At 38.1% G+C, this 144,179-nt stretch overlaps 1 protein-coding gene across 1 annotated transcript; it reads right to left on the reverse strand.

Moving 5' to 3' along the window:
- Nucleotides 1–12,438: 12,438 nt before the first annotated feature.
- On the reverse strand, nt 12,439–101,534 carry LGR5 (leucine rich repeat containing G protein-coupled receptor 5). The gene is made up of 18 exons (XM_058022636.1): nt 101,317–101,534; nt 64,439–64,510; nt 49,989–50,060; nt 48,350–48,421; nt 37,223–37,438; nt 34,798–34,869; nt 32,324–32,392; nt 29,782–29,853; nt 28,914–28,985; nt 28,739–28,807; nt 28,537–28,608; nt 25,535–25,600; nt 25,267–25,338; nt 24,360–24,431; nt 22,364–22,489; nt 17,400–17,545; nt 15,659–15,742; nt 12,439–14,022 (listed from the first exon to the last, which is right to left on the reverse strand). Exons 1-18 carry the CDS (start codon nt 101,532–101,534, stop codon nt 12,932–12,934), a joined length of 2,733 nt encoding a protein of 910 aa, XP_057878619.1. The 3' UTR covers nt 12,439–12,931.
- Nucleotides 101,535–144,179: the final 42,645 nt, after the last annotated feature.

Below are 144,179 nucleotides of genomic sequence, written 5' to 3' on the forward strand. Positions count from 1 at the left end.
CCGACTGCAGAGAACTTGGTTTTACAGTGCCTCTGTTTGCTTCAGCTGAGAAATGCTGAGGAGGACTGGCGTGTGGTGCTTGTGTGCCAGCCCAGTGGAGTAGTTTTGACTCTGTTAGTAGGAACTCCTGCTCCTTCCATATGTTTTCTGGCTGTAAAGCCTCAGCATAATCTGATGGGTTGTCTGGAGATTACTGTGGAGAGAGAAAGATGCCACTCCATATATAATGTAAGCGGCTTTCCAATTATATGATAGGAAAATGACCAGTGGAATTCATCTGGGAGGCAAAAAGTAAGTGTATTTTGTCTGAAATCAGCACATGAGAGGGTCATGGTCTGTAAAGTGCCAATAAAAATAAGGCATGTGCTTTTATCATTTGTTCAGCATAATCCTTCCAGAGTTCTATATTGAGTTATTTTTGAAGGCCTTGTGCCAGGGCTTTATCAGATGAACTGAGATCAAAGGTTAGGCTTGATTATTTTTTTGTGTCTTTCTGCCTCTTTTTCTGCCCAAATCTACTAAGCAGTCCAGAGGCTTTATGTAATGAAAAGCTTTTGTGGAAATGGAGCCATAAAAACTTACAGCCTGGTCTTCTCATCTAGCACTTAGAGGGGCACAGGACATGCAGGTACAATGCCAGGATTGCTCACTCTGTGTACTGAACACTGATTTTTGATGTAGTGGAATTCCTAAGCTGTAATATGTAGAAATGGCTGCACAATCATCCATAGAAACCTAGAGTCAAGAAGCCTTGATCCAGTCACAAAGCACCCACTGATGAGGCTGGCTACTGGGCCTCATCCAGTACTGCATTTTGTATTTCCTAGACTGCAGGCAACTGGACAATGGAGTGGACTGATAAGTCTCTAAGCAAAGTCAAGAAATACACTGAGTTTCCTTGGATATACTGCATCTAGTTCTGCTGGACACACTGATAGAATACTAAACCTGCACCCTGGGCTCCATCCCTGGGAACTATTGGATTTGTGCCAGAAACTCCAGAAAGATTGGTTGTACTAATGTGGCTGGGCAAGGTACAGACTTAAGCTGAGGCTAATAGTTCAGCCTGCTGTTAGCAGGCTCCATGGCATGGTTTGGGCCCATAGAGCATCTGCCCCAGTTTTGTTTGGTGAATTAAGGTGTGGATCAAACACTGTTCCTGAAACAGTTTATGGACAACTCCATTCTGTTTTTGGGGAAAGAGGGATTGGAGTGAGTGTGTGTAGCTACACCTGGATGATGCTTTGGGGGCAGACAATATTCCCAAGCAGTTTAATTCACAGTACAGAAGTAGCCACTGTCTCTGTCTAGAGGTAGGTGGCAAGTTGTGTGCTGGGACTCTGGAGCCAGAGGAGCTCAAAGAACCAAGCACACTGACTGAAGGCTCCTGGCTTTTTGCTGGATGGAACTGGGGCCCTGGAAGTCTTGAGTGCCCATGTCAACCTTCCCAGGACTGTAGGGCTTAAAAACAAGTCTATAAAGAGTTATACAGGGTGAAAGAAGGGATGCTTTCTTAATAAAATGATTATTTTTCCATAAAGCCTATAGAAACTGTGGTGGTGGTGGTGATGGCAATAAGATTCCATCTTGACTATGCAGTCAAATGTGGAGGTACTTTCTAGGACATTTCTGCTTTTGAGGAGTGGTCCTACATCCTTACAGTGATTTGCCCACCTGCACACTTGTTGGGGTGCAAGAATTCGGGTTGTGCACATGGGGGCAAAGTCAGCTGCAGTATTGATCATCTCTTTGGCTTCTCCAGCACACTTTCTAATGTCTCACCTGCTGTATGATTTTGGAATCATGAACTGTAAGACATCAACAGATTCAGGACATCTCTGTCCTATCTTCAGCCTTCCAAATACTCTGAATTTAAAGCTTACCTTTTTAGATAGATGAAGAAAACAGGAATATGGGCCTTTCATAAATAATAAATACACAGATGTGAATAACAGTGTCAATACACTTAGTTTCCTTGATTTCCTGACCATTCTTCTGTATGGACATGGGAGCCCTTTGCACATGATTTCTTAGCCACTGCTTTCCCAGATCTGCTTGGCTGGGGTCTGTTTTCTTTGCCTTTGACTTTCCTGATGTAATTTTCCTTGTGCTGCTGATGAGATCCTTTTCTCTTATAACACTGGAGTCCTTTGATCAGTTTATCAATTGATCTATTCTTTGATGGTTTCCTTTCTGCATGCAAAAGGTTTTGCTGTGACTTGCAACCACCTTGCTGATCAAGGATGCTGTTTCAGGCTGGAAAACCATTCAAGCTGAAGGGCTTCCATCGCCAGCCTTTTGTCCATCTCCACCACCACCAACGCTGAAGAGGCTGGAAAGGTGCCTTCTGCCAGAATTCCACAAATGTGCACAGGGAATTTTCTCAAACTGTCCCTCTGAGCCTTTCAGAAAAGGGAGGACTCTGACCAGAAACTGTAGAGTGTTTCCCAGTGGCAGTGAGGCGCACTTGGGCACATGGTGGCACTAAAGCCTGGCAAAAAAGGGCTGATGTTCTCCGTCCACCCTGACTGCCCACGGCCTCAGAGCTGCTGATGCAAGAGGCAAAAAGCTGAGTATTGCAGAGCAACACAAAGTGAGAAATCTAAGCTTCCAGTAGGATGTCTGGGAACACTCTCTTAGCGAGTGTCTTCCTCTGTCTGTCATCTGTCCTGCGAATTCTGCTTCTGGTCATATTACACCCTCAAATCCCCCGGGAAGCTTTTCCTGGAGTGTTTTCTCATGTCTCCCTTGCAAATAAAGCCAGGGCACATTTCTGCTACCTTAATAAAACATCTATGACATTTATTGAAAATCTCACTCACATTTTAAAAATACATTATTTTTAGAATGTGATGGCTTACTTTTTAGTCTGGATCTTTCTTCTGAATCTTTTAATGGCTGGTTAACATCACATTGGCAACCTAAACTTCTGAGCCATAAAAAGTTAAACTTTAAAATTTTTTCCTTATGACAGAGGTATTTGGGGTAGAAGAACTGAATGACACAAAAGGAGAAATTTGCCAGGGAGCTCTAAGGGGGAAATAGAGCTGAACAATCTTTTTCTAATTATTGTAATAAGAGTTCCATTATCAGAAATGCTCTGTGCTCTATTGGGAAAAAGAGCTGTGCTAATAGGAAACAAAGATATTTGATCCTTCATAGATCAAAGCACTTATAAGGTGCTGCTGTCATTATGAAAGGCTCTTGGTGTAAGAATGGTACTTAGTGGACAATAGCTCTATTGTTTGTCATTTAAGAAAAAATAATAAAAATCAGACCTAATGTTTTATTTATGAGGGCCCAGATTTGAAGAGAAGTGCTTCACTCTACCACATAAAGCAACAGTTTTTAGGACTATGCTGTAATTCACTGCCTACAAACATGAGAAATTCCACTGTGCAAATAGGAATATTTGGTATGGGAATAACACTTGCTGAAATCCACTGAAGTGAAGAAATCCCTTGGAAAGCTTCTGAATTCTATGCTGCAAAGGTCTGTGGGCTTTTTTATCTAATTTTCTTCTTTCTGTTTTTGCTCACTTGTGTTCAGGATATAGCTCTGAGAGCTTCCAACTAGGCTTTTGCTTTTTGTGTTTTTGCAGTGCTTAGAGCAGTCAGATTCTGGTCCGAAACCAAAACTCCAAAGGGCTCTCCTAACACACAGAATAATAAAAGAAGAGAGAAACTGATACTGAGAACAGATACTGAGTTCATCTATGGCTCACAAAATGGATTTATCACTGTTAAATCCTCTGGGGGTTGGGGGGAAATTACTTAAAGACCTGGAAAGTCCTACATTCACCCATAGTCAACATACACCCATAGTCTTGTATGAAGAATGGGAAAAATGAAGAATGAAGAATGTCAAGAGAATGGGGAAAAGAGAGATTGTTTTTGAAGGGAAAGCAAATCAGTTTTAGTAGGTAGAAAAGCAGTATTCAGGGATAGAAACAAAATGATAAATACTGATATTTTACTTTGACCTGCATTTAATTTCTGTCCAAACTGGTATTACCTATTCCTATTTAAGTGGAGTGAATAGAAGTGTAAAGCTATTTGAATTTTGAATAGTCTGTCAGTTCACCAAACTTAACACTTGATGAACCCAATAAAACACAATTATTTATTGTTTTGTTTGTTTTGTACTGTTTCTGTAATACCAATAAAATGTGTAGTACAACCCTCCCCTGTGTCCAGCACATGGGGCCATACACAGTCTGCCCACTGTCATTTTGGTTTCTCTTTGCTGCTTTTTTGAATGAGAAATTTGATGATTATGAGATTTTCTTAAGTGCTTTTGCTCCAGCATCTTCAAAGCTCTTTTCTTGTGTTTTTTTTTTCCCCACAGAAAGAAACTCAATCTCTATACAACCTCTCTATGTTTGCTCACCTAGAGATGGGCAAACTTATGTTAAATGCTTTGCTTGTGGTACTTTTAAGCCCAGAGCAAGGAGGGCTCATGACTTTCAGTTGCAGAGCAGCTGGTTTTGTTTCAGGAAGCCACATAGGCTGCTTTCAGTTCCAGAGGTGGCATTTCCTGAGGCAGATATTTTGGCACCACTCACTGCACAGACAGAAACCTCTACTGGAGAGCTTGGGCTGCAGAGCTGGGGCACTTTCTCTGAAGAAAACTCCAAAAGAATATTTTTCTGATATGAAGTCTCCATTTTTGTAAGGTAATTGCACAAGCTTTCTGACCCATGGTGATCCTCCAGAGTTTCCAGTCTGCTCTGACTTTACCTCCTGCCAAGTGAAAGTGTATTTTTCTCTGAGAGAGCACATTGACTCCTTGTCTTTGTGGCAATGAACACATGCCAAACCCTGCTGTCAGTGTTCCTAGCTTCCATCCTGTGTGCTTTATTGCCTTATTTCAGCTCAGCAAGAATGTCACTGTCTCCTAGAGACATATTCTTCAATGTCTCAGGTCTTGGTGTTTTTAGCTCTCCAAGTCCTGCAGAACAGGATGGAGAAGGTCTCCTGGGTGGCCAGGTTGAGCAGGACTGTGTGTCCAGGGGAGTACAGGCTTTTCCATAATATGTCCTGTTGTCCAAACCTACCAAAAAACACAGAAAGAACACAAACCCCAGCAAAACTCCTCTAACAAGAAACCCATGGAAAATTCCAACAATTTGAAAAATTTGGAGGATTATCTGCACACTGGGACAAATATATATCAAATAAAGCAAATTTCCTCATACTTTGCATTCACAGTAAGGCATTCTGTTATGTCAGGAAACTGTTTTCCCACTTCATGCATTAAAATGTTGTGCTACAATCCATTCCATGGGTTTAGGGGAATGTTGTTGGATTCACTCTGGACGGTGCACAGAAGAAGCAACAAAATTCTCAGGAGGCTGAATAACAAGCATTTGCTTGAAAACTTTAGAACATTAAGGCAGACTAAGGTACTTGACACATTTTAAAACCAGATCCAGACAAAGTAATGAATTTCACAAGATTTAGCTTCGAAAACTTAAGTGTAGCCACCTTTAACTTACCCGGACATAATAAGGCACTTACTGAGGCACTGACTACAGGTTTTTAGTCTGGCTTACAATATATTTTGAGAAGAAGAAGTTGGGAGAAGAAAGGGAGAAAAAGAGAAAGAAGAGAAGAAGAAAAGGGAAGGAGAAAGGTATACAGTCACCATCATTGGATGCAGTGATGAGGTTTGATTCTTGCAATTTAGGTGCCTGCTGGTCGAGGTGATGGTGGCAGCCTTGATCAGCCTGGGGGAAGCCCATGAAGCACAAAGTCCAGAGTGTTAATATATGCTCAGGCTCAGTGGGAACGCCCAGGCACCTCCTCTGACAGGGCAGTTTTACACTGTCTGATGCAACACTGTGGATCATGGGGCACTTCAGGGGTCTGTGATGGTTTATGGCACCTTCTAAGATATGACACCTGCCTCTCACATCAGCACAGTTGAGCCAATTATAGCCCATCACAAGGGATGAACCCTCAGACCTACCTGTAAATGTCCCAGTGTCTCCCTTCGAGGAAAGTTTTACACCTGAGCCAGTTATGCAATGTAGGATTCTAGGATGATAAAAAGCACTATCCCATCTGCCAAGATCTGCTTCTTCTCTTCCCTTATCTGGTTCAAACCCCTGTTTGTAGCCTCTGGCAGAGAGTGTGCACCCCCTCTGCACCTGGGCTCTCCTCTTGCATGTCTTTGTCAGGAAAGCACCTGCTGCTGTTGCAAATGGCCAATTGTTTGAGCCATTCACCACCAGCATTTCAGTGTCTCACTCTGAAGCACTGATTTCATATTCCAGAATTCATTCTCTGGCCACATAAAGCTCTCTGGAGTTCATTTCCACAGCCAACCAGTAAAGAGGCTCAGAAGGATGTCCCAGAGGGCTGTGGTACTTCCTATGAGAGATGAAACACCTGTTTTGAGTAGAACAGTCTCCCCTATTACTTTTTTCTTAGAAGGCTGGGAGAGCTCCTTCCTCCAGGAATAGGTTAGTTCATGAATGGGAAATGCTGAGCATAACTGCAGTGACCTCTGTAGATAGTCCTGAGAAGCTGTTGCTATGTATGGAACTGAATTAATAACTGCAGACACCTGTCTAAACAGTGGTTGCATATGACACCAGATGCAGAAGGAGATGTTTGAAACTTCCTTCAAGAATTAGTTTTGGAGTCCTGAGACTTTCAAGGCTGCCTGCAGAAGACTCTGGTATGTGCACGCATAAAACATAGTGGAAGTATTTAGATTCACAGATGAACAGTTTTCCTCTTGTAAACAAAGCATATTTTTTACTTGACAAGTGGAAGTAAAGGTGACAAGTTGCCACCTGTGAAAAAATTAAATAGGGATTTTAAGTGGACTCTTTGTCCGCGGCTAAGTTTTTCAGAAATCCTGGCTATGGGCCAGCTCTCAAGAGGAATATTCGTAATGCTTGTTTTCTCTTATGACTGAGATTGGATCTTTAGATAATTTTGAAAATGCCACAAAAATTTTTTTTATGAAGAGAACATAATCATGTTTCCTTTATCTCCAGAGTCACTGGAGCACAAGTCTGTGATTCTCATTATATGAACAAGATGTTCCTAATGTTGATACTGCCTTTTCTTTCCAGTATATTTGCCAGGGTTAGGTATAACACGTGGAATCTCTTCTGCTTTATATATTAGCACGGGCAAATTTGCATTTTCCTTTAAAATTTCTAATCACATGTAGCTGGGATTCTGTTCAAACAAAGACATATAAAGTGTTCAATCAGTTTTCTAGGCTTAGCTTCACATTATTTTTCACAATAACATTGTTGCAGAAGGACAGACTTATCCCTTGTTTGACACATGTTAATGAAAGAGAACAGGAGGTGTTTATTATGGCTGGTGGAGGCCCTGGTCCCTCCCTTGCTGGTGGAAGCAGTACAGCTCTCCTGGATTGTGAGTTGTCCTCTGCAGCACCTGAGCATCTGCACAATTACTCTGCTCCACGGATCTGGAAAGAATTTTCTGACACACTTGCTGCTGCTGTTGTGATCCTATTTCTGTTTTTATGTTGTCAGCTTTTTGTATCCATGTTCTTTCTCTTCTGTCTCCAATACCTTGTCTTCCAGTGCCTTCCTAAGGAAAACATTACTTTTACTACATTTCAAATTATTTGAGCCCTTCTTAAGTGTTTGATCAATGAAATTTTCAGTGGCTTACCTTTCATATAGCACCCTAAACTACTACAGAGAAATGTCTGATTATGATATTTTTATTACAGTTTTACACAACCATCAGAGGAAAACAGTGGTGCCCCCAATAAGCCAAAATTCCTGTTAGAGGTGATTTGGATAGGAGATAGTTTGGTACCTGACATGGTAGCAGCTTTCTCACTGCCTAGCATACATAGGTCACTACTACTGTCTAGTACATGCAGGTCACAGAGGGATGAAGCAAATATGGAGCAGCAGCAGCAGCAGCAAGGACTGCACAAGTGGCTGGTCTCCATTTGAGATCAGTTATGATCACCAGATTAGTCAGGGATATTCTCCCCTCCTTTGGGGGCAGAGACTGAAGCTGCATGCCCACCTGGTACAGCACTGCTTATGTGGTGTCACTCTCTGTGCTTCTCTGCTGGTGTCTGCTGAGGCTTGGCCTTTATCCCCAAACATTATTTTACAGGTGATCCCGTCTTCTTTATGGCTTTCCCTGTATCTCGGACTGGCTCTTTTTTCTTGGCCATCTGCAACTTCTCTGGGGACTGAGTTCCCAAATAGAACTCAGTGATGTATCTAGTGAGCCTGAGTGGAGGCATGCTCTGCCTGGCCTCCCTAAATAACCCATTGCACAAGCCTGCAATACATCTCCTTCAGCTGTTACTGCAGAGAACACTGCAGGGCTGTGGATGAGTGCTTCCAGAGAGAAGTCCCCTGTGCATGTGTGCTAGCACATTGCTCAGAACACTGAAGCTGTGACCTCAGGCACTACTGCTCATTATTTGGTACATAGTTAATAAGTCCTTCTTCCACATATCAAGATGTATAACCACAGTTCCTGTTTTTCCCTTCTGCATCGAGGCTTTCACCAACCAGCTCATTCTTCCTTTGTGGGTATTCTCTTTCTCTTCATTACTCAAGCTATACTATCTTCCTCCTAAAATAATGCAATTTCATTCTTCTTCCTTATGGTTCCTGTAGTGTTTATACTGCCTAGTGCACACTTGCATGTGAAATTGTCTTTACTTGCTTGTTTTCTCACCATTTCTATGTCCTTAGCCATCACAACACTTCCATCTTTTTGTACCCACTCTGAGCTCCTCATTCTTCACAAAAGTCCATCATGCTTCTTAATATCTCATAAATATTCATTAATATCTCATAAAATTCCACCCATTTGCATCCTGTCTCCTGAAGGCCTCTGTCCTCCCTGAGTTATGCATTCCCCTGTGCTCTTTGTCATATTTCTGGTTTTTGCTCCTAAAGATAATTAATGACTTATTCCCATTCTCTGTTGGTCCTGTCCTATCCCAATAAGACTATTGTAAAACTGACCCAACAAACTTCTTCTGCACAGGCCCTTCTGGCTGAAATGACCTTCCCCAATGTAGCCTCATCTATCGTGAAAACCTTCATGCTAGTCTAAAATCCATTTAAATGTAGGAGAATTCTGCTTTTTTTTTTTTTTTTTAATCTTTATAATTCATTACTTGCCACGTGAATTCCTGACTAAACAATTGCTTTCTGAGAGTTTTTGCTTCATTGGCATTTTACTTCCTTCTTCCAAGTACTTCACAGGAATGACCTACAATCACCATTTCCAAAAACCAAGCAGGTGTAACTGTTGCATGCTGCAGTCTCTCTTAACAAGAATGCATGCACTGTTCCACCTGTTCTTGTTGCCTACCAGGTGACAACAAGCTGTGCTCAGCTGCTGCCTGCCTTCAATTCAGCTGAGCTGGAAGTTCTGGGGCAGCCTGAGCAATCTCTCTTAAGCCCCACTTTTCATTTTCCCTCAGCACCTGCAGCCATTTCACACCTGATGGAGCTGCTGTCCCCTGTCACACATCAGATGAGCCCTGCAGCTCTTTGGTTATCCCCTCACTGGCTTCACCTGCCAGATTGGGATCTGGAGAGAAAACAAGGAATGATGTGGGAGAATGTGCTGTCTCGTTAGAAGCAGCAGGATCAGAAGTGCAGCTGAATTGCACCTCTCTTGTGCAGGGTGTGCAGGTTGTGGGTCACTGGTGCCTGACCTGCTGCACACCCTTGTCACACAGCTGGAGGTGCTGGTGTCACCTGTGGCAATTGTGAGAGGTCCCAGCGAGGCACAGCAGCGTGCACAGGGAGTGGGATCTGCTCATAAGGGTCTGTGAGGGAAGTTTTGGTAAAAGATTTAGTCTGTGTTGAAATGAAACACTACTGTTCTTTTTTACTTTTTTCTACACTATTCTTCTTTTTTTTTTTTTTTTTTTTTTTTTTTTTTTTTTTTTAATGGCACACAACCTGTAATTTATATTTTGTCAAGAATTTCAGACACCTAGTGAGGTTAATGTAAGTATTGCAATAAATTGGAAAGGATTAATTGAGAAAGCACACCATTTTGTGAGGTGTTAGGTCGTGATTAAATGCTCTTTACTGTGTAGTCACATTTTATTACAACTGACATATGTTCAGAACACTGATAGAAAAGAAAGCGTCACCTATTTACAATCACTACACATTTACATTATATTATTTACAGATAATGAATCTAGTAACATATATGAGCAGAAAATATAGCAAATATCAATATGAAACTGTACAAGGTTTAATCTCATGTCCTTTACTGTACTTGCATTTCACTGTAATAATAAATACAGTTCTATATTTACACATTTTACTTTAAAAATCTGTTAAATGAATTTTAACAATTTCAAGTTAAAAATATCTGATCAAAATATTTCAAACATGCTTATAAAAATAAGTCACAAAGCCTTTAGGACCTTCTGCAAGCTAGAAAAGTTCTGATAAAAGAAGCTTTTTTAAACTAGCCTTCAGAATTACAACATTATTTTGCTTCTCAAATTTCTTTACAAACTTCTTAAATACAGCAAGCTGAAAGGAACCTCACTGACATTAAGCAGAGCAGCACAGATGGACCCCAGTTAAATTAAAGCTAAGTAAACATGGTAATAGGTATTGTGCAATGGTTGACTGATCCTCTGTTTAATCCAAAGTGGTTTCAGGCATCGTTTCTGCAGCTGTGTGCTGCACTGCTTCAAAAGCCACAACAGATAAAGGATTAAGATAAGTACCCAGCTGACTTTATCATACATAATTTCAGAATTGGTTCATTTTCTTTCCCTGAAGGATGAACATGTCAGCCAAAGTCAACTGATGCCATCTGTAACTGCAAAACTAAAAATATGCCAGTGTGAATGGACAAGAAAATTAAGGCATTTGCACTGTTGGCAGCAAATTCTTCATTGTGAAAATCCATCCTTGGAGTCACAGGAAGTTTTATGTACAGGAACAGATGAACAACAGAGATCATCTGTAACAGATTACCTTAATTGCTGGGCCTAGCCTAACCTTCCTAATGTTAAAAAATCAGTCTCATTCACCTGGAGGCTGAGTGGCCATTAACTGAACAGTGAATACTGGGCTATTAAATGTTACTCCTCAGGGAGCTCTTTTTAACAACAACAAAAATAGGTAAATTTGTGCATTTTTCTGTCTCAAATGATCAGTTTACTTAAGCAAAAACTGCCAGCTCTGAGAAAACAATACTGGGATATCCCCTGATGGCTTGGATGAGGTCAAAGAATTACATTCTAGGTGGCTCTGTTGTCTGAGATATTTTAACAGTAGACTTGGCAAGGACTGAAGTCTCTTCTTTCTAACTAGGATGCTTCTGATGTGTAAACATACATGCCTTGATTCAGCAAAGTATTAACAGATTTGGAGTCAGAGAATTGTGTTAATCTAATCAAGCGTTTTCCTAAACTAAAGCCATCAGAAGTCCCTGGATTTCAACAGCTGCTCCGGTATCTTTTTTGGCAATACATCCACAATGAATTTAGAAATTTTTGGTGACAGTAATTTCACTAGCTAATGACCATCTCTATCAACAAGTTTCACCTTTATTTCTATGCTGCATGTCCCTAATGTCAATTTCCAGTTAAGCATACCAGATTCTCCTCTCAGATGAGTAGTCCTCTGCCTTCAAACTTCTGTATCCCAGAAGCAGCTACTTATAAACGGTGATAAAATCACCTATTTCTTAAGTTCTTTTAAATTCATGATATTCATATCCTTTCCAATTTCACAATGTTCTTTACAACATGTGAATGCAATAAGTGTTTGAAATATCCCAGGAGTGCTTGCATCAGTGCTAAGAACACAGATCACACAACCTCATCACTCCTACTTGATATTGCTTTGGCTAAGGATATTGGCTATCCTTATCCAAAAGGACATGGTGGCCTCTAAACCTTCAACTGACTAGTGACTAAGAATTAGCAGCTTTCTAGAATCACTATTTCATGAGACAGAGATCATGCCATGAGCAGGATTACAGTTTTTGTTCCTAGACAAATTACCTTAAATTAACATTTCTGTCTGAGTGCTTTTGGTGTCCTTTAAAAATTCTCAGCATGCAAATTTTTTATATTGATGACTTTCTGTGTAGTATTTTCCACCTTCTGATAAAACAAATAATCTGTCAATTTTATCATCAGTAATTCTGAGAGTAATTCTACTGGCATGAAAGCAATTCAGGACCGAACTGTGTAGAACCTCATTAGAAAAATACCCATGTGACAATGTGTTGCCATTTACAATTACATTTTAAATGCTCGACAGAATTTTGATTAACTTCTTTCACATCATGTTAATTTTTTAGCTTTTGCTGACAATTAAAAATGTTTTGTCAAGTTAGATGACTTCCAAAATCCAAACCCAGTGCCAGTTAAACCATTTAATCAACTTTATCATTAAAGGGTATTCTGCAGAAACATCTATGACTTGAACAGGACTACTCTTCCATTTAGATACCTTGCTGAACAAATGCCATACACAAATGCTTAGAAAAAATCATGGCACTGAAAAGCTATTATTAAAACCAAATTGTAACAAACAGGAAAAAAATAACCTAACCCCTGAAAACATGAGGTGATGCTTTGAAAAAATATTACAACTTTAATATGCTATTTTTGTCCTTGACCAACTGATGCCCTTTCTGAGTAGTGCTACTTTAAAAGAGAGCAGCTGACATAACTGCACAAACTTTACCAGCTTTCATTTCCTTTCTTCATCCCAGCATTTCAGGAGCAGGCTGAGCAGTCTCAAGTATTGCATTTTCAGCTGGCCGCAAGTTTTGTCATTGTCTGTTTTCTGAGGTGTGTTGTAATAATTTAGAGGCACTCTACACTCGTATGCACACATTCACACTTACTTTTGGGATTAAAAATTTTGTCAACAGAGGTATTTTCTGTACTCTTTCTGCAACTAGCGGCAGGGAACAAACGCGACTGATGAAAGACTGCAGCCTTCTGTCATTTGATAAGAGGGTGGCATTAGGGAACTGCTGGTGGGCATATCATATGATATGCTGGCACTTGTGAAGGTTACCAATGCCTGTGTGGAGTCACAAGATTGTTTTTCTATGTCTTCTGAATTCACAGAGATCAGACTGGCATGTTTTGATCTCCTCCATATCAAAGTTTGCTTTCGCAGACTTCCCAAATCCTCCTTAAAATGTGGATTGAAAAGTATATAAAGCAGTGGATTTAGGCATGCTGGCAGTGGGACAATCACTAGAAGTATTGACTTAATCACTTCTGGGCTGATAAAAGTGAGGTTCAGTAAGGAGGAAAAAGATAAGAAGGCCACAGGGCAATAAAGAATGCAATTAGTAAAAAGTAGCAGGGCTATATGTTTGACCATAGAGCAATCCCAAATGTTGTCTAGTTCTCCCTTTTCTAAACTACAGTAGAGCTTTGTATAAGCAACAGTCATTACCAGAAAGCAAAGGGAGTTCAGCAATACCAGTGCCACCATGTAGCCCATAGCAGTGGACTCTCCAAAGGGGAGTGGCAAACAAAGTGGAGAAACCCCATAATCACTTCCAGTGAGAAGGGGTATCACTGCAATGATTAGTGCCAACATGAAGCAGAAAGAAATGGCGATTTTTATGCTAGCAGTGGAGGACTTTGTTTCAAACTTTGTAGCATGCTTTGCAGAGAATGCACGTTCGAGGGCAGCTAGGGTAAGGAGGAATATGGAAGCCTCTGAAGCAAAAATGGAGAGAAGGCCAGTTATTTGGCAACCAATTCCACTTTCCCATTGTGCTCCATACTGAGCAAAGCTACCAAAAGTGGATGCATCCACGCCAGCCAGCACCCCGCTGGCCAGGCCCATCAGGGCATTCACAATGGCCATTAAACCAATCAAAAGTTTTATGGAGGACATATACAATGGAGACCTGAAAACTGTAGCAGACACCAGTGCATTGCAAATAAAGGTCAAACCCACGATGGTCCACACTCCAATTCTGATCAGCCAGCTACCAAACAGATGGTCACATGGTTTGAAGGGACCTGAAATGCCAAAATAAAAAGGGTAAGGGAAGCCCATGTAAACAAAAATACTCTTGTGCTTTCTAAGACCCTAAAGCTCATGCTTCTTGCAGATTCTCAGCCCAGCCAAAGAGTGAATTTTAGTATAAAAAGGGAGTTGGAAATTTGCTCCTTCTCTGGAGAAATCTGAGACCTTGATAACTTGCTGCTAAATGTGTGATGCATATTGCATTAGCGGTGCCCATCAGTCTTTGTCCTTCGTCACAGTAGCTTTTGTGCCTGGCAGTGAATACTACATTACTACTGCAATGTGAATGTCAACTCTTGCAGTTTCAAGAAATGCTGTGATATTTGTCAGTGTGTAAAAAAAGCTGAAAATGTTACCTCTAACTAAATTAAAACAAGTTCCTGATGAGTCTTGGTGATGTAATGGACATGGACAGATGTACTTTGGCTACCTTATAACATGTCATTACACAGTCCAAGAAAATTGTGTCTCTCTTTGCATTTGGGAGTGCTGCCTTTTTGGATCTCCTGTGTCTGAAGTCAGGTCTTTATGACTGAAGCTTGCTGAACACTTGAAGTATTCTCTATATACTGAGGTGCATATGCTGTGCAGTTGAAGCTGAATGCTCTGCAGCCAGAGAAACATTACATGCCTTGGGATGAGCCAGCTAGGCAAACCCCTCACAGTGGCCTGTCCTTTTCCATGAAGACATAAACCCTGCAGCTGAAATGACCTCCCTATAACTACAGCTGTGGCCATTAAGTAAGCATAAGTATCTATTGCATCAGTTTGCAAATTTTTCTAAGATACTATTTGAAAAATCTGAACTAAAATTTCTCTCAGGTCTGGCCATAACTTACCTTGAAGACAGAAATGTTTTAATGAACTCAGAGCTTATCTTAAGGCCATTGGAGAATATGTGACAGTCAAATAACTCTATTCTTTGACTTCCTGCCTTTTCTATTCCTCCTTATATAGCTTAAAAAAATTTACTATTAGTTGCTGTTGCAAACAAGAATCATGGCTTAAAATGAATGCTGAAGTACAAGTTGTCACTTGGGGTTTTTTGTTCATGTTTCACAGTGAAAGAATGGCTAGTGATATGGCTCAGTGTTTGCTGAATCAAACAATTAAAACTTATGACCATGGCTGGCTACATTCTACAAAGAACAATAACAGTGCTGGGTGTCCTTTGTGAGGGACTGTGCACACCAGTGCAGTAGTGATTGGTATTTCCTAGACATGGACCTAAACTGTGTGTTGTTCAAGTTGCTCATGTGTAAAATAACTCTGTGACGTTCAGAAGAATTACTTCAGCTTTGCAAAAGACTGAGAGAGCAAAGATTCTGCTGCCTTTATCATCTGTATCTTAGTAGAAGAGTCTTTCTCATTTTCTTGATTGGGTATCAATTCTGGTGAAAAGGGGCCCACAGCTTGGTGACTGTGCAAAGCTTGCTACATTCATAGTGGCTGAATAGTTTTGTAGAATTCAATGCAAAACCGTATATTATAGTGCTATGTATTTGTATTACACTCATCAAATTACTGCACATCATGTGGCTGTCCTAGTATCTGATTCACAGTTTGTTCTGCATCTCAAACATCTACTAACACTGTCCTTGAATTCCTATCTGTCTGGCAGTTTCATACCTGGAGAAGGTGAGCATTGCACTGAATGATGAGATTTCAAATCTTCTTCAAAGTCAAGAAAAAAGTCCTCAAAATCACGTTCATCTATTGGGGAGAGAAAAACCCAGAATTGTTACTGCAATTTTCAGGAAAAGTTTTTTTAGTAAAAGTTGCAAAAATGCCTGTGGTATTTAAGATCTGGTCTTATCTCTTTCCCTACTGAACCATGAGCAGAAGCAGACATACGTCTACTTGGTTTTGAATTAATGTACTCAGGATGGTTTTCTGTAAAAATAATCATGTACAGGTACATTCTCTACTGCCTAATTTCAGTGTGATGACTGCTTAGGAAGGAGTTTAAAATATGAATTCTGCTGTTGCGCCATACTACTAAGAATTATCAAGCATTCTGTGTTTCTTTTGTCATCACTAGCACATATTCTTGGCTCTATCCTTGCTGAACTCTGACACTTACTGGTTTGCAGGGGCAGAGACAGCACAGAAAGCAACAGGGTGGTGTCAATGGATGTGTGCCCCTACATAACAGATCCAGTAACAGACCTGGTGCTGAAGGGGAAGAAAAATGCAGTAGTCTCGTGTTCTGCAGAACAAATGCCTTCTCTGGCAGTCCTGGTTATGTGCATAGACTGGGGAACAAGAGGCTTGAGAGCAGCCCTGCAGAAAGGGACCAGGGGCTAATGGAGCATGGCAAGTTGAACATGAGCCAGCAGTGCCCTGGCAGCCAGGAGAGGCCAACCCTGTCCTGGGTGCATCAGGCCCAGCATCACCAGCCAGGCAAGGGAGGGGACTGTCCTGCCCTGCTCTGCTCTGGGGTGGCCTCACCTCGAGTACTGGGGGTAGGTTTGGGTGCCACAATATAAGAAAGATATAAAGCTGAAGATATTGGAGAGCTTCCAAAGGAGGGCCACGAGGATGGTGAAGGGCCTTGAGGGGAAGGTGTATGAGGAGCTGAGGTCACTTGGTCTGTTCAGCCTCAAGAAGAGAAGACTGAGGGGAGACCTCATTGAGTCTCATAAGGGGAGGCAGAGATGCAGGTACCAAACTCTTCCTCTCATGACCAGGGACAGGACTCAAGGAAATGACATGAAGCTGAGCCACGTGTAGGTTGGATATAAAGAAAAGATTTTTCACTCAGAGGGTGACTGGGCACTGGAAGAGGCTCTAAAGGAAAGTGGTCACAGCACCAAGCCTGCCAGAGATGAAGAAGTGTTTGAAGAATGCTCCCAGACAGATGGAGTGGTTACTGGGGCTGTCCTGCTCGTGGTCAGGAGCTGAACTGGGTGGTCCTTGTGGGTCCCTTCTAATTCAGCACATTCTATGATTCTATAAGACAATATGCCAAAGTAGCCACATATTTTGGCTATTACTCATCCTGAAGTCTGTGGGTAAGCCTAGGATGTGTTCCATTTTGAGGCTTGCAAGAAACTACATCTTAGCTGGCCTGCTCTTGTATGGAGTTACATACCAGCTGAACTACCCTGTCTCTCATATAAAGGGAAGATTTAATTTACCACATCCTTATAATAGCTATTATTTGGATGAAAAGATGAGTGCATAAGTAAGTGAGATTTTTGAATGGCAGACCTAAAATAATGAGTTTGCTAAGCACAGGAATACTTAAATAACATATTATTAAGCAAGAGACAGGGAGAGGCCACGCCTCTGACTGTAAAGACTTTTGGATTTATTTAAAAGCACAGGTTGCTCACAGGTAGACTTAAAAGCCTAAGATGATGGTTACCTTGAATTTGTAACAATCCAGAATCCTTTCTATGAAAGTCCTCAAGGCTGCTATTATCATCTTTGTTCCACTGGCTGGCGATTCTGTAGTGGTTCTCACAAGCTCCAAAGGCACAGCACTGATAGGCATAAGGCATTTCCATGACCCTGCAGAGGAATTAGGCAGCATACCATGAGAGTGGTTAAGCACCAGAGTTACTGGATTGTACTGATCCTCCACAGTTAACACAAAGGAAATAGTTTAAATATCCACAACTGAAAGCAAAACCATCTCTGAGTAAAAATTAGTCACGATAATGCAAAATGAGAATTCACAAATAAAATTCCTCATTGGAAATGCAGATGGTTTCTAGGCTAATTTTAGAAAAAGCATACTGAAGTTTTCTTATGTGTTTTCATAGGAGATATGAAAGTGGGAGATCTGTGTCTTGCTGTTGAGTGAATGTTACTCAGAACTGTATTTCTGCTTTTATGAATTTCAATGATTTTACTGTGCACATCAACAGTTTCTCCAACAGTTACTTTCTTAATGGTTTCTTTAAAAAACACACATCCAAAGATCACAACCTGCCTATCAGGCAAAAACAAAACACTTCCAAAATTGAATTTCTCCACTTCAGGAAGAATGAGATCTTTTGGAAATCAGGCTTTATTCACCTCTTTCCACCTTCAACTCATTTCACAGTAAGACGGCAAGAAGGAGATTGTTTCTTGATCTTCTGCACAAGAAACAGTGTTCTAAGCCAAAAGGTGAGTGAATCAGGCACTGTGTGTGAAATGTCACTGAGAGCAAGGTTTTACTTTATTAATTATCTTAAAAAGGAGAACAGTCATTGCAGGACACAGGATACTCATTCTTAATTATTTTAAGACCGTTTTTATTTCTAACACTAATACATGTCAGTGAGTTCCAATGTTTATGAAGGCTCCTGTTGTCAGAAAAGTGCACATTTCTGCTATGCTGTGAATTTAATTCCTTTGCAGATGTGCAAATTCCGGGGAGCGTGGAAGAACTACTTTCTGAGTTCTTTAGACTACTTCTATTCCATAGATATATTTTATGCTTTGGAAGCAAAACTATTTAATTTGCACAGTTCACCAACAGCACATAGCAAAACCAAATAACTCACCTTAATTCCCAAAGCCCAATATAGCAAAAAGTTCAAAGACAAAGAGGTGATTACAAGTTATTCTGAACTAACTTAAAAGGAATAAAGTAGAACTAGATCCTCCTATCAGATTACTTTCAACAGGTTAATCATGTAAATTAACATAATGAGTGTAATAAGCAGCCTCTAACCCCCTGGGAAATCTGCAGAGAAATCAAGCTGAATCAGGCCCAGTGCCAACAGGACTTAGACTTGTGCACTGGCCAAAAGCTCGGTACAAAGGGGAACAAACGGAATCTTAAGTTCTAAAGGGATTTTTTAAATTAGTGCATTTGGGAGCATTTAGGTTATATAACCTTACATTTCTGTTGGAAATTAACCACAATAATCTGTACTCTTGTACCCAATACAAAATTTTTAGGGTACTCAATAAAAGTTCAAGATAACCAAGATCCAACTGTCAAGCAACCACAGGCCAGCAGATTTAAATATTTCATTTCTAATGCATTCATCTGCATGCCATCCTTTAACATAAGGAGATTATCTTGATTAAACATTTTTGAACACATTTCCCACAAGCCCTTCTTAAATAAACTAGTATTAAACCCATTGATTACTAGACTAACCCATAGCTAATCATCTGGGATAAAAACAATCCCAATCCCCAAATAGAAATTCCTTTTTTTTGGAACAACAAAAACAATTATCAAAAGTAACGCTGACAGTTCTGCAAGGTGATCCCTGCAACTTGTGGCTTCAGACCTTTGGAAGGACACTGATAAAGCTGGAGGAATGAACAGTTAGTGGATATTTTAGGCACAAGAGACTGACAGAAATGTATTCTATTCTCAGATTATTCAAACAGCTCTATAACAGATTTCCAGATCTTGTGCTCCTCCCAGCCTGCTGGCCTGTCATACACTGGAAATGTGGACTTCCCACATTGTATTGGTCCACTACTTTGATCATGTAGCCAAAAATATCCATGGCTTTTAAATGATATTTAAAGACCAAGACTCCCATTTCTTGTCCTCTCTCTAGGTATTTCTAACATCCATTCTTCAATCTGGACAGTTTATGTTTGTTTTTCCCCCAACCTGTGTTATTAGGATATACACATAATCCTTAAATTAGCAAATGCTGCTTAATCTGTGTGCAGAGCCCAACTGCACACAATGGCTGCAACCCAGAACACAGAGGACAAAACATAATTTACAAAGCAAGGAAATAAATATGAGATCTTCTTGGTGACAGAGGAGTTGTTTTTCTCCTCACAAAAGCTACATTTAACACAAAAAAAAAAAAAGAAAAAGAAAAAAGAAGGAACTTTCAGGTGTACAGTGCTGGAGGCAGTGCTTTTTATGGCTGGTGCTTATTTGATGTGGGTGATTAGATTTGGACTTTGTCAAATTAAACTCTTAGAAACACTGCTTAACTTTATTTTTATATACTCCTTATCTTACTAATGATATCTGTATCCTTGATAATTTTTTTCCTCTAGCGAGGAATGCCTCTTTTTTCTGTTTTTAGATTAAGCAGCAGAGAACACAAGGTCATTTTCTCCCTCACAAAGGTGTGGAGTTAATGGTGAACAGGAAGGCACAGTTATGATGAATGGAGCAAAGCACTGGGTTCTTTTCAGCACTGAATCAAAGCATCAGATAAAGAAGGAAGGAGTGGCTGGCAGCCTGACTTTGTCTCCTAAGGCTTGCTGCAATAGGCTGGGCTCAGCTCTGCAGAGTGTGCTAGTGCTATTGCTGATGATGGGGAAGGGGATGCTCAGCTCTTTGATGTGTCTGTTTTGATGAATTTAGATGAGTAGGAAGTTTTTATACAGGAATTTGTCTTTAACATAACCACTGGTTAGTTACAACAATTGCAAATGGTGAAATTCCATTTTGTTTTAGATCTCTGTTTAGGTTTGGCGCTTGGTGCATTTTTTGTGCAGTGATCCTGTGTGAAATCTTGACCTCATTTTGATTTACGGTAAAAGTCACGCAGATTTTACCACAATTTTACCCTATTCTCTCCTGACTGGGTATAATTTGTTCTTATGGATGTTAATTAACTCTAGATATCATACTTTAAATACATTTTAAAAAAGAATTAAGTTAGTTGGACACATCCTTGTTAACAGTTTGCCCAGATGAAATACACTGTACTTTCATTGAGTAATGTACACAATTTTGCTGAAGAGAAATTCATATAGAGTATAATTTTGAGAAAAGAATTTTAAAAAATCTTGGACAATTCTAGGACTACTTATGCCTCTAGGTCAAGGTATATTCATCACTATATATTTGCCAGGTTGGAGTAATCACTTTTCTTGTGTTTACATTCTTTTAAAGAAATTTCAATTATTTTAGAATTGTCACCTGCCTCAGCATTTGGGCAAAGCCAATGAGAGAAGAAAAAGCGTGACATAAGCTCAGTCATGATTTTTATGGTCCTTGCTCCTTGGCCTCTGAGACCTGTCTCAAGATCTGTAATGTAAAAGAGGTTTAAGGCCTCTAGCACTTTGAATGCTAATGTTATAGTTTCATGCTCATGATGAAGTGACTGCCTGATTTCCCCTGTGACAAACTACCATTTTTGGGTTTACTAAGACCTTTAAGGCATTGTTTCCTGACTTTGGAATAATTTTTTGCAGCTCTTATCTCAGTTTGTATTAACATATCATCATAGAAGTGTTCTAGGGTGGATCCCTCCAGTGCTGCACACAGAGCCTTAATCAGCTCCACACTTCTATTCATCATTCCCTTCCTGAGAAGTCCAAACACTCCAGCCCCTTTCATTAATGCTCACATCTTGAGCTGTCTGCCTGCTCAGACTCTTGGGCCTTTTCCAGTGCAAAAGGCAAATCTAGTGAAAACCTAAGGATGGGCTCTCCATCTTCAGAGATACTCCAAAGCTCTCTGGGTGTGGTCTTGGGCAACAGGATCCAGGTGCTCCTGCCTGAGCATATGGCTAGACAAGACAGCCTCAAAGGTCCCTTGCAACCTCAGCCACTCTGTGATTTTCTAACTATGTGCATACTGTTTAGCTGCTTCTTATTTTCTGATACCAAACTTTATACAGGAAAACACGATAAAGTATAAGCTGCACTTGGCATCTTTTAATTAAAATATAAAAATGAAAGGAGAGTTAGGGGAAACTCCCAAATACTCTGAAGACAGAGACAAAACGCTCTTTGCTGTGACCCTGAAATTAGTTTAGCTGGTTCTAGCATTGTGCTAATAATGCCAAGGTCACGGGTTCAAGCTCCATACAGGCCATGGTCATCCAGTGAGTGGAAGAGCTGCAAATGATCTTTAGAGGACACTTCCTTCCTGTAGCACAGAGGACCCACAGAAATTATTACTATCAAAGGGTGTTAGTAATACTGGGAAAACATTATCTGAATCTTAATCAAAAGATATATTATCTGAATCATAATAAAAAATAATGTTCAAACATAAGAGGTGAAATCTTTTGGTCTTTCAGCAGTATATTCTTCCCTTGTATTTGCTGTGTTCTCATGATGTTTAATGGGAGTTCTGTGAGCACAGTCCCATAGAAGAAGGACATATCATTAAGCTGCCAGCGATTTTGTTTTAACAGCTTTTGAAACATATCACCAGGAAGCAGATGTGGCTCTTACTAAGCAAGTACTGGGGTTAATATTTCAAAACCTTCATAGTTTCTTCAGTTGAAAGTGAGCATAATAAAAGAAGTCTATCATTTTTATCATATTTGCTTTAGTTTTAATGGCACAGATCAAAGACTGACAATACGAAGTAACATGCGTTACACACTGACACACCTTCCATTGCACATGAACACAAATGTGGCTTATTAGTTTTAATGATATACTCACTTGAGTTCTGGAAAATTTTCAGATGTTATCAAACTTTGTAGGGCATGATTTCCTGTTAATTTTAAATGAGTTAAACCATGTAGCCCCGTCACAGGAAAAGAGGACAAAAGGTTGGATGACACATCCCTGCGTAACAGCAAATAAAAATCAGCTTATGGTTTTCATTTTTTTTTCAACACTAGAAGTGTCACATTGAAAAAATAGGTTAAAGTTTTCTAACTCAATAAAAAATGACTGTATTAAACAGAGGCCCCCAGTGAATGCAGCAAAACTGCAGCGCTGCTCAGGAGTACTCACCTTTATGTCTAGCAGAAACCTAACAGTAACATCTAGCAGTCAGTTGTGTCTCTGTTCCCAAATTTTGACTCAAAGCATTCATAGTGACAGTTTTGAGACTAGCAAATGAATTTAAAACCTTCTCCCTAGACTGTTTGAATTCAAAGGAGCTGAAGAGCTTCCCACATTTGAAAAGATTCAGTGGGATGCTACAGGGCATTTCCAGGCACAGCTGCCCTGAAAGCTGCCCAAGGAGCAGGTCAGGTGTGTGGGGAAGATGTGCATTTCAGGAAGGGACAGGTCTGGGCTGGAGCAGAGGGAGATGACATTTCCAAGCTGGTTTGTCTGAGTGGCTGAGGAAAGACAGAATAGTGCAGATGAACACAGATACGTAACTTGGGGAAGACAAAACAGGTGAATAAAAAAGTGGTAAGTGATCAAGGCAATACAGCAAAGTAGTGAAAGAGGGGGAGTCCAGAGGTAGTTTTTTCTATTTTGCTCTCTCTCTCTCCCATTTATTCAATGAGTTTCACTCCTCCTCACAATTATCTACTCTCTATACTTCAGATGGGCAACAGCCAAAGAGGAAGAAGCAAAGTCTGACACAGTTGAAATGCTTTTATGTACAGGAAAGTCTGGATTATACACTGAAATCTAAGGCCTAGGCATAAAATAAGGTATGTTGATGGACTGGGCTTCTACCTTTCTGGTTTAGTGTGAGTCTTCTTGCACACAGCACCCTTAAAGACCAAAGGTGAAATTCAGGTCCTACTGCAATGCTAAGAGTGACCACTGACTTTCCATTTCAGGAAACACTGGTACACTGTGTTACTGTTTGTGTTCTAGGGCTTTTTTCTTTAACCCCCTCTGACTGCTGTATGTCATTGTCCAAAGGTGCAATTTACTCCTCGCCTCACAGAGTAGGTAAGTTCTGAGAAGGGCCCCAAAAGGGATATTATAGACAAAATTGTCCGTGTGGGCATTTGTCAGTGCACCATTCAGAGGGCTTTGCACATCAACAGAAATGAACACCTCTCCAGATTTAGGTTTAGTAGCCACTGGATTATCTGTGAGCAAATGCCCAGCATCATATATTTGTGTCAACCATGTAGCAAGACGACTCCAGAGGAATTTTTTATCATATCTTCCCCATACAGCCAATGCCTCAGTGATTCATATCAAAAGAGCATTACTGTGAAGTAGGAAGTTGGAAGTAGGAAAAAAAAATTAGTATGCACTGAGAAGTGCTTGTGAACAAGGCCTGCAAAACTGACCGCTGATGTTTTGACCACTAACTGCTCTGGCTGAACTTACTAAAGAGGAAAAACTATTTCATCAAATGAGGAACAATGAAATAGAGATGAATTCTTGAAAAAAGTTTCTTATTTAATTTGTAATCCAATTCCTGAGGCCTGAAGCACAAATAACAGAAAATCTTTACCACTGCTACAACAAATTAACTGCTAATAAATTGAATGATAAGAGACAGATGCACTGATAATCTTCATGGACCTCATTTGGTTACACAGTGTTGTGTGCAGCTTTGCTGTAATACCTATGTGAATTGGAGAAGTACAAGAAAGCAGGCATTTAGAAAAGGATTCAACAGACCAGATGATTAGAATAGAGAAACCCTCAATTTCTGCTGGGGCACCAAGTTATTAAACTTTTGCATGTTCTTGGAAGAAAAATTGAATGTATAAGATATTCAAATACTTACAGTTTGATCAGAGATGGTAAAGAGGAGAAGGCGTTGGGGTGAATAGTTTTAATTTTGTTCCAAGCTAAATCCCTACAAGAAAAATGAGTAGAAAATTACATACCCACTGAGTGAATATGGAAGCTTTCAAACACTTGATTAGAAGGCCTAAATATAAAAAAGGTATCAATTACATGCCAATATTTTCAATAAGCTCCTGTATATCTCATATTGCAAAGTAGTTTTAAACTTTTTATTAGTCAGTTGTGGTGTTATTAAACTGGCAGCTTAAAATGTCTCAATTCCTGCCACAGCCCAAGGCATTTCAGTCTGCTTCACAGCCTCCTAATGCAGCAGAAAAAAAGGTGGGTTATATGGACTAAGTCTTCTAAAACATTCTCATGTGACTAAGAGCAGCAACCCATGGTCAATAGGCTTAACTTCATAATCTCGATTTTCACCACCCCTAAAAAGTCAAAGAGATTGAAAGCAACTCTTAAAAAAATTCTGCAAAAAATTCCAACCATGAGTAATTTCTTGACAAAATCACTCCTCTAGCACACAGCTGCACATGACTGGACTCCACATCTTAAGATGCTGCTCTCTGTAAAAAGACTTCCCACTCCCTAGAGCTGATTATAACGTGAACCTGCCAACAGATACCAGCTCTGGCCCAGTCAGTCTCTCTAATTCCACCAGAAACATTTAGAAATGACAGTTTCTATGGCCATAAGCTTAAATATTTTAATTCATTGCTGCAGGTGCTAAACCTCCCAAAGTTTGCTCTCCTTTCCCAGTTATGAACTCACGGTGAAAGACCATAGTGAGGAAAAACTGAAATAAGGATCTTCTGGGGTACATCATGAGCAGACATGATGCAGCCCATGTTTTTGAGAACCTGCGTGAATATCTGTCAGGGGGTACTCACAGAGAGCGAAGAGCAGCCAGCTGCCGAAACGTGTCTGCTTTGATTTCAGCGATTTCGTTGTGATGCAAGTCACTGAAACAGCAATAAGGATCTCCTCAGTTTCAAAGACACTTGGAAGGCACTTTGGGGTGTTTTGGATTGTGCTTATGATCCACTTCAATAAAGTGTATCTGGGGTATGTCAAATCAGCCAGCAATAACCAAGTTAATTATAATCAAACACACATAGATGATTCTTTTTAAGCTTTTCACGGTGGTTTAGCACTTACATTTTTTGGAGTTTTTTACATGCAGTAAAACAGGGTAAATCTTCCAGTAGGTTATAAGACAGATCCCTGAATTATACAAGAAACAAATAGATTAACATCAAAAGAATGTTAAAAGAAAAAATAGCTTTCATTGTACACCTTCATGCTCAATTAAAAATAATTCCTTTCTATCCACAGTCACAGAAGTGTACAAACTCACTTATTTCTCATCTGTCACATTTTGATTTCTAACTGAAGAGGAGAGAGGAGGAGAAAAGGCAAGATTTATTAACTCCATATCCACATTTGCAAATTCCTTTCATTGTCTGAAGATTTCCTGCTTGAAGTGTAGACTTCTGTTGAGTGTTTTACAGCAATGATATTGTTGACTTCTGTTTGAGTTTTACAGCAATGATATTGGCCATCTGGATTTATGCTGAAGATTTCATATTTATCATGTTTAAATTCTGATAAATACTTAAAAAAATTTTAAATAATCTACTAAGCATATATACTCATATTTTTTTAGAGAAGGTCCTGTATTTTTCTGATGAGAGTCACAATCATCTTCCCGTTCTACACTTTTAATTAAGCAGTATTGCCTCTGATCCTTAGACTGCTACATCTTATAACTGAAGGAAATGGTCAAAAAATATTGGAACTAACTTTGAAATCAATCACTACATGGGAAGAAAAAAAATCTTAAAAAGATTTGAGCCAAAACTCAACAAATTACAGAATAACTGAAACATCTGGACTGATTTACAGTATAATATAACTAATCAAAACCAAGCCCAGGCAATTTGCAGAAACTGAAGGGGAAAAAAAAGCAACCAGACACCAGCCCCCACCACCCAAGAGTCACATCCAATATATATGTATATGTGTGTGTGTGTGTGTGTGTGTGTGTGTGTGTCGTTCAGGGAAAACAAAATGGGAAATTTGCATGTGAAAAGAATAGAGAAAAAAGCTTATGCCTAGAATTAGAAAAAATGTCCTTTTTCACAGTTATCCAGTATTAACACATTAAAGAGATTCACTTTCCACTATCTGAAATTCTTCTCACTTCTCAAATTCCCTAAAACTGGTTCACCTCCACCTATTTAATGCCTTGGTAAAACTGTAGTTTCACTGTTATTTTTCCAAGAGGGGCACTTGGACTATTTTATATTTGATTAGAGGAAGTAGTGCAAGTAATGACTGTGTGTGTCTTTAAGGTATTCTACTCTGATTTTACTCTGTAGAAAGGCAAATATCAGTATGTTTGGGGTGTGGGGTTTTTTGTTTGGTTGGTTGGTTGATTTTTGTTTGTTTTGGTTTGGTTTTATGTGTGTACAAATCAGACATTACAGAGTAGGGTTCAAGTGAGCTAGAGACTTTTAGGCCAAGGTAAAGGATGTTTTGTATGTCTGGCAGACACTGGCTATTCTGTCATCCACAGGTTTATCACTTAGGTCTTCTTAAAAATATGTTACCAGCTTGAATTTTGTACATACTGACATCCCCTCCTCACACATGGAAAAAAACCCCTGAACTTGACACCCTTCAGTTTCTGTCAGAACTCCAGGAAATATTTTACTTGTTTATTTTTAAGGTCTTTTTTTCCCACTTTCTTAATACATGAAGCTCTTGGCAGCAGCAGAGGGCAAGTGGCTTTGTTCCCTATGCCCAGCTGTGCTGAGGGAGCCTTTCCAGGCTGCTGGGGTTGTGCTCTCACAGACACCTTTCCTGCAGGTGAGCACACATCCAGGGAGCCTTGAGCACATTCACCTCAGCAGGATGCACAAAGTGCCTTCCAAAGCCCTTGGATGTGAGTTGAGTGGATTTGTTTGTGTGTGTGAGCCAGGGAGCCCCTGCAAGGTCGCACACAAGGCATGGGTGATGGGCTCAGTGCACCAGTGTCCTCCATGGCACAGCCAGAACTGATGTGCAAGGCAAAATGGGAACTCAGCAGGCTCATTCCAGTCTGGCAGCAATGGGGAAAGAGCAGCTCTTGAGTACCTGAAATTGCTGATAAATCAGTTCCCTCCTCTTTTAAGTATCAGCTTGAATTATATATGGTAATACTCAAAAATAAAAAATGGGCATTTCCAATGGACAGTCCTACTCTACTATGAACTCTGTAAGCTATTGATTGCTGTATTATTTGTTTGCACTCTGTTCTGGGATTATTTATTGTTTTTGAATGTTGCAGGACATATTTAAACTTAATTCTGTGTGTAGACTTTTTTTTCTGGCAGGAGACTGTCTGTTTTCATTCTGGAAATGGTTATATTGAGTCCATTAACTAAAACTTAATTTTTTCTGGAAATGCTCTTGACATTCACTCTGGTATTCAAATAATGCATTATAATTAGTGCTATTTCAATGTTGGCCAGAGAATTAATATCAAATAGATTCTTAGTGATGTAATACATAGAGGAAAGTGCTTTTGGCTCATTCTCAAAGAAGTGGACACAATGATTACTTTCATTAGTGATTAAGCAAACTCCAAGGAAATTTCCAAGCTAAAATAATATTGTGTATTTAGTATACCAATATGGCCAGCTATGTCAAAGAATAGTCTATTAAAACTTCAGTCAGCTACTTATGTCTGGTTGGGAAAGAAACTAAAAGAGGAGCATAGCAAGTACTCAAAACTGCTCTCCTTACTTATATTTTCTATTTACTTCAATGAATTATTTGCCTTAGTGAGAAAAAAATCCCAAACTACTGTAAGAGAGACAGAATGAATGAAAATAAGGTAGGTGTGTCTTTTTTTAAACAAAATCAAGAATCTTTTTATCTTTTCCTAAAAATATACCAAGTAAATATCTTTCTCAGCAATGTATGAGAAATCCTAATTGGTAAGTAGGTTATAAACTTTTTAAATAACACAGGGGCCAACTCCCTGAGCTGAATTCCTAAGAAGTAATGTGATACACAGAAATAGTAGTAACTGGGTAATTTTGAAATCATAATAGTTTCATTCGTCTATTAATCTCTTGCATTAATGTCATGTTAATAATCTTACTGAAACGTACAGCACTTGGAGATTAGGTAACTGGTCACAAGCTGACTTGGGGAGAGAGGTGATCTGTGCTCCTGTGAGTGTCCTGTAGAAAGAATTTATGAAAAACAATTATTTTTTGAAGACTGAAAACCAAAATTTTTTTAGCACATGCTTTACAATAAGTCAGTATACAAGAAAATAAAACAAAGCAGAAATACTTCTCTAGCACTTACAAACTCTCCAGACTTGTAGTCCCTGTCAGATCAGGAAACTCTGTTAACTGGGAAGCACCATTTAAAGTCCTAAAATTAAAAAAAACAATTTCAATAAAATTAGAGTGATGGAAGTGTGGGACAACTCTAGTTTTACAATACAAAAAGAAAACTAAAATAAAAAGTAAACACATACAGAGTTCTTAGTTCTGGTAAGTGTTGAAAAGCAGATTTTCCAACTAGCTGGATAGGGTTATCATAAAAATGTCTGAAAAAAAGGATAAAAAGACATTTAATGAAAAATATTTTAAAATATTCTAAATATATTATTATACTATAATCAAATGAGTAAACTCTCTATGATGAATCACAGACTGTGCCCTCTGGTTGTAGCAGAGGTCACTTCTGAGCTTTTCTCACTCTCTAATCTATATTTACCAGCCACATGTCACATTTTGAACATTCAATTAGTTGTTGTTTTCCTGTTTTAATGCCAGAAGCCAGTCAACAAAATATTCTCTCTTCCTCCCAGGTTTGCAAAGATAAAATTTCACATATGAAGAATTTTTTTATGACCTGAGACGAATGTGAGGATAACACTTGCAGAAGTCAGAACTTCCCCTGTTAAGAAGAGATTCCCTTGCCCTCTTGAAGTCATGCTGCTTTTGGTCATGGAATATTACTCGAGATGATCATTATTTTTCTTACACTTATTTTGCAATTTCTTAATTTGAAGTTGTCCATTAAGTTCATTTTCATGTAAGACGATGGGAATTCAGAATGGAGTCCATCAAGAGTAATTTTTACCAGCTTTTATGTTGCCAATAATGCTAAGAGATTTAGAAGTAACCATTCAAATAAAAGGTCAAAGGCCAGAGACCACTACTTGCTTTCCTTAATCAGTGCTTGAAAACTGCCAAGAAAGATACGAGCTTGTTTGCTTGTATGGTGACGTGCTACAAAGTGTACTCACAAAAAAAGCTATTGACAATTAGCCACAAATATGATACTTAGTTCCACAGTCTCCAATACAAAGAGTCATTGAAAAGATTCTTATCACTTACATTGTAATAAGTGAAGGATTACCCACAAATGCACGCTCAGGTATTGACTTGATGTTATTGCTATGAAATCCCCTACAGAGAAAAAAACGTTTATATATCAAGGAAAAAAAAAGTGAAGACTCAGTCTGCAATCACAATGCACAGTGATGGTTTTCTGTTTGTAGAAAGAAAAGTGTCTATATGTAAAGGTAAATCCTTGTTTTCTGGAATACTACAGAACTGAAAAAAACAAAAGCAAAGGAAAAAGAAGAGAGAAGAGAAGAGAAGAGAAGAGAAGAGAAGAGAAGAGAAGAGAAGAGAAGAGAAGAGAAGAGAAGAGAAGAGAAGAGAAGAGAAGAGAAGAGAAGAGAAGAGAAGAGAAGAGAAGAGAAGAGAGAAGAGACAGCAAAATTGCTGAAATTCTGCACTTCTCTAAATGAACAAAACTTCAGATGAAGAAAACTTCAAAATGGCATTTTAAAATTCAGGGTATATGCATGTCCGTATATTGATATAATGTAAATATATACAAGTATATGAACTAAGAACATCAATATTTAGATATTAATAATTAAATAGATAACAATATATTTCACCCTGTGCTTGTTAAACTTCAACATTCTTTTGCTGGATGGCACAAGTTTACGAAGGAAATTATTTTATACACTATATTGTAATGTCGATCCTCCCACAACCACCTTTTTGTTGAGATATTTTAAATGTGGACACAAACAAAATGTAATTGTGCCTGCTGGATAGAGAGCCAAATCTTTGTCTCATCATTAATTACTGGACTTCATTCATATGAGTAATTCTCCATTGTGAAAGACAAAAGGAACAACTAAGATTTCAAAAGAACAATGATGATTTGTGTGGGAAACTCCCATTAGTTCAGTCGGGTATGAAGAAGGCTTCCCAGCTTAAATTTATGCATTACTAAGCCTCCAATTGTTCACTGAGGCAAGCACTCCTGGCCATTACTTGAACAGGTCCCACATTATTGGTTTTAGCTGTTTAGGCATTGTGCTACTGATGATGAGCAGCAGAGCAAGGCTTTACATTCCTGCTTGCTTTGCATACTCTAAGCAGAATGAGCACCTCATCTAGAACCAGTAATCAGATTGGTTTTGAATGGGATCCCTTGCATGGCAGAAAAAACCCAAGGAAATGGCATGACTACCTCCCAGAGCAATATCTGCTACTAGCTGCGCACAAACAGGTCACAGTTTGTGTTTCCAGCACAAACTGTGAGAGAGACACGAGGTCCCAGCCAGAACCAGCCTTACAAAGGTGGCCCTGCAAGGATCTGAGCCTCGGTGGGGCTGCGCTCCCACGAGGGTCTGTGGAACACATCCCCTCCTTACAGGACCAGCTCCTAGGGCCACACAAAGCACAGAACCACATGGTCTCATGTCTGGGCTGCATTTGGCATGGCAGGTTGCAATTTCAGACCCCAAATGTTTCTTGCACATAGTTGATACCCAGAGGCGAAATCCTGTGGGGGCCATAGCAACCTCAGGCACATCAGGCAGTTTGCTGGTGCATTTGGTGTAAACTGAGTTATCCATTTTTGGCTGCTGACTGCAGAGGTCATCAAAAAGGCAATCCTTTGAGGTCACTGGAATTCATACCAATTATTTTATGGCATATACAGCAGCTGAGAACATTTGAGCTGGGAAACTCATAGCCCTGCTGCCTCTTGCAGAGGTGCATTCTGGCAACACTGGAGATGCTAAGCAGGAGTCTACAGCATCTGGAGGTACCTGCTCTGGAAAAAAATCTCAGGTGGCTACTTAAAGTTGGCTTTTAGATCAGTTTGTGATGCAGCAGGGGTAAAACCATGTCCAACTAGTATGTGATGACCTATTTTTGTTAAAAATCTATGCTGATAGTACCATTAACATGGTAAATAAGTCAAAGGAAAGAGTTCTGAGCATATGCAATAATGTGTACATTGTGTGTATGATGTATGAACAAAATTTAATTACTTTCAGTTTTTTATAATTCATCTGTTTTTCAAAATAAATTCGAATATTTTAATTTCATTGTTGATTTTCCTGATGCAAACTATGCTAGTGCATACAAAAGTGTTTTATTCACAACATTACAAAGAAATGACTATATATATAGAAAATAAATTGCTTTTAATTTAATAGAGGTGAGGGAGGGAAGTTGGTAAAATTTAATTAAACCTGATGGACTAATAAGGTTGTCATGCCTTCATAGCTAGAAGACTAATACACTGGATAGTTTGCAAAATCTAACTCTTGTGTTAAGGATTAAAAGTGAATTAATTATGTTTGTTGTTTAGTGTATTCCAGAAAGGAATTTCCTGGAAAAGACCCACTGCACAAGGCAACATAAAAGTAAAAGTTGTCAGAATTTGAATGGCCTAAACTGCACATTGAAAATTATTTTTTATGTATGTTGGCATGCTTATTAGTTTTTCCTAGGATATCAGTTTTAAAGAATTACTGATAAAATCACCAGCATTCAAAAAAGAAATAAAGAAATCACATACTAGACAAAACATCCTTCTTCCTAATATGAGCTCTGTACTTACAGCTCTTTTAGGTTTGTTAGTGTCCTGATAGCTGTGGGGAACTCGTCCAGACTGTTGTAATTTAAATCTCTGTGTGGAAATAGATATTATTATTTTGGTTATGCACTGCATAACAGATAACATAATATTGTTGGCATTTGTAATGAACTATCATCTTTATGCATTGAATAAATATATACAGTAAAAAGACAGGAAATCCTCAAAAGTGTATGGATATTTTCCAACAAAGTCTATTTAGAGCACATTATCGTTCCTATTTTTATCAGCATTCTATTTTTAGTTACATTTTAGCTACCCTGTAATAAGAAAAGAAAGTAAATTCAAGTACTACTAAGGGATTTGTTGTTTTATAAATTGCCCACCCTTAGCATTACATTAACAGGGAAAAAAAGTCTTTCAAAATAATATTCAACGGTTTTGCTGATCTGTACTTTACATCCCTAATACATTTCTCTATAAATATTTATAGATGTATTGTTAATTTTAAGACTTGATAACAGTCAAGAGAATAGTTCTAACCACACAAATTGTAAAAAAGATAGTGTAGCTACCATAGTCACCTCTGCTTTAAGAAATGCTCATGCTGTAGCAGTAATTAGACTTTATTCTGGTAGGCTGAATGGATTATAATCCTACTTCTGCCCTCAGCATGACCTATGTATACTTTAGCATTTAGGAGATGGCTGAAACTAAAATTGAGATATGCCAGTTTACTGTGATGCTCTCTGGCAACACTTTGTGAGGAAAACAGTCTGAAAAACTGGAGCAAAAGCCTTTTTAAACAGGCAGGCAAAACCCAAGCCACAGTTTACAATAGATTGAAATTGAAATAGTATCAGGCTGAAGTAATGCAGGCAGGAAACTGCTGTCTGAACTCAACAAGGCTTTCCTTCCTGCTTGTAAATCTCTCCTGCTTATTGACAAAAAGAGATTACAGGCATGTACGGTTTGGTTTTGCCCTCTAGTGATATGTGATTTCCAGACCTACGCCTCAATGCAAACAAATGATCTTAAGGCTGGCGTCCGTCATTTACACCAAGATCTCTTCAGATTATCTTGAGACTATCTGGGAACTGCTCTGTACATTATGCAATTACTGTGCTTGAGGCAAGTGCCACACTGTCCTGTTGCAGGGAAGTGGCTGCACCTACATTGATTCCTGGGTTTGTGATTGTCCTCTGTGTTTTCATCTCTCTCATGCCAGGTGGCTGGGACTGAGTTTGCAATTACTTATTCCATTGTTCTGTTTTTCCCCATTTGTGACCAAGTGCCATGTGAATATCAGTTAAATAAACAAAACAAACCATTACATTTTCCCTCTTCCTTTCCCGTCCCCCTTTCCGGTGCTACACTAAGGGACTTCCTCTCAACTCACAGGCGGCCAAAAGTCCAAATTGTAAAACTGCAATTCAGTGGCAAGGGATCAATGCAATCAAACTGGTGATAAAAAACCCCAAGAAGCCCAAACCTCCTTGCTTCCTAATCTCAATGACAGATGAAAGTGGGCAGTAAACAGGTTTGTGGATGGGAAAGCAAATAGTCACCTTTAGACTAGCAATATCCATGTCTAAAACAATTTGTTTCTCATAACTGGGTTTTTAACCTCTGTCCTGGTTGGATATAACATCCAAAATCACTGAAAATGATGCAGCTGACTGCAGCAGGTGCAAGAAGAAGCACATGCAAAGTTTTACTGTCCCTGTGGCATTTCTGGGGTCTGGATGACTCCAACAGATAACATCTGTATTTGACTAACTGTAGCAAAATAATTTCTGCTAACCATTAGCACTGCATTCCTGTTTGGTATTTTACGTAGATTATGCTTTTGCTGGAAAGCTCAAAAATTTTTGAATTGATCTAAACAGAATTACAGTGGAAAGTTGAGGAAGTTTCAGTCTTTACCAGTGCTTTATCAGCTTTACCAGTGCTTTATATTCTTTATCAGAGCTCTCTAAAGATGAAAACTTGGATACAATTGAAACATTTCTCCCACTTGTAAAGCACATGCATAATTTCACTACCTAGAACTTTTGCTTTTTACAGGTATTAAAAAATAAACCCATCTAATTTTATAACTCTCCTCTGTGGTAAGATAGTTTCTTAGTGTTAAAGCTTTTCACTGTGACAATTTCCAATCTAACTATTAGCTTTATTGATTGAACAAGACAAATAAATAGTACTAAACTAGGCAACCATAAGTTCATGAATAGTCATTCCTTTTTATATGCTCAGCACAGTTTTCAGCTGTCTTTCAAACAATTTATCAATTGACAATGCTTATTAAAAAGGCAAACTAATTTTATAGTCAAAAATAGGACTTACTACACAGAGTCATTGTGAACTATCACTTAGATCCTGTAGCGATTAGGCAAGCCAAAACCCACATTTGGCTTTTGGGCTATTTTTATTCTTTCAGAATACTAATGAAAACACTCTAAGAAAAAAAAAAAGAAACAAATAAGAGGTCAACTCACAATGTCTCTAGGCTGTGGAGCCCATCAAAGCATTTCTTTCCCAGGGAATAGATTCTATTGTTATGGAGATGTCTGCAGGGGAACATTAAGCACACGGTCAGGAAAGTACACTGCACACAGTGGACTAAAGCAAAACATTTTGATAGTTAAATCAAAATTAACTTATTTTCAGGCATGCATTGATCATGTGCAATCATGCTTTTGCAGGAGCATGTATAGGTGACACCTCTACCGCCCACCACCCATTCTCCCAATAGCTCTCCATTCGGTTTCACAGAAGGGATCTGTTTTAAAACCACCTAGACTGTTCAAAAGTGTTGTATCCTGTAGTTCCAGGCTGGGGTTTGCATAATGAATAGACATATTCTCAATGATTGCTAATTAGTTAGGTAACATGCCTGAAAAACTGTATGTGGGGTGTGAGATGTATATTTGAAAGATTTGTATTCAGAGAGTGTTAGAGAGTATGGACCAAAAGAACAGCCATTGAGGAGATGGATAACACAGCAGACAGGTAAGGGGCATTAGGCTTGCAGAATGCAAAAAGGCACAAAGCAATAACACAAAAAGTTGTAGCTTCCCTTAAATGAGTAAGCCAAGTAATCTTAAAAGTGCTGTAACTTGCCTTTCTTTGAAATTATAAAAATCAGTAGCTACTTCCTAAAATATTTAGCACTTGAAAGTAATTTTTATATTTTTAACCAATTCTAATCCCTTCTCCCTGCCACCCATCTCAAATCTCTGAGTTCTACCTATTTCTCTCTTTCAGAGTGACATGGAAAAAAACCCCACTCTGAGTGAAGGTCATTAATGTAGTAGATTCAACTTGTAGCCACTTCAGGTCATTTAATTTAAAAAGAATGCCTTTTCCTCAGATTGTTCCTTTTATTTTATCCACAAAATCCTACCCTTGTAGTAGAGGGAAACTAAGGGAGAAGGGCACTAAGAGAAAAGAAAGGATGTGAATGAGTGGCTGCCAGGGCCTTAATTATATTCTGAAAATATTGTTAAAGATCAGAGGCTCTCCGAATGTTCTACAGAACCTAGAGAAATTGAGTTTACCTGTCTATCAAAGGCAGGGATTCTGACAGCAAAATAAAAATGTTCTGTGGGTTTTTTCTTTTCTAGGAAGAAACCCAATCAGCTCTATATTTTTAATGACTACTCTGACCTTCAATGCTTTAGTTAGCATGAAGAGTGCATCTTCAAATTCCAATTATGTTTGGATCTTTAATTATAAAGGTTTTGACTTGCTCCAATTGACCATGCACTTTTCCACTGTGTAGAAAGTTTGCCACACTGTATAGAGTAGTAACCCAATGAAAGCAGAACCACACACAAAGATTTTGATGAGCCAAAAAGATCAGCTATTGTAGGTTGTGAGAAATGATTCAATTATTAACCACTTCAAAGCCCAGTTGATTAGAAATAAGCAAGGCAGAGCTTAAATAAGGAAACCTAACTGAGCAGAAGCAAGCATGGCATGAAAAGAAATTATTTTCTCCTGCATTTCTTAACTGTCCTCTTACCACTACATTTCTGGTAGGGGTCTAGAGAACAATGTTCAAGACAGCCTCTTGTCTTTTCCATTGCTGACATAAGTCTAGAAGGTCAATCAATCACAAGTCCATCCATTCTTTAACTTGAAAGGGATTGATGCTTAATGTAAAGAGAAGGCAAAGGCTTTGCAGCACAAGTCAGGTGTTTATCCCCAATTTTGGGGCCCCATTAGGCAGAGATAGTGACTATAGCTGCCAATGAAGAACCTGATGTGTGCCAGGTTCAGTGCTTACACTGGGGCTAGAGTATGCTCCCACATGCTAAGTGTCTTACATGGTTTCTGACAGCCTCTATAGCTTGATTATATAATTCTCTCTTTAATAATGTTAATGTTTTCCAAATCATCCTGAAATTACTTCTCCATTAAGTTTCTCCAGCCAGTCTAGATTTTTTCCATTTGGTACATTCCCAGAAGGTAAGAAGCTGAAACCATGATTCATGTTACGCCTTCCCGATTTTGGTGCCAGCCGTGCATGTTTCAGTTAGTGGAACCGGTATGCAAATGTAACCGAATACACAACTACATATACTTTCTATGACAGGAAATGCATATTTTTTCTACTGGATGGCCTTCTTTCCAAGTTCCCCAGAAAGATTTCCGTTCATTTCCTGTTTCTAATCTTCTCTCTTTCAATCTTAGACAACACACTTAGCGCCCCTTCCTGTTTGTTTTGCTGACCAGATAGGGTGATTTTTAATTCCTTTGAATATTTTATTGAGATGGAAACTTTGAAGCTAGATCAAAACAAGTGGTTTAGCAAATGCTAGTCAAACTGTACCAAGATGCAAGAAAAAATCTGTTTCTCCAAGATGCCACAGCCCTTCAAGAAGACACTGTGTATAAAAAGAAATCAATAAAGCTTACAGAACTACCAAGCTGGAGAGGTTTCCAAAGGCATAGTCCGGTATGTAATGAATTTTATTCAGTGCCAATGTCATTGCCTGAAGTGCTGGTAAACTTCTAAAAGCTTGGACAGGAATTTCTGTCAAGGAATTATCATCTAGCCACAGGTGTCTAAGGGAGACCAAGCCATTGAAGCAGTTGGGGGGTACATAGTTGATGTGGTTGGCATCCAGACGCCTAGGAGAAGAAGAAACAGAGAAAATTGACTTCAAGAAAAGAAAAGTGTCTTTGCACAACAGCTATAAGAAGTTGTTACCATGAACATAACCCCAAAGGATGGGCATGGATTGCCACTTCCAGTTTTCAATTTCTGGAGATTCTACATTCCCATCTTGCTTGCAGCCTCATCCTTGAGATCTAAAATCATGTTTAAATGTCTGCTTGTCATCTGGCTCTGCAGAGACAACAGCTCTCCTCCGGAGCAATCAACTCACTGAGAGCACACACTGATCATTTTTGAGCAGAGTCTCTCTAAAGACCGGGTATGACTTTGTTTCCTTTTCCAATTGTTTGAAACCATAGAACAAAAAAGCGCACGAAAATCATCCAGACACTCTCTTCCAGAATCTACAAATCACCGAGCTGCAAGATGTTTGGGATTTCCAAATGCTAAACACCCATTCCAAAACCCATAAATAGAACTCACTTCTGAGTCTCTGGAGGTTCCTGCTTTACCTTTCCTTTAATATTACGGAGTTATAGAATCACAGAATGAGCTGTGTCCGAAGGGACCCACAAGGATCATTGAGTCCCACTCATGGCCCTGCACAGGACCCTCCCCAAGAGTCCCATCATGTGTCCAAGAGCATTGTCCAAACACTTCTTGAACTCTGTTAGCCTTGCTGCTGTGAACACTTCCCTTGGGAGCCTGTTTCACTGCAAATATTGTTTATCCTAATAATTCTAATGAGAACTGAAGTTCACATTTTTTTAGTAGCAGCATAATGCTTTTTTACCTAGAGATTCACATTGCCAATGTGATGTATTTGTGTTGAAAAAGTAGTTGCTAAATGCACTTCAGCTGCTGCAGAGCCAACAGAGGGAGCTCAACTGCACCTTGTAGTTCTGCAGAGTCTGCAGGTGATGCTTTGTTCTTACACTTGTGTAATTAAGGATTAAAGCTAGCAAACCTTTTCAGATGTGGTGCCGCAAATACAACGTCATCTATTCACTGGCTTTTGTTTTTGCTGTGTTTTGCTTTTTCATTGTGAATCTTTCAGGGAAAGATTTAAAAGTGCACTTCAGATTTCTGAAAGTTTGTGAAACACCCAGCTGGGGATGTGGGCCCTGATAAACTTTTTCTACTTTTAATGTATTGCAGTGACTTTACCTTTTCCATAACATGAAAGCTGTGCTCTAAAAATTTTCATGAAATGTTTAGAGAAGAGTAATTAAGTGAATCGTAAAACAGAAATAACTTTAAATAGATGTTTGAAAATAGTACAGACAAACAGCCACACCTGGGGTACAAAGAAGTAATTCTGTACAACCTAAATTTGGTCTCTTTGAGAGAAATGCAATACTCTTTGTGGTGGGCATACTAATCTCTTTATTTAAAGCTGCTTCCTCATTTACAGTCATGTAAAATGTCAGGTCCATTCTATCTCCTGTTCCATGCTGGCCCTACCTACTTCATGAGAGCAAATAATGACTGCTAAGGCTCCGTGCCAGGCTGGCAAATAACTGAGACAAGGTCAGTTGGAACAAATTTATAAGGTTCAGTGTCAAAGCCCTTGTACAATTAAATTTTCAATATAATAACTGACATGTCAGGCAGCAGAGACAGAGCTTCCAAAATAACTCAGTGGTCTGTCAACAAATGGGTAAGGCTGGAAATGTTTAGAAATACTCATGTTTTTCTTCTTCCTTTCCTCAGGCAACACCATGTTATGCCTGTGTTTTCAAATAAGGTATAATTTGAATGAGTAGATGAGATTTCTTTGTGTTCAGTCAGAAGTAAATTTCTTCCCTGGGTGATGCTGGTATGTAAACTAAGAAGTTACAGTTGCCTTAGTTTGACAGTTTCCCTGATTAAAGAATGGAGGCTTTATTCAAACTCCATGTGCTGCAGTATTGCAGTTAACATCTCAGTGTTCAATAGGAAGGCTGCCTGGGCAGCCCTGGTGTCCCTGCTCACTCCATGGGAGTCACTCCCAGCATGGCTGGCTGTGTGGAGAAGCCAACAGTTACTTGTTTGTATGTGACCCTGTGGCTGAAATGGCAATACTTCTGCTGTCGTCAGTGAGACCAGGATTTTTATCTTACCAATATTTCGTAGCAAATCAAGGAACAGATTTTTTTTTTTAATAGCTGAAGTTTCCAAATATAAACCCACCACTGGCTATGTAAATAAAACCCACAGAACAGAAAGACAACCAGAACTGCTGTTCTGTAAATGAAATTCCAGATAGTTGAATTATTGTTTAAATAAAGCTTGGAAGAAACAAAAAAGCTGCAATGATTTGTGCTTCAGGTTCTGTAACTGGGTTACATATCCTGCAAGTACTTATAAGAAGTACTGCCTCAAGTGCTCTTTCGTTATCTAATCTTTTTTAAATTTCCAAGCACCGTTTTCCCTCTTGCAGATATTAAAAGGTTTCAGTAGTGGTTATGTTTCCTGTCATACTGTAGGTAATGCACATTGATGTATAAAGGACTGATCAAAATCACCCTTTTCAGCCAATTGTTTTACATGTGTTGATCAAAGTTTTGGCACTTTCAGAACTAAACCCATTAACTCACAAACATGACCCTATTTATAACTGAAAAATATATGTAGATAACATGTGGTGAGTTTGAAAGCTGCTATTATATTCCAGAGAGAGCTAATTTAGGGAAACAGAAATACTTGATCTCTTCTGATAGGCAGCATGTAAATAAAGCAGCCACTATGAAATTCACCATGAGCTCACTTAAAATGGCTAAAACCTTCAAAGCAAAAGCCTGAGATATGTGGACTTTAACCCACTAGTGTTTCCTGTGACACACTGTGAATTCTGCAACCATGCTCACAAATTATGAAAAGATATTGTCCATGTAAAATGAAAACCTCATTTACTGGTACAGACAAAGGCAGTTGTTTGAAAAAGACTTGATTGGCATTTCTTAATCAATTTAATATGAATGGATGCTAAGTTTCATAGAAGTAGTAGGTTTCTAAGGGAATATATATTTTTTCCCCCATTTTCTGTATCTTTTCTCAAAAACAGCTACAACCTGGGTATATTCCACAACCAAGAAATTCCTCAATATCTTGTTGGAGTGCCTTGCTTATTCATTTAGATTTAAATCAAATGCTAGATAGGAGATCAGGAAGGAGATTTCTCCCAAGCCATTTTTCCCTCTGAAATGAACAGCTATTACATGGATTGCCTCGTTTTGAATGGATGAGGGCCAGAACACAATGAAAGGTCTGCAGAAGAGGGAAGCCACAAAGAAGTCAAGGATAAAGTGCTTCTTTTGATGTTTAAGTTTAAAGTAAGAGAGGTAAGACCAAAGGAAAAGGGACTGTACCTAAGAGGTAGGGGAGGCAGAGAAGTGGGAGCACAGGAAACTGATGTTGGTCATGGTAGATTAAAGAAGGTGGCACTTGTCCCTCTTGCATCACCTTCCTCTTCTCCTGACTCAGCTCTGTAATGCAGGGAGCCTTAAGTTTCTCCATGAAGTATGGAGCAGTGATGGACAGGGCCTGTCTGGGGAGGGCACAAAGGCCCGGAGAGGGTCACTTGCAGCCCACCATCTTTGTTAGTGTGTTGGCACACAGACTGTCTCAGGGGTTTGTTCACAGGATTGACTAAAGTACCACTTAGGTAATGACAAGTGACATCTAAACTAGCTTTGAAAAGTGGATGTAATAAAAATAGAGCTGGCTGTTGTGAGCCATGTTTTTCAAACCTGATCTTTTAAGCAGGATATCCCCTTTGGTCCACAGGGGAAAATGCTAGGACTATTGTAAAAAGCTTAATTACAACACAACAGTCCAGCAGTTCTCATATCTCAGTTTTACAGGACTGATACAAAGAACCCTGCATGGCAACAAGAAGACCAAAACGGACAAATAACAAGTCACAGTTTAGGAGCATTTGTTTCTGTCCCACCGCTCAGCCTTACATGAGGAGGTAGCTGCAGCCCTGGGAGTTTCTCAATCCATAGTGTTTCACTTCACATTCAGATGTGCTGCTCAGGGGTGTTGGTAAACCTGCATTCAAGATGATGGATGCTGTCTTGCTGCATACAGACAAGAGGCCAACTGCATTGCTACGTTTATACAAAGATAAAAACCTTGGCTCTGATACTGGGTACTTTCAATCCCCACAACTGAGGAAAAGTGGGGGCTAGCAGCTGTTGGGTTATCCCAGGAACCTGGCTACAGACTCAGATCATGACCCCACAGACAGACAGACATGTTTGATGTGTCTGGGAGCACCCTCAAGTCCTCAGCCAAATGGCTCGGAGTGACCTTTCCTAGCCTCCCAAGCAAGCTGTCACCTGTTGAGGACAGTCCCAGGGGCATGTGATCTACCAGATGAACCCCAGGAATACATTCCCCAGTTCAGGGGAATGTTCTTTGGCATGGGTCATAAGCATGCCAAGGACTCTGTTAAGAGTGCAGCTGGGCAGGGGGCCACAGCCAGAGCCTGGGAGTGCTCTGAAGCACTGCCTGCCCTGCTTGTGATTACCACAATGGCCACTGCATGACCCCAGGACCTGACTGGAAACCTGCTCTAAGCCCCTGTGCTGCCAAACACTCCAACAGCAGCCTCTTGCCTCCCACATACCCTGGCGGGCTTCAGCCATGCAGGATGAGTTCTGGCTAGCAGTTCTGAGGTTGAGAAATTTGTCTGTCTTAGAGATGTGATTGATAAATCTCCACTCTTTTGAGATTACTCATAAGACAGGAAAGAGTCAGATGCCTGGTGGCTCCTATTGGATGAAAGAATACATCACCAGCTGGCCTGGAACTGCTGATACAGTCTCTTTGCACCTCACTTTGAGAGCAACTGACTGGTTGAGTTAGAGGCTGCACATTAAAAAAAACCAGTAGCAAATCCTTGCACCTCTACCTTCCTCTCCTTGGTTATCAGTCCAGAAAAATGTCTGTGACTGAGAGGAGTGGTCTGATACTCTACTACTGCTTGGTGTTTCAGTCCCTCTTCTGTTGCCCACTGCCTGGGACTGCAGCAGACGGATGGTGAAGGTGTGCAATAACCCAAGGAGACTGCAACAGCGAATTTTGAGACATCTTTGTGTATGTGTACACATCTGCATGGGTACAAACAACCTCAATTTCAAATGTGGGAAATTCCTCCTCTGGGAGTTTGTGGGTACCCGTTGAGGTACCAGCTTTCTTGAGAAGGATAATACCTTCTGTAGCCTTCATTATTATGGGGTGTGACATGGAAAACCACAACTAAGGCTCCTGTCTTTTCATGAAAACAGTTCTTGTGAGAGAATGTAGCTTCATCACAGTTGTTTGGTCTTTCAATTAAAAAGCAGGATTATTAACAGATGCATCAAAGTGGAAAATAATTGTTCAAATTTAACATTTCTGGGGAAAAAAAGTGCTGAGTTTTAATTTTAAGCCTGAACTGGAAGTGTTGCAGAACTATGTGCCCTCAAAGTCTTCCAGTGCTTTTTCAGGCTAGGCATGGAAACTTCTCTTGAAATGTCAAATATTTGGGAGAGTAGGGGGACATTGAAAAATCCATTTGCTGACCTGTTCCAGACAGGCAACTACTGAGAACATCTGAGACGAATTCTAGATAATATTTTGCATCAAACTTAGTGTCAGAATCAGGTGGTCTATAAATGCCGAAATACCCAATAAATAAAATATAAGAAATCTACAAATTATGTTGGAAAATGCTAAAAAATTTCATTGACACTACTTTGCTCTTACTTGTAAAGTCGAATCACTTTACTGCACTAAATTGTAGCTTTGCAGGTTGTTAAGGGAGAAAAGATGATTTATTTTTTCCATCTGTCAACTGTTTAAAGTGCTTTGTATGCTATTCTGCCCTATTTTCCACTATCAAAGCAAAAGTCCTTTAAATGTCACAGGAATGAGAGTAAGTGATACAGTAAATAATACTGCTTTGAAATGTTCTGCATGACTGGTGTGGCATGGGCAGTGAGATAGCACCCGACCTGTTCTTAATTTTGACTATTTGTGTGTCTGATAATGCAGCAGTTAGAGCTGTTTAGACGTCATTAACAATGATATCTAAACAAGAAAATAAATAGAATGGAAGTTTCATCTATAGTATTCACTGCAAAGGGTTGTATTACAATAATCCAAATAAAAGAATAGCAAAAGCTTTTCCATATGCAATGACAATTACCCTTTCCTCCTTTATGTGGGAACATTTGAAAATGAAGATCTGCAGCTTTTCAAGTGGCTAGTAATATCAAAGATTAACATATTTGGGAAAAATCAAATATTAACATATTTAGGAAAAAAGTAAAAAAAATATTAATGATATGTCATTGCCAGTTTCTGACCATGCCATGCTTGTTCAAACATACTGAAATTATATGTAAATTCCATTATACAAAGGGTGAAATTAAAAATAAGGTGATTGTACTAGAGAAACAAAGATACCTATTTAAACAAATACCTGCATTAAATGAAAAAAAGTTTGAAAATAAGCTGCTAATTAAAAATGACACTGGAAAAACACATCAATATACATATGTGAGAAGTTATTGAACTATACATATATATTAAAAATCACTAAAAGTTTTTTTGATTTAAACACAGAATGGAGATATTGATGATGTGTGAAACACAAAATGAGGAGATTTCCTTCTTATCGTCTGTTCTAAAGAAATATATTTGCTCCAGGTGACTAATAGAGATGAGAGCATTCAAGTGACTCTTTGAACCCTGCTGCCACATACTAAGTTGTGACACATCAGTGGTTGTGTGTTCCTCCCTTTCAATCAAGGTAACTGCACACTCTGTTGTGCTTGGCATAAAATAAATGCCATTTCAATTGTTAGGACCAGCAACCAGGATAATTTGTGTTCACACTAGATTTCTGAGGAAAAATTATGGACTATCTAATAATACAGAAACCCTTCTGCTCAAAACTACGTCTCAAAATCAGCATGTACTCATTACTTCCTTGATCCTCCTGCCACACAGGGAACCAGAGTCCTATGCAAACATTGCCCAAGCTCTGGTAGCTGAACTCATTTATTAACCAAAGCAGCACATCGCTGGTTTTGACTACTGAACTACAAAGACTTTTATAAAACTAGAGAATATTTTAATATTGTTTCAATCTTATTTTTTTGCTTCAGTGACAGAAAAAAATTGTCAATCATTTATTTAGGTTTTCTCATGGATTTTTCTTGTCAAAGGTGAAATTCACAAACCTTACATGTTTTGGGTTAACTTTTGTGCCTATTTCTCATTTTATAGTAATTATTGAGTAATATCGGCTGTCTGAATAAGAGTGATCTGTTCTAGAGGTAAGTCAGGCCTTAAGAAATTTATGAATATTTGTCACTCAAACTTGTCATATCATTCTACATTCTGGCAATGCAACTTGGACAATAAAGTGGAAGAAATTGTTGCTTGTTCCTGCAACACATCAGCTCTTATTCTCCGTAGCACAGGTGATTTAACATCAACTAATGGTTCTATCAATATTGACACCTATACTGTCATTTTTTAGGCTGTAACTGGATAACAGGGAGAGGATACCATCCAGAAATACCCTGGATGCAAAAATTTGTGACAAATTTGCATTATGAGTGAATGTGGAATATTAGTGTGTGCATATGTACATATTGTGCACACATGCACAATTAAACATGGATACTTCTATAAAAGGATTTTAACATAATCCTCTTCACATTTATTAAGGTATCAAGGCAGTTGCTATGGTTTGCCCCTTTGCATGACTGCCTTTCTTGAGGAAAAACCACAAAAGGAAGATATTTGAGTCCCAACACTGGCTGTTTCCCCCCCCCCCCCACATATATGCTAACTAAAGCAAAGGGTTAGTGAGGCTTTGAGAAATCATGCCACCTGCAGACCTAAACATAATAAAGAGAAGAAGTTGTTATCTTATAGAAACTGCTCTTGAGAAGGCTTTTAACCTCTTAATTACACTCTTGAAAAGACTCCTGCTATTTCAAAGGCTTCAAGAAATAATTCCTATTGTAAATCAGAAACCAATGCCAAACAACCTTGTGAACAGAAAATTCCTAGACTATATGAAACAAGAAACTGAATCTGTGCACACCTTTATCTGGCAGGCTCAACCCCTTTTAAGCAAACAAAAGAATAATAGTTTTCTTTTCCTCAAAGAGGTCTCTTTTGCTAGTGATCGTTTTTCAGGTGATAGTAGTTTTTCTGTACAAACCCCTATCATTCCATCTTGGGTCTGCTAGGCAGCTGTCTAAAAGTTTCTACTGACCATTCCTTTTCTCCCTCTGTTTAATTCAGTCCTTTAAATAGACTGCACAAATTCCAGTTTACTTCTTCAACTTCTTCACCCAAGGAAAAAAATATCTGCAACAAAGCCTGAGTGAGACTGTCATTTTGTTTAGCAAGTGTACTGAAAATTCAACAATCTCTTTCAGAGCAACAAAGGAACTCTTGTTGGCTTGGCTTATCATGTTTTGGTCCAGAATGTGTATAGAGTGATGTGATCTCAGCAAGATTTTTTTGTTTGTTTAGCAGAAACAAAACCTAATATAGTCACTAGACCAGCATTTTCTCATGACTTTTTCAAAGATCAAAGGAAAGAGCTGTAACCTCAAAAGTATATGGCTGAGATATTTCTGTCTGTGTCTGGTCAATAAAGAAAAAAAGCACTGACCAAATAACAATTATAAGATAATTAATTCTTAGGGCTGTTTCACCTTTAGAAACCTTAACAAATGCTTTGTTTATTAAGGAGGCAAATGTAGTTCAAGACAGGCATAAGAACATGGGAGCTATTACAGTATAATGTGTCTGTGTAGTGCTAAGTTATACACAGATGACATGATTTTTTTGTAAAAAAACTAATTTCATTAATTTTGATCTTCAGATTTTGGTTGAACAATATGTATATAAAATATATTAACCTTCTGGTGGAACTTCTTTACCTACACAAAAAAAAAAAAAAAATAGTTTGTTCAACATAGCACATTTCTCAACCAACACAACTCTAACCAGATTGGTACAGATGCTCATTCTACCCCTGCCAATGTCAGACTTTGACTTGTGATGTTGGTGATCAGTGCACAATGTAGCAACATTTCTTGTGAAAGCTATTTGAACTTCCAGATTGAATTCTCTATTTGGATCTTGTAACATTTTAGGAAAATAGTTTTATTTGAAAATAATTCCGTGACAATATAAGGTGGTCAGCTAAAGCATAGAGAAGAGTAATTTGACATTTTCCTCTGAGCAAAGAAATGCTTTTCTGTTTTCAATCATCTAGATATGTCATGCTGCAGATTCAAAATCAGTAGCTTCTTTAGAAAATTTTGTGATTTATTTTTGTATCAGGTGACAATACAATTTTGTGGATAGTTCAGTAACTGACTCAATTTACTGCATCCTCTGTTTAGATAGCAAAAACATCTTAGTGGTTTCAAAAAATGAAGTGCAAATACAGCAGAAGAAACTCTTGATGCCCAAGTGCATGAACAGGAACATGGCAGATGAAGTCCAGTATAGACAGGTGTCAAGAGCGGTGCTGAGGGAAAAGGCAATTCCAACTTTACAGGACAAGTTCTTGAGTAGCTACTAATATGCTAGAAAGAAGTCCTGCAGTTGCAATAAGAATGAAAATAACAGCTTAGCATTCAGTAAAGGTTAAAAAAATTACACAAAACAAAGTTTTGAATTAGTAGGAAAGCAAGCAAAAACTCATCAATTTTTGCCCTCTATAAACTCATGGTGCCAAGCTCTTTAAACATTCTGTACAGGGCTTATCTCTCCTTCACTCATCTCAGATAAAATACATGAGAACTGAAAAAGAGTTCAGCAACACGACAAGGATGACAGAGGAATGGAAAAGCTTCCACATGACAGACAATCCTAACAGATTGCATCTGAAAAATTGACTAATAGAGATACAAGAGAGGTACATAAATGTGGCGTACATGAATACCAAACTGCTGTTTCCACCTTCTCCTGATGCTGCAGAGAACATCAAATGTGGTGAAAAGTTCCAAGTACATATCAGAAGGTACCTCACCATGCTAGCTCATCAGCAGACATGCAGACACAAAAAATCATGAATGTTTCACTGGCTCAAACTACAATTGTACAAACCCATAGAAGAAAACCGTTTATCTATCAAAGCCACAACAGACTCAGTGAGTCCCTGAGTGCAAATCTCTGGCTGCTGGAACAGTTTACCAAAGCAGTATTGCACTCTTTGCTGGACCTTCCTGTTTTCCTTTGGGGCACCTGTTATTGCAGGCTGGATGTTGGGCTAGGTCAGCATTTAGCTCAACTTGATACAACCATTCTTATACGGCAGAAGCACACCAAAATAATTTCATTCATACCACGAAGCAGCCAATGGTCTGCACTTCACTCTTGGTGCAGGACTTCTGGCAGTAGTTCTGTTAAAACTGGAGCTTGTGGACTGAGTCAGCATGGACAGTCAAGAGCTATAAATACAGAAGCCTGCCTGAAGCACAGAATATAATTAAGTATCCTCTAGTACATTTTGTTTCATGAGTTATTAGTGTTTTCCATAGTGCTTAAAAAAAATTACACCAAATGAAAAAAAAGAAGGGAGTAATTTGGGATTCCTTCTCTCCCCTGGTAAAGAATACTAACAAGAAGTCATGTTTTTGACAGAAAGCATTGCAAGCCAATGAGTGTCTTCTCAGATGTTGAACCAGTCTATAATGCTGCAAAGAGGCTGCCATTGTAATGAAATTACTGGATTGAAATCAATTGCTTTTGATGTTTAATTGACAGTACAATTCTCTTGAATAGCAGCTCAAAGAGAATTAAAAGAAAAAGTTGATTCAGCGCATTACAAAGCAATATTAACAGATAATTATTGGGTAATTGTATATTACTGCTCATGCAAGGTTGGAAATTGATTCCCCAGGGATACTCACAGGGACTGCAGGCTGCGCAGGTTCTGGAGCGCCTCGGTAGGAACCTGCCGTAGCTGGTTGTTCTGCAGCATCCTGCATTGGGAGTAGCACAAAAGCCACAATCAACACAGTAAAGATCATTTCTTTCTACTGCAAATTTCCTTCCAAGCTTACCTTCATTGTACCAGTCTTATTTCAAGATTACAAAGAAAGTCACACTAACAGTTCATTCCCCTGCCCCTGTCAAAGGCCTGCTCTCTTCAAGGCAAACAAATACCCACAGCATATTAGCTTTGTTAACAGCTAGACATCAGCACTGAGCAGGATTTTCAAAGCAGCTAAGGAAGCTAAAAGAATAAATCTGATTTGCTTTCAGTAGGGCTTGTAACTTCCTAATTGCCTCCAGTGATTCTGAAATTTTCCTTCTCATGCACTGATATTGTTCCCCTTCTGAAGTGATTCCATTCTGATAAAGCTGTGGAGGACTGACTCTTGAAATCCTTACTCACGAAAATGCAACCATGGCAAATCAACTCTTAACTGTGTGAGACATTTATGATTTAGTTAGAATAAAATTTTATCTCTATAATTAAACTGCTAATTTTTTTTCACTTAAATAAATTTTCCCAAACCAAAGGTTGCTAGCAATGACTTGACAAATCTTTTTTCTCAAATATCACATCATTTACCTTGCAAAGATTGAAAAATCACTTTCCACTCCTAAAGAATATTCCTTCTTTTGAATATGGCTTCATTCATACTACCTAACACCCTTGTTTGGACCAACTCCTACATATATAAATATTCTATGTGGATAAGTCCAAAGTAGTACATGCTGCCTTCAAAAGGAGGCATATTCAATGGGACATTGTAAATGAAATAATTTCTGGCAGGCCTAAATCTGCTTGGGCCAATAAGAACTAGAGCTTGCCAACTTAGAAGTAGGTGGAGCAGGAATCTCTTCATACTTCTTTTCCTGCTAAGTGTTTTTTCAGTAGAGATTTGTACAGTAGCACCAGGCCGGGCTTGACACTGCTAAAGAGGCTGGTGCTCTTGCTAATAATACAGTTTCTGTGAACTTTACATGGGCAAAGATCCCCTCTAGTGTAAACACTGTGAGATGGAGCCTCCTAGTAGTTTTAGTAACTGCATGTACTGCCTTATTACCCCAAATGATATAATTTTGTAATATTTTTAATAATTTAGATAATAGTCATTACAATGCAAAGAAAAATATATGAAATGTGAACTGTTTTAAATTACATTGTGTTGTATACAATAACGTTTTCCCCCCCATGTCTCTCAAGAAAAGGAAACCCCCAGATTTTTGTGATGATGAAAAATTCAGCTCAAATCAGGACTTTTGAGATAATTAAAGAAACTATTAACTGAATCAATTTTTACCTTTGATATTGTACAGAGACATCTACAACTTGATGAGCAAGTTGTTTTTAGAAGGCTATTAATGTTTTCCAACTTTTGTTTAGGATACTTTCTATGTGAAAAAGATTTAATGATGTTCATATGTATCTTCAATTGAATTGTTGAAAATGAGCTGATCAAAATATGTAATTTACTTGATCAAAACTTCACTGGTTAATTAGTTCCCTAGAGCATTTAGGAAATCAGAAATATATCAAACAACACACAGTTTACTTACAGCACTTTAAGACTGAAAAGGCCAGCAAACGCTCCCTTAGGAATGTATGTCAAGCCATTTCCTGCAAGACGTCTGCAAAGTTTGAAAAAGGAAAAGAGTGAATAGCTCTTCTCTTCATGTGGAATTAATTTGGTTGCTAAAAAGTGCAACACAGCTATGTTTGAGCAACTGATGCCAGAGGCAGTAGTTTAAGAGCCTAATTTTTTCATTAATACACTTTAAAAAAACCCCAACAAACCCCCCTCACCCCAAACAACAAAACAAAAACAAAACAAATCCCCAAAAAGACAGCAACAAAAAAAGAGAAGTCTGTAACTGCACTGTTGATTTACTGAGAGCTGGACTGCAGCAAAAAAATTAAATTTCATTGCAAATTTATGATTGAATTATTCATATTCTTTTCAGGGTTTAGAACAACCCCAGCAACTACAATAGAGACATAGCGACAACCATTAGCATCATAGGATTTACAGGCATGAACTTTTGGAATTGTGCATGTATGATTTCTGTGAACATTTCACTCATTTGCACAAATATAAAAATATATCCATGCAGCAATGATTAGAGTTCATTCTGAAATAACTACATGTAAAACTACTCTACTGGTGGAATAACAGATTTCTCTGTGAGCACACGCGTAATAGGTTGGCAAAAAGTGTATTTGTTAAAATTTGTAGGGCTTTTCCCCCCTATTTCTACTGCATCTTGCTCTCAGATTGCCTGAAGATATTTTACAGGCCTGGGTAAACACAGCTAGGTTACACCAAATAACTCTGTAAAGCATATCACTGACTGCATTGTTCTGCTGTAAGGTTTGTGTCTAAGAAAGAGAATCTGTTTGAAATGAAATAATGGCATTTCCATGTCCAGCTGCCCATCAGTGCAACTCAAGAGGATCCTGGAAATTACTCAAAGCCAGGTTGGATGGAGTTTTGAGCAACATGGTATAGTGGAAGGTATCCCTGCCCATGGCAAGGAGTTAAAATTAGAGGGTCTTTAAAGCCCCTTCCAACCCAACCCACTCTAGGGTCTTGCATTCAGCCTTCTGACATCACAACTCAGCCTGAGTTTGCTGTGATACCTGTACCCTACCTGGAGATCTCACTGGTGAGGGACAACTTCCTAGTAAAGTTCCTTTGAGTCAGTAGGGCCCCAGTGTATACTCCTGGCTGACAAAACCCACAAACTGATATGATGTTACCCCTTTGCAGAGCAAGTTAAGCCAAGTGGAATTGTATGCTCCATCAGCCAAGATACTGCACACCAGGATTGCAGAGCCCAGCTGATGTGATACCAGAGCTGACATTTGATTCAGCCCCTGGCCCCTCAGGAAAGAACTCAGGACTATTTCCAGGAATTTCCTTAGGTACCAAGCTGCAAGAGAGGAACCTACAGTGCTGAAATAGGCACCAGATTTGCTAATACTGTTCATGGAGAAGGCCAAGTACTTTTGACTGGAGTCCCAAAGATCCAGCACTGACTGGCCCTTAAATGCTGTTTTCTTTTGGGATTGAGTTTTCCTGGAGCTAACCACAGGGTCCTGTGCACACCTTGTTTTTAGCCACTGCTTTCATACAGAAAATAAACAGATACATTTGGCTACATGTTGAAAAATAAAAAGAAAGAAAAAAAAAATAAAGGAAAAGAAAAATAAAAGATCTAGATCTTAGCTCCAGAGATTTTTCAGGAATTTTCAGTCAGTGGAAGAGGTTCTTTCCTGTACAGATATCCCCGCTGAACTACGTAACCTGCAATGTTGAGCTAGCTCTCTCTGTTACACGAAGGTGATTGTGCTCTGCAATGACAATCAGCATCAGGCAGAGCTGCTGGGCTTGTCTCTCACTGCAGACTGTAGGGGAGTCTGATCTCCACGCATCTGAGAACTGGGCACATGCAGCTGAATTCCTGCAGGCAGATGTGCAAACCAACCTGGTTTGCTCTTGCTCCAAGATGAGGCACTCACACATTTTTTTCAGATGTGTGAGGGCCCTCTGCAAGCTTCAGCTTCCATTCTGAACACAAATGGCAATGACTTTTGGGTTGTTCTTGGAACAAGCAGGCATGCATTAGGTTAGGAACAGCAGATTGTGCTCCTGGAAGTATATGCCTTTTGTGGATCACTAACCAGTAGAGGCAGAGACCTATCTAATTCTGATTTCAGTTCTTGTGATATGATTGTTTAAAAGAAAACCTAAAGAGTACTTCATCCCTAAAGCACATTTTCACTCTGCCATTTTGACAACATGATTGGACACAATTCTGGACTTGAGCTCAGCATGAGCCAGAAAGTTATGGGTTTCCAAAACCTTATTGGAGAAAAAAGAAGGTGCAGGTATTGAGATTTTCACTTGGGTTACTGTTGTGAGTGTCATATGGAAAACTTGGTAAAGAGCAGAGAACTAAACCCACCTGTCTGAAGACTCAAGAGCATGCTCTTTCAGGCCTCCACCCCTTCTTCACTCGCAATTGAGTCAAAGCAAACTGCCCAATGTACTACATGTTAATACTCCCTGTTTGGACTTAATACTCTCCACAAAGAGGGCTAGCTGAGAAAATCAGACCTATTTAAGAGCTCCTGGGGGAGGGCTGTGCCAATTACCAAGCATGCATCACCTGACTGTAAACGCAGGACTCTGGTAATGACACTGTTTGCAGCTTTAAATTTTCATTTCAATGGCTAAATACTCGTTTTTCCCAGATTTGGAGCATTTTAGTGGCTCTCCACAGCAAGCCTTAATGTTCGGTGTTTTTTGAAAATGTACAGCTGTGCTCCTGAGCTGTTCTGAGTGGTAGTTACGCAAACTGTTAAACCAAAATGTAATTTTTGATACTTGGGGTTTTTTCCAGACTCCAACCCTTTTAAAAATTTTCGCTTCTTTTCCTTTTAGATCACTACTTAATTATTCAAAATGTCTTACAAACAATTTAGATAGATGTAGAAAATCATGGTAAACTCTTTGGTAGGCACAACTTCCGTATTTACTCCTTGTGAGTGTTTTTCAACCTCAGGTCATTCTTGAAGTTCTGCTTTGAATATTTTTCAATTTGAAAAGAGCTCTCACTAATTTTACAGACAGTAATTAGTGCTATCTTATATGATATTCTTCTGCTGATGCAGCAGCAGATGATGCTCTTCATGTACAACCCCACGTACTTCAGCAAAGGGTTACATCAAGTATATCACAAATGCCATGTATGGATATGTATGTCCTTGTAGTTGTCTCACCAAACAGCCTGACAGCATCAGGAAAGGCAGACATCTGGCAACAATTATTTTTGATGTAACAATGTTGTCTGGACTCATTTACCGTGCTAAACCCTTTTCCATTATGCACTTTTCATGATTGTCTCTGGAACAAGTTCAGCAAAAGCACCTATCTATCCCCAAAACACACCGTGAAACCACTTCTGGCACAATAGTAGCATCTTCCTGGCCTATTAGAATTCCTCATTGCTGCAGTATTTGGTAAAAATCAGCAAAAATTATTCATTTGGATGGTTGTCTAATGCTTTTAGTATTCTTGGATAAAAGTTAGCATATCAGTCCTTTATGGCATGCCTCAAAGCTCAGGAAATTTGGTTTATTTGTTCCTGATAATATTTAATGTCTTCCTTTAAGCATTTTCTTGCTATTAATGTGTTTCTATTCTCATCCTTGGAAAAAGGGAAATTTCATCCCATTGTTGACACTACAGTATGTATCAAGTGTCTACACTCTCCTCCACTTCAGCTATTTTGTTTTCTATTACCTAAATTACTTCAGGGAAGCTGCTCAGTATTTTACTGAATTTTGGATGTACTTCAGATAGTAATTTTAGTCTGAATGGGTAAGCATAATTTTCCCTGAATGAATGAAAATGGACGCAGTATGTGTTTCTACAGCTGAATATTTAGTTAATAACTTCTGAGAGCAAGAATGAAATCAGTTGTTTTTAGAACTTACATAACCAAATGGTTTACTCTTTTTGTTTGAAAAATTTTGAATATCCATTTTAAAAAGTTCTTTTATTTTAAGCACATCAGACATTAGTTTAAAAATCTCTCATATTAGAGATATCTCATTAAGTACACTCAGGCTTAAATATATCACATCTCTTCAATGAAAAAGTAATCCAAAAGGATCCTATTTTTTACATTATGTTGTTTCAGATTTAGATTTTACTTGCACTGCTTTGAATAATCTTGCAAATTAATGGAGGCTGGAAAAGTTTACAGAGAAGAGCCACCACATATCTCCTTCAGTACCTGTTACTTGCTACGCTTTGAGTCAGAATACTTTTGTCTTATGCATAGTTTTTATACTACTGCAAGTTTCTTTCTAAAAGATGTAAAATAAGTGAGCTGTGATACCTGTACCCTGACAGGTACACAGAAAAGCAAGTGACCTCTGTACTTTTAAATGACAGTAGTTTATAAAATATCTTCAGTGCCACAGAGCTGCCACTGGCAATCAGTGCTCACTGTTGGAATAGTTGTAGTGCTGGAGGTCATGTTCATGGCCTATGGGCCGATCTAAGAAAAGATGTGTCTGGCTCTCCTTTGAGTGCTCCCCATCTGCTGACCCCTTTGACATATTCTGACCTCTTCTGCAGTGTCATAGTTCTGAGAAATGGTGGTCATCCAGTCAAAAGAATATTCCCAGACAAGAGAACTAAAGCTCCAAAAATTATCAGAAACTTTGTTCCCATTTTCCTTTGATTGTCTGAAAAGAAAAAAACTTCATTCATCAGAAGGAAGCAAATAAATATGAGTTGTGACTGAGAACAGTCAACTTTACATTTCTAGTACAATAATTTTTCTTTGCCAGCTCTAAACAGCTTTTTGTGTGGATGTTTTCTGCACCAGGACAAACTTTACCTGGTACCAAGCATCTCCTCTATAACTGCTGGGATGAAGGTGAACTTGAAACACTACAAAATCTTCTCTACAGATAAAAAACTGTGGAATTTAATAAAGACAACACATTTCCACCAACTGTAGGAAGAACCTGTGGGAAATCTAACCCACCTACTTCTCAGTCTGCAGAAGACATTGACACTACAATATTGGTAGTGGCTGCTTTCCTTCTCTGCTTAAGTAAGATCTAGTCCAGCAAATGCTGATCAAGCATCTGTGGACTGTATTTCCAAATCTAGTAGTATCAAAACTCAAGAAAAGACATGAGAGGGAGGCAACTGTCTCCTTGGGAAAAAGCATATATTTACATTGGTCAATATTAATGTGTTCTAAGAGGATTAGCACAATGGAGTTTTCTGGGACAAGTTACTTATCAAATATTGCAAGGTGTTGAAGCATAGGAGAATAGATGACACTGGATCTCAGTGTGACTCAACATGTAATGGTAATAAAAAATGTAAAAATTCACTATTTCAAAGTGAAACTGTTGTATTTCAGAACAGATACAATTATGTAGAAATTAATCACACTCAAATTTCTGATGAATATATTTGACTCATAGTATTTGCCAGTAAACTATGATATGAATACCAGACTGACTCAGAGTTTCTAGACTAATGCCAGTGCATGCCCTTTAATACAGATTAGGTTATATGTCATTGCATCACTTGTTGCATTATATTTAATCAGTTCCCATGTAGTGCAATATCTTATACAGAATGGAATAGTGAGTGCAATCTGAAATCTTCAACTGTGTGAAGATACAGAGGCATTTCTACAAGAATAATTCTGTGAACTAAAATCTTTCTATATGTCTCTGACTCTGCATTTTACTTCTGTTCACTAATTGGTTTGCTGATTTTATTTAAGGAATAAGAGCAAAGACTGCACATGCTAAGACAATGTTATCATGGATAGGTCTACATCCATATATGTATTTCTGTACCTATATCTATATGACTAGGTTAGTATCAACAGAGTCACAATCCAGTCAGCTTTATGTGTTTTTTTGGAAAACAGATGTTCCACTCATCACTTACTCCATTATATGCTCCAGCTAAAAACCTCTCCAGACAGAAAATTGAAAAGAAATTACATAGAAGAATCTTCTTTTTGTGAATATAAATTGAAAATTCAGAAGGCCTGAGACAGTGAAAAACCCCAAAAGATGGGCCTGTTCTGCTGTATGTGGTACCTTCCTGAATTTGGTGCTAAAATGCTAGTATGTAGAAAATTCCATTAAAATTAATGTAATCATGGACTGTGTCTTTTATACCTTGTGTACAGACAAGAAACTCTCTTTTGTAATTTGAAACTTCTTTCTTAAAAGCCTGCTCTGCCTCCTCCAACTGCCATAATTGTTCTGAATACCTGATAAAGATCCATGGTGAAATATCAGTCTCATTGAAGTCAGGGGAAAAATTTGTGCTGACACAAGTAGAAGTGGGGCTCTCATTTGCATCCTGCCACAGTATCATATTTGCCAGTAATTTACTTCTCTTTGAGGAGCTGCACCAATAACACTTCTATCAATCCATAACCTACAACCCAATTTCTAATGGAGGAAATGGCGACTTGGGGAGGAACAACATGGAAGCATAACAAGAAAATATTAATTTCGAAATATTTTTCTAGAACAACTTGTTCCAGTATAAAAAATTGCCTTTATTCAAGGAAGAATTTACCAATCTTGAATCTTGCCTCAATTTTGTTTCCTGTTGAATTTTGTTAGAGGTACACAAGCACACAACTACACATATATTTACACCACTTATATAAATATATAGCCAATATGTAATTTATGTATTTTTATTTCTAATTTTCTTCAGCTTACATATACGTCGATAAATAGGTAACGTGAAACGTTTCTGCTGCTTACATCAAAAAAGCTTTGGCAATATGGATATTCATATAGCACTTAACCAAAGTCAACTAAAACATTAAGAGTTTGATTTTAAATGTATTAATGATTATTCTCAGACCAATGCAATAGAAATGCATTAATTAATAGATGATTAATTGCAGTGTTACTAATTCACAGATGATATCAGCACTTATTTCAAAATGTTTTTTAAGAGTTACTTTGCTAGCCTATGAATTTAAATGTTAGTGTGTATTTTAATTATCTTTTTATATTTCTATCTGTCATGTTAATTAAAACTATAAAATTACAGTAATATAAAAAGAAATGAGAGTCAAATGATCTATTAAAAATCGAATGGTCAGAGAGATCAAAGACGAAAATGTAAAAATATTCTCCTTTCTTTAAATAAGGGGAGAAGAGTGTGCAAGTCATAATTGTGCTTCATTTTACGTTTATTGCTACTTAGAATTTAGTTGGAAATTCAAATACAACACAGTCTGCTCTTGCTTTAGGGCCTAATTGCCTTTTAAAATGCATGTGCCAAATTCTCATAGGGTGTAAACTGGAATAACTCCAACAGACCTAAAGCAGTTGGAATGAAATCAGTGTGTATTTGATCTTGAACTGCCTTTGATGAAACAGATCATAGATTTTTGTCAGTTAAGAATATGGTTCAAAACATACAGTTTCTTTCTCCACTTAAAAAAGGCACAGACTCTTTCTGCATCCAGCATGGTTGTGATCCAATCACTGCTAAAGAAAACTGATCTGTTCCTTTGTGAAGCTGTCCCCAGCCAGCACTGACAGCAGCAGCTCCTTCTGCTGAGCAGGTATCCAAGTATCTTCCTTCCAATCACAGCAAGGAAACTGTCAGGAGGGACTCCAGCATGGCCAGGACATCCCACACTGCTCCCAGCTGTGGATCTCATGGATACAATCATTAAGAGGCAGTACCTCTATGGTTGAAGAAGGTTGTCATCAAATCACAACCCTCAGAACGATCTTAAAATTTCTTTCTCAGTATTTAAATGCTACAGCAAGATGGAGCAATAAATGGTGGATCATACACAAAATATTTCCTAGGCTGGGTCTCCCAAGTGTCATTTACACTTCTGATGCTGGTTTTGGTTTTATCCCAGTAGTGTCAGTATCATCAGAAAAGGCAGGAAATAATAATCATTAATAGCAGGAACTGGCTGAAGTGTACTGCAGCACCCTGCAGTATGATCAAACTGAAAATAATGAAAAATGTATTAGCTGTTTAGTCATTTCACTGTGATAGGCAAAGAACACAAATTGTGTAGATCCAGGTTTTGAGATTGCTGCTGTTTTCTGAGTGGTTCAATGAGGCAACAGCAATTAATTACTGGAGGAATTCCGTCTACTCCTCTTTGAAAATTCAAATAAACAACTTAGAGGGAAGAATTTGGTTCTACTGTACTCGAGAACCTATTAGATATAAATGTGATGTGGTCTGAACTCCTTACCCATCATCCTAAGCAAGTGAAAAAAATTGACCCATGTAGGTACCAAAAGTTCTCACTGCACTGAAATTAAGCAGTCTACAAACAGGCTGAACTTCCACTGACAAAAAGAAGGAAATTATTTCTGCATACTTGCTACTGCAGCACACACAGCATTTGTAAGACTTAAATTAAAATCCTGCCTCAGGATCTACAGATATATAGCATGCTTCACCCTAGTTTAATTAAGTATAATGTCACTATCTGTATTGATCACAAAACACAATAAGCACTTCCAATGACTCTTTTTGATGTTCTAAACTAGTTCCTAATGAACATTGCTGGATAATAAATTACAAGTACCAGAAAGCATTTATAAGCTACAAGCCAAAACCAAACTTCAACAGACACTCAATAAGGGTCATGCAGCAGCACTGACAAGGTTTCTTGGATTTCAACCTAGAACATTTATTGTTTCTGCTTGCAAGCATATCTGAATGTTTTTGGTTTTCTTTTATCTTTTCCCTATCCCACCATCTCCCCTTCTTCCCCTTTACCCCACAGATGAAGAGCAGTTTCAGTGTCAAGGTTGCTCTGTGCAATTTGCATTAACATTTCCAGAATAATTATCTGTCAGCACAAGCTATATAATAACCAATGCAAGCAGCTCTGATTTAGTAAGGCATTTGCTCTGTTTTTCTCTCTCCCTCTTTTTTTTCCCTGTTCATCATCTTGTTATTCTTGATAAGATGGCAAAAAGGGCAGTTTGGAGGATGTCAGGCTGACACATCCACATGGGCGAGTTCTTTGCTGCTACTTGCTTTGGTGGCATCAAAGGGATGGCATCAAAAGCAGTGAGAGCTCCAGAACACCAGGGCCCTTGCTTTGTGGATGTAAAAGTTACAAGTTGTTAGCTCATACAGTAGGAATCCTCTGTGCTTGGCTTTGTTCTTTTTTAGTAAACCTAAACTGTGCATGTAAAAACTAGGGGAGAAAACTTGTAATTCTTTCCAACTGATTGACTAGGTAAACATCTCCTTACTGTTTTTACCAACTTATTTCAAGACAACTGGTGCACTTCCCTCTGTCAGGACTTTGGGTGCAGCTCTATATTAAAGCAAAGTTGGGAAACCACAGTCCTCAGGTATGGGCAAAATCTGTCTTGCAGCAACAGAATTTACAGTGTGCCATGGGCCATTTGCTGGGCTGGTGACAGATATTTCTCACTGACAAACACCATGAATTGAACACAGTGACACAGTCTGATCTGCATGATGCACACATGAAGAAACCAAGTTTGCAATTTGTGTGAAGAAACTGAATTCACAACTTAGGTGTTAGATTGTGAATGGCTCTGAAATTATCTGGGGGATCACAAGTCACTTAGCAGCAACAGTTTTTTAAACTTTAGCTGATGGAGGTGACACAAACCAATTTCCACCAGGATCAGCTCTGCTAAACCCTGCTGTGCAAGAACTGTAAAACTGGTATTGAAGTGACATTGGAATGTGTGGATAGTTTGAGACCACTAGATGATACTCTCTTTTTATTTTAGCTCTGCATGTCAGTTGCCAGCATTTTTACTCTTGCCTTAGGGGCTTTTAAATGTATGCAGATTAACCTTTAGGAAATATTTTAGTATTTAATGTTAATGTTCCAAGGTTGTTGAAGTAAATTACATGATTCTCCCACTTTCTGAAAAAAGTTTTGGACTACGGCTGCAGCACTTTCATCATGTTTTCTACCAGCTTATGTTATAGTTTAAAGTACAGAATCTGTTTTCAATGCTAGTCCTAATATGCCTACACCTGTACAAAACAAAAGACTGCACAGGACTCCAAGAGCAAATGCTTTCAGCCTTCAAAAATGTACATGACCAGAGATCTCAGTCCCACATCTCAGAGTCAGTGGGGAAAAGAACACCTGGTTCCCATTAACCCTTTGAAAACCTCTTTGCAGCAAGAAAGAGTGAATGGAGGGAGAAGTGAAAAGAAAAAAAAACAAAAACCAACCAGCTCATAACAGATCATGCCTGGTAATTTAGGACTTTTTCACAAATACAGTGGCTTCTTGACCACTTTGGGAGTGTAGAGGGATTTCAACACAAATCATGGTGAGATTCACATAATACATCTCTTATGTACTGTATCTGCAGTTTTGTACTTCTGTATTAGAGTAAATTGTGCTTTTAAAGGCACTTTTGCCTGAAAGATCACTATAATAATGCCAAGATCAATCTAAGAACTTTGTAGATATATTAATTTGTTTTTAAGATTATTTTAAAATAACCATATGTGTCAGAAAACATTCTTGCAGTGCAGGTAGATTGCAAATTATTTGGGGTGACTTCATTACTTGATTTTGTAGAAAAGAGGGTTTTTGGGACTGTACTGCTCTGTAGTAAAATAACTGTAATACAACAGCCTTTTGTTGCTCTTTTACCAAAACACCTAATTGAAGTTGCTGAAAAATAGCAATTTACTAAATATCACTTGAAGGTTTGCTTATCTTTGGAATGTTTCTGGGTTTAAAATTAAAATTAAAGCTTTATATATGTGCATGTGTGGGTGTCTATGCATATATTTATGCATATATATTTATATGTGGATATATATCTAGTTGGAGAGATTTTGTAGGTAGGTCTGATTCAAATAGTTTTAAATCATTATTGGCTTTCTTCCTCATGTTTCATTGAGACATTAATTTCTAAAATAAAGTAGTTTCAGGCACTGCTTTGAAGTGCAAGTAATCACAAAATATTAGGTCTCCACTCAGATGTAGTTGCCTCTAAAACTGTTGAGTCTCACCCTTTAGATTTTTTTAAAAATCTTTTTTCCATTCATTACTCTAATTCACCACTCTATTAGAACAGGCATTCAACACATCCTGTATAATGACATATGTCTAGAAATAATCCACATGAGAGTGAGTCTTGGATTCATTCAGACTGATAAATATCTGCAGTTATTTTGAATTTATAATGAAGAATTTGACTTAATAGTGTTGTACAAGTTCATGCAGAGCAACTTGCTGATAATCAAGCAGCTGAAACATACTTCTTTCTTGGTGGGAGTTCTGTCATACATGTTTTAAGAGAAAATTAAATCTGAAAGGCCCATCATTTTCACAAATAGAAGATTTGCTCAGAATTCATTATTTTGAGAGTTAGAAAGTCTCAAGTACTTCAACGTTTTCTAAAATTTTTTGGAGGAACATGCACCCAAAAAACACTTTCAATATGTTTTACTTTAGTGATCATAGTCTTTGATTAAGAATAAGTACCAGTCATGATCATCAGGTTTGCAAGAATGCTGCATGGAGAGGTGTCTAACCTTGGCTGTAAAAGTGGACCAGACTTAGCCTGGAAGGTCAGAACTGGCTAAACAGATCTGTCTTATATGCCACTGTTTTGGAATCAATTAGTTTAACTGCTTTAACAAAACCTCAGTTCTTTCAGGATAATCACTTAATAGTATTGTCAAACCAGGCAGTAAGGATGTAACATCTAAGCTAAAATTCAGCATTCAGTCACGAGCTTTTATCAGATATTTGAACCAGATCTCTAATAAAGGGATTAATGAGACTTTTCTCAGCACTAGAAAAACCCTAAAAGCTGCATTTCAAGCTCCTGCTGTTGTGTACTTCAAAGAACAGATGAACATTTCTAAGATGGATTTTAATTTTATGAAAGATTGCTTTAGTAAAGATCATATAAAATCTTACTTCAACAATGCCTGAATTGTGGGCTAAGTTTTTTTTTCAAGAGTACCTTTTAACTGAGCCACACAAACACAGCACAGATTTCTCAGGTAAACTGGAAAAAAAAATCTCATGGATGGGAAAAAAAAATTCATATGTATAATCACTGCTCAAAAATTAATATAGGGGAGCATGAGAACTACAATGGCTGTTCTCCCTTACTTCAAAACTGAATAAAATCAAAAATTTCCTTTCTATTGTCTATACATTTTTCTATATAATACTAGGCTGAATTGCCTTGCATGCCTCTGAACACCAAACAATCTCTCAGCACAATGAGAAGTTGCCTCACATCAGTTGCCTTCCATCTTCCAAGGCTTCCGTTTTTTAAGCTTATTTTAAAAGTGAATACAAACTAGAAGGAATTAATGAAACAACACTAAACTAACAAGAAATAGAAGTGATTGTCTGGTGTGAAACAAATGGAAGAGTTGAATATGTGTATGTAGAACAAAACACAGTAAAAATATAAATACCTTGCTGGTATTACCAGCAGGTGAAAGACTGGAATTACTTAACTTGGAGCAGAAGCTTGTAAGAATAAAGGTTTAATATTTCCAGTGAAAAAGGTAGGCCCAGCACAAGGAGAAAGCAAGAACACTTTCAAAGGTCTTGATTAGGAAGCTGATATACGCCACACAAGAGTTCCCAAGCAGTGACTTAACTCTTACAATTTGGGCCATTTACCTGCCCAGGGAGGTGGAGTCACCATCTCTGGAGGTGTTTAAAAAAAACAATGCATGTGGCACTCAGTGGTTGCTAAGGTGGTGTTAGGTCATAGGTTGGACTTGATGATCTCAGAAGTCTTTTCCAACCCCGCTGATTCTGTGATTCTGTGATCTAATCATTAAATTAAATAGTGAAGGTAACCTGGATGTATTAGAATTTCCTTCCAGGAAAAGCCCAAACTTTCATTTAATTTCTTTCCTTTAATGGCCAGAAAGCAATTGGGTTGGCTGGTTTTAGTAAGGTTATTACAACTGACAGGAGATTGGACAAGCAAACAAGACCATGATGAAGAACTCCACAAGCAGGGGCTTTGAGGCATGATTCATTCCATATGCAACTAATATTGTTAACACTTGGCGTGTGACATCCCTCTCTGTTTTGTTCCTGTTTGTTACATTATTTGAAAGTTGCACTAATGGCAAGACAGATATTGATAACCAAAGAAAAGGAGTAAGTAAAGGAAGAGAGACAGAATAAAATGAAATAAAGCTTTCCAAATAGAAGTACTGAGAGTAATAGAAATGAGACAGGAAAGGAAAACCTGCTTGCAAATAGGGTATTGTCTGAAGTCAGCATACAAAATGGTTTCAATTTTTTTGTTTGGTTTGATCAGTTGTTGCTTTTTTTGGGTTTTTTTGGGTTTTTTTGGTAGATTCTGACTGGAAAGACCAAGTGGGAAAATTCAATTGAGAGTAAGCTAGGACACTGAAAATTGTCAGTGCAATACCCACCTAAATTGCAGAGGACTGTACACATTTCATAGCTTAAAACAGATAACATCTTTGCAAGAAGGGTAGCACCATGACTTCGCACACATCTTATATGGATTTTATGGCATGTTAGCAGCTAAGTGCGCTAAAAAAAAAGGTTTTCAGTTCTAAAAATTTAAAAGCCACATTTAATAAAAGGCTTTTAATCAATATTTAGAGGTACTCAGGCAAATACAGGTGCCAGCTTTTTTTCACAAGATCTATGGTGCATCATTTATGGAGTCTCCATCACTCCTCAGAAACATAAATTTTCTTTTAAGCTCCGGCCATTATAACTAGAGTCACTGCCAAATCCAGGTCTCATGAATGCACAATACTTTTCACTTTTGGTTAGTCACAATCACTTCAAGCCAACATTCCTCTTTTGATGTTGTGCTTGATCAGCCAGTTTTCCCAATGCACTTTTTTCCCCACGGTGAATGTAGTAGATAGCGTAACTAAGCTCTTTGCAGGACTCTATACTCCACAGTCAACCTTCAGGGATGCTAAGTTTAAGAGCAAGGAAACAGTAATTAAAAGTGATTAGGACAAGAAGCCTCCATACTATGAAATGTGGACTCAATTGTCCTTGACACCGGCAGAACAAGGCAGCAGGTTTTGGTTTTGATTACAGCTTTACTTGGGATTTTAATAAACATGAGCCAGTATTCAAACTTTTAATATCCTGCTGCTTAACTATTTCCAAAAAGCAATCCAGCTCTTTTAAACAGTCCTTGTTTAAAAATTTTAATTTGTTTGGCTCTGTCTCTGCTTAGAGAAGTTGTAGCCTCATGGTAACTCTTTTATAAGTTCATTTCCAGAATCACAGCAATTGTTTTTTTTTCAACTAAGTGTTTCCGCATGTGCCAAAAGTGTCAGGCTGACAGCTTTCCTGCACTGTTTTATCTGGTTCCCACAGTAAGCAGGAGAGACAAACGCAGGAATGTGTCTAGCGCTGACTAGGCCCATCAAGGATACAATGATACTTACAGCTCTTCCAGGAAGCGCAGATTGTGCACAGGGTTTGAGGGCAGCTTAGTAATGTTGTTCATACTGAGATCACTGTAGGGGAAAACAGACAGAGACTTAATATGGCAAGCCACAACTGTGGCATCCAGCTGTTCATTCCACACATTTTTAAGTACTGCATTAATAAAAATTAGTTCCTCTGCCAGAATTGATGAATCATTATCTGCTTAGCACATTAAACACTCCTTTTTCATATGTCAGACCAATACAGGCTGTAGCATGTTCCTCATTTCCAGAGATTTTGGAATGTTTTATCACGCTCTATAAATCAGCTAGAACACTACACAACACTTTCAGTTGACATAATTTTAATAAACCACTGTACTACATTAAAATGTACTTGGAGTAGTAAGGGAAAATTACGATGTTTTTTGTTGTTGTAGCACTGTAGTACACTTGGTTTACTACAGTAGACAGACAAAAGCAAATATATACAAAGGAACTGCATCATCCTTAAAATTTCATTAATATGGAAACACTTTGCTTTTGCCATACAGCCTGTTGCATGGTCATACTGATCTGCCTTGCCTCACACAGGCACATCAAGTGTCCCCAAAACCCAACTTGACTTACAGAAATGACATATTTCCAAATAATAAACATTCCCTTTTTGAGTGCTCTTTTGTTACAGGTACTCAAATTGCATTAAATAAGTGAAACGAACCATAAAACAAGGGTGTAATGTGATCCTGCTCTGTAACACACTTCCTGGTGGGGTTCCATGGTAGTTCCTGGTACAGGAAACTACCAGCAATATCAGCTCTGTCAGAGCTCATTCAAGCTATGTTTTAGACTAAATTTCATATAATACCCTTTTATTCTTAACTTGCCTATTCACTGTTTTCCACTGTCTTCCCCATGACCTACAGTATCATTAAAATTGCCTTTCAGTGAGCCCCAAGACTGTAAACAAATTGCATAATAAAATTCTGTGTGGACAACACAACTGTATCAAAATTTCTGTAGATTCTTAAAACAAAATTAGGAGACCTGCATATTTTATGCAAGCATTATACAGTAATTTAAAACTCCCCACTATTTAAACATATCTACACATTTGTAGCAGTGCTTATAGTTTCCAGCTACTTTGGGTACTATTTACATAACTTTATTTCTTCCAGCTGTTGAGAGCTTACAAGGTAAATAAGTTATCTGTACTTTGGTGGGTAGGCATCCTATTCCTACTCCATCTAGTTCTTATTACTCACAGTCTGTTTCACATTACAGAATATATGCTTTTAGTCAGCACAGTTAATTTAGATGTTTGATCTTTTGGTGAATTTTAAAATGTATAATTTAAAAACATACTTCACATAGAGATTTTAAAATAAAGGAAATGTGTTAATACTTTACAACAATTATCAAATCAATGTTGAGTAAGGTTTCTGCATTCACTTCAAAAAATCAAAGTATAATTTGAGAAACGTGTACTTATTAAATTCATTTTTTATTGTAACACTTTATCACCTAATTCTTTCGTACTGTGTAGCAGGTTATTGCCCTTTCACTTTGATAAAGGCTCAAAGGATTTATTCTGGCAAAGGAACAAAAACATGGATTTATTTGGCAAAAGAAAAACTCATCCAGGTAGTGAATTATATACTACTGAATATTAAGATAAACCCAATATTTTAACAAGATCATTTTGATTATGATATTTTCAACACATGTCTTAATGGGTTTTTGAAAACATGCCAAATCACATTTTAGACTTAAAAAGCCAGCCCTGGTGGAAGATGGGAATGATTCATCTTCAGACACACACGTATGTAGGGCATTCTACAAACCCAGCATTAACCAGTGCTCTGGCTGATGAGACAAACCTGAAGCCTGCTTTTCTAGCATTTTAACTTCTATTACTAGCAGGCAGTACTTGTCGGCTTGTATCACCCACAGGACCCCATGATGAACCAGTCAGAAGCAGCCTACCCAGACCCTAATATCTTAAGAGGATTAGAACAAGAGATGGTGGCTTTCATTATGTGCTTTGATGACCAAAGAGAAAATCAACAATAAGTGCATTCTCCTTAATAACATCTTTAGACCCCAGAGTGGATTTGCCAACAGTGAACTGCTAGGTCCTATTCTCCTTTTCGAACTCCACTCATGTGGTAAAGGATGTGTACCACATCATATGATGGAGGACAACCTCTCCTTTTTCCCAGTGTACGCTGCAGCAATTTCTAACTCTTTTTAAACCTACCTGTTAAATAATTTTTTTTCTGTTAGATTGGTTAATTTTTTTGTCCCACATGATTCTTTTCTTGGAACATAACATACAAAGGTGTTTTTGTGCAACTGAACTACTAAACACTACCTATGCATATTTCACAGAATCATGGAATTGTTTGGGTTGGAAAAGACCCTTCAGGTCATCCAGTCCAATCTTCAACCCAGCACTGCCATGTGTTTATTACTAAACCGTGTCCCTAAGTGCCACGTCTACGTATCTCTTAAATATTTCCATGGATGGTGGAGTTAACAGGAATTATCTCCCAAGCTAACTCAGTAACCTCTTTTTAAAGTAGTTTTTAAGATACCAGCAACTAATACACAGGGCATTACAGTCTGTGTTGGTAATGTGCTATTCTTGTAGCTGTAATGGTTTAAGACTAAAAGGCAGACTATGGTAATGAGAGGTAATATATTTGATGAGGCTAGCTGACACAACTGGAAAAACTGAGAAACTTTCAGGCACAGAAATCAAAGTTCTCTACTTCCAGCTGTACCGGTTAGCTAAATAGGTGACATAATTTCTCCCAAAAAACCCACACATCCCTTACACTGGCAAAGGAGTAGTTCATCTGTGCTCACAGTTTTTAGATTCAGAATATTCTTTTGTTTCAGAATTACCATGAATGCATTTAATCACATTTTTGTTCACTGGAATGAGTGAGAGAAGAGAGAGAAGTGCCATAGCACAAAGTTACATCTGGCGGGATGCTTAGAGAGGTGAGACAAACAAAGAGGTAATGCAATGCAATCAATCACTAGGTCTTGTGTGAACAATGCTGTAAAATTTGGGCTTCTGAACAGAAATTCCTCACAGTGCTCTAGAGAAAAATAAAGGAGGTTCTCAGAAATTTGGTTTGCTAGCATTTTACCCCTGCCAAGAAGACATGGTTAGGATGAGATTTACAGCCATTAGCTAGATCAAGCACAGCTAACAGCCAGAAACAGCTAGGTGGTAAACTCTAGGGTTACATATCATCACTGTGAAAACCAATAACAATTGCAGAAAATATGTCTTATGTCCTGCACATATGATGGTTTCTTTCCTTCAAATGGGTTTTCTGATTTCTCCTTTCAGCGCTGGCCTGTAAAAACTAGCAATTTGCTCTCTCTAGTAAAGAGAAGGGCATGAAAGCTGGCTTGCACATCAGCATTTGCAACTAAGTGCTTAAAAATATTAAAATCAAGGTATTGGAACTTTAACTATCCTCAGTGGAATGGTTCTGATTTTCTGTCAAATCTTGGTAGTCTCTTACAAACTACAGCGATGAAAAACTTAGAAATATTTGAATACGCAAAGCCTTTAAATAACTCAGTGTAACAGAACTACACCCATCTTCCAGCATCACAGCACATACAAATTCCACTGATGACAGTAGGAGCAAAATGGTAAGAAGATACCGTAAATTTACAAGTACTCTGAATAGAGACAGCCATAGCCCCACCTTGGTGAAAACCACCATGAGCTGCCATATCATACTGAAAAGGTAATATGCTATTTTGAACAGTGAGATGAATGCATTGTCCCTTCTCTCATCAGCATTCCTGCAGCCTGATTCCAGCTGCTGACTATAAAGGCAACACACCTTCAAATGAAACTTTCACCTTTTCAAAAGATAAGGAGCTTTGCTTTAGTGACTGCTTTGGCAACATGGCTCACTATAAAGATATCTTATTTATACTCTGTACCAATCAATCACCATGCAGCGTCTCTGGTGACTCGTTAAAGGAATCCTAGCTCTGATTAAATCTTTGAAGACCAGAAAATATTGAAAACTGCACCATGCATCTACCTGGTTTTTTTTTCTGGGTGAATGGATGAGTAAATGAGTATCTGCAAAACAGCATCCAAGAAGGCAAATACGGCAGGTCTTTGTTTCCCCCAGTTTTATTGTCCATGAACAAACACACTGAAAAAACATCCAGTTACCATCTTAAAAGTGAGTAGTTCACAATGAATTCCAGAAAGCCAGTAAAACAAGTTAAGTGAATTAGTTCTTAACATATAATAGATGAGTCTGCAGGCCACATTACTAAGCTTTTATTAACTGTTATTACAAGAGATGTTTCAGTGACTATTCATCATAGAAGATTGGTTTTTCACATTATATTTATGTCTTTTAAAGGAGAACAAAAGTATGCCTAGGGATACATGCTAAACTTCTAGTAAGCTAAATGTCTATTATACTGAATGATACTTGTCTATCCATTACAGGTCTAAGACAAAAATTCAATATTAAAGATAATTAATTTTGTACCCAAATTATTTAAACAGTTGCAACCTGTTTGATTAAAAAAAAATCAACACTTATTATTGATTTTGATTCTTCTAAGCTTGCCTCATCCAACATGTATTAACAATTCTTTTTATGCAAGTCTTTGAAAGATAAAGCACTCTCATAAAATATTGTCAATAGACTGAATGTTGTCCCTTAGTTGTTACCAGTTGAGAACAGTTTCTAAACTAAGACAATTTCCTTAATTTGTTTAGAACAAAATTCGACACTAGCTTACATGTAGTGACACAAAATAATGAAAACAGGTGAATCCTACATCTGCTCTTCCCTTGCTCTGCCTATCCTTCCAACACTGCACTCCTGTCTCTAGCACTGGCAGGATATAGGCAGCATTAGCTCCACGGTACGATGGAAGAACATGTTGGCCATTGACTGCATGGCATCTACTAATGCAAATGTTTCATCCTGTATGGAAAATATCCTCATATGCTACAGCTACATTAAGGACATAAACCTATTTGCCAACAGTGTTGTAATAGAAGCTCCTGTTTCTTACAAATAAATTGCTATAGATGTTTTCATTTGAGAATATCAATCAATAAATAGAATAATAATTACTATTATTTTACAGAAAGGAACCTAAGACATCTAATGCTAAGTGACATGTTCACAGTCAAACAGATGTTTATACAACATAGAGGAAAATGACACTGATGATGAGTTGTCCAGCACTGTTTTCATTAGATCACACTGTGCAATCATGGCATTTACACCAATTTCCCAAAGTTCAATGCATAAGCTGTCAATAGACTAAGAAAAAAAAAGACCATATTTTCATATTAATGTTCCTAGATTACATTATCTTTCAAAGTCAACGTGAAAATTGCTAGTTATGTATTTCCATGTGTAACACACCCATGCAGAGCAGCACAGGACAGAGTATGAGCATGCATAAATAAGCACTCTAAGTCTTTTCTGACATTAAACCATAGCACTTTTCATAATTAGCTTCAAATTTCATCTGTGATTCTTTGAAGGATACTATAGCAAACTATGATTAAGATACGAATTTCCACTAAATGATTCACATTTGAAGAGTACATCTTTGCATTTGGAAAAATCTTCTGGAAGAAGAAGTAGTACATTAGTAGGAAGAAGCAGTAGAGAGAGCCATTATGGACATTACACAGAATAGGAAATCTCACAATCAAGGTATTCAAGGTAAATAACAAGTGACAATAGCATGGATATTTCTGCCCTTCTGCATATTGATAATGACAAATGCCATTATTAAAGAATCCATTACCCTGTGTAATATTATTTGCAATAGCAAATTAACAGCTACAGATCCCACGCCACAGGTTTATATGGAAGGGGGTAAGGGCAAAAGAGGATTGATTGCTTGTCACACATTTATTACAGAAAATTTTGTTACTTGACATTGAAGCTCACTCCTTCCAGAGACCCAACTCCTTTGTATTAAAACATGCCCTGCAACCAGCAAACGATGCTGTGTGGTCACATGCAGTGAGCCTGTGTGCCTGCACACCTCGCAGGGTTTCATGCCAGTAAAGGGACAGTACTCCATCTGTCCATCTCACACCCTTCCTAGTCACACCTGTGGTGCTGATTCCAGCCACCACAATTGTAAATGGATATATATGGTAAGGATCAAGCACCTTGAATTTAGGGAAACCTCAAAGGTGATTCAGTAAGGTCAGGAGGGCTCTGTCTATATCTCTTCTGTGCTGCTGTGTACTGGCTCATAAAATACTGGATCCTGGCAAACAGGCTGATAGGTCACATCTGGATTCAACACAAAGTAACAAAATGCTCTGGCCAGACTTTTGCATTCCCAACACCTGTCACTGAGTTCCTCTGATGTCACAGACAGCAAAATTTGGCTTATTACCGCAGAAGCTCTGTAACACAGTGATTTTAAACACCATGCATTATTCCTGAACACAGGCAATTCTTCCATATAAACAACCATCAAAGTCTTACTTATATCTGGACTGCAGAACATTTGTAAAGCAAACAGTATGTGCATGATTAATCTTTTCAGGAAACAATTTTGCCATTCAGTTTATCCAAGACTCCAGCAGAGGGAGCAGGTCAGAGCAAACAATTAGGGTCAAAAAAAGAAAGTAAAGATCAAAGATACACACCCAGTGCTGAATTAATCTGACAAGTGCCTGACATATCATTTTAGGTAAAAAGATTCTGGCTCTCTGTTTTTATTTTTTTTTCTAATATCAAACTCATTATGCCCACTAGATAAAATTAACCATTTTATTTCAAAGCTGATTCATGGCTGTTCAAATGAGGTTGAAGACTCAGTTTGCTAAAGAATAATTACCAGGGTAATTTACAAAAACTTTCCAAAATGCCAATCATTTGCTGTACTTAGCTCACATATTAAAAAACTTGAATAACTAAAGGAGTATTTTATAATACAGAAGCCAGCAGAGGCAGTTAAAAGAGGACTGGATGGAATTCGTCTTCCACCCATGCCCACAGATTGTGTTAGTACATTTTTACTTTGTGAGTTACTGCTTGTTTCTGCTGCACTAGGTCAAACACATTATATGAGTACTGCATACATGATTAATCTTGTTCAAACACTGAAACAATATACAACAGGAAAATAATATCAGTTTTCATTGCAATTTATGAAGACAACTACTGGCATGTTTATTGTGTTTTTCATTACTTGTTTGTTTTTCAAGTACTGTTTATCTTTTTGATGAAGAATAGCACAATTAAATTGACAAGAGATATGTATTAGATGTAACTAAGTCTGGGGAAAAAAATCCTTGGTTTCAGAATATTTTCTGCCACTCCAGATGTTGCTTATTTTTACAACTATTTGTTACATAAATTACAAAAATACATTTTTTTTCTTTTTATTATCTTTGGTTTTTTTCCTTCTCCTGAATGATTGGACACATTCATCCATTTTAGAAACAGGGTGTCCAGTTTTCTTCTAATTCCCTGTCTATAATTTCATCCTTCTGGTTTCAATGAGGCTGTTTCTAAATTATGGTTATTTATATGGGAAGAGAACATGTACAAAAAGCACAGCATATTTTGATTATTGACATGCTGTACCTTGTCTACAGCAGAAACTAATTCAAAATATATCTGGGTGTAAACAAAGATTCAAAATATAACCCAAAAGTTATAAAATGCAAATTTCTAAATTAACTATTATGGCTCACCAGTAGTGAATTGGTCTGAATAGCTAACCATAAATTATGTACATCACAGATTATATGTTATTTAAACCAATTTTAAAACTCATCTTCACCAAAATACTCAAGATAACTTCTGTGAGCCTGCCGAGAGTGAAAATTAATTATTATTAGCCTGATTTCATTTGTAATAAGATAGTGTAAGTAATTTATTTTGTGCATCCTAACTTGCCTCAACTCAATTCCACAACACGAATTTGAAGAATTTAAACCCAAAGAGCTTTGAGAGCATCTACTATAAACACATTTCAACAGTGATGATGTAAGCATGAGTATACGAAGATCTGTGCACAGCAGATCTGTGCATTCAGGGCAGGAAATACATCTACATTGCACAGTGCAAAGGTCCCCAAGGTCCAGCTGAGAGAGCTGGGTCCAGAGCTGGAAGATGCATTATCACGTTAGGTATCGTCAGAGAGACAAGTTATCCCAGGTACAGCAGGATGATGCTATGGCTGTTCCAATTGTACAGCACCAGAGCTCTGCACAATGTCACTCTGTGTGACATAATGTAGCAGGTGTCATGGATATATACACATGGGTATTCCCAAAACAGCTCACTGCAAAATACACACACTCTGGGTGAAATTCTGGTTTAGTAAAGGAGATAGCAAAAATAAAAGCCAGCATGAGTCCATGCCTTTAATCTCAACTGCTCTTTTTTTTTCTTTTTTCAGATGATTTAGCAGTAAAATGCTGGTAAGTTTCTTCGCTACTCTTATCCTACAAGTTTCCATTTTCCTATGCATTGGTGCTGAATCACAGACTCAGAATCATAGAACTGTTTAGGTTGGAGAACACCATTAATATTATGATGTCCAATCATTTTAGCTTTTACTATGGCTTAGTTGTGCCTTGTGTTGTTGAACAGTAATTGAAGAGTTCCAGCAAAGGAACTGATGCTATGCTACGTTACACCTACCAGAGTTCTATTTTGAAGTACTGATTTGATCATTTTTATGCTGTTGCTTAGCTGAAATAATTATGTACAGAATCTTCTCTTTATTGCATGGACAAACCAATGGATGTCATATCATTAACATATTTGGTTTCATTCAATGTTGCTACCAAAAGAATTTCTCCTGATCTCTCCCCTAATCTAGAACTGCTCATTCTTTGCAAAGATGCTGTTTAACCAGAGTTGGCAACTGATCTATATTTAAAAAAATATCCAGCAGGAAAAAAAAATTGGTTTTAATTGAAATCAGTTTCCTGAATTGGTTCACTATGTTGGTGTTTGTGCCTCCACAAGTGCAAACACAAGAAAGGTGAAGCAGAACTGGTTTATTTCAGTTGTAAGTTTTGGCTTGGACTAATGCAGACTGATCTTATACCTAGGATGTAAATATTGTAAACATTCCTCAAACATAGGAAGTTGTGGATTTTTTTTATATGCACATCTTCCCTTTATGTCTCTGACAGAGCTTGTTTGCTGAAACACAAAAAGCATTTACATGTGCCAGCTCCTGACAGTCTCTTCCAACACTTCTTATAGAGCTCAGAGGAATGACAAAGCTGTCAGATCTTTCCCTGACTGGTTGAACATCCACATTTCTGCAACAGTAAGTGCCAAGAAATACGTAGCTTGATTCTCACAAAGATAATGCACATAAAACCACTGTATTTCTCCATCAGGTAATGATTTATTTTTTCTTAAGTAATAAAAATTCATTTTTAAAATGAGATACCTTCATATGGACTGGTATAAAGCAGTCTTAATATAAATAAATACCAGATCCTTAATCTTATACTGACATTACTTGTATCTAGTCTCCACACATTTTCTTTGCTCGTAACTGATCAGCTGCCCTTCAGATAGGCAGACTACCGAAATACCTGAGCTAGCTTTAAACAATGAGGTCAAGGAGCAGGGTTGATATGTTTTAAGCCACCCTAACAAGGAGAAATCTCCAGTAGAGAGACTTCATGTTTTGTATTGGGCTGGCACATATTTTTCATGTGCTTATACCAGCATAATCATACTGGAAAGAGCTGTACTCTTTCTAGTATAAAAATGTGTTCTCTTTTGAGAAATTATTTCCTTTTACAACTTAAATTAATGGGATCAGAGCTTTACAATTAATATATGGAGGTAAAATACTTCAGAACTATTTCTATTGAGCTCAGTTTGGCTGTTCAGGGGATAAGCCAGTATTTAGTAGGAGCAGAGGCAGCACCTTGATCCAGAAAAAGTCATCCCTGTTTCCTTCCTTTTATTCACAGAGCTTACATTGTCCACTGTTTGGCAACCTTCATTTTGAGGGCAATGACCCACACTTCTTGTGATTGTTACGATGATCAACAGAAAATCTTTTTAGGGCAAGCAACTAACTGGTGCTGTTCAGCCTAATCCTCTGCCCTGTCTCTGATTCAGGCTTCAAATATGAGTTTTGGATCTTCCTGGAGACAATATCAAAACATCACTAGCCAAAACAAACCTTTACCAAATGTAAACTGTTGCTGCCAACTGTATTGCACCTGTGTGCACATGTGAAATAGTGTGTCCTTACTGCACTTGTCTGGTCTGCCCATTTTGCTCACAAAATGAACTTTCCAAGATCTCTTTTTCTATTCAAAATTATAAAAATGTTGAAAACAATCAGTTGCCCTGTTATTTACAAGTCTTAATACCTCTAATACAGCAAGTCAATGTCAGCACTAGAACAGTGCCTGGGGGTAAACACCTGGCTCCACTGGCAGCAAAACTCCCAGTGACTCCCATGGATGGGAGACATCCTCCCAGGCCTACCAGTTCCTAATGCCAGGTTCTACCCAATAGTATTTCATGGTTGTGGAAATTATGCAACAGCATACTGGCTTGCCTGAAATAGTGCATGTAGTACTCATAGGATCACGGGGAATTTTTCAATGTATTTTTTTTTAGCCATTTTATAATTTCTAAAATCTGTTGAAGGCAAGATGTCATGTAGGTCACTAAGGAGTGGAAAGTGTAGCATTTTCAGCTGTTACAGCCTTTCTTTGTTTTCTGTTTGGTTTTCATGTGTGATCCAATTTTTTTTGATACTTAACTTTTCATTCCTGGTGTTTTTTCAAAGTGATGAGCTGATTCTGGTCAATATTCCTTTCTCATCCTCTCTTTTCCCTAGTCTTTGCTCAATTTTTCTTTAACATCAAGTTCAGGTTTCCAATCAGCTCCATCAAGAAACCAGTAGGATTATTCAGAATTATGTGATGGAGTGAGAGACTGAAATGTTAATGCTTAAAGGCTCAAACAATTGGCCATTTGCAAAAAGCAGTGGGTGTTTTGCTGACAGTGTGCAAGGTAACAGCCCAGGTGCAGTGGGTGTGAGCACCAGAGGATGACCACCACAAATCAACCTTTGTTAGCAAGAAGCTGGGATTTGAGCCAGGAAGAGGCTGATAAGCAGCAGATCCTGGGAGGTGGGGTAGTGCTTTTTATCATGTCCTTTATGCAACTGGCTCATGTGTAAACCTTCCCTCGAGGGGAGAGATACCGGGATATTCACATGTAGGTCTGAAGGTGTTTATCTCCTCTGATGGGCATAATTGGCTCAACTACTCTACCAAGAGGCAATTGTCATGCCTTAGGTGTCATAAACCATCAAAGACACCCAAAGCACCCCCAGACTCATTTCTAGGTCCTTCCACCAGAAGACCGCACGTGATCCACAGTGTTGCATCCGACAGTGTAAAATTCCATTCCCGCCTCCCCCCTCCCAGAGGAGGTACCTGGGCATTCCCACTTGAACCTCACCATTTCTTAAGCCATTGAACTTTGTGTTTCATGGGCTTCCCCCATCCCTGGCAGACTAAGACTGTGATAATCACTTCGATCAGTAGACATCTAAATTGCAACTATCAAGTTTTGTTGCTGGATCCATGCATGGTAATATCCTTACCCTTTCTTTCTCTCTTTTTTCTAACTTCTCAAAATGTATTGTAAGCTAGACAAAAAAATTCCATTCAATGCCTTGTAATTGCCTCTTATCCATATCTGGATAAGTTCAAGTTGCCTAAGTTTTTTTATAATTTGCCAAGTACCTTATTCTATCTTAATGTTCTAAAGTTTGCAAGTAAAAGTTTGGTACTGAATGTCTGGAGAATTGTTTTCTCCTGTGCATCACGTAAAGTGACTCAAACAACATCCCCCTTAACCTGTGGAGAGGAGTGGGATGTAACAGATGGTTCTTTCTGGGTGAAGATGCACCATCCTTTTTTAAGAACTAGAAGCCTTAGACAATCTGGGAGTTCTTCTATAGGTTTCATTTGCTTTGTAATGAACAAGTAGCACAGATGAACACCACAACACCCAATTGCTACGTGATATTGGCTTCTTATGACACTGATCACCTCACATGAGATAGTACCTGCCACACGCTGCTACTGCTGCTCTCCTTCCCCAGATGGTGGCAAAATGGATGCCAGCATCAAAATGGTGGAGATAGAAATGAAATATGGGACAGAAATCAAAGCACTAAGCAGAAGCAGGTCTTCTGCTGAGATGTATTGTCCTGTTTTCCACATTCTGCAGAATCTAGTCAGTTCCCTTTCCCTTCATGAGGAGTTTGGAGTTGGTGGGATGCACAATGATGTTCTTCACACCACACACTGGGTATAAAGAGACTACAACAGGTCACATCCTGGCTTTGTTCTCCTGTCCTATGTGGGGAGTGATGTCAAGATTAGAGGTGAAGAATGCCCCCTCAGTCATGGCCTTGGCATTTCAATCTCAATTTTCACATACTTGTGACAGACTGGAAGACAGCACCACAGTTTTACATGCATAAATACTGTTGCTATTAAAAGGAACACAGAGGGAATTTTGTGGGCATTTGTTCTGACTGAAAACCACAAATCTCTCAGGAACCTAATGGATAAAGCCCGAGCATATCCTTGCATAATCCACGAGAGATTCTGAGATCCCTTTTTCCAGAACTGTGCAGCAGGTTCTGCCACTTTTCATTTGTACAATTTCATTAAGATCTTCAGAATTTTCATCTTGAATCCTGCTGATTCTTAACAGCACAGGCAAAAGCAAGGACTTCAAGCCATGCCGATCTTAATTTACAAATCCTTTAACTAAAACATGATCATCTAAGGTTCATAATCTTTTTTTCCTAACTCAATCCCATAATGGATATTTTTAAAAATAAAAACATATGGTTTGAAAATGAATTTTTAAATAACCAAAGAAAAGAAATAACATAGAAACAGGTTTTAGAATTTCTGTGGATTAAAGGACATTATTTAAAAAAAATTAAACTCAGGTGATTTCTCTTGTCACATGTATAATGTATGAAGTTCCTTTTCTTTGAAAGCCACTATTAGAGAAGGATATGGTTGAATGGTTAACAAATGCTATGGGGCAGAGAGACTTTCTTGGGCAATTTTTCAATTCACTAGAATTTTCAAACTCGTATTTCACCATTTCCAGCTCCCATATTAAAAATCTATTAGCAGAAAGCCCATTGAAAAACTGACCATGAGCACAAGAGACTTTTTCTGGAAACACTTCTATTCAGTTCTCATGCCTGAACAAAAGCAGATTGGCACATTCAGTTACATACAAACGCCTTTCAAAGGGGCCACCCCCCCTTTCCCATAGCCACGTGTTTCAGGGCTCTATATGCTGAAGGAAGCCAGTGAAAGGTTTGAAGGGGTGGGGAGAGCAAGAGCTTCCACCGAGATCCTTCAAAGTCCTCGTTCTCTATAGTGGGAGGATTTCCCTCTAAATCCCTTTCAATAGCATATTGATGGCTTTGAAAGCTTAAATGGCATTTGTAAACCATCAGTAAATCTTGAAAACTGTTTCTGCAAATAGCCCAACTCCAAGTCTCAGATTTTCTCATTAATCTGTACGTAAGGCCACTGAAGACTTTTTCAGAGCCTAGATAATGCCTGGATTAAAAGGTCCATTCAGAAGGGAAAACTTTAGCATTCACCTTGTGTACATAGCCATTTCACCAGTGGTATTCATGGGTTGTTATTTCAACTCCGCATTTGTCCTGCAAACAAGACATTTTGCCACAAAGACTTGGTAGAGACATTCTTCAGTGAATTACTGAAACCTAGCCCCACCATTTGTCATGGTTTGTTATTTTTATCAAGTGTAATCAGTTCAAACAGAAACCGTAGACTGACAACTTTACAATTATGTTACTATTTTAAGACTGGAATGTATGTTTCTTCGAATTCAACAAAGAAATTGATTAAAGCACAACTTGATTGCTTTATCCAAAGAAACAGTCTAAAATTTCCCTTAAGCAGAAGTTTTTTGTTTGTTGTATATTTAAAGTACAGACAAGAAATTTATATTAATCCTTATTAAGCATTCATAATTTATGATATTTTCCAAAAACTTTATATAATTAAAAGGTTTAATAATTTCTAACATGTTACATACTGCTTTGTGTTTCTTTAGGACAATGCAGTTTTAATGTAACTTTCTTCAACTAAAGCTAAGGGCCAGGCTTTAAACCCTCAAAACCTGTGCTGCTTTCACACACAAACATTTTTAAGCTGCTCTTACATCCCAGGGAATTTTTTTTCTTTTTTTGCATTTTGTATCCAATAGCTTAAACCAGACCCAAGGTATGACCTACTTTGACAGGCCCAAGGCTTATTATTATTGTTATTATTATCATCGTCATTATTATTGTTATTGAAATAGTATGGTCAAAATGTTTAGGCACCAAAGAAAAGAGAAAAACAGAACAACATCACACATTGGAGACCCGAGGCATAGTTTGAGATACCAGTAATGCAATGCTAGTCAAATTTTTTTATATTAAAAGAAAAAAATTTCAGACCCCTGTCAAATTTCCCCCAATCCAGACAGATCCCGTTGTTTGAACAAATAGACTTGTCTGTTGTATTAGAAAATTTACTGTGAATGTCAAGAACACATAGACTGGGGATCACTGGATTACCCTCACCAGGATACACAAAGATTATCCTTCCCACTAGTGGTTTTGGAAAGGAGAAGCTTAGTCAAGTCTTCCCTTCCCTTCCCTTCCCTTCCCTTCCCTTCCCTTCCCTTCCCTTCCCTTCCCTTCCCTTCCCTTCCCTTCCCTTCCCTTCCCTTCCCTTCCCTTCCCTTCCCTTCCCTTCCCTTCCCTTCCCTTCCCTTCCCTTCCCTTCCCTTCCCTTCCCTTCCCTTCCCTTCCCTTCCCTTCCCTTCCCTTCCCTTCCCTTCCCTTCCCTTCCCTTCCCTTCCCTTCCCTTCCCTTCCCTGCCTTGTCACAATGTCCCACACTTTTTTCACTATCAAAGGAAGAAACCTTGTAATTTAAATTTAAAAACTCTCTGCAACATGGATATGGCATCACAGATCATCCACCCTCAGCCCAGCTCACTCTAAACCTCATATGAAGCCTGTCACACAAATTAAAAAAGGTGTTTTCTACTCCAAATCTCCTCCTTCACACAGGTTGCTGTGTTAACAATACTGCAATTCTCTGTGTGTCTTCAAGATTTCTGGGGGAGCCATGCCATGGCTCTGGGCTAACTAAAAGTAAACTAAACTGCCAGATTGTTTTAGCTGTGGTTCATCACTTGGGATCGCTTGCCTGGCTCCCAACGAACGCTGCTTGCACAGTAGAGGATGCCCTTCCTGTAGAGCCCATATCATGTGTATCCCATGGAGACATCCCAGACAACCTGGAGTGCCTTAAATGGCTTAAGGCAGGTATGGGTGACCAATTAAATTAGAAGAAAAAATGTATGCACAATATTTATACTAGTGGTAGAACAAGGAAAATAAATGAAGAAATATGATTCCTAATTTGCACCAATACAAGTTTTCTGACATCAGAAGTATACTGCAATGCCTGGTTGGTTATTCAAGCTTTTCTTTTAGTGAAAGAAACTAGTTTTCTTTACACAGAAAAGTGAGAAGCTGTCTTTACTTTTGTCAGGACAAAGTAAAGACTTTTAAGACTTGCGACTTGATTGTTGGGCTTTCTTTTATAAAATATAAATAGGTAGATCTTTCTAGAAATACAGAAAACAGTAAGGAGGACTTAATAAAAATTAGTAAAACCCTAACGAAGGTGAATGTGATTTAGGCTGTAAGAACAATTGAAACAGTTTTGAAATCTTTGATCTCTGTAAATCAGAATGTGTTTCCTGAAAGCAGAGCTTGGAGAGTCCAGTTTCATGTAGGTTTCAATCTTGTATTCAGACTCCTTTAGGCTCAATGAGGTGGAACAAGTTTTTCTCCCATGCAGTTTCTTAGGTGTCTCCAGATAAAAACCATCCTTTTTGGTAAGGTTAGTGCTCAGGTAGGGTCAGGCTCAGTGCTTTGCTGATGGTTTCCAGATGGCTCAGAACAAGGGCAGAGCTCACACATATCTTCCTAAAAAAGTCTACATAGATCTGACTTCATGTGTGTGTGGAGCTCTTTAGGACTCGGAGTGATATTGCAAAATTGTGAAACTTGTGAAACTGTTTTTCTGCACCATTTTGACAATTGTCTATTTCCATATTAGCACAAGAAAGTGGTAACAGCTCAGCCTCACAATGAACAGAACACTATGGAAAAAAGAAATTCATAATTAGAGTCAGTGTTTTCCTCCTGTAAGAGCTACAGATAATCTGATTTCCTCATGCTTTTCATGTCAAAAAACTCTAAGGATTTAGGAAACTAATTTCTGTGCATCTCAAAAAGAGGCACAAAAGCAGTCTCCAGTCCTTCCTCAGGTTTAAGAATAACAGCTGTAGGAATCTAAACTCTAGCTCACATCCCACAGAAAAAGTGATATAATTCAAAAGCCTGAAACAGAATTGCTATGTCTTCTCTTGAGAGGGCCAGGGGAGCAACTTCTGCCCACCCATATGCAAGAAGGACGTTTATTGCCAACAGGTGGGGGGAATTACATGCTTGCTGTCTTTTCCCTGCTGCACTTTTTGTACAACAATATTGAATTATGCAATACTTTGCAAGGAACAGCACAAAGAGTTAACTGCTAAGTAGGAGTTGAGGAGATTGTAGAGTGGGAGACAATTTCGCTGTGACACTAAGCAATGCAATAAGGAAATGAAAATATAGGTTTGAATATCAAATCAATGCTTTATCTGTGACGCAGTGCTGCCTCCTTAAGCAAAACAAATAAATATTCCCAGGCTACACACAACTCTCAGTGCTATTTCAATGAATACTTCTACTTTTTTATAATTCTTACATCAGTTTTAATTTTTTGTTACCGTGTTTTCACATGGAAACTAACATAGCTTTTGCCGTCATATGTTGGAATACAAACACTGCAGATTATTACAATGTCAACCTATTACAGGATGTAGAAAGACAACTGAAAAATTTGTTATATACTTCAGTTTAAGCCTGCTATCATATGGGAACAGAGCTTTTATTTTTCCTCCAAATACTATTCAATGCATCTTGCTGGCAGGGGAAATTAATTTTCTAAACTCCGTCTTTAAAGGATATTATTTTTTTAATAGGAGCGTCTTTGAGATAGAACACATGCCCCTGTTTCTCTATCCACACCATAAAATGTTTTTCCCATTCATCACCAATAGCTGCTTTTCTTTTTTTTTTCCCTATGAAAGCTTTTATAGAGCCTGCCCCTATACTTTAGCTGTTCCTGACATAGTGGATCCACAATCCCAATAATGGCTGTGGACTGCAATACAACAGTAACATAAATGATAAGTAGAGTCCTTAAGCTTATCTGACTTTTTAAATAAAACTTTGAAAATACAGAGAGGTAGGTGGACAGAATTACTAAGCAAGCTGGTTGTTGAACTAATCAATTCATATAAAGATGAGGAAATGTAGGGGAAGACAGATATTAAAAATGAGAGATTCTGCAGCCTATGGAATTCAGTAAGATCTGAATGAGCCGTTTGCCTGGATAAAGATGGCATGCCATTGTGTCTGCATATTAAGGGGTTTAATGTGAAACTTTTGCAAGACATCTTGATTTATACTGAAGTAGAATGGCCAAAGCCAAGGAGGAGTGACAGCTCCCAGGAAACTCAGCTGAGGCATACTACAGCACAGCACATTTGTCAGGCTGCCAGTCACAGCTCAGGTCCACAGAACCATGCAAATGTTACCTAACAGAATCAGGAGACTGGGATATCCAGTAATTTGACTTTGGCTATGGTTACAGAGCTTTTGATTTCACTATTATGGCCTCAGAAACCCTCATCTTGAAGTCTTATGGCAGTCAGCAGATCTAGACATTAATAAACCACTGAATTATTCTAATGTAATTGTGGAAAAAGACATTAAAATGCCTTGTGAAATCAAACACCATCCTCTCAGAATGGCAGATGTACTGTTTATATGGAATATGCTTTTTCCATAAAAGAGAACAGAAGCTAAATATACTAAAAGTCATGTGAAATTAGTCTTCAGAAATACGCAGCTGTGTAACATTATAGATCCTGTTGAACAATGATATCCCAGCCCAAAAAGGCACCTTAATCAGGGCCTCTCTCCTATGGCACCATCCTATTTTCAGTTAACAATGTTTTCAGATGAGCCGAAAAGGGGTACTTTGCTCCCACCATTATAATTTCTGCTATTCTTTTCTTTACCCTTTACAAAAGCATGAAAGCATTGGATTGCTAATTACTTCTATCTAGCCTATAAGAAAATTAGTTTATCTTCCTGATCAAAGCAAATTAGGCAGATCATGGCTGATTAGAATGCAACAGTAAAATCTCCATACTTTCTATTCCACCCCCTTTTCTCTCAGAAATGGGGCCTGTGTCAAATATGTAGGTATTTCCCACGACCAGTCTGGACTCGGTTTCCAACGGGCTCTGGGGCTGGGACAATGGTTCTTACACAGACACTGAAGTTCTTTAGTTCAGTCATTGTGCAAGGAAAGAACTGGTAACCCCTTAGCTAGCATTAGATGAAACATCTAGATTTACATATTTCCCTAATTGCTTTTTTTGAATGTGAGTGAGATTTATCTGACGAGAGTTAAACATCTCCTTCATTATACTACTGAAAATACAAGCCTATGCTTTTCAGGCAGAGCTGCACTTGGTTCTAACCCCGGCATTAAAACACTGGTTTCCTCTACACTGGGACAAAGGGATGTCTACCTTTACTTCTCAAAGCACTATCTAAAGAAGGCTTGAATACTTGTTTCCAAGGTGGCTGCTGCATCACATTGCAAAACTGAATACCCTTGCTCCTTCTAAGTAACTGCATTTTTCATCACTCTACTATTTTACTCTTCACTTTTTACCCTTCATAACTGATTCCCCTTCAGCTTGTGTTCTATGGCTTTCTTAGATGAAAGCTAAGCTATATGGCCACTTTATTTATAACCAATTACTATAAATTAACAGTAAATCTCACATTTAGCTCCATTTAAACATCACTATGCAGCTGCCCATTTGAAAATAAAATGGTTGCCTTCTTTCACTTCAGTGGGCACAATACAAAACATCCATTGAGCTTCTCCTTTATTGCAGCTGCCAATGCCCAGCCGACTTTTAACAAACCAACCAAGCGGAATAACAATGCAGCTGCAACATTTTATGGTATTTCTGTTAGTTCTCTTTTGAGACTGAAGGTGTTAATTAGGAATCAAAGAATACAACCCTGCCGGCTTTCTTTCACAAACTATACTCTGGCCATTTCAGTTTTCAGAAGGAAAATAAATCTAATAAAAGGACAAAAATGTTGTTTGTCACACCAGTAACGTGTATTTAAGATCCTTTGATCACAAGCTTTTTATGTAGTCTTGTCAGACAGGCTGAAAATATTTTTTCCTCTCTTTTCTCCTTTCTTCAAGCTTTTCTGAATACTGATTTCGGGATTGTCTGAAAAACGATAGAAACTGGAATGCTTAATGGGTTAAAATGGGTTTGCTGAGAAAGCCAGCTTTAGATCAAATAAAATAATTTCTTACTTTTCTGATTCAGGTGTAAGTTGTTTTGAAATACAAATGAGCTGTTCCTGTTATAGAGTTTAGTAATTCCTTAATTAAAAAGTATCATTTAATATTTCAAGCCATTAGATATTATGCAGATGCTTTAATATTAGTACATCAATTCTTTTGTGGAATCTCACTTTAAACCACAAAATATTGAAAAATATCTGAAACATACATATAGTCACACGTACCATACAATACATATTTGATGTTTTAGTTACACTGATTAACCATAATCATGTTAGATGCATTTAAAGGTAGAAGTATGTGTCACTATCTTTAATCTTTTGTCAAAGTTAAAACCTTAAAATAGGTTTATGAAGTTAGCACAACTGAGAATTATTCAAGCTTGCTAGTTTACCCAGCAAGAGCTTTCACTGTTAAATAGACAAATCATGCCAAAATCCATTAATCCTGCCAGGGAATGGCAGAAAGAAGATCTGGTTGTTGATTTAATGATAATGAATTGAGCAGGCTCTTAAGGTTACCTGCAGAATTTGCTAAACTGTAAAACAAAGTCAATTTTAATAAACACTTTTTACAGAAGCATATATAAGGTTTTTTTGCCTTAAACACCACATAAGAGAAACATCCAGCTGTACTTACCTGGTTAAACATTTAATATAGTTTCTTATAATGTTAAGTATATATAGAGGGTGGTGATTCTAAAACATATCTGAGGGCTTTGATATTTGATAATCCAGAAATACAGAACTTCCTTAAAAATGTTAAAATACAAATCTTAGCAAGAAAAATAAGTTCTGATGAATGCTGTATGTCTCATGTAAAGTGTAGTTTCTAGCTACTGTGAGAAACTCATATTGACATGATTCAGTTATAAAGGTACATGTTTCTTTAGTGTCCCAAGAGTACCATTTCTTGCATTCTGGAATTTCAGAAAAGCAAAACATAAAATTGGAAGATTTAGGGGATTTTTGTAAAAAAGAAATACGTTTGCCTTTTTTTTTTAAAGGGATAATATAAGATGATAGTCTATTAATTTGGTTGGTTGCTGTAATTTTATCTGTTTTACTTGTTGAGCATTGGTTGTGGATGTAGAATTTGGTTGATTTTCACAGCAAGCAATGGCAGCTGGAAGACAGAAGAGAATATTGTCTTTCTGCATATAGAATTTGGTAAAACAGGCAAATATATTTGAAATTGGCTGCTGCAATCACTTCTTACAATGCTTTTGTTCTGTTGTTGCAGCATAATAGTGCTATGGTAGCCAAAGGAATGGAATTAGTTTTGTAGCAAGATATCAAGTATCTATACATAAGCCATACTTCCTTCTATAGAGTTAATAATTATTATCAATGTTAATAATTTGTTCTGGATTATATATTTCATGTCTTTTTCAGAGTGAGGTGACATTTTCAATGGAAAGGTCATATCTAATGAATCTCTCACTTTCTTAAATGTGGCCTTGTGTGCTCTACAAGCCTTTTACCCTGTCATTATTTTGAAATTATCTGTGTATATATATATGAAATTTGGTGTATATACTTCACATTTACTAGACTCACAAATTCAAGAACTGTGAGTATTCAAGACTTTTAGAGACATGTCTGGATGAAAATTTTTCTCTAGGTTGACTACTAAATTGAAGTACCGTAAATGAACTCAGTTTCTCTGAGAATGTTTAGGTGCTCAGTTTTGCTAAATTCTAGATTCATCTGGAATACTCTGAAGAATTTATATTGTGTCTGTTATAAGCATCGCCAATGAAATTTTTACAAAATATTGTTCATCAACTATACCAAATTAATCAAAGGAAAAGACTTTTTGTCAAAGAGCACATGACTAAAACTAAAGCAAAGATAAGAAAATCCTGTCCTTATGGTTTTCTGTAGGGTGATTTTTGCATAGGAACCTGGAATGGTGCAAGGGCACTTGAAAAGTTTTCTGATCCCCTACATCAGCTCACTGAGCTCCCAATCTGTTGTCTCTGTCCATTTAGCTCCGCTGGTCTGGCTGTTTCTGTGGCCACATTCTAAAGTGCATCAGTGAAATGAGATATATACTTTTCAACCAGAAATGTGTTTCTTTTTAAACTAGATTTCACAGAACTGGTTAGGAGCACAGTCCAACAAACAGCTGAGTCAGCACAGCTGAAAGAGATGAAGCCTAGAGCAGGAGTGGGGGAACAACTGGCTCCAAGGGGAGGGGAAGCCAATATAAATGTCTAAACAAGTCTCTTTTTCAGAGAGACTCTTAATATGGAAGCACATTTTTTCCTGAGTTTCCTCTTCCAACTCCAATCTTCCAGAAAACTTTGAGCACTGTCTTCTTCCATTTCTGTGAATGCAGAAACTTAACTAGCAAAGACAAGTAACTCCTACACAGGGAATTCTGCTGCAGAAAGCAAGTTCTTTTCCCAGTGCCCTGCCCTGCTAAGCAAAATCATCAAGAGCACTTGAGCCAGGACTCAGGAGTCAGCACACATGCTGGCACCTTGGAAGTTCACTTTTGGTGGTCTACATTTTCAAAGTTTTTTCTCCTCACAGATCTAGCCAGTCCTAAATCTGTTTCCTTTCACAGCTTGGAGGAAGAGCCCATTTTGGTTTCTTCTGTTTTTGAAAGATGAAATTCTGTGCTTGTGGGACCAAAAGTGAAAGCGTATAGATTAAACATATCAGAAAATAAAGCATACAAATCACCCTTTTCCTGCCCTCCTTCTCATATCTTTCACTAAAGCACTAATACAGCAAGATTTCATTACATACCCTCAAGTGCAATCTTTGGACTGAACCCTACATATCCTCAACGTCTTCATTCTGTTGTTCTTTCGGGCAGAGTAATTAAAGAACAAATTGGCTCTCAAAGGTAGCTTCTGCAATGATGGCACTCATTTCAATTACTCTGTATTTTTTTTTCCTTTTAGTAAGTAAATAACTTTTTAAAAAATGTATTTGCTAGACACTCACTATCTATTTTGAGAACTTTAATTTAAAGGAATTTAAAAAATCCCAAACAATTCACTGTAAGAGCATACAACAAAATAAATATTATAAGGCTCAAACATATGCCAAGAAGCTCTTTCCAAGCCTGTATACAGGCACACACAAGATCTCTATGTATTCCATCAAGTGCAACTTAGAAAAGAAATAGTGTTTATTTTCTCAGGTAATGTCTAAAAAATAAGACATCTAATTCAGATTCAGATTCAGATACAAAAATCTTTGGAAAAGTCTCTTCACAGATCTGGAGTAGTAATCTGAGAAGCTTGAAAAAGCTTTGTTGTCTGGCATAAGGCATTAAAGATTGTAAGGATAAAGGTCATAAAGTCTGTGTAGGCACTTTGAGATGCAAAGGGCAAACAGACATACTAGGAAGGGAGCAGAAGGTATGGGGGTAATTGTCTCATAGCTGACTGCCTGATGTCACCCCAGTCACAGCACAATCCATCTTTCCTTCCAGACACAAACCAGCTAGATCAACAGCTGTATCCAAAATAATGTCACTGCCAGACTCCCCTGAACTCAGGATATCTTTGTATCCAAGGAAAAATTTAATGTACAGCTAGCTGAGCAGTATTTCCATTTTGACAGAATGAAGGATTCAGATACTGAGGAAAAAATACCTTAATTTTTGTATCTTAACATATTTTACACCTGAAAGATAGGACTTAAAGGGTGTGTGGAGGCACTGCACTATAGAGAAGCACTGCAACTGAAACCATTATCCAGAAGATGCACACACTGGCATTAGCCTACACTTATGTCTCCAGAAAACATAGTACGTATAACAAATCAAATCATTTTACTGGTGAGATTTACATAGTGCTAGCAAAGCTTGTAGTTATATTGTCATGTCTTCTGCATGTGATAGTTAAGAACATAGAGTAATTTTTTTAAGATCCAAGAACAGCCAAGGACTCAAACAGCTGAACTAAACTCATAGTCCTGACAGACTGTCATTTTTAACAGAACTGAGGAGGACTGGGTCAGTCTGAACAGCCCTCATCCACCTCCAGTCCCCTTGGGACAATACAGTGGTATATGGCAAACCTCCTAAGAAGCCAGACAAAGACATTTTAAATTTTCTGTTCGACAGTTCTGATTAGTGGAACAATTCCCTATCTATACATGAGCTGACTGCTTTTCTAAGAAGCAGTGTAAGGCCTTTCTTTGTGAGATGTGTCGCTGTCTTAAGTAACCTATGGAGAAAGATATTTTAAAATAGTGAAATATACCTCAAGCCACCTCTTCCCTGAATTTTTGAAGCAGCATAAACTCTACTCCAATATCCCTTGCTGAATTCTTCTTTGTAAGTAGCAGCGCCAACAGCATCACATGCCCTGTGAAGTACTGATAGAGTAGCATGAGGGACAGAGCAGGTATTCAAACTGGTAATCAGCCTTTTATTCATTTTAATATCACTCAGCCTTATGTATATACTTACCCAGTGACATCCCAGACTTGTTTCTCTACAGCAGGAATCTTGCATTCTATTAATTTATTCACAGAAAACTGCACATTTATTTAATGTCATAGGTTTGAAGATATTATTCCATTGGTATAACATGCACTTTCATTTGTCCAGTGTTGCAGTGTGATATTCCAATAGTCCAGTTTGAATATTTCTCCATCAATATTGTGTCTCATGTTAATTAATATGTTAATACTCAAAATATATGTTAATTTATTTTCTTAGTGCTTGAAAATAATTTTAAAGTTAGTTTATGATGTCATGCTAGCAGTAAATAAAACAATTATCTTCTTATCAAAACATTTAATTGCATATTTTTTACTAAAACTGGCAGTCAGAGACAACTGCATGAACAAGACTATTATGAAAAAAGAAATAAAACCAATATTCACAGGAAATAAAACTTGATTTTACATGTTCTTTATTATCTATTTTGGTGGATGATACAAAAGAAAACATAAATTAATGTTGTTGGGGTTTCTTTCTGTACTTTTAAAACTAAGTGTTACTGAAATCAATCCCGAGTTCTTTCTTTATACTTCCCCCGACACAGAACAAAACATTCAATATGTCTTTTTTAACTACAAGTGAAGAGATACATAGAGTATATCATTAAAATACTAGCTCAAGAATTATATGCTCTGAAGCAGCACTGCAGAATCATCTTATGATGCAACTTCAAAGCTTCTATCTCCTACTCAAACTACTGAAAAATTCCACGTCATATTTCATCTTCATCAATAACTGTGCCATAGCGTATAAAGAAAAAATTTGAACTCCCTTTGTCCTCTGTCATTCTTCCACTTGATGCAGCCCTGTTTGTTTTGGGTCAGCTTGCACAGCCTTGGACCGTGCATTCCCAAAGTGCACCCAGGGTCACTGCAGGAGCAACAGGCCTGCTCTAATTGCACCTGAGGGGACTGACTTGGGCATTTGCATGTCACTCTGCTTGAAGATTTCAGTTTGCCCAATGATCCAGGAGCAGCTCTGAGAGTTAAACAGCGTACAGATACAGCAGCTGCTTCGTGCACTCCTTAGACCCATCTTCTGAAGTGTCCCATTGGTTAGTGCTGGCCCAAGGCATTTCATTGTAAACAGACTCAGCAGCATAGAAGAACACTCAGTTAATGTCTGAACCTCCTAATAAATGTAAAATTACTAAGTCCTTTAATTTCTGGAATTTTTTCTGATAAGCTATTTACAGGTAGAGAAAAAACATTTATTTATAACACTAGCAGTGATATTACTAACTGAAAAAACATAGACATAATCCTTTGCTGATAAGGTGTATTTTTTTCCTGTATGTCTTTCTGTTAAAATTCTCCTGCAGCTGGGACATCCATTCATTTACCAAAATCATATTGTTAAATGTCAATTCACAGATTTCTTATTTTCATTTGGTTATAATTGAACAACCTTCTTAATACTGCTCTATAAAAAATGTGAATACAACTTAATGGAAGCTCTCCATGCCAAGATAATCCAAGCCACTAATGAATGTCATTAACAATTAATTACTATCATTGATACTTTGGTAATTACTCATTCACTAAATACTAAAAAAACCTGCTTGTCTACTCAACATATGGAGATATTTGGATAAAGAGTGAGTAATTTCCCTTAGATTAGACTCATCACGTCCCAGCAGAATCCTCTACAATAAACTAACTGTGACATACCAGGGGTTCCATCCACATCATTGAAAGAAGCTTCAGTTCTAGCTTCATTGCAGACCAAACTGGCTCATAATTAGTTTTCATAAATCCTTATCAGAAGGGATTAAACCAGCAGCACATTGAGAGCAGGGAACATTTCCTTATAGACTTCTCACACAGAGATACAACACTGCAAATAATACCATCCAGTAAATCTGGATATTACAAATTCCTTGTGAAATCTGATGCTCTTCCAGCACTGCATTATGGAAAGACAGGCAGGAACATAGAGCTGCATGACTACAAGACACCATATCCATGATTGATGACAAATGTGGAAAACAGACCACATCTGGATTCAGGTTTATGGGATTCTTCACAAATTGACCAGAGACAGCCATTGAAGACAGAACAGCTGAGGCACCAATATGTACAGGAATGTGATTCTGATAACTCTATTTGGTATGACAGTTGTTTCTAACTATGAGTGTAATGAATGTACTACAGCACTGTGTAAGCATCCTCCAAAAAACCCTGTTGCTCTGTTCACTTAATGCTATCAATAATGGCCGCAAAATAACTGAAAAACAAAAGAAATTCCTGCCTTCCTGAAACTCCTGCAAAATTTGTACAGTTGACACAACTCCCTGACACAACACAACTCACATGCCAGAGTCTGCAAACAAGGCAATAAGGATGATCACTCAATGGTATGCCAAAAATCTTTTTTTTCAAAAGAAAAAACTGACTTTTGTTTATTTAAAAAAGATGGACAGTGTGCATACTAATGATACAACAGAAGCTTTTCTGTCAAGAGTTGGTACTTTAAAACCAAAGCAAGTGCCTAAATTTAATTATATTAATTAATACTTTTCAAAATCTTTAAAATTTTCTAATTCAATTTATTTTAGCAGTACCAATTCCACACAATTAAGTTAGTTCCATTAGTATAAGCATAGCAGAAGCTACATGAAGTCTTCCTTGGCATAAATCTACTAATTTACCTACATGGAATGGCACACAGAAATCTGTGTCATGAATGGGTGTCTTAGGTTGTTCAAAGAATCACTAGCAAAAGCAGGTTTAACATTAAAGTGAAAGCATCACAAAGCTCATTGGCAAGGCTCACTCTACTGCTAACTAGATGGTTAAAGCACACAGAGAAAAATCAAACTAAAACCTAAAAATCGACAAAAATTATCTCTGTGAAGGCTGAGAATGAAAAAAAGGGTAAGGATTAAAAGGAGTAACAGAGACTCTTCCTCTTAGTCCCAAAGTTTAGAGCAAATCTGCCTGCCAAACTTAGCCCTAGACTTGACCAATGGCTTGCACCTGAAGATTTTAACCACATTTAAATTTAGCAGCACTTAATAGCCTAATTTAAACAATTTGTCAAAAGATTCAATAGAATTTGCTATAACCACAATACCAACTCATTTATAGAGGTACCTTATGAATTTTACCCACTTAAAAATCTAAGGGAGAAACATTCACAACACATTTGCTATAGCATAGGCACACTCACACAAACATCTAAAGGATTATGGACAAGGCACAGATCTGTGAAAAATTCCTGTTTAAGTGCAGTACTTATATCAGATGCCTTTGCATCTTCTCTACAGGTGAAGGTTTGAGCCTCAAGGAGTGGGGATATTGACCCAGGTTCTAAGGGTGGCACTTAGCAGCGATCCTCCAAGTATAGCAAACTTGGGAGTTTGCTGGCTCTGAGAGGTGTCCCACACAGGGGGAATTTCCTGATCAGAGCCTGCTGTGAACATGGAGAGCTCAGAGGGTCTTACTTAGGACTGCTGTTTATGGGTCGTAAGGGAGCTGGCTTTAGTCACTTTAGTAATTGTTTGAGTTGGATTTAGTAATTTTCTCTTGTGGTCAAAATGTGGGTCAGTAACTTTCTTTAAAAGTTTGATAGCAAAAATGTTGTTCCACTTGAATTGTCATTCAAGCAAGAAAAATACATTTCCATGGCTGTTCATTAAAAAACAGGAGCTCATTAGACAGAACTAGTTCCTGGGAGTAGACAGGGTTTCTGATAAGAAAAAAAAAGGCTATGAGCTGACAAGCATCTCTGAGATCATAGTGCATATTCAGTAAACATTTTTTATTCTAAAATCACGTACCTCAAGATTCCAAGAATGTGTTTAACTATGTTCTGTACTGTCTCTGGCCTTCAGGTAGTTAGCATGTTCCAAAGGGGTTGTCCTGGTCTTTCTTTTCACATCTTCTGTCTTGGCCAGAAGGAAGTAAAGTTCTGGCACTTGACAGTTCACACTACTTTATATGTGCAGGTATGAGACACAGTGAAGCCTCCATATGCTGAGGAGCTTACAGTCTTCCCAGATGCTATTCTTTGATCAAGAGCTTTCACATTTTCCCTTTTCGGTGCTAGGCCTAAAAAAGACCACGAGACCCATTTCCTGCTACCAATTACTCTTCCACAGTGCCTCACACTCAAGTTTTAAAAAACACCTACCAGCAGCACTGCACACCTTTACTCTTCACCCCACCACAACTATATCCTCAGGTCTTATCTCCACTAAGGAAACAAACATTTCTGATAATAACTCTGTCACAGTAACTGTACACTACAAAGTCTTACTGCATACACATGGCACAAATGTGAATTGTGAATTTAGAATTTAGTGCTAGACTAGAGTGCCACTTCTCCTGAGGGTTCAAAATGTTTAGAATTGGTTGAGCTGCCTGATGAGAGGTACAAGTCACTACTCTATGGCACCGATACAGGCAGATTCCCAAGCAATCTGCTGTTTTTCTTCTCCATCTACTTTCTGTTGCTCTATTAATCTTCCTGTAATTGTGTGTGCCTGTTGCAGGTTATAGCCAATACAGTGAGGCTTTATGCAGGGACACTCTAGGACAGGAATGTACTCCCTGGGACCCTTGTCAGGTCACCAAGTTGAACCTACACCTCTTTTGGATTGCTTCCAGTTCCTTGTCTTTGCACAACTTCAGTACAACTGCAGGCAATACTTTCATATTGCACCACATTTATGGATCCTGTATTTCCTTGTCAGCAGGTCAAATATTACTCTCAGACGCCTGCACAGACTTTACTTATTCCAATAAGAAACTTATATATCACAGAATTCAGGTCACATAGATAGCCAGGAGCAAAACTGAAAGGCAGGCATATACCCTTTTGAAGAGAAGAAATTTTCTTGGGATCTCCTTTATTTTGCCATGTCATACTCACAATTAGTTCATAATTAAGTGTTCTTAATCTACAGATCTCCAGCTTTTTTCAGCGACCACCAAATTAGTCAAATTCAGATGTAGGTAGTTGTCCCAGCCATCGCATATAAGGAGTAAGACTAGAGAAAAGCTGTGTGATTTACTTGAAGCCATAAATTACTATATCCACGAGGAGCAGGACTTAAAGGTCTCTTTACCTGAATCCCAGTTATGGCTAACTGATTATAGTCCTTGTTCCCAGAAGCAGTTTCTGTCTTTTTCTCATGCTCCCAAAATGACAATCTCTTGAAGTAGGGTGCTTAAGAAACTTTGGTTGCCGGGTCTTCATAAGGATAAATCTTATTTCTGGACACAGGACAACTTGGAGGGTCTCACCCTCCACTACAAACATAAATGCAGCCTCATCATATGTGAGACCAACAGGAGAAATATTTAATTTCTGAGGCAGCCTCCACATCAAGCTGATTAAGGATCAAGCTCAAAGGCAAGTTACTCATCAAGGTGGTTCAGAACATATAACTTTCAATCATGGATGAGAGAGAACCTTGTCTTATCTTACTTGCTTCCTTTGCCAGCTGTGACCTTCTCCCCTCAGGGTACACAGAGACTCATTTACAAACTCAGTGAATGCCAAATCAGTGCAGCTACACTTCCCTTGATGCTGACATCATCTCACATCTGTTCTTTCATTCACTTACACTAGCATTTTTATTATCACACGATCCAGAAGGCATGGTACAACTGGCATTGTAAGATGCCTACTGCTGCAGAAATGAGGGCTAGGAAAGTCTTATTTCTGTGCAATATCAGTGCTCTAACTGTTCTATCCTCAAACAAAACTGGCTGAAGTGTTAGGTGAAGAAACTAACAGAATAAAAAAAGAAAGACAAGTAGTAGTACCGAACACCAGCTTTACTTTTCTACCTCCTACCTCCCCTTCATAAATAACAGCATCAAATTATTGTGCACTTTTCATGGGAAAATCTGTATGACACAAGCACAAGAAAAGGGTTAAGTTTATTCACAATCATTATGCACATGAAGTCTCAATCCAAAAAATACTTCTGCATTACTTAAGTCATTACTACGCAAGTTTAGTAATTTCACTAAGCATGGTTAATCTCAACAAAATAGAAAACATTTAATCAAGTGTTTTTAATCAAAAGCAGGGAGAGATTTTGTACAGCGGGAATTATAGTTGTTTGTGCTGCTTTAGACTGATAGATATTTTTAAAAATTTGTCTGACATCTGTCTATGCACAGACATCACCATGCACACAATACTATATCACCTGTACAAAGCCAACTATACTTCTGAAGTATAATGCAAAAGGTTTCAGCAGTTTTTAATCAAAATATGTCCTTAAAATTATTTCACTGCAACTACATAATTTAATACCATTGGAGAATGGTGCATTCCAGATAAAAATAAATATTCAAATCAGTCAATTTTTGAAAACAATGGTATTAAATGATTTATGATATGCATAATGCTTTAGGCTGTGCAATGAGACAGTGGTGGAGAAGAGCTTAATGAAACTATTCCCCATAAACGAGCTGACATGTGGGAAAGGGATGATTGTTTTAGAATTATTCAAGGCCTTGATCAACAAACATTTACACATGTGATTTCAGTGGAACCATTCCTGACACTGAAGTTAAGTATCTGGATAAGTATTTGCAGGACTGAAGCCAAATCATACAATTGGACCCAAACTAAGAGCCCATTTGTTACCAATAAAAAATCCCAGTTTGGGAGTGACTGATTATTATAATTATCATTGTTGGATAACACTACACTTCAGATTAATTATTTTTTTCAGCAGTGACTAGACATGAAAATATAGCTTGTCCTTTCAGGGAATGACCTCAGTGCTGTGGCCACAGCCCCTAAAACCCAAAGCTCATAGCGAAAAATCAGTAAAACACAGCAAAATAATGAATCTAGAAGGTGATACAGAATGTACTGTCTGAGCAAAGCTGGATAAAAGGCACCAGTTCCTGGGAACTTGCTTTGCAATCTCATTTCATTACTGCTTAGAGATCCGGGGATTGCTGGTGCTTAGTATAATAAGAGCTGGCTGGGGGTCTTTTCCACCTAAATGGCAAAGACATTCCAGGACAGTATTTCTACTTGGGTGCTGCTGCTTCTTTAATACTCATTCTAAGGTCTCTAATTCAAAAATTACCAGATATTGCCTGTAGACTTCCAGGAAATAAAAAAGCACTAGGACAAAGTCAGGGGTACCATGAGCTGCCGCCCTATACAGCTGAAACAGTTCACTATCTTTGCACTTTTTTTTTGTTTAAACCTCAATTCTGAGAGACAGAAAAAGGTAGCAGTCCTTCAGCAAGTGTTAGCAACATCATTTCAGGCCCTACGTCTCCCCAACCATATTAATGTCTCTTATGGTTCTCCAGGTGATAAATTTCTCACATCTGATCAGTAAAATTGTACAGAAGATTCTCAGGTTTTCTCAGCAAACATTACAGAGAATAAAGCATATGGATTTGCCACATGAATTGCTAAATCTCTGAGGAGTAAGCATGCTTTGATCACATTTTTTTTTTTTTTTTTTAAGATGTTAGGGTATTTTCTTCTAACCAAAGTCTAAAGCTGTTCTGGTATATCAAAAACACCACATCATGTTCTGCCTTCAATCAGCTTACTTGGAGCCAAAAGAACCACACCTTATTTACCATGATTCTTCCTGGGAAAAGAAGCAGATCTCCTGGACAGTTCAAGCATGGAAATCAGGGACAACACAATAAATTTTATTAATCATGACTATTTAAATAGCCAACAGAGAATTAAGAAAGCAGTGCACACAGATGAAATATTATCTTGGCCAACACACAGAATAAAAGAAAGTGATCTGGACTACTGGAAGATTGGTAGCAATTTGAAGCATTTGAAAGACAAATGACATTGCAGAAAAAGCTGGGTTAACAAGGGAGCACTTGAGGGAAGCCTAATCTCTGCTGGCATGCTGGCTGGGAAGGTCAGCCCAGTGCACGCGTTCTCAGCTGGAGTCAGGCTCCCTCTGCCTGGCCAATTGTCCGCTGAGCTTCAGACACCAACCCAAGCAAAGGTGCCTTCACTCTGTCAGCGCCTTGTGCTCTCCCAGCTTCAAAACAGCTTCCTTTCCCCTTCAATTTATGCAGTGTTTCCACAGAGCAAATGCTAAAGGAGAGAGGTAATGTGTGAGAGCCTTTTTATCTTTCAGAGCAGCAAAAGCCTCTTTAGGAAGCAGTGTAAAGAGTTATTTTTAACACAGTATTCTCAAGTGAGAAGAATGATAGTTCAAAAAACAGTTTTGACTGAAATTTTTCTCAAAGAAACTGACTTTGACTTGACACACCATGTTTTGAAATTTAAAGCAAATCTCTTGAAAACTGGCAAACATGATACTTTGCATAGTTACTTCAGTTTTTGTTTACCTCTAATTTATTGTCAGGTATATTTCACCTTTGCATATGTGCTATTGCCATGAGTAGAGAGGAAATGTTATGTTTCCTTTTCAAAAGGGAGATTTAGCACCAAATTCTAAATCCAGAACTGGATTCACCTTCATCCTCAATCAGGACAAGATTCAGATTACTAACTGAAACCACATGACAATTAATTAATTTAAGGTCTATCAAGTTTGTAGCTGTGTAAAGAAGTACTTCCTAAGAAAAGACAGACATTTTATGAAATATCTAACTCCTAACTCTTGTCAAGGGATCTGGAAGGTGTAAGAGACTTTATAACTCATGCTGCTGTTTGATCTCTTTGAAAAACCATGGTCATTCCCAAAATACCTCTGATGAAGACACAGACAAGACCTGAATTTGCACTGAGAGATCAGAATGACTAAAAGGATGCAAATTTACCCCAAAGGATTGTTCTTAATGATTTGGGGTATTCCTGACACAAATTTTGCTATATTTCTTATTTCAGAAGCATTGTTAATTTCTGGGAATATACTTCATTACCTTCAAAATAGTAAGCAACCTTCTCATTCAGGTTCATTGCAATTTTTTTTTCTTTTCATTTTTTTATGTTTAGTCATCTTAAACACTTTCTGAGTCTTTTTTGACTGTGCTCTACAGGAACAGTTATCATCAAATACAATAGCATAGAAATGAATGAAGTAGAAGGACAAAATTTATTTGAAGATGGAGAGATTTGAAACCTTATAACAGGCATTGATATCTTCTTCATAGGTTCTACTGTAATAATATCAACATTATCAATGTTTTGAGAAATATTTTTTCTTAATAAATTATTTCTATGAAAATTTAAAAATTATATTAATCGTATTTCACCAAGTGTTAGCACACATATTTACAATACACCTAAATTAAGACTTTTAAAGTAAACTATAATGTAAAAGGCAACATGCTGCAATATTTATATTCATGCCTATCTCTGTCAATCCATGATGCTAATATTTTGCAAACATTCTGCTTATCATTGACAGGTTTTGATCACAAACACAGTATACAAATTGTTAGACAGCCCTGGCAATTAAAATAAATTTACTTTTTTGTATTATCCAGGCCCAAAACAACCTAAAAATCTGTAAGTGTTGTCTTCTATATTGTCATCAGAAGAGATTGGAAAGAAAATCTGTTTTCATTACTTGTCATACTAAATATTCTTGAACAGAAGTTTCAAAATTTCACACAATTTTAAAGGAGTAATAAATAATTAGGGTTATTCTAGGGTTATATAAGTAAAGTAGGACAAGCCTGTGGTTAAACAGGTTAGAATTTCTTTAACGGCTGGCTTGTCATAAACTTTACCTCTAACTTTGAGCAAGCCCTTCTCCACTTCAATTTTCCACATCACAGCAAATGGTAACAATATTTCACTAACTCATGGGTTTGGTTTGAGAATTAATGAGGGTCCCATGTGCAAAAGACCCGCAGATTCTGTCTTCTTCTTTCCACTGTGAGCTGATAGGAAAGTGACCTGTTCTTAATTTGAAACAGAGACTCAGTCCTGCCCTTCATCAGCACATGGAATTCTCATTTATGTCAACAGGAGTTGCATTGAATACACCAAATACATTACTTAGCCTAAAAGTAAATGAAGAAAAAGGAATGGAAAGAAACTCATGGATTCTCCTTGCCTGCTCTTAAAAAGTCTAACAGTTCATGGCAGCAGACACATAATCATAAATAAAAATATTTTTGATGGGAGGAAAGAATTGCTGCCTGAGATTATAAATGAGAATGGAGAAAATTGTAGCAGGTCCATCTGTAGAGTACATTTAGCTCTGCTGCAGGAGCACCATCATAAAAAAAATGATGGTACATGTAAAATTCAGTCACCATAATACATCATGCTCTATAGACATTTGCCTCAAAATAAAACAAATCTTTAATGGCCTCAGCATTTCAGCTTAGCTTTTTCCACTATCTCCAGTGCACACCAAGAAAACCTTTTTCTCATATGTGAGTGTTAAACTCAGATAAAAAGTTCAGGAAAAAAAAAAAAAAAAAAAAAAAAAAAAAAAAAAAAAAAAAAAAAACCAAAACCCAAAACTTTTAAACCCAAAGCTTTAAAAACTCAAACTTAATCCAAGGTAGTACTAAACACTGGTTTTGATCAGATGTATCTATGGTGCAAGAACATAATTGACTGAAGAAGATTATTTTTTTCTTGAAAGAGATTAACTGTGAGTACACAATTTTAATCTCTTGGTTTGATCTGAGGTAAACATTGTCACAGCATAAAAAGATATTTTTGAGTTTTTTGGGAGGAAAAAAAAAAAACAAACCAGAAAGGAGAATAATCAAGAAGCAGCTGATTGGCCATTACCAAGCTCAGGGAGGCAAACATGCCTATAACAAGCAGCCTTGTTTTAAAATTTGCCATTGCTTAGCCATCTACAGACAATGAGACCTGACAGTTCTTTATGGAAGGCAGGCAGGAGCCATAGTTCTGCATAATTAGGCAATAATTAATCAATCCAAGGATAGCAGCCTTGTAAATTTGGAAAATGGAAAGTATAGCTGCCTATGTGTATAAATTGGTCATTTATCCTTTATACTGCCTGCATGCAGTCCTGGTCATTTAAAAGTCTGCCTATCCAAATAACATTTTTTCACTTCAGGGTGTATGTTACTGAACAACAGAGGATTTTTGACTGGAGAAAGACATTCCTTCTGAAGGACAGAAGGATTTAGAAACAAAAGGGCAGACTAGATCATAATCCTCCCACGAAGCAGGTTACCAGAGGCAGAAGAACACCAGCAATGGTATTTTGACATTGCCACACATATGCTCTCTTTTTTTTCATAAAATAGTGAAACAGTCTCATGTTTTTCTGGTTTTAGCATTCCTCCAAGCAGTGAGGAATTTAGGGTCTCTACTTCTCAACACAGGATGTGTACAGCTTAAGTATGCCTTTATACCATCCCTGTCTACCCTTCTGCTTATGGCTTTCCAAAGCACCAGAAAACATTGTATCTTATCTACACCCAAAATCAGGACCTGCTACTTCTGGAACTAGTGACAGACCTTGTACCTGTCTTAGGACTGCATCTTTATCACACATAGCCAAAGTTTTGCTCTGCTGTGAGTGGTCGTTCAGTAATGCTGACTGCTGACTCCTGCCTCCTAACATTATCAATAGCTTTGTTTTGAAATGTTTCTGATAAAATAAGCTAAAAATAGTCTTAAGAAAAATTTCAGAATAGTATTTACATGCATAGTATATATAAAAAAGGTCTTTCAGCTGCTCACCTTCGTTATAAATGTATGTTATTTTCTTTAAATTAGGTTTTCCCCTTATATATACTTAGATTTGGTTGATTGCACTTAATTTCCACCTTGTCCACGTTGCCATGTTTATACTTTGCATAGAAATAAATTTCTAGCTTACTTTATTCCGTCTTTCAGATGTAAGATATGTTTTATGTCCTTTGAAGCATGGTACTAACAGAGAGGTGTGCTCAGAATGATTACCTCAGTATGCCAGACACAGAATGCTGTGAAAGCATCTTCACATTAACTATAGTAGCAAGCATGTTTACAGCATGTCAAAATATGGAGACTGGACAAACGCTCAAAACCAGACATACTTTATGCTGGGCACGAAGAATAAGCTGTAAATGAACAACCACAAAAACTATGCAATCAGTAAGGAGAACGCTAAGGAACACTTAGAGCACCAGCACTTTCAAGACACGACACCACGAGAGGTTAAATGACGAACACTGAGCCCCCCAAAAAAGCAAGCAAACAAAGTTTCATCACGGTTCTGGGTGGATTTTTTTGCTAATGCAGAGTTTCTCGGTTCTCGCCGGCTGTGTCCCTACACGCTGTAGCTCAGCGCGCCCGGGATGCAGCGCGGCCCGTGCCGGCGGGGATGCCCGGTCGGGCGGGCGCTGCGAGGCCCGGGGAGCCTCCCGAGGGGCGGGGTGCGCCGGCCGGAGCCCGGATCTGGACACCGGCACCTGTGTCCGGAGGCCGGCACCGCGGTCCCCGAGCGCTGCCCGCCCCCCGGGAGCGCGCTTTACTCCCTCACTGCCTTCGCTCCACCCGAGGGGAGATCTGTTAACGATTAAATCGGCAGCGGCCGCAGTTCAAAGCCCTGTCCCGGGAAGCAAAGGTGAAGATAACGTCCCGGAGGATCGCATCGAGTTTCTGCTGTTGCAATCGCTTTTAATTACCCTCCAAACGGCACATCACACAGCGATCCTCCGGGCGCCGGAGCGGGCACCGCGATAGCCAGACAACTATAAACGCTTTACAGCGCGCCCGCTGATTAAAAAGCGATTAGAAACTTATTTGAAGTCGGGTGTTCTCTCCGGGCACGGAGCGCCTCCTGTCAGCGCCGGAGGCCGGCCCGAGCCCTCCCGCCGCCGCCGCCGGTGCGCCCTGGCCGGCCGGCCCGCACTTACAGGTAGGAGGTGAAGACGCTGAGGTTGGCGGGCACGGCGGTGAGCCCGCGGTCGGAGCAGTCGGCGCGGAGCAGCACTCCGTCCAGCTCGCAGCGGCACGGCGCCGGACAGCCCCGCGGGCGCTGCGCGCCGCCCCGCGCCCCCCGCCGCAGCCCCGGCGGGCACAGCAGCAGCAGCAGCAGCAGTAGCAGGGCGCGGGGAGCGCGGGTCGTCGCCATGGGGCCCGGGGGGTACCTAGAGCCGCGGGGCGGCCACTCTCATGCCCCGGGGCGCGGCGGGGGCGAAAGGAGGGCGCCCGTCTGAGCTGGAGGAGCTCCTGCGGCCGCCGCCGCCGCGCCGCTGTCTGTGGTAGCATCTCAGCTTACACGCTGCTTTAAAGCCCTGGAGCCGGCACCGCGCGCCCGCTGACGCCGCCCCAGCCTTGCCCGCCGTAGCGCAGCGGGCCCTGCCCGCGCCGCCGTGCGAGAGAGCGGGCGGGCGGGGGCGGCCGCGGGCCCGGCGGCCGGGCGGGCGGGAGGAGGGAGCGGGGGAACGCCGCCCTCAGCCTGCCCTCCGTGCGGGCCGCGCCTCGGCGCTCGCCCCGGGCCCTCATCTCACGTTCGCGGAGCGGGTCAGGCTGCAGGGCACCGCCGTGGGTCACCCTGCCCAGGCAGGCATCCCAGAGCGCATGGCACAGGATTGCACCCCGGCAGTTCCTGAGTACCTCCAGTGAGGGACACTCCACAACCTGTTCCAATGAGTGATCCCCTGCTCGGTAAAGTTCTTCCTCATAATCATGTGGAACTTCCTGTGCATCATACAGTCATAGAACCGTACAATAACTGAGTTGGAAGGGACCCCTTGGGATCATCGAGGCCTATTTCTGGCCTTGCACAAGGCACCGCAAGAATCACATATTGTCCAACTTCTGCCCATTGCCTTGTATCCTAGTGGTTGGCACCAGTGAGAAAAGCCTGCCTTCACTTTCTTGGCACTCCCTCCTGCCCACTGGGTATTTATACACATTTATGCAGTGCCCTCTCAGTCCTTTCTTCTTGAGGAGGAATCCTCCCTCAGAGCAGGGATGCACGTGGTGGGCATTTCTAGAAGGTGGGAGGCCAGGCGGTTGTGGAAGTGGGGGCATGGTCCTGAGGCCATGGGGTGAGGGGTGGGTCTCTGGGGCAATGGGACTAAGGATTGGATGCTCTACTGGGCTAGATCTAGTAGGGAGATCTCATCTTTCAAGACCTTATTTAGTTGGTGGTCCCATGCAGACCATGGTCATGGTCAATGATGGGGATCCACTCTCTTCCCTCACCACATGGTTCAGTCACAGGCTTGCCAAGAGGCAACAATTTTCTAAAGGACACTGGCTGCTGAGGAAAACTGAGTTCACAGTGAGGCTGCCATTGAAAGCTCTTGAGATGTCCCTCACCCAGCTTCTTGCCAGAGGTTCTCCTCAGGTAGTGCACAAACTTGCCTTTGTGCTACGTGTCTGTGAATGAGTGAGGAAAAGATGAGGATAGCAAGGTTTTTTAAACCTTTTTCCTCCAAATCACTTTTCAGTATGAACAAAGTTGGCCACAAACTCCAAATTTGAGACTAGCTGTGAGTGCTAGAACCCAGTCCCAGCACAATTCCTGTTTAGACTGGTAACTAAATTGTTGGGCAGGCTACTCAATATGCTTTGGTTAGCATTTGTTAAACGTTTTCTGCTACACTCTCTTTGAATCTGCAATTAAGTCTGAAATGAGAGCCTAATGAAAAGGCCAGCAAAATACATGCTTTTATATTTTACCCAATTTATAACACCTGTTTTCACCTCTGGACTATAATCTGGTATAATCTGAGCTGAAGAATGACCTGGTACTGGAACTCAAGTATTTTATTTGAAATAGTAAAAAAGGAATCTGCTGTCTGGCTAGTTAGACAGACCAGAATGTTTTGGCCTATGGGGCTACTGTGAAACTTTTCCCCAAGCATCACCTTGTCCTAAAGATAATCAAAACAGTGGTTGAAAGCCTAAAGTTCCTGTGAGAAGTGCCCAAAGAGAAAAATTCTCCAGGAAGAGGATTTTTCATTCTGTGTCATGATATGTGTCCAGGAGACTTCTTTCCCCAAAAACATTTGCCCATGTCTATAAGTTTATATTTTTCATAAGTGTAGTGAAACAGTATTTATGTAACTTGAGGCTTTTATAACTTTTTGCTGTTGTTGTTGTTGTTCTAGAAAGCCAAGAGTATATTCTTTCTTCATTTTCTCTTGTGGATTTATCAGCTTGTACAAGATACCTGAAGTTAGACAGACATACATTAATAAGTAGTGAGGGTTCAACTGCAGCAGTCATCCTCTGCATGTTATTTTGCATAAATACATTTGTTGAGCCAGTAGCTTTCTTTAAAATACTTCATGTACTTCTATACACTTTTACTTAAGGATTTTTTGAAAGTAAAGTAACTTGAAGATTAAAAGGAGGATTTTGTAGGAACATATATGGATAATTCCTACCTTTGTACAGACAAATTAGGCTGTACAGTTTTTTTCCTTTTCATGTTTCTCACAGGTCTCTGGTTCTCCATGAAGGGAAAAAGGAAAACAAGAGCCTGTTTGGTGACATCTCTGGGAGGTGCTGTTACTGTTCCAAAGGGCCAGTGGGACTGTAAGATTTTCCTGCAGGCTCCAACATCTCACCAAAATGTCCTGGTCACTTGAAGTGGCATCCATGCTACAGCCATCAATGGTCTTCGCTTTCATCAGGCAATAATCAAAATCCCTCAGGGATCTCAGCAGAATGTTGTCTTGAACCTGCCTTCCTGATACTCAGGCAAAACCCCCGATCTTTTGAATATGATGATGCTCTAGCCTAAGGTTTACCAATATAAAAAGTATCTTAATTAAATATTACCTACAAGTAAACAAAATTATGTGTTGTGTTATATATTCTTAGCACACAAAAAGTGTAACAATTCATATGTTAAGAATGCACAGCAGACATATATTTTTATATATATTTTTTTTTTATTTGTATGTGTATTTTAGCATCATTACTTACAGCATGACATATTTTAGACTTATGTGAAATTTGGGTTTAAAATACAGGACTGCAAAAAGAAAACAGCCCATCTAAACTGATCCCTGCTACTTCCATATTGTAAAATTAATAAAATAATTTTTTAAAAATTATTTTGGCTAAAACATTTGACCATGGAAAATTATGCTTAAACCTGAAATGATTGGCTGTCCCAGCCAAAATGGAGTTTATATCAGAAGTGTTAACAGATCTTAGCAAAGGAGCAGCTAGTTTAAATATTAAGGCAAGTCCAATACAGAGCCAAAGTAAAAAGCACAGCAGCAAAGAAAACAGTAGTTGATAGCTGTCTGTAGCATGTTTTTTCCTTTTCTGCCTATGGATGAAGGGTAGGTTCCTAGAAGGCAGTAAGTACAGTTGTGTGTTTAGACTGTGGAGAAAACAAAGATCCTGTGCGAGGTGGGAATCCTTTTTCTGCCTATTGGGCTAAGAAATTATTCATCGAATGTATTGAGGTCCTTACATTGAAAGGGTCCAGTGGGCAAGTGTGCAGCTCCACAGCCCTGAGGCTGTTTTGCTGGTGAACAGTGCAGCAACTGCTCAGTGATCTGAGCAGAAGGATCCTTTCCTCCTTGCAGAACACCTTCCTTGTCCTTTTATGCCAGCTACCCTTGGAGAATGGTGCCTTAAGTTTTATTGCTATAGAGGCTTTTTATACATTCAACAGAAGGGTATTTATGTGCTGTGTTCAGTTGGTCCCATATTTACCTATTGGTGTATGTTCCTGTTCATTTGCATCCCGTTATCTGTCCCATTTCATGGAGGATGTTGAACTAACACAAGTATTTTCATCCCTTTATTAAGCCATACAATGCTCTTCACACCAAGGCAGATGGCACTGTTCCTGTTTTACATAGTGATAAGAGCTGGTACCTGAAATGTAGGGTGGTTAGGGTAGAGTTGCTCTTTGACACAGAATGAAATACAGGAATTTTAGTTGCCCTGGCTCAGTATACCACCTGGCTACAGCTTTTCAGTCACAATAATATTGTGAACAGTTTTATTTTTTCATTACGGATTTGATTTTTTAGGTTTTCATGCTGTTTAAAACATACTATATCATGCCTTATTAGAAATAGTCAATTTCATATTGATTCTTTAATTTGGCACACTGCCATCTAGCTGCACACTTTCCTCAGCAGTTCTGTACTCAGTGTGGTGGAAGAGCTGTGGTGAAACATCTGGCAGCAAAGATTCACTTGGATTCATCTGAAATATGCTTCAAAAGTTGAATTTCTAATGGGAAGAAGGGACAAAACTAGAAAAAAGGTATTTTTACTGTTGCAATTCATATGGTGACAGCTGTCTTAGATGTATAAATTTGAAGCAAACACTGGCATGAACATTAGTTTGAAAATATCTGATAGCAAAGTTGGCAATGTTAGTGCAAAAGTTGGGATTACCCAGACACATTTTAACAGTTAGAAATTCAAGAAAGAAACAAGGGGAAAATGTAAATATGAAGGCTGAAGATTAAGTGAAGGTTTTTTTGGAGGAAATGAAAGCTAATTGTCGCAGTAATTCTCTGTTTAGCAAATAAAATATGTGTGTTAAGGTGAAAATGTGAAAATAAGGTATATGAAAAGAACCTCCTATTATTTTGAGTTGGAGTGGATGTGACATCATTCAAAGAATCACAGCCAGGCTGAAAAAGCATTAAGTGAGTATTTCACCAACACAGAAACTATGTGCTTTAAACTTTACTTTAAATGAAGCTTTTAAACTCTAGCACTTACTGGTCTGTTACCTTGTCCTTGTATGTCTCAAGTAAAGCCAGAAGAAGGAGGAGAACAACATGGTAGTTGTGTCTAAAGATGCATGAAGAATGGCGGGCATTAAGTAAGATTTTTTACCAGAACAACTAATCTTTGAAAACAAACAAGAGCTCCCTTTTTGGCTCACTAAATCTTATTTTATCAAAATATATCTAACTGCCCATTCAAAGATTGTCTCACTTGTAGCCCCAGACAATCTCTGTTTCCTGAATTGCATAGCCTTGGGTCTCTAGTTTCTCACCCCACAAAAGTAATCAATAACTACCTGTTCCTTATAATAGCAATTGTCAGAACCAAACATTTAGAAACACACTACTGTGCATTTTAGCACAGTAGTTTAAGTTCAGAGAGCTCTGCATTCTGTGGTGTTTATCAGCTGGGCTTTGAGGGATGTCTTTAAAGTATTGCTCACTTAATGCAGCAGAAGTTCATCCAATGGAAAGTCAATCCCTCCACTTCTGTGAGGAAGTTGACTCCAGTTCACAGAGGGTTGCAGGATTGTTTTTGTTTTCCTTAAATGCTTGTAAAATGTCAAACCTTTGAATATGTGTGAGTGTGGAGAGGCATGATGTATTACTGTTTGCTGTGTGTGCTGTGTTCATCTGCACTCTCCTCTGGGTGAAAGACAAGAGTCCATGTGCATGAATAATTTTTTAATTTAGCAGCACCTATAGAAATTCTGTCCAATTCTTTCCTCCTTCTCCCTCTGTGTCTGTGTGGCAAACACCCTGGGGTTCCTGTGGTTTTGAAGTGTATTTGCATGATACTGTATAATGAGTGATTACATTGTTTTGTAGTTGTTTGAAGGAGGTCACAATAATATTTTTTGTACTTCTTTTTCTTTTTTGTGGTGGTTGTAATAGCTTTAGTCATTCTGGGATCAGCTGCCTTGCAAAAGGAAGAAATGTATGTAGGAAAGAATCACCTAATTGTGACAAATTGTCAGAAGGCTTTAGATGTGGTGTAGTATTGTGTTTTCCTGTAAATTTCTCTGCAGAAGGAGGGAGACGCCTGTATTTTTTATTTCTTTCTCTTTGTCATCTGAGGTGTAAGCACAGAAAAAGAAAATTTTTTTTCAGAGAGGGAAGTCAAGACTTTTTTTTGATGAGTAAGACCAAAAGATTTCAAACATCTCTGTCCTCTTGACAGCAGAGATTTTTCTGTCATTGACTGGAACTCTGCAATCAATCAGATGGAAAGCCTAATGGGACTCCATTTTTCAAGAAGATTTTGGAAACTATTTGCATACTTACCAGTGCAAAATTAATTCCCAAAGCTTTATAGTTAATCAGAACAGTTGTTGAAGCATCCTTGCTTCTGTGGCTCACGTGCTTCATCCACTTTGTACCATGGTGATAAACTGTCAGGATACTTTGTCAACCTCTGCTGAGTCTCTGAAGTTGATCCAGTCCCATCTGCAACTGCGTAAAATGACATAAAGGGGGGGGGGGGAAGGAGCAAAATACAGATCTGTGACCTTCAACACGTCCACAAAGCCTCCACCAGTGCCTGCCAGAGTTACATGGATGTACAAGGAATGCTATTTCTTCTGTGTGGCTGGTAATCATGCAAAGCCTTTACTGTATGTGGAGGAAGGGAGCTGGTTAAGGATCTGAATAGACCAAAAATCAGAAAGGAAAAGTGGAATTTCTACAGCTGCCAAGAAGCTGAAGAGAGAAGGACCCTTATGAAGGGGGGAATGAAGCAAAGGGAAGAAGAATTATTGCAGCGCAGATGTTGATAGGAAGATGAGAGTGAGTGCAATGAACCCTTGTATTTGGAAAAAAGGAAATGGGGACACTCAGAGCAAATGGGAGTTTTAGAGCAGGGGTATGACAGGGAAGTCTTTACAGAGAAGAGGAGGGAATGTGCAAGGGAAAGAGGCAAAAGGCTTTGTTATCTGAAGTAAATTCAGTCAGCTGAAATACACAACTCTCAAGTTTCTATAATCTACAAAACTACCCCAATAGTGTTACTACTCTATGAATTGCTATGTGTTTGGGCTAAACTTTTTTGAAAGATGTAGAGATATATTTCTGGACTGAATGTCAGAATCAGGGCCTTACACAACATCAACATGTTTATAACATGCTTTGCATTACACTGCTCTTCTTTTCCTTGGCAAGGATGGTTAGCTGACTTCAGGGCACGCGCATTTGTTTTGGGATGAGTTTGTCTTTGAAGTAAGCTGCTTATTTGAGAGAGCTTCATATTTATGAATCCCATGTCAACAGAGAGCCAGCACAGACCCATGACACTAACATCTCCACAAAACAGAGAACAGGATGTGGCTTCATTTGTCTTCATCTGTGATCATTGAAGACAAAGAGGTACCTGCTCAAGGCAGTTTCTGGCTTCTGGCTTCAAGCTGGGAGAACTCTTTTCTCTGTCCACTGAGATCTCCCAGGGAACCTTACAGGCTCTTCAAGGCTATTACAGTGTCCCATGCTTGGATGGTTTGGATATCCCTCCAATTGCTGTCATGAGAATTGAAATTTCCTAATACCTAGTTGGTGCAGGAGTTTTGTTTTAAAAGACTGCCTGGAAGAAATCCAAGTTTATATGAACCTGGACCATGGAAGCCAGAGTATTTATTTCTGTTAACAACTTGGGCCTCTGAGGGTTTGGCTACATTTCTTTAGCAATTAATGGAGACAGTAGGATATGAGAAAATGTTTGTACCACCCAAGTTTAATCTCCCAGGCATCTTTCTGAAGCTGATTAAGTGTAATAGACTCCTCCAGAAAGTGGTTCAAAGCACCTACAATAATGATTTCATGTATTTGTGGATAGTTAAATCACCATGCAAAAGTATCCTGGCATTGGTTACAATTAGTGTTACTTCTGCAATAGGATCAGAACCCTGAGAAGTTACATGCATGAAACACTGACAAACAAGGACTAATATGAAAAGCTTAGGTTTAGTATCTTCTGTTTATGCATATTTTTTGATCTGCATTTGCATTTTGAACTGCGTCAGGCCATACTCTATTATGCTAATTTTAATTTACATCTGTGGAAATTTTAACTCATGAGCCCCTGAGACTGGTGAAACAAAACATTGAAAGTAAATCAGTACTTATCATTTTGGTCTTATGCCGCTTGGAATCTGGCAGGACCAGCAGTGCTATAGAAAGGAGCAGTTGGTCAGGTTTAATTTTTCTCTGAAATATTTCTGTGAACTATGGTAAAAACAGATGAGATTGAGAATTGAAAAAGAGAAAGAAAATGACAAAAGAAGAGAACAATGCATGGTATTGAAAAGTAATTACTTTTCATTTTGGCCCCTTGGAATGGATTTTGAATTCAACAAGTCAAAAAAAAGTATTTGTATGTTTCCACTTTCATTTCCACTCTAAGTTTTCCTTTTCAGGAAACACATCTTTATGTGTAAAACAAACACATACTCGATGCACTAATGATAATAATGATAAAACAACAACTATCACTACTACTACTAGTACACATCCGGATTTTCAGTAAATTTTATTACAGAAAAAGTAGGAATTGTCACGTCTGTTGGCTAATGATCTTAGGAATTAATTTTTTGGGCATGGGCACTTATTACAGTTTAAATGATTTGGGAGGAGAGGAAGACTGCAGGAGGGGTGTTGTGTTGCTTGTGGCCATGCAACAGAATTCAACTATCTTATTATTTTCCTTCAGACTTCTATTCCCTCAACAGTTTACAGGTTGACCCATTTGTAACAGAGAGCAAAATTTGCCCCTTCTATACAGTGTCAGAGTCAAGGATAAATGGTCCAATTATGCATTATAATATGTATATATATTAACATTGACATTGTGTTAAACTTTATTTAGGGCTGAAGCATATTATTTACAGGTGAATTTAGAGGTGAATACAAGTTTCAAATCAGACACTGCTCATTTGTGCTCAGAAATCTTCTGAGGGTGGTATTTCTATTTATTTGGACTTTTAAAATCTAACTGCTAATTTTGACACAAGCAGTTTTTGCTTTCTAACTCTGAACAACTTAATTAAAAATTGAGAACAACTTCAAAAGAGTTTCAAAAGTTAGACTAAGTAAAGGTGTTTTGAAATCCTAAATTCAGATTTACTGCACTGATTGAATTAGATTCTTTATGATTTTTTTTTTTTGGACCTTTAATATTTAGAATTTCCTCCTGTTTTACAGTTGTCCAGCAGTATATCTGCAAACTTTTTCCTAAAGCATTTTTAAAGAGAAGCTTTTTCCATGCAGTAAGAACCGTTAATTTATATTTTTTGAGAATATGTATCCAAGGGACTGCATTACATTTAACACTAAGTTAATTCTATCATAAAATTATTTTGATGTGCAGGAGTTTGGAGTAATGTGAGTTATTTCGTCTGTTGCAGCTTCTTTGAGCTGACAGATACAAAGAAAATGTTATAACAGGTAGGTAGATATTTCTCAAATACAACTTACTATTTACTGCAGTCTGTCTAAATTAAAGAGGCTTTTGTGGTAGTGCCATAAGATTTTATGTGCCAAGCTAATCATTCTGTCTCAGTACTTTGCCAGAGTAAAACCTAGCAAGTTTAGAATTGTGTTTAAGTGAATTGACACAGTTCAGATAAATCTCTGTAAAAGTATACCCATAATACATGATACATAATACAAGTATGTTTATTGTTGCTTTCACACAAAGACTGTGTTGCAAAAGGGGTGTTTGAAAAAAACCCATCCAACTTAAAACCAAACAGCACAAGCAATTAGATTTCAGTAACACATTACAAGGATGAACTAGTTTTTGGGAAAGTCACAGATATCTATTATAAATCTGTTTCTTGGACATTGCATGACTTCTTTGGGAATCCTCATAGGGACAATATAAGTGCACAGATTTGTTTGCAGCACTAGAGTCTAAAGCTGTGGTTGAACTGAAGAAGTTGAAGCAGTAGCTGAAGTCATTAGTTTGACTTTTGAAAAAAAAGTGACAGATGAAAAGGCATATGAGGCCAAGGGCTAATAAATAGATTCCAACCATATCCCCAAGCTTATCCACGAAGAAGTTGAATGGTTTCCCATATGTTTGTGTATTCATACAAATTAATTTTTTAAACTGCTTATAACTGGAAGCTGTGAATTTTATTTATTGTTTTGCCAAAATCACATACACCCAAGACACAGATACTCCTGCTTGAATTAAAAAGCAATTTAGCTACCGTCTCTTATCAAAACTTGAGTTTATCTGTATGGAATCTGTACGCTTGATGTTGCCTTCGCACTGCTCCCGCCGTCAGTGAGACAAGACCAAGCCAAAAGCTCGAGCTCCCTCTCCCGGTTGCTGCTGGAGCTCTGAGGCCCTCGCCTCCAGGCGTTCCGGGCAGTAGAATTAAGATTCGAGTTGCAGCTTATTTCAACCAATTACACTTTGATGCAAAAATACAAGTGTCTATTAAAATCCATTAGATATAATCTTCAAAATGCATCAGAAATATAAAACTTGCATTTGAAATGCTCAGGCACTCTGAAGTAACAGTAGTGTTATGGTGAAAGCGCATCAGATAGACCAGAAAAGAAAATACTAGATAGAAACAAGTTTTTACTCTCTGTGATTTCAGGTAATCACTAAAAGAGAGGAACGAGAAGTGGAGAAGTGAGGATGCAGATTAACTAATCCTAGTTCTTTTGTAAAACTCGGCTGTAAACTAATATTCCTCTCTCACTTCTTTTTAGCCACCCTCAAATTTCAGGCATAATTTATCTCATGATGCATTGATTCATTGATTTTTTTTAGATCTCAACTGAATAATCTATGAGAAACCTAATCCAAATTTGGTCCTTGAGCTGGAGATTAAACAAGGTAACCTCTTTAGGTCCTTCCAGGCTATGTTGCTCTGTGTTTCTGTTCTATATGTGAGATAAAGATTAAACTTTTGAAAATGAGTTTGTATAATATAGCTTTTAACCCCATGTTCATCTTGAAAGGCCTTTCAGATTCCAGGGTAAAAAAATGTTATTCTGCTTGTGTAAAGAGAAAGCCTGGGTTCCCCTTCTGCTCTTTGACCCTTTACATACCAGCAGGCTTTTCCTAGAGGAGAGGTGTGATACAAGTGCAGAAGACAAGGCTGCAGACTGGGCACCTCCCTGGGCATTAAGGAAAATGGCTGCATGTCCCCTGTACTAACTACTATCTACTAATAAATCTGTGGAAAACCACATACAGCGCATTTTAAAATCAATCTTACACATCATCTCTAAGACAGAGTGGTAGTGGTCTCTGACATGCTTCTACACTGAGCAAAGGCATCACAGTCAAGATGACAAGGAATGGTTTTAACACCCTTCATTGTGACCAACAGTTATCACAGAGCTGCTTGACACAACTGTTCACTGCATGGGAGAGAGAGCAGACCCTTACTCCCCCAAAATTGTGAACAGAAGTACATAATTTGGTTGAAAGAGAAGTTTTCAGTGTCAGAGGAAAGCAGGGCAACATAGAATACACCAAGAGTGAGAAGATGGCACAGAGTAGAAGCTGTTATCTAGGCATTCTTGATGTTTCCCTCCAGTACAGCTCACCTACTTGTATTAACAATGGAATTAGTTTGAAAGTCTGGTCTTTGAAGGATAAACTTAACCTTTGTGAATGTTTCCTTCCCTTCTCTCACTCCAGTGTCCATTGTGATTTCCTCATTTCTTTAGGCCATGAGTGGACATGGAGTTTGTTTTTCACCTGATGAGTTTGAATGACTTGTGAAAAAGCACTGAGATCATCTTGACCCAATAGATTCCTATTATTCTGCCATGGACATGTCAGGTTACAGGTGTGTTTGGGCCTGTACTGTGATGTCCATTAAGGGTAACTGTCAAAGAAAGGACATGATTTTTAAACTAATTTTCTGGAAAACTTCTTTTACAAACATGATGCCAGAGTTATTATGAGATATATTTCAAGATGGGTTTTTTGGGGAGTTACTAAAGCCCGGTCTACAAGGGGCAATTCTGAAGGAACCCTCTGAATTTTTTAAGAAACTGGGTGACTAAATCTGTCACATATTAGCAGTGATGAACCCAGCTACAAGATAAGCAGATATGAGAAGGAAGGTTAGAAAACACCCTGGTAGTTCTATGATGACAGTCCTGATGAGAACACTGTATCCTCAGATAGCCTGGTCACAATACCTTTGATTTACTGGATGGTTTTTCAGAAAATAGAAAAAAATCACAATCAGAAGATACAGAGGTAATTTGGAGAAACCTCATGAGATTATTTTTCCAAGTTACCCCTCTATTTACCTGGAGAAACTGGCATTGCAAATATCATTTGTAAGGCTGGCTTTGAAGTCAGTGTATGTTTTACAGGTTGCTTTGTTCAGGGATACTTGTTGAAAATGCAGAACCTACAATGTAGTCCACAGGATTTATGGTAGTTCTGGCCCCAAATGGAACCTGTCAGAAGAGTGAAGAAAGGTGTGCAGCTGATATTACCATTTCCAGATGCTGTTGTAACACCTGCCACAACAGTTCTTGGATTGACTTTGTAGTATAATGTAAATGCACTAAAAATCATTTTAGTTATAATAGCACATCTGTATTTTTTTTTAATCCTTTAGATACTTAAATTGGCATGATAGCAGTTGATAGTACACAGAAACCAGAGAATACTGCTTCAGGTTTACAAACCACCTGCATCTTCAATATCTCAGCAGGCACTCAGATGTTGCCAGGACAACAGAATTATAGATATAGTTAGTCTGCATATTTCTTATATGTATATATGGATTTAGTAAACTGGAGATTTTTAGAACTCATTGCTGCTTAGAAGCTTCCCACATAAACAGCATTTATTAGATAGATGTGCATGATTCACTTACATTCAAACCCTTAAGGCACCATTTACCACTCTAAGCTCTGCAGGCAATGAATGGAGAAAATAATCTGCTTTGAAAGCACCCTTACCTCAGGTACTTCTCTGCCATTATACCTGACTTCGAGACACACGATTGAAAATACTGGAATTTGAAGGGTGTGGTTTCAAGGTTTTGTTTTTCTGTCACCAAAGGGAAAAAATGTAATAATTGAGGTGGGTTGTAGTTATGAATGGTAGAGCTCACATTGAGAAAAATGCAAGTTCAGGGAATCATTTCCTTCCATAGTTTTCTTAACTCTAAAGCTGTAGATGTCAGTCTTTCAGGCCATACTCTATTATGCTAATTTTAATTTACATTTGTGGGAATTTTTACTCACAAGGGCTGTATTATGACACAGAATAGAGGTGTTTACATGCCCCTATATTTCTATATTGAAATATCTGAGCTGGCTTTGAGCAGACAAATGCAAAACTGAGCTAACTCATACCATAGAATCGTAGAATCATTTAGATTGCAAAACACTCTTAAAATCATTAAGTCTAACTATTAACCTAACACTGCCAAGTCCCACTAAATGATGTCCCTAAGCACCACATCCACAAGTTCTGCAAATTGCCAAGTGGCTGCATTGAATAGTTCTGCAGAGTGGAGACGCACTTGAAAAATCAAAGACATTGCTTTCTGAAACAAGAAAAGGAGCACAGCTTTAGCCATTAGATTTATTTGGCTTTTTATTTTCTGGCACATTTTTGATGTACTGCAGAACACCATACTCTGTTGACATGAATCCTGGATTTTCAAGATGTGTTGTAAAAATACGAATATTATTACCCTACCCTCAGTTCTATCTGTGTTTTAGCGTATTTGATCCTACCACAAAATGCAAAAGGAAGAAGTATTCCATATGCTGCCTGAAAAAAAAATCCTGTGAGAAGCATGCACTGTTCATTAAAATACAGTCTACATTCTATGAAATCTAGGTTTTTTTCTAGCTTCATTTTATATTAGGTGTATCTGCTTTGCCATCGTAAATTCTTTTGAAATAATTTCTTTTGCACATTGTGTTTGTCGGCTGTAATAATAACATGGGATAATGTTTGCTGAAATATACTGAATCCCAGCCAGTAGCTTGTGCCTTTACAGTCATCAAGTAGGTGTTCCAAATTATGAATAATAGGTTTTATGGAAGAAGGCAGGTGAACCAACACCACTGGCTTTCCTAAGTAACTTTTTTCAGAAGAGAAAGAAAGACCACATTTGGAGGTTGAAAGTGTGCACTGCATCCTTCAGCCAAGACACGGAGAACCAGCCAGCTTCTCAGAGATACCTTACTCAAATTATTTAAATAGAAATACAAATAAAATGTTCTTTAAGTTGTAAGTAGCATGGATAGAGTTACTTACAAAGTTGCTTTATTATTGTTTCCAGATGTAAATTTTTAAATTCAGAAAGGGCAGTTAGCATTTGAGTTCATTAAAAGTGATGTAGTTCAGGACTCATGCAGCCTCATGCTCTCTTTTGGATGAGAAAGGGAAAGCAGGAATGAGAATTTAGTACAGTTGAAGGCTCTAGGCATGGATGGAGTCTTAATGTGGAGCTTGGGTAGGATGTGTTACTTGAAAAGCGGCATCTGGACACATACACACACAGCAAAAGTAATCGACAGTAATCTACGGCCAAAAAGAAATTGGAAAAAAAAAGTTCTTTCAAGCTGACTTTTTTCCTTGCTGCATCAAAACTAATGTACAGAGAGCTGTTTTCAAAGGAGGCAAAGGGAGACACAGCTTCCCATTTCCCACTGAAATTCAGAGCCTACTTCTCTGCATGTAAGCAATTCTGAGGAAAATGGCTGTGAAAAAACTCAAATTCTCAGTAATTGTGCACTAAAACGGATTCATTTTTCCTCCGATTGTTTACCTCTATTATCTGCTGAGCTTTGCCAGCTTGCTCTGCTGATGTTGAGTGTGGTCCCTAGAGGGTCATTCTCATGTAAGCCAGAGGGCCACAACAGTCATGCTCTATAGTTATGGGCTTCTTCAGGGTTTGTGAAGGCATGGAAGCACCAATTAAGGAGCCCTGCAGCCCAAAATGACACACAAAGCAAGCCAGAGCAGGGCAGAATACAAGCTGAGGCACCACCAGGCAGGCCCTGGTAAGCAGCCTGCAGCAGATCCTTCTGCAGCCATTTGTGAGCAGTGGTGCTTGCAGCTGTTCCAAAGGTAGCACAGCCCTTGCCAGTATCTTTTAGGTGCCTTTTTTTTTTTTTTTTTTTTTTCTTTCTGAAGACACAACAAACTTAGTGAGACGGATTTGATTTATTTTCAGTCTTGCTGACTAGCATTTTTAATGGAGCATCAGCTGTGAAGCATCTTCTACTGGTGATACTGATGAGTATGAACTTAAGAAATCTATTTTGACTTTTACATTTCAGGCCTAGTTTAGAGGGGTGCCATTTACAAAAGGAAGCACAAACATATTTAACTTGTAAACTGAATAAAATTGTTAAAAAATCTACAAGGTCTTTGTGAAATAAAAACACTCAAAGACCAGAGTTTTACAGGGAGCATTTTAGTAAAGGACTGCATAGTGAGATAGGTTTTATCCTGTGAATTCCTTCAGGACACTGGCTGTTTATATCTTTATCACTAAGGAATATGTGCAATATTCCTAATTCTGTGACTGTAGACTCACAATTGCTGTGGTTGTCAAGGGGGTGCCACATGTGGAATTGAGTAACTCAAATTATAGGATTGTTATAAAAAGATCTCTATTGAAGAGTTCCAGCTTTTAAAGCTTGTCCCTTGTTTCAGCATATAAATTTCTATGAAGGCAGATTTTGTCTGTAAATGGATGCAGCCAAATGTGTAGCATGTGTACATATATATGCATTACTTGACCAAAATAAAATTTTCATGAGTAGAATTTACTTTGGCTTTTCTTTATCCTGATAATGTTACTGGTTTAAAAATATTTAACCAAAATGCACAAACTGCACTTCACATGAAACCCTCAGAAAATGCAATAATGCACCACAGGAAAAAGAAAATGAAAATAATCAATTAATAATTTATAACATTTAGGTTGCTAAAGCCATATCTGCTATGAAATTAATAGAACAACCGACTCTACAAAAAACATAACAAAAATGTTATGCCAGCACTGCCTCTCCTGAAATGATTCTTGGATGACCCTCAGTGTAGGATTTTCACAAAGCAAGCCAGACATCCTGACATATCTGACTCCATCCTTTTGTTGTTTGTTTTATGCAAGTGTCTACAGAAATCTTTCATTTCTTAATAAAAATATGATTTTACTGTTGACATTAATCCTACTGAAGTTGGTGGAAATGTTCATACTGAGTTCAATAAGACCTCACTGGTCCTTCAGTCACACAAATATCCATGTGTTTTCTCGAAATAAAGCTGTGTTTAAGTATGCAATTGTAGCGTTTTCTGATGCAAAAGTTAGGCTCATAAAATATATGGCTATCAAGCTTCACCTTGTGAAAATCTGGCCTGCAGTGCAAAGGGATAGGGAAACTTAAAGGCACTAAATACTTAAAGGCGCTTCTGGTTTAAAGATGACCATGCATTACTCATTTGTGGCTTTACTTCATTCAACACCCTGCCCTTTTATGCATAAAGTCATCCAAGAGTCACAGCTAAAAGGGACATATTCTAGGGGCCACAATTCCTTTGACACATCTTTAAAATGATACGATAAATATAAATTGCAACTGAGAGGATCTGGTAAACCTGAAGCAAAAATATCTAGACTTCCACACTCTCCTAAGTACCTTCAGATGGCAATAGGCATTTCTGGAACTAAGTATTTCTAAGCTAAGCTATTTTGCATTACCACCACTTAGTTCCCTAAGCTGAAGATTGCTGAAACTGCATTAAATGAGGCGTCTAGTTCCTGAAGAAGCAGCCAAAAAAGCTATTTTGCACCATTACCACCATTACATCTCGTGCTGCTTAATATTTTTCAGTGTGACCCTGATTGCCTTGAAGTTGCCACCAGGCCCATGCAGAAGTGCCCCCCAGTGTGGGTGGGAGTTTGCCCCATCTGAGTTCTGCTGGCTTGCAGGGCTTTGGAATTCCTGCCTCATACAAAACCACCCTTCCATTGACACTCAGTGGTTGCACTCTAGCCTCTTGTCCTCTAGAGCAACACCAGTGCTACTGTCCTGTTTGCTCACAGTATTCTGCCAGGAGGGGAGAAAGAGGAGCTGCAGGCTCTCTGGAGTCACTGGCTGTCACTTCCCCTGGGAGCGCTCCTGTGCTCCTGGGGATGCGAGAGATTGCATCCAAGGGGAACCATAGCCATCACTTTGCAGCTTGCCAAGCTGGGGACACCAGGTCTCGTCGATCAGGAGAGCACACACCAATTAATGCTAGGCTTGGAATAACTGCTTTGTCTGATGGAGGCAGCAAATTGTCAGATTATACAAGAGCTGCGTATCCTTTGTTTGGCAAAGACATGTTTAGCAAGAGAAATAAGAATACTTCTGTACCGTATGCTTTCAACTATTTTGTTAATTCAGATTTTGTTTGGATTTAAGAGAACAAATAGTCTCTCCTTTTAGAGAATGATTGATATGATATGACATGATATGATATGATATGAAAATTAACTTAATTGTTTCATATAACTTAAAATTATTTTCCATCCTGGGAAGACTTTCAAGATGGTGATGGTTCTGTTCATCCATTATTAAGGCACTATTTTGAAATTTCAGAATGGTTGTGAACTTAACTATTACTGTGACATGAATTGTTCTTTTTGATTGTTTCTAAATATATAATTCCATTTTAAAGACAGTATTTCAGCTATTGCTGTCATACATTTTAAGATGATAATTTAGAAAGGAAGACTGAACTAACAGAAAATGAGTTAGAAAATAGTCTAAATAACTATTCTCAATACTTTTGAAATGCTTTCGTTTTTTAATAAGAAATTCAGTGCCTTTGGCTCATCTCCCCCAGACAATTTCAGTTTAAATCATTTTGTATCTTGTGGTAAAAGTAGCTTTCTTAAATTTTCCATTCAGCAGCATTCCTAGTCCTGGAGGAGTAGAAGCTCATTATTATTTCTTCCGATGTGATGATGGATAGGCAGTCTACTTTTGTACTTTTAAAATGTTATCTGATGGTTAGAAACATCAACATAATACAATATCTTGAAACCCACAAATGCCTTTGTTATTTAATAGAAGAATGAAACAAAAATATAGTTTGTTTTCTTTTTCCAGCACTGAGACCATGCATGTCACATTATAGAGATTACATAGTATTTACACTAGTGATATCACATAAGTATCTGTATCAATATTAGTTTCCAAAGTAATTGAGTTTTAGGTCTCTTTTGAACATCAGAGATCTGTTAATTTCAGTCTTATAATAAAAACGTTAAAAAATCCACTAGGTGAAAAAAAAAGACATAATGAGATGAAACATGCTCAGTTTTTTGGTTTGTAGAGAATGCTTCAAGCATTTTATGTTTTACAAACATTGTTAAAATCCCATCTGGTGTTTGTGAGGCATTTTACTATCTCCTGCTGGGCCAGGCAGACATTGGTTTTCATGTCTGTATGTTTCCAAAACATGAGAAAAAAAAATTGAATGGACCTGGACCAAGCACAGCATAATGATAGAATACTATATTTCCATTCTTCTGCATTTGAGAACAGAGACAAATATCTTTGATTCCAGAAAAGATCCGTCAGTTCCAATAACGCAACTTCATATGAAAAATGCAAAGGAGTAAATTTCTCTAAGTAGTTCAACATTCAACATCTTGCACATGATATATTTTTGTGAGCAATAAATATATAATTTCTGTTTCAATTATGTATTTCTTTTTCAAGGGAACCAATTTAGAAAACATCAAACCCAGATGAAAATGTGTTCCATTTTTATTAATGCATTTTTTCTTTATGTAGCTGATTTTACTAGTGAATTTTGTGTGAAAAATAAATAAATATGAAAGCAGAAATGCAAAGTCCTTCTTATTTTTTATTCCTGGAGCCAGCATCATGCATACTGATGTTCCATTTTCTCTAAAGTCAATGGGAATAGATCCATTTCTTGTCTTACACTGCCTCTAAAACTGGTATATCTTTTAATTATTTCAATTTGGTTACTGAAGCAGTAAGAGAGGAGAAAAGAGAATTAGTTCAGAAGGGAGAGGGGTCAATGGGTCTGCACTAGCTGTTATTTGTAGAAAGAAGATAATTATCTAAAATGACATGGAAGTGATAGCATAGCTACTGCTTACAACTGCATTTTAATGGCTTAAGAAATATAATTATTTCCAAACACATTTGTTGCACTGAAGGTCTTAGAAAGCCTTTCCCACATTCACTGATAATTCATAGAAAATGTAGACACATTGCCAAAACAAATAAAAAAATCTTAGGCGAACAGAAGTACAAAAATAGACTGATTGCTTTTTAAGATGCAGCAGTCATAACATTGGAATACCAGATGGAATTTTCCATAGACACTTTTGTGGCTTTTACCTGATAAATGGCTGGCATTGTATCAGAAAACCTTTTCTCTGTGTGCTTTTGATTGTATATTTGCTATTTTCTCAAAAGACAGACTGTTTGTAGGAGTGTAATTCTTTCTGCATTTGTTCATCCTTCATTCCTCCACACAGAATTTGCACACACTGGGCCCATCTTCCTGCCAGGAAATGTGGGGAGCAGGTCTACATGCAGACACACATTTCATATAAACTTGATGTGTGAACAGCCCAAGGGATTGATTGTGTGTGCAGATAGTCAGTAGGCACATCCCCCCTTAGCTGCAGTCTTGACACTTGTGAAGCACATTGTCCCTCTCATTCCAAGTCCTCTGGTCTCCCTCTTTGCAGTTATATTCATTCTTACAGCCAAAGACTGTGTGCAAGAGAAAGACATCTTCTGATATGTGCATAAAAACTTGGAAATTAGATTGTTCTCTGCTTCTCACTCTTGCTGACCAGTGTAGAAACCCACTTCCGTTGCTATTTAAAATGGTATTTTCAAATTGTTACAGCAAATGTAAATGTCGTGATAATCAGAATTTGGGATAAAAGGCATTTATTTCTATTTGAGGCACTTTGCTTTGTCTGTATACACGGTGTGAGATAGCAGCTTTATGCTTAGCCACAAATCTGCACTGTTAACACTCTGGGAAACAGGATGGAGGAGAGGACAAGCTCAGCCAAGCTAGTTGCTGTCTCCTCCATAAGGCAGATGTGCAATATAGGCATTTGTTCCACAAAGATCTGAATCTGTGATAAAATGGAACTGAAGGAAGAATTGGAGAAAGGTAAAAAGCTGAGAGTAAGAATTGCTTAAGTCTGTATCAGCAAGGAATCAATTGTCTCTTCCAGCCCCTTTACTCTCTTTTGGGGGATGTGGTGGTCAGTGGCGAGCTGGTGACCAGCTGTGGAGGTGGAGGTGGGAGGAGTGAGGGGAGGAGTGATGGTAGAAAGGAGGCCAAGTGCAGCTTTCCAGCAGGTGGGAATGATTACGGAAAGAATGACGACCTGTACTGTACAAATTATTGATGGTACTTCCCAGAGGAGCTGAGTTAATAAAGCTGCAGCCAAAATAAACCACATCCCTTGCATCTTGTCTTTCTGCCTGCATGTCCGGAACAAAGCAATGAGAGACTATTGCCTCCTCTTCTCCCCATGCCTTCTCCAACATGATCTTCTACTCCGTTCCACACAGCTGTATCATGAAGGGATTTAACTCTTGTTTTCTTTTAAAAGAACAGAAAGATGAAGACTGAATAGATTCTAGTTCTATTTCTTTAAAAGGCAGTATGTGCTCAAAGTGAGAAAAGGAGTAGAAAGCAAATAAGAAGAAATACTACCTGCCTAATGTAACAGTGTGTTGGTGTTGCCTTTAGCATCTATTCCTAGATCTGTGCTGAGCTGCATTTCTCAAGACTGGATGAAAATGACAGTGTTTGCATGGTATGATCTGTGAGTGGAGCTGACATCCAGCCTCCAGGTGATGGTCTTTGGGAGCCATTGTGCTTTTTAATAGTATGGACGTGTATAAAAGGAGTTGTTCTGAACAAGAACAGTTGTAGAATGGAACTCATTGAAGGGCTGAATACAAATCCAAATTCCAGCCTTCTCAGTGTTTCCGGTTGATTTATAGCTATTTTTTTAGTGTCTTTCTTGTAAAAGTTTATATACTGTCCGTTTTATAGACAAAGTTACTTTTGAAATATTTTCCACAACAAACAGCACGTGACAATCCCGATCCTACATCACATATTTCCATTTGCTTTTACATCTCCAGTCTCAATTTTCCTTATTTCCACCGCTGATGCTAATTGGCTTTGTTTGCTATAACTTGGGTTCCAAGACCCATCACTATGGAAGAACATTTGAACTAGTGAGTACTGAATGACTGGCTTCAACACCATGTTTGTATTTAATAGGTTTGGCTTGCTATTCCTTTAAAATTTGGTTTGTCTCCTTCCAAGCCCATCACAGGAGCTGCACATGCCAGAATACTGTTTTATTTAGACATCAAACCCTGATGCTGTTGCCCTGGATATGATTTTTTTTTCACAATTATTTCTACAGTCCATCTAGCCCACTACTGAAGTATCAAAATTCTTTATGAGTATTTAGAAATAAAAATATCTGTGACAATATAAGCTTCTCCTTTTTTGCTTTTACTTGGTCCAGGATGTAGGAAAATGATCTTTATTTTATAGATTGGCCAAATGAACATTTGAGTATCTGCATATGAAGTTATGTGTGTCTGTATATATGCTGAGAACTCAAAGTGAAAGGTATATTGACTATACACCTATTTCTGAAGGTGGTGACACTTCTGCTCATTCTTCTATAAGTCTTACAATCAAGGTTAGTGTTTCCCAGACAGGGAAGCTGTATCATTCATGGGGAGTGATCTGCCAGAATTGGGTTTATTGTCCTGAAATTAGGTGTGCTGAAAAAGAAAGCTTGGGAGTCACTTATATGGGTCAAACTATGGTTAAACAACATTTGAATGGAAGATAATATTTATAGGAAGGTTTATTGGTTTATTAGTAAAGAATTTTCTGTTAAGCTCAGGAGGCAAGGAGTTGAAAATTGAGAGCTGAAAATAATAGGCAAGGGCTGCACAGCTGTTTACTTGCAAGTCAGGAGTTTTGTATGTAGGCCTTTGTTGCTATTTGGGCATGTGTTGTTACTGTAAAATCTTTACATCTTCCTGTAACAGTACTTAGTCTTTTAAAAGCTGAGCTCATTTCCAAAGTGAAATCAATCGATCTCATTGCTTTTTCATGAGCTTTTTACTTCAAACACCTTAGCATATGTATATTCTGTTTTTTCCTTATTATATGCCATCTTCTACTGTTTACACTCAGAATCACTGGGTTAAGAATTCCTTCTAAGGTACTTTTTCATTTTTACTTGCATTAGTAGTGAAATAGTGAGCAGTACTGGCATTAGAATCTCTTGCATTTAGTGGATTTAGTGCATGTCTAGGAATAAGAGCTGCAGGTACATCCTTCTGACCCAATTGCTCCCCTTTTTTGCAGGCACCTATCACAACCACAAGAGTTAGAGCTTTGATTTTTAATAATGTCTTCTTAGACTCTGTTAGGAGAGTTGCCCACCAAAGTTAGTCTATTTCCTAAGGAATGGTCTACATAATGAGAAATGTTCTGTAATTACTGACTTAATGGTAAGCAAGTGAAAAATTCTTTTCACAGATAAGAACTAGAGCTTTTAGAAAGATAAAACATTTTGCAGACTGCAGAAGTTTTGCAGTCTTGATGATGATCTTGGATAAAGTTAAAAGGAGTTCTATTGATTGAATTCCAACATTTATTTAGACCTAATTGTACATAGCTCTGAATATCTTGATCTCTATTTCCCAGTAAGGGGTGCAAAATTTCCTGTAAGTCCCTCTTGTTACCCTGGGTTTTACCTGATGTGCAAATGTAGGAGTCTATGATAAGAAAGCCTTTAGGGAGGGGGTCACATCTATGTTCTGTGATGAGTGATTGGATAACTGAAGCTTTAGTTATCAAAAGTTTTGAATTTGTTGTTGCCCAGTTTTTCCTACCAGCTACTGATCCTCACTATGTAGGAAGTTTGGCTAGTGGATCAGTGGCTGGGGATAAGGGAGCAGGACCGATGTGGATCCTTGCCACCCCGTCTCAATCTCCAAATTTTCTCAGGAAGTAATAAAAAAACACAGCATGGATGTGTACCAGTGAAGGATCTGTTGCTGTCTGTATACAGCAAGATCTGCCCCAGCATTAATAACCACAGTAGAGACCAACATTCATTTCAGCAATTGTTTTTAAGCAACTGGGTCAATGATATTTTTGACAATGTGAATGGCAAGCATTAAAATTGCTTTCACAAAAGCGGTTAGCACATTGTACCACTAATTATATGATTACAGGGGAGCTATTTATCAATTTACTTTTACAGGAACTGTTTATTTTGGACTTAGTCTTTGAGTTTTGCTGTAGTTTGAACCAGAGCCTTTCACAGAAGGAAGCTGTTAGTAGTGACTAGTTTATAGAGTTTGGGGCCCAACAAAAATACCTCAGAATCATCCAAGGCCAGACGAGGTTTTATGAAAGTCTCCTAATTCCTCACATGAAACTTGAGTTTAGTTCCAGTTAAAAAGTGAGCAGATTTTTTATTTCTATTAATTTTTTCATTTCTATCTTAAATTTGCATTTCAGATCATGCAAGCATAGGGTGACAACTGGTGACACATAGAAGAGGATGTGTCCTTTGCTGTATCCACCTTAGTTCCCTTCTCATATAGCCACCTATTCTTTGGTGAAATAAAGACTGTCCACTTTGTGCCTGCTTTCTGGCACATAATGGCTTTCAGTGTAAAGACTTTGATAGGGACAGGGCAATAAACCAAGCTGCCCTTCGTTAGGACTATGAATCAGGGCCATAATACCTCCAGATCTCCTGGTAGGCCTGCTAGTGATGGCAGGGGCAATTCTGCACAATACGTGAAATATGAATGTAGCACCAAAACCGAGCATGCCCAGTGCTCAAGTGAATTAAGAGTGCAGAGCAATGAGGGATTAGAGGGAACAGCATGTACTAAACCCATAGCCAGAATGGCATTAACCAACACTGGCTGGCCTTTTTGCGAGCCAATTTGGGATTATATGGAATGGACTGTTCTCAAACCTGGGATCTTATGCCCTGTGATCCCTTTGGAGAAGTCTGTATATGCAGAATAAATGCAGGGCAGTGTGCCCTGTGCTTGTAGAAATAAGTTGCATTGGTTTAACTTAAATTTTAAAATAGATTTCAGATAAGAACTTTGTGAGGATATTTCCCTTAGTTTAAGTATTAGATAGGTTCCTGACTTTGTCACCTGAAATAGCAAGGTTTTCAAAGCTTTTTGTATAAGAAGTCTCACAGAGTACTGTGAACACTACCTAGTTAAGCCAAAACAAAAGAGCATTGAATTTATCCACAGATTCTTATTTAAAGAGCATCTTTGAACACACTTATACTTTCATGAGAAGTAATAATTGGTTCTGCCCAGAGACTAAGGGCTAGCCCTTTTAAAGGTTGCTTAAAAATTAGGCACTTTTAAATTAGGCACTCTAGACTGTATCCCACATCCTGTGCTAAGTGCTAAGGTTAGCTAAGTGTGGGGAGAAGGGATAAACCAAAAAAAAAAAACATCTGCAAGAGACCTGTACAGGCAGCTTTCTGCAGAGGGCCAGAAAGAAACATTAGAAATCTTGGTTTTCTTCTGAAGGAACAAGTCTGACTTACAGCTTCAAAGGGTTTATATTTGTAACCCTGGATGCCTGTCTAGAACCCTTTTCATAAAAGACTCTCAAATTTCAGCATATTTGATTACTTATTTATTGATAGTGTGACAGCCATCTGCTTATCTTAATTGGCTGACAGCTTAAGGACTAACAATCTGAGGACTTGAAAGAGTTGAGATCACAGCCGTTGTCTTTTGAACATTCAAAAAACATCACAGCCACTGTCATTTGTCAGAGGGGCAAATCTGCATGCAGGCAAGTGGATTCTGAAATGAACATTGCACTCTTGGTCTCTTTGTGATCTCATCAGGGACTTGGCCATAACACACAGAGGTTTGACTTCAGGCTGTCCTCATCAGTTTTGTTGTGCCAGGCAGACATGGAGGTGATGGTGTAGAGCTGCAGTTTGTTCCACTTTGGGTTGTTGATGTGGGAGGGCATTTACAGAGAGCCAGGAGTTCCATATAACCAAGGGCAGGAAACGATAATTTCATACTTCCCACAAAATACATTTAAACTACCCTGCCTATACTTACTGAAGTTGTGACACCATCCAGAAGAGTACTCAAAGTATTTGATCCAAAAAAGCCAAGAAGAAACTTGTTTGTGTGCTTCCTCTTTACATACCTCACAGTGATAATTCTGGATTTTTGTCCTTATTCCAACGTCAGGAGCAAATACCAGAAAAAATAAGCACGATGTCTCACAACTCTTGTGTCTAGAAAGCTCAGTTCCATGAATATGTGTTAAATGTCTCTCTGAATGTCTGTTGCATTTAGTTACTTAGAGGTTTTAAGCTAGTGGAACACATTTTTCCTGGATCCTGACCATAAATAGGCTGGAAATACCAGAAAAAGCACTGGATCAGTCATATATATACATATATATATATATATATATATATATATATATATATATATATACACTGGGTAAATTTAGGCAACTTCAAGATTAGGCAACAGTTGAAAGAATTGATGAGTCTTATTTGGACTCCAATTTTAGTCTCAGGGTCTCAGGTCCAACTTCAGCCTTGCTTTAAATGTCTGCATCCTTCCTGAATATAACACAAAGGCTTTAGAGAACACTAGTGCCTCTGTTGAAGTGTGCTTTTGCATGAGGAAAAGATGATATTCTTTAGTGTCCCTCAGGCTCTGTACTATGGTGTGTGTTGTGTCTTTTTCACTTTTGACTAAAAAAGCCTGATAAGTTTATGGTGGTCTGTACAGATCTCAAATGTAATCAGTTTTCTCCCTCTATGCTTAGGGATCAGCTACTCTGAAGAAAATGTTTGGAGGTCTTTGGTTTCTCCAATGTGATTTTGTTCAGGTCTCATTATTGCTTTTGTGAAGTAAGGTATCAGTTAGAAGAGTGTATAATATGTGTTTCTATGTATGTAAATTTTATTTGTCCAAGATAATGAATCTAATTTCAAATACCACAAAATCCTCATCTCTTAGCATTTACTAACCTGAGATTTGTAGAGTGAATGAAGTGAAAATAAAGGGCAGTTGTTACAAAAATACACAGGGACCTTCTTTTGAGTAATGTTGACCTAGAAGCTGTGTACACATATTTCTTTTGTTAGAAGAAATGTTCTAAAAGGTGAATACAATAGTTCTGTACTTTCTCAGGGGAAACTTCAAGTAACAATTATATTACTACTATTCAAAATTATCTGCATATATATTAAATGGAAAATGTGTTACATTCAGTAACTTGAAAAGAATATTCTTGCTCCTAAAACTTCCCTTAAATCTCTCCCACCTTTCAAAGCAGAGAACCTGCAGTTAATCTGTGAGGAACAATAAAGCTTTAGACAGCTATCATCAACCTTTAGGTTGCTCTCAAACTCTAAACACTGAAATGGGGAAAGTAGCTGATTTGGGTCTAAGAGCTTACAGCTCAGGGTCATTTTATAAAACACAGAAAATAAAAAGGTAGCTGTTGCCTGTTGGCAACTATTCAATGAGAAATTTCAGCCTGTAAAATACAAGTAATAAAAGAACAGACATTTGAGTCATAGAAAAGACTGCAAAAAGATAGGTACCTATTTCCAATCACCCATTCTGAGGGAGTGTGTCTGATACTTATGTTAGTTTACATCCATTCATTTCCAACCCAAAATTAAAATTCACTTTAATGTGATTTAAGTACTCTGTCAAGAGGACTTGCCTGTTGTATATCCATAAAAACCTGTGCCAAAGAATTCATCTCTGACATGGCTTTCCAGCAGCTCACAGGGGTGATAAGGCAGAAATCTGCGACTGGCAACCTTTTGCTGGAAGCGCTGCCTAGCTTGCAGCACTGAGGGCAGAGAAGCTGCTGTTGATTGCCGTGCTGCTGCTCACAGTCTGGCTGGTGGTGCTGAGAGCAGCTGGGGGCACTGGATTCCCAGGCCCACAGCAGCATCAAGCATAGTGATGTGATGCTTTCCTTCATTTGGAGGGAGGAAAAGGGAGAGTTAATTTTGGTCTAACATGCAAAACTTGTATTTTTGCGTAGTGCGTGAAGCATAAACTCAGTGGGAGGTCCATGAAACAGAGCCTGGCTCTGCCCCATTAGCATTCTGGTCATACTTTAGAACAGCATAAGCAGACTTACAGCTTTTAAAAATGCTGTTTTGCCCTCATCTGCCCCACAGCTGAATTCTCTGTAGAGAAGGGGTGTTGTGCCATGCTAAGGCTGAGGGTATTTAAATTTCTTAGCTGTGTATTTTCTAGTAATTTTTCCCTTCTTCCCCCCCGCCCCCTGTGCCTTCCCCCCAGCTTTTAGAAATCAATGAGAAAAATTAAAGGCCATAAATTCATTTCAGGATTGACTTCTACCAAGGAATTTCCCAGCCTATGTTCATGTTTAAAATTTTTTTTAAATAAATACAATTTATAGTAGCTTGAAAAAATTGTGAGTTTAGTGTCTGCTCATGAACATGGTCATAGGAAACTTCACTGATGTCCCTGGCTTCCTCTGCAAAGAGGGAAAAAGAGTTGTGCCTGTTACTTCCATCCTCACAAGCTGAAACAGGCTGTGATGAGCCCAGCCATCTGCCCAGGTGAAGTCTGTATCTGGCAAAGCCAGGGTCCCTAAGCAGGACAGGGCCTGTTTTAAAGAAACCCTTGTAATGGAAGCCAGCTCAATCCAAATGACCCCTAGTGAAGGTTCTTTTAAAATTATGATTTATTTCTCTTCTGTAGTGATGACACTTCTGTATTTTTTAGTTTCTGAATGTTGCAGGAAATGTATCACATTGACTGCATTGATTGATTGACTGAAGGAACTGAAATGGTTTTCTGCTGTTTTGATTAGAAGGCATGGAGTAATGTGTTTCATAGTAACAGTTTATTTTGTTTAATTCTTTCTGCAGGCAACTTGAACTTAGTTTTCAAATTCCTTAGATAGGTTTTTTTTCTTTCAGGCAAAACTATTCATGCAATTGGGTTTGCACTAAGCAGAAAATAAAATATTCCAACCTATTTTGGGCTTATGCCCTCTAGTACCACAATTATGTCTCTAAACGAAGTTGATTTTGAAATAAGCTGCAGGTTTTAATAATTCTCAATGTTCCCTTCAGGTTCCCATTCTTTGTAGGGAGTGTTGTAACTAATCACATCTCTCAGATCAAGGCAGAAATACATTAAATATGGATCAGAAATGGATCTGGCTGTAAAGGCTGGCTCTACACTCTCACAAAGCTCTGGAGGGTTTAGATCTTGGAACCTGATTTTGGTCAGGATTGTTCTTTGATATCCTCAGATGAAAGGGAGACTATAAACGTGAAGAGCAAATTCTTCTGCCTTGGTTACACCAGTGTTACTGAGTTAATGCCAATGTGGTCACATGCTGCAGCAGGGTGGAAAATTTAGCCAAGAGTGTTTATTGTAAGTAGCAACAAGGAAAAGAAACCTTTTGAAGAGAAGAAACACAAAATGTAAATGGCCAGGCAAAAGGCCTCATGCTAACTTTATTTGCCAAACTGGTGGTTTACTCCAACATTAACATTTTATGCAACCAAGCCAAATTCACTGTGTTAAACATTTTATTGCCTCTCCTGCCCTTTGCCTTTTCTAAGAGATTGAAGGGCACACATAAACTGCTAAAAGACCCAAAATTGTTTAGCTATCTGTATTCGGTATCCCTACAGGCTTAGTTACTACATAAAGAGCAAAGAAAACCAGCTAAATATTTTAAAAGGATAGAGAAGTTTTAATTGAAAAATATCCAGAGGCTTTATTGTAGTCTTGAGTCTGCACTACAGATTTCTAATAGCAAACAATAGAAGTGAAAAATAAGAGGGTTTAATGCATTAGTTATGGGTTGGCAATGGACAAATATATAGTGCTTATTCTCTGCCTAGCATGGCATGGCATCAGCCCTGGGTCCCCACTAAAACAAAAAAGCGGAAAGTCAAACAACAGTCATGTCAAATTAAACCTCTTTTTGTTTAATTTTTCAAAGTGATTCATTTAGCTGGTTGGCAGAGAGTCAAACTGATAGCTAACAATAGTTCATTTATTTAACGCTGCTTTCAGTACCCTGTGGCCATTCGACTGCATCAGAACTTATCTTCTGTAGTTCTCTTTGAGCTGTGAAGATAGGCCAGGAAACTGGAGTAGGTCAGGTGTGCAGGAAGGCACAGCTCACATGGGGAGGCAGTTTGTGTTTCATGAACCATAGGATTGGGAATGGATTTTCAAGAACAGTTAAAGCTTACTTTTAATCTGAAAAGTGAATAAAACTGATATCCTTATGTTTCATGTTTGCTGAGTCCCAACACTCCAAAAATAAAAGAGCTCAGTTTATAAAGTAAAAAAAAAGTGTTGTGTAAACTGCCAAAGCTGCAAATTGTGAGAGCAAACAATGAAAATGAGATCTTTCTTGACTACATTTTCTCAGCATTTATAAAAAAGTGGATAAGTTAGTCTCTTGGTGATTTCTATTTAATTCTGTTTTCTTAATAAAATTGAAAAACCCGAGTCTGATTAGAACAAACAAGCAACTCTTTAGTTTTGTACAAATGTGAGTAAATGTAGTAATAAGCACTTTTTAGGGCTGTGGGGCTTATAGAAATAAAATTAAGCAAAGATTTTATGTCAATAAAGTCAGTTGATACCAACCTAATAATCAGACGGGAAGCAGATCAGTTGAGTAAGAAGATAATATTTATACTAAGTGTGAGTGTTGATAGCAAAGTTTTTTTCTGTTCTGTTTAATAGAATTTTGTGTGACTGTTGAATGGTGTTTGAGCAGGGAGTTCTGGCACAGGTTGTTCACCTAATGAAAACAAGAGTAGTGTATGACAGCTCTCTGGCATATTAGAATTGTATATCATGCACCACAACTACATACAGAAACACTGTAGGGAGTGGGAAAATATGAGCAGTCTCCACATGTAAGACATCTGTTTAAATCCCATGTATAATTTTTGTTTATTTGTTTGTTTGTTATAAAAACTGGATGAGTTTAATATTCCATTTCAGTTTTTACATTTTTCATCTATTTTTTTCCATATATTCATGCTCACACAAGGGGATCTGTAAAAAAAGATAACATCTCTAAGCATAGGAACCATGGATTGCATATTAAATAAAATTTTCTATTTTTCAAGTCTGGTGAGGATTACCCATGCTTGCAAGGAACAAGTTTTCCCAAAAGCCAAGTAATCCTTTCAGTGCTATTCCTATAACTATGTTCTATCCATGCCAAAAGCTCTTGTGCCTGTGGTTCATGTCTAGTTTTATGAGTGTCTTTTACCACAGGCAGTTATTTCAGAATAATTTTCAAATGCTGTTTTTGCTTTAAGAAACATATTTACCTGTTATTCAACTTATATTTAGTAAAATAAATCCTTCTGATAGAATAAAAGTTTTCTTTGTTTGTTTTCATAAAATACGTATTGCTTTTGCTAAGTAGAAGAATTCTGTAAAAAAAAAAGACTGGAGAAAGAGCACTGTCCATCATCCCTGATTCTCTGGGTCTGTCTTTATGTGATCCTTGTGTTCAAACCTCTAATTTTTCCTCTCTGAATTACATTTTATTATTTTATATTTATTATTTGCTGTATCTTTAATGCATTGAAGAGGGCTTGTGTTCTCTGTTATCGTGGTGAGCCAAGCCCATGAGAATTTTTGGTAAGTAGGAATCCGCAGTCAGTCAAATCAAGAGGAAATTGCCATCAAAAGGAACCCTTCAGTCTAACAGGGAAAAGAAACAATCTTTTCTCAAGAAGGATGTACATTGTAGAAACAATTCAATGTCCATTAAAAAGTACTTTACTTATTTCTGGTGGGTTTTATAGTGATGTGAAATATAATGGAGTAAGCCAAATTCTAAATGTGTATTACTCACCACACTGCAGTGAATGCATCATGAGCACTCCTCCACTCCAGTGAGAGTGCTGGAAAGGCTGCTGGTATTGAGAACATGCCCATTATGATGAGGGTCAAGAAGCACTCTGCTGTAATAGAGGCCTGCACTGCAGAGGGCTTTAAAATAGTAAAACACTTAAGAAATGTAAAATCAATACAGCATTGGTTAGGCTAACATAACAGCAATGTAAAAAGCAAACCAAACATAATTGTATTGTTATTTATTACCAGTGTTGTTTCTACAAATGTAGATGTTATTTAGATAGAATTATAAATAACATTTCCTCCCAGAATTTAAAACTAAATGCCTGTGTACCGAAAAAGCAAACCCACAGGAAGGGAGGGGCCAGGGTTATTCATGCCAATGTAAAAATGTCCTACTATTTGGGGTGCTGGTTGTGTTGGCATGGGATTTACAGGACATTTTATACTGTTGAAGTTATATTTTGAAAATATAACCAGAGGCTAAAATCCAGTCATGAAACTGAGTTTTGCCTTTGACATCAAAAGGGACATGGTTTCACTCAGGTAGGTACTTTTTTCAAAGTATGAAAAAATGCATGCCTGCGGAGAGTATTAGTCAATAACTGAGAGGCAACTAATAAAGTTTTATAGTTAATCTTAGATGTTCTTTTAGTTCTGGAAATAAACAGAAGCCAGTATCAAGGTTATGCTTAAAAATTGCAGCCCAAAGTGTGTTTCACCTTCTGCACTAAAAATGTGCAGAATGTTTGGTTGACTTTTGTTCTGGAATCACTTCACTTAAATAAAAGGCAGAGAGAGATCACAAGAGGAGATCACAAGGAATTTTAGTTCAAAACTTCAGAGTTTTGGGTTCCACAGACTCCACATACAAGAATGCAAAGGTGACAAAAGTAAGTATTTACTAAAAGGAGGCAGCTTCTAGACTGGATTATAGTTTGTGTTCTTTATTCAGTGCAATGGGACACCTCCTGGATACTACTGTGGTCAAAACATTTAGAAAACTGCATGTAACGCAATCATTTCCCCAAAAGTGTGAGAATTTTTTTCATAATTCCCATAATTCTGAATAAAAGTGCAAGGAATAATGGGTTTTAGTGCTCTTACTTGCAGGAAAATATTGTTTTCTCAAATAATCTGGTTCATTACGCACACTAGAGAAAGAAATTTAAGTGGGAATATGTCATTATGACAGACTTTCATTTTACATTTCATTTAGTTGTATTTTAGAAAATGCCATTCTGAAGACAGAATCACATCTCTGTGCTGTTACTGCACTGTTACACATTTCTTCACCAACAATTTCTGACACAACTGGAGAGCATTTTAAAGAGTTATTAAATTTATAAGTAGATGGAGCAGTTTGCATTTAAGGAAGGCATTATAAAAAATAACTTTAAACTGGAAATTGGAAAACTGGGCAATTGGAAAATTGGTTAGAAGGATGCAGAGATTTAGATCTCTATGTGGAATTAGTATTTCAAAAGGCCAGAGTATGGCAAGTCGTGAAGAACATACCTTTAGTGAACACCAACAGCTATACAAGTGACCACCTGTCATCTGAAGCACAGAAATTATCTGTAAACATACCTCAGTCATGAAAAAACACACTAGCTCAAGCCTCACTGAAAGTAATCAGCTGCCTTTCATTTAACCACCAGATGGGCATAGATGACCACAGAGAAGCAGTGGACAAACTATAGGTTAAAAAGATGATTACTTTGCAGCAATTCTTCACTGTGTTCATGCACTAAACAGAAGAATAGAGACACCTAGGGATGAAGAAAAGCTAAAAACCTAAAATAATTAGCTGAATGGTAAAAAGGTTAAAGAAACCATAGCTATTGACACAAAACAAAAGAGTAATTTGCTCTGCTTTTCAGTTAATTGATTACTACTGGCAACAGAAGAAAAATGAAGTGTAAACAGGATTGAAATAATGAAAATAACTATAACAGAAATAAAAAAATATTACAGGTGATTTTACTAAAAGGGCAGTAAATACAGCAGTGGCTATCCTTTTAGAGAATTTGCACCAAAATACAGACCTAGTAGTAACTATTAGAAATCAAGCTTACTGAATCAGTGATAGTACCAGGTCCAAAGACAAGAGCTTTGCCTGTGTGTAAGAAGAGGAAGCTGCTGTGTGCAACTGCAGATTTGTCAGTCTGGCTCAGTAATGCATGTAGTTTTAAAACAGGTTTTGAAGGGAAAGACCATGAAAGCTACAGATTAAAGGGAAGTGGAATATTGGTTTACCACGGCAGGATGTGCTGAACTAACTTAATCTGTTCTGTTTTCTTTCTTTTTTTTTTTTTCTTTTAAATAGATTTACTTCATTTTCTAGAGAAAGGAAATAAAGGGGGCATATTCTGTATGTCCTTTACAATGCACTCATTATGCTGCTGAAAAGAAAACTGCTTACTTGCTTGGAGAAAGTGAAATTTAAGAGCACAACTGTGAGATGACCATGGTAGGTGATTTAGGAAACTATTATCTGTATTAAAAGATTTTTTTTTCCCTGATAGTCATAAAAGAAAAGTGGGAATGGAGTATTCTGATAGTATAGTATTGGGAAGCTAAGATCATCAGGATGGCCAATGAAAATAACTGCATTGCCTTGAGAACCCAGGGAACTACACAGGCGTTTCAGCAGTAAGAGCTGCAAAGCACTTCAGAAAGGTACTATAGAGAAAATATAATATGTTTTTGTAAGCTGAAAAGTCACCAGCTGGAAATGGAGATTATGAGAAGCCTGATTTCTGTTAATCAAAATACTATATGGCTGGAAAACTCCATTCACCCTTTTCAGTATAACCTTTGAATCTTATTATGCCTTCCTTTGCTGAGCTAAATATTGATTTGTTACCAAAAATCTCTTCCCCACATGGATATTTGTAGAATATGATCTAGTCACTTTCTTAATTAACTAAATGAACAGAGCTTCTGCCACTCTCTCACTGCAAATAAACTATTCCCAGACCATTTTCTGTTCTTGTAGTTATTTTCTGACACCCTGCCACTAAAATTCATTTAGAAGTGCAGACAGCGGTGTGTTTCAGCAATGATCTAATTAATACTGTATTACTCAGAAATTACCACTCTAACACTGTTATGCATCCTTCTGTTCAAGGACTGTGTTCTCTGTACACACTGCACTGGAAATGGACATTAGTCAATAATCATGATTTTGACAAATCTTCCAGTGATGCTGTGGTTTAGGATAATAACCTTGTTCTTTTCAATTTGACTTGCTGTCTTCATTCCTCATATCTCTCTCCTTGTATTTAGTCATACTAAACCATTTGTTTGTTTATGAGCAGTCTGTAGAGATGGTTCGACCCTACTCTTACGGGTTATTCCTGTACTAAGTGGAAGGTTATTTGCAATAAGATGTGAAAATGAAATGCCAGCTTGGATTAAAAGGCATTTTTCTTGGCTTTGTTAGAAATTGACTCTACTGGTGACAAAGTAAGGGTCCAAAATTGCTAATATCTTTATGAACAAATAATATATATATGTCAGCATCTCTTGTATGTGTATCTACACATATGCATGGCTATGTCTTTATATATTTTATGCATACATAATTAAAAAACAGTGTTGATGTGGAAGTCTTCATAGACTTACCATTATAAAGCACCATAGACCACCATTATAAAGCACCAAGATCAAGAGATTTTGATCTTGTTTATTATCAAATCCCTAGTATTAAAAATAATAAGCCTCAATAATGGGATTAATTAATACGTCCCTAAAAAGTAAGTCCATTAAATTAATCCTACAGAAATTTAAAAAATAGAGTAAGTTATTATGAACTGATGTTAAGGCTAGAATAGCAAGAACTATACACCATGCAGAAACAGAAATCTTGCCCTCAAAAGTAAACCTGTATACTTCTACCATCTAAAAATCTGTTTTACTGTATGGCAGTGCAACCAGAAGTTGCATGAAAGCTGCTGCTACCTGAACTCCACTTCTCTATAAACCATAGCTCTAGGCTGGCTCTGGTACATTTAGACCAGTGCCCAAAAATTAATCACAAGTGAAAGGCTCTGGAGACAGATGAAATGGAAAATGAGAGGAAGCCGAAATGCAATTAACGTCATAGCAAGGCAAGAATTGGCTTGAAATACCTTTTGCTGCACTGCCCAGAGTACCCCTGGAAAGAGGACACCTTTGCTGTTTGCTGCTCCAAAGGGAAGTGGAAGTGACCTGGGCTGGGTAGTAGTGATAGAACCATTGAGCCATTGACCTTTTACAAGCCTCCTTGCTGGCACAGGAAATAAGGTGGTTTTCTCTGCCCAGATTTTTCTTAGTGCCCCAATTCCTCCCAGGAATACAGAGAAGGTGAAGAATAAGGCTGACATTGTCCTTCCACTCCCTGAAACTCATGCCATGTCCAACAACCTACATGATCTGTGCCTAAACCCAACATTTTTCCTGCAAGCAGTAACTCAGACAAAAGATAGGTTATACCAAGAAAAAAAGGGGAGTCTACCATTAAAAGGGAAGATGGAGAACAAAAGATTGTCACGGGGAAGTGAGAACGAAGGGCTCATGTTTCACAGTGGACAAGAAGGCACAGCTAACCAATTCCCTGTAAGTCAAATGCCGCTGTATGCTCTGTGGTTCAGCATTTATACATTTCTCCTAAATATGCCACATTCTATCAACATGAATGACCATTACAAGGTTAGACTAATAAAATATGGTACTCTTTAGGACACCAAATTGGAGCTATAAGTCATTATGTGGGTTAGGCCCTTCATTTTTATGTAATTATGTACATTTCATGTAATGCATGATTGAGTAACTTACTATCTCTTATGCCAAGCAACAGATTCTTGGAAAAACAATCCAACTTTTCCATGTCATTAAAATGGGAAACAGTCACAACAAAGACTTAGCTTCAGAAAAACAGTTTTACTGGCAATTTGCACTGTGAGATGTATACCTTAGTTAGACAATTAAAAATGTTTTGAACTGGTGTCCAAAAACGACTTTGGAAATAATTTTCTATGTTAAAGGTAAAAATACTAAGCAGCTCATTATTGCCAAAGTAATGACAATACAGATGTCCTTGATTCTAATTCAGATCTCCTGAGTGATGTATTTATGAGAAAACACATGTGAAGTGTCCATTTCTAAGCATCCCTGTAAGCCATCTGCAGCAGGAACACTTTGTGGAACTTTCCACTGCGTTGCTTTCCTACTCTCCCGGTGATTTCTTTCATGTCGTTCTGCCTCAGTGGCTGTTAGGTGAGGGAACTGGATACAATGCTGGTGCTCTAATTAGACTGTGGTGATCAGTCAGTGGAAATTGCTTTGCTTTTCTTGCACTGCTTCATTTACCTTCCTGTTTGAAGTTCTAAATCTTTTCTGTCAGCCTCTGCATTCCATCTTTCCATGTACTTTAGTAGTTGAGTTTGGGATGTGGATTACTGTCTCCAAAACTGCCTGGGTACCCAAAGCTTTTTTCTTTTTTTCCCTTTAAAAAGTACCACATTTTGCTAAGAAAACATTGTAAGAGATTCTTTGTATTTTGCTAAATCCTGCTGGTCTTTACTGAGGATAATATGTACTGATGGTGATAAAATCTCACACAATCTAAGATCCCTTGGCCCCAAATAATTTCCTCTACCATAATCCTTAGGAGTGAATGAGTTTTCAAATTAGTTGCCATTATGTGATCAAGATTCCTCCAGATTAAACTGCTTTGCTGCTCAAAAGAGCTTGAATCCAGCCTTTCAATCATGTACTTTTAAAACTTGTACTTTTGCATATACAGTTTTTGTGCCAGCTCTTGATATTCTTGATTTTTTTCCACCATCTTTCTTATTGAAACAAAATCCAATTGAACATTTCAGAATAAGCCCTGGTATTATCAAACTTCATATTTACATGAACATGAATCACACTTAAATCAAATAAAGCTGCTGGACATGACACCACAGACTACAGATTTGACCAACAGTGAACAAAACAGGGACCTGTTGTACATCCTTTCCATAAACTAATTTTATGCAACACTTTTCAAGTGAGGAACACTTGCATATTCAGTGCCTTTACATACATAAATATGAGGAACCATTGAGCTCTTCTGTCTTTTAGTGACTTTTATGCTGAGTATGGAGAGGATTAAGCCCTTTGGTGAAAGCCATTTCTACTGGCATAATATTTTAAGTACAAGCTATAAAACTAGAAATAATTTTAAAACAAGGAACACAGAGCTGATGTGGCATATTTGTAAATCTTATGTATCAAAGAAAAAACCTGCCAAGCTGTGTATCATAATATAAGCCTGGAGATATTTCAAGTACAGATGCCTGCAGTTTTAAAATATTTTTTAGAATATGATACCAGTTTGTAATTAAAAAATGTGTATGAGGAAAACTTTTATTATTATTTCTGGAACTAACAAAGAGTGCTCTTTTTTTATTGTAAATATTTCATATATTGAAGTCAATTTTAGCTGCTTGCTTTCTGCCACTGACTACAGCCTGTATTAACAGGCCCAGAAGGAAATTTTTTTTTTGCTAAATTATTTGGATATTGAAGAATAAATGTTCTATAGACAACTTCTGTAAATTTTTGTACAAAAAACCTCATGCTGAGTTACACTTAAAAATGCTGAAAACAAAATTATTGCTAGATTGCTTACTTGATTAGAAGTAGAACTTGAGATTTTTTTACTTGAGTCTATAGAGGAAAGGAAAGGTAAATAAAAATTATCAAATGAAGAATAAGTTAGGGAAGTTACTGAAATATTCAGGAAAAACACAAAAAATTACCCAGTGGTAATGTGAATTTTATAAATTATTTCTTTCTCTCTGATGATTTCCCTAATGATTGTAATAAATTTAAGTCTTGTATAGAGCTGGCTATCAGCACTAATAGCTAATCAGGAAAGGAAGCAGAGTCCCTGATGGTCATCCTATGTAATTTCACTGCAAAGGGCTTTTGCAGGTAATGTTTCTAATCAAAGTTTGTCAAGCAATGCTGCAGGATACAGTTGGGAAGAGCACCCTGTAAAACTTGCAAAACCAAGCTCCTTTATGTTTTGTCTTTCACAGTTCTCCTCAAAACGATGCCTGCAAAAGCCATCAGTGGGTAGATTGCTAGGGTGCAACCATAACTGTGGGGCAGGCGAAGATTCATTTCACCACTTATCACCACTGGAAATATTTTCAAGTCTTTTTTAAATCTCTATCACTTTTCTCATTCTTTTACAGTAAGGTTTTAGAGAAGAGACTGTGTTTCTGTTGCATTCTACAGACAAGATCCATGAATTCCTAGGGTTCCTATTTGTTAAGTTAATCTAAGTGGAACTATTTTATGCATTCTACTCCCTGAGAAGATATGTCACATTTGCTCACATATGCTAAATACCTTACTTTTCTTTGCCAATGAGGCTTCAGGTGGCACCCTGAAATAGTATATTTTCCCCAAAGATAAGTAAATGAGCTTTAGCAAGGCATGTAAGCAGACTGCACTTCAAGTGTGTATAGCATGTCACTGCTAGGAACCAGTCCAATATATGTTTCAGTGCATAGTTATGTGTTGTGCTAAGCTGTGATACCAGACATCTGCTTAAATTCAGCATGGTTTCAGAACTTCACTGCCATGGGGTCTTACTATGCTTAAAAGCCATTAAAATCCTATGATGTACAAGTGTACTGTCCATTCAGGCCCTTTACCCACAAGACATTATGCAATAAGTATATTTTTCCCTGGAAAAGATGGAGAAACAGGGCACTGGATTCATAACAAAGGAAAATATATTTGTCAGGCAAATTGAGACCAACCACTAAGTATGGAAAGAAAATGCAAGCTGTTTGCTTCCTCTTTCCAAAGTGCATCTGAGTGAATGGATGAAATCTCTGGACTTCAGGGATCTTGAAAAGAGTTGGATTCTTCAAGCATTTCTAAATGTAGGTCACCTGAGAATGTAGCCAGGCAAGGAAATGTCCCACTTCAACTACTGTTGAAGATTCTTGTGTGCTACCATTGTGAAATTTTGTGGGCATATGCTCTTTTCTTATGTGCATGTCGCATGATTAAAAAGGCTGGAGCACTTTCTGCACTTCATAAAATCTTTTAAATTTTTTCTTCTTTCTTTTCTTAAAACACACTTCTGGTTCATAAAGTAGAGTAAGGAAAAATAAATATGAGATAATCCATCAAATGGATATAAAACAGTGAGTTGTACTTCTAGTTTCTTTCAACAGTTGGAGAAAAAACTTAATTCTTTTAATAATGAAATCCTGAAGTCTGTGTCACAAGACTGATTAGTCTTCCTGATCATAAACCTCAGCAGTAAAATTATGACCTCAGGGAGTTAGCAAATGTCCTCATGCAGGGCATAATCCCAAATATCATTCATATGTAGTCACATCTGATTAGCCTAGGTGAATGGTAAGCTCATTTTATATTTAAATTACAGCACTAATAAAAAATGTCTGAAGGCGAGAGCTTGAGAAGAGGGGGCTGCAGGCAAGTGAAAGAGGAAAAAATTCCATACTCTATTTTTCAGAATGTATTTGGAGTGTGCAAAACAAGTCTGAATGCTCACATACATTATCTGTCTTTAGAATCAAACATACATAAACTTGCCACTGGTAAAAAGAATGGCCCAAAAAGTTGATTCAATAAACATTGAATACTGCCTTTGATTTAGAGAATGAATTTGTACTTTTGCAATCCTGATGAAGCTCTTGCTGATCTTTGACATGGCTGTGAAAAGAGTAAGTAATGGAAGCAATGTGTTTGTACAATTTTTTAATATACAGATTTTAATAGACTGTAAAGTGAACTAACACAAATTGCTGAGAAGGTACAGTACAGCATAAAGATGTATGAAAGGGAGAAAAATCTGGAAGAATCAGAGATGAGGCCTTGTTTCTTCTTGCATGAGGACTTTTTCCCTACTCCTTTTCATCCTCAGAAGAAATATGGTGTTTTAAAAGATAGTCAAATCATCAAGGAGGAGAGGCATGGAACAGTACTGAAGAAACTGGAAGCTGTAAGAAATAAGATCTAGACACTGGTGACATCATTAATGAAAGTCTATATTAACTATTTAAAAATAAAATTATATTTGGTAATTATATCTCATTGTGGATCCAGTACCAGGTTGCACAATGCAATTTCCCAATAACTTCAAGAGATGACCTTTTTTTTTCGGGAAAAAAAAAATTTTAGAATCCTTAGGGGTAGAAGAAACCTGTAAGTTCATCAACACCACCACCATGTTCACCACTAAACCATGTCCTCAAATGCCATATCCACATGTTTTTTGAGCACGTCAGGAATGGTGACTCAACCATTTCCTCGGAAAACCTCTTCCAATGCTTGAAAACATCTGCCATGAAGAAATTTTTCTAATATCTAATGTAAACCTCCCCTTGTGCAACCTGGGGCCACTTCTCATCCTGTCACTTCTTATCTGGAGCAGAGACTGACTCCCAACTCACACAATCTCCTTTCAGGTAGGTGTAGAGGGCAATAAAGTCTTCCCCGAGCTTCCTTTTCTTACACTAAAGAACCCCAGATTCCTCACCTACTCATCATCAGACTTGTGCTCCAGACCCTTAACCAGCTCTGTTGCCCTTCTCTGGACTGGCTTCAGCACCTCAATTTCTTTTCTGCAGTGTGAGGCCCAAAACTGAACAGGACTCAATCTGGAACCTCATCAGTGCTGAGTACAGGGAGATGATCACTTGCCTAGTTCTACTGGCCACACTATTTCTGGTACAAATCATTAATTTTGTACGATATCACTGACATTGCTCATGTTTGAATGTTACCAGTCAAATTCTGCTAGTTTTGCTTGGAAAAAATAACTGCTTTTTTTTTCCCCTGGTTGGCCTTGGTCTGTTCTGTTTCCACAGCATTAGAAGAGGTTGCAAAATAACCACTAGAAAATTTGTGTATAGTAACTTTGCAGTCCTTTTTTTCAGTGTTTATATTTCTCTTTCATCCTGTTATTCATCATCAGTATTTATTATTCATGAAACTAGTAGTTTGGAGTTCATCTAAATGTACATTTACATAATGTCAGGAAAGACCTAAGTACAAAGACAAAAAATTCCGTAGACTTAACTCCAAAGAGAGGGTGTGAAAGGACCCGTAAAAGGCCCAGCAAAAAATGTGAGATTTCTTCAGAGAAGGGGAAAGGTGAGACAGATATCCATTCCTAAGACACAGGTGTGGAGATCTGACTATGCACAGTAGATATTCAGTCACTGAGAATGTAACTTCAAGACTCTGAATCAAATTCCATGCAATTATCTCTGTGCAGCCAGAGTTAAGCCTATGGCTGCAAATCTCATTGCTTCTGCACTTTCTTGGAAATTATGACCAGACTTCTGAATACCCTTCAGAGAGTACTCAAAAGTTAGTTCCTGCAGTACTTAAAGCATGTGTTTGGTATAGGAAAGCACATTCTGTCAATGGCACTTTCTTGTGATGGTAGGACTTGTGAGGAGTGAAATGATGTAATGTCATGGACCAGGTTGATAGTTATCACATTTAGTTAGCCTATTGGATGATGTCTTTAAAGAAATGTCACATTATCTATAGATAGATAAATAAATAGATAGATAGATAGATAGATAGATAGATAGATAGATAGATAGATAGATAGATATAGATAGATAGCTATATGTGTATACTGTTTCTAGTATTTATGGTTGGCAGTCCACAGATAGAAGTTGAAGGTTATTTTAATTATAATTTACTTTTAAGGGCCTGCTTTTGCAGGGATTATGTCAAGAAAAATGTTGGCAAGTTCTCAACTGCAAGATTGGGCAATAAGGGAATTTAAAAGATTTGTAAAAAAACCCAGTGACTAAGTGCCTATTTCACTGCCTGTTGTATCCTGTTATATCCAAAGAATGGAAAAAGGAAATTCCATATTGACTAGATTGAGCTGTACTTGCCATCTCAGTAATGAAACCATCATGCAATTCCTTCAAATGAAATCTCAGTTAAACTGCACAACTGTTTCTTTTTACTTTCACACTGTAAAAATCCAGAACAGCAAGTGTCCAGGAAAATACATTCATTGGAAAGAAGCTACCAAAGTCTGTGCTTTTGACTGTCATCTGCAGCTTATTTCACACACACCCCCAAAAGCAAGAAGTCAAAAATGGAAACTGCATGGGTGGTTTATTACTCAGCATTGGGCTCCAAGTGAGTCTTCTTGCTGCAATTGTCTTCCTGATAGAAAACAGATTGATAATTTGCTTCTCAAGCCCATAATTATTTGAACTCATTAGATTTCAGAAAATTTGAAAATGTTTCAGATTGTGCATATACTCTGACATGTTCCTGTATTTAATTTTTGGGCCTGGGTCCCCTCTTCATGGTAACCGATATAGTAATTTACAGCTTAGAAGGTGTAAGGAGGTGTACTAGGTAAATGAGCAGATTCTGATTTGCATAGACTGTCTGTTACAATGAATTTGGAATATTTTTGCCAATATGAGACCTGAATACTTAAATTTCCAGTTATTTTCCATTGTTGTTACTGTCTAATGCAGTTTTTCTGTAATTGTTCAATGTAGTGATGTTAATGGCAACAATTTCCCTCGAAAGAAGGTAATTTCTTTATTTCACTCTCTTTTTAGAGGGATCTATCTGCTCAGTTTCTGTGCCACTACAGTTCCTGTGAAGAGTTTTGCAACCAAAGGCAGCTATTCTATTCACACAAAGAATGTTGGACAGGTTAATACCATTGTGCAATATTGTGCAATATTAATGCAACCTACTATAACCAGCACAAGATCCTGAACATAATTCTGCCTGAAAAAAAGAATTTTGATGCCTTGCTAAATAGCATTTTCTACACTCAGGATTTGTGTGTGTGAAAAAAAAAAGATTCTGGATATAGTAAGAAAAAACAAGCAAAAGTGAGCAAACATAACTAAAAAAAAGGCCCTCTAGACTTCTTTTTCACCACTTTTCTCCAGAAATTTGATTTTAAGTTTTACTAGAATATTAGCTTTGTACAGAAGTTTAGTAACTCACATTGGAAGTCAGGAGTCAATGACTGAC

Source organism: Melospiza georgiana, chromosome 4 (assembly GCF_028018845.1).
Source record: "Melospiza georgiana isolate bMelGeo1 chromosome 4, bMelGeo1.pri, whole genome shotgun sequence".
In the NCBI taxonomy this organism is placed as follows: Eukaryota; Metazoa; Chordata; class Aves; order Passeriformes; family Passerellidae; genus Melospiza; species Melospiza georgiana.

Bases quoted from the DNA above. Each gene is read 5' to 3' on its own strand.
- LGR5 (XM_058022636.1), bottom strand. From the start codon at position 101,534: ATGGCGACGACCCGCGCTCCCCGCGCCCTGCTACTGCTGCTGCTGCTG. The intron at 34,870-37,222 runs GTAAGCTTTATT...GTTCCCCTGCAG, and splicing joins CTCTCCAGCTTGGTAGTTCT to ACATCTCCATAACAATAGAA. The intron at 25,339-25,534 runs GTAAGTGCTAAA...TTGCTGTTTCAG, and splicing joins TGTAAAAAACTCCAAAAAAT to TGACTTGCATCACAACGAAA.